The following is a 144,179-nucleotide window of genomic DNA, read 5'->3' as shown; positions in this document are numbered from 1 at the left end:
ACGCCATCAACTAAAGTTACTTTACCTCCAAGATTCAATATGAAACGTTGATCATTTTTATACTGGCTGTAAAGCTTCCGGAGTTGTTATTGTTTATCGAATCAGATTTGCACTTTTTTGTGTTGATGTCCCGATGTACTGTAGTTTTCATTATGAGGTGTGAAAGCCTGCATGGCATCCAATCATTATCCACGGGACTGTTTCCCTAACCAATTTCCAACTTTCTCTTTACAGGGCTAGTGCTCAATGATTACAATATTTCCCTGTCATTTTATTGGTTTATAAGAGCAATTAAAGAATTAATGGCCTTCAGTGTCATACAAGTATACCGAATTTAGCGGTTTCCTCTTTTCAGTGACAGAATAACAAATTGACACATTCAGTGCCATAATGTGTATACGTTTAGAAGCATTGTCCCTGAGTTGCAAAACATAAAAATACATGTTTTTTGTTTTGTTTTAAAAACTATAATAAAAACTTTGGCGCTGATCAGTAAGTATCAAGCCTCTGAGATTTTTTTCAGTATGATAAAAATCACCACTAGACTTGTATTTTGACTTTGTCCGGTATCCTGCTCGTGTATCCAGTATCTGGTATCGATCCCGCCTGTCTTGTCTTGTCCGGTATCTTGCTCCAGTCTCCAGTATCCGGTATCGATCCCGTCTGTCTCGTCCCATCCGGTATCTTGCTCCAGTATCCGGTATCTGGCTCGTGTATCCAGTATCCATTCCGTCTGGACTGCCTTGTCCGTTATCTTGCTCCAGTATCCGGCATCGATCCCGTCTGTCCCGTCCTGTCTAGTATCTGCTCCACAATCTGGTATCCTATATCGATTCTGTCTGTCCTGGCATGTCCGGTGTCTTGCTAGTGTATCCAGTATCTGTTATCGATTCTGTCTATCCCGTCCTGTCTGGTATCTTGCTCCAGTATCCGGTATCGATCCCGTCTGTCCCGTCCTGTCCGGTATACGGTATCGAACCCGTCTGTCTTATCCTGTCCGGTATCTTGCTCCAGTATCTGGTATCGATCCCGTCTGTCCTGTCTGGTTTCGATATCGTCTGCCTCTGACTTCCTGTTTTCTGGCACCTGACATCTCTGTCTCACTTCTTTCGCCCAGCGATCGCCGAATCACTGGCCTATGTGTTCACGCGCATGACTTCCCCATTTCCATAGAATAAAGCTTGTGTGAAAACGTTACGCGTCTGGGTCCTCCGTCTGTTCGGGTTCTGACCTTTATATTTGAGAAAAAAGTCTGACAATGAAAGAGTTAAAAAAATATGTGTTAAGAAATGTACACAGGGATAATATGTAAAAAAAAACAACATATTTATCATAAACAATAAATATGGGCAAATTCAGATTGCCGACCTGAGTTTGAAGGGAACGCACAATTGCATCTAAAAAATGCAATTTAATGATTGGCCGTTGTTTCTAATGATAAGTTTTATAGTGCTTTCGAAGAATGCAGAACATGACGTGATCCTAGTGCTATTCGGAACAGATGACATCCAGTAAGCAGCCGTAACAACACAATTATTAATGTGGTTTTGTTTTACAAGCAGTGTCCAATTTCACTGACAGCAAGTCGCAACATTTGGGTTAGCCGCAAGCAGACGGCTGGAGCCATCCGATGTTACTTTGGACTCATCCAAGACGCCATCTTTATGTCTAGCTTCCATCATTTGCATACATGCTGCTGGGAATTAGTGATTCGTCGTTTTCGAACGAAACGGCTCTATGAACTGTCTCTTTGAAGTGAAGGACGAGAGCCGGCTCCCCACCGATTAAGAGCTTGGAGACGCTTTTTTTCTCTTTTGATTGGTCAAGTCAAGTCAAATCATGTTTATTTCCTTAATCACAAGAAGTCTCAAAGGGCAGTATGGGCTACAAACTACCATGACACCATCCCCTGATCTGAAACCTACATACTAGACCCAAAGACATGAGGAGAATGAAAAAAACGGTCAATAATCTTTTTTCATGGATTCTGTATCGTGGGCTATACATTTATTTGTTGAGTATCTCGGTTCATGTTCGGTTCACAGGGCGGCATTAGCTCAGGAGGTAGAGCGCTCGTCTTGGGATCAAGAGATCGCAGGTTTGAATCCGGGCCCTCCGTGTTACATTTCGAAGTGTCCTTGGGTAAGACACTGAACTAATGCCCCCAATAAGCAGGTTGGCCGCCTTGCATGGCTGCACGGCCGCTATTGGTGTGTGAGTGTGTGTGAATGGGTAAAATGTGAGGCACTTTGTAAAGCGCTTTGGGAAGTCTTCATTGACTTGAAAAGCACTATATAAATGCAGATCATTTCATTTCAGTCACGATCCTCTTAACTGCCCAGATTTTAGGAGCACCACTGAAAAAATTCTGGACAGCTTTCTGCTGCAGAATTATTAGGCAAATGAGTATTTTGACCACATCATCCTCTTTATGCATGTTGTCTTACTCCAAGCTGTATAGGCTCGAAAGCCTACTACCAATTAAGCATATCAGGTGATGTGCATCTCTGTAATGAGAAGGGGTGTGGTCTAATGACATCAACACCCTATATCAGGTGTGCATAATTATTAGGCAACTTCCTTTCCTTTGGCAAAATGGGTCATAAGAGGGACTTGACAGGCTCTGAAAAGTCAAAAATAGTGAGATATCTTGCAGAGGGATGCAGCACTCTTAAAATTGCCAAGCTTCTGAAGCGTGATCATCGAACAATCAAGCGTTACATTCAAAATAGTCAACAGGGTCGCAAGAAGCGTGTAGAAAAGCCAAGGCGCAAAATAACTGCCCGTGAACTGAGAAAAGTCAAGCGTACAACTGCCAAGATGCCACTTGCCACCAGTTTTGCCATATTTCAGAGCTGCAACATCACTGGAGTGCCCAAAAGGACAAGGTGTGCAATACTCAGAGACATGGCCAAGGTAAGAAAGGCTGAAAAACGACCACCACTGAACAAGACACACAAGCTGAAACGTCAAGACTGGGCCAAGAAAAATCTCAAGACGGATTTTTCTAAGGTTTTATGGACTGATGAAATGAGAGTGAGTCTTGATGGGCCAGATGGATGGGCCCGTGGCTGGATCGGTAAAGGGCAGAGAGCTCCAGTCCGCCTCAGACGCCAGCAAGGTGGAGGTGGGGTACTGGTATGGGCTGGTATCATCAAAGATGAGCTTGTGGGGCCTTTTCAGTTTGAGGATGGACTCAAGCTCAACTCCCAGTCCAACTGCCAGTTTCTGGAAGACACCTTCTTCAAGCAGTGGTAAAGGAAGAAGTCCGCATCCTTCAAGAAAAACATGATTTTCATGCAGGACAACGCTCCATCACACGCATCCAAGTACTCCACAGCGTGGCTGGCAAGAAAGGGTCTAAAAGAAGAAAAACTAATGACATGGCCTCCTTGTTCACCTGATCTGAACTCCATAGAGAACCTGTGGTCCCTCATCAAATGTGAGATTTACAAGGAGGGAAAACAGTACACCTCTCTGAACAGTGTCTGGGAGGCTGTGGTTGCTGCTGCACGCAATGTTGATCGTGAACAGATCAAAGCACTGACAGAATCCATGGATGGCAGGCTTTTGAGTGTCCTTGCAAAGAAAGGTGGCTATATTGGTCACTGATTTGTTTTTGTTTTGTTTTTGAATGTCAGAAATGTATATTTGTGAATGTTGAGCTGTTATATTGGTTTCCCTGATGAAAATAAATAATTGAAATGGGTATACATTTGTTTTTTGTTAAGTTGCCTAATAATTATGCACAGTAATAGTCACCTGCACACACAGATATCCTCCTAAAATAGCTAAAACTAAAAAAGCCCCACTCCAACTTCCAAAATATTCAGCTTTGATATTAATGAGACTTTTGGGTTCATTAAGAACATGGTTGTTGTTCAATAATAAAATTAATCCTCAAAAATACAACTTGCCTAATAATTCTGCACTCCCTGTATAGCTGTTAAAGTTTTTCCTTGTATATCAAACTTTATTTGTTGTTGCACTGAAAGTGAATACTTTTTTAATTAACCTTTTTTCCTGTCGTGTATTTTTTTTTTCATGGATTCGGCGTTGCTTGGTTTTATAGTTCAATGTTTAAATTGGCTAAAAGTTCACTGAGAAATGAAAAGATTATCAATTGATTATTTCAGATTATCAATTGATTTTTTTGCATCTTGTCACATTGTTATCGGTTTAATACCAATTAAAGGGACCCCTAAAAAACAGTATTTATTTTTTTTTCCCCCTGGCTTTCTTCTTGCTTTTTTTTCAACATTCTTCTCTCATTTTCCTTTCTTTCCTTTTTTTTCCTTTTGTTTCCCTCTAATGTCCATAATGTTATATAATAATTTGGTATATATGTAATAAAGCAGGGATCCTCAAACTTTTTCCTGTGTAGGCCACACAACCTTTTCCTTCTCTTACAGAGGGCCTGGAATCAGTTTGGAGCAGAATAAGTGAGACGATTACAGGGGTGCCTAAATTTAAAAAAAATATTGTTTTCCAGAAATCCACAATCTCTAGATTCTTCGCAAACAAAAATCAGAAAATAATAGCTAACACGGTTCATGAAACAAATAATAACCAAATAACAATCTGTGGGTTTCTTCACAGAAAATATGTAATGGAAGATGAACTTTTAGTCTTACCAGGTCCAATTTCAGGTTAGTTGTCAGAGCACTGGACTACCAGCGGTATTTTGATGAAAAGGCAGTACAATTTATACCATTATCGCACTATTTTTAGTCACAGTACCAGAGACGAATGTTGATTTTGTTGTCCTTTTCACGTGTTACGATGACATTAAATTCTATTTTATCATTCTATTCTTTTCTAAGCATTGTAGGTGACAAATTTATTGTTATTGTATCATGTGAAATGTACAATGAAATTAACATTCGTCCCTAGTACTGTGACTAAAAATAGTGATAATAGGATAAAATCTACTGCCTTTTCGTCACCTATACCACTGGTAGCGGGGTGTTAGGAGTTCAATGCTCTCACTGTAGGACCGGATGAAATGTCAAGGCGGGCCATAGTTTAGAGACCACTGGGTTATAGTGACAAAAACAATCCGAAGAATTGTTTGGGAGCCGAAAGAGCCGACTCTCTAAAAAGACACGGAATTCCTATCACTAATGGGAATGAGACGTCTCTAACACACAGACACACACACACACAATTGCCGACTGCCTTATAAGGCAATTATCTCTCCCTCCCTCCTCCGTCGGTCCATCCTACCATCCCTCAGTCCGACTCTGCGTCTCCCTTTCGGCGGAAAAGGGGGTCGGTGGGATGGAAGGATGAGTGGTTTCAATTATGAGCAACAAAGAGCAAATTAGGCACCTGGCAATTCCAATATGGCCTCTTTGTCTGCATGGAGTACATGGAACCCGGTTGCCTTTTTTTTATCACACGTTCATGCTCACAGGCCAAAACATTAGGAACAATTTACAGCTCACATTTTGCAGCTGTAAATAAGCAAAACCTCTGCAGAACGGTGTAAAATGTGTAAATATCAGAAATTAATTTCAAAGTGAATATTATGCAGCAATTCATGTGAGGATGTGGCAGAGGTTATCGTACGAGAGAGTTGATAGATTGATCTTTTCCACAGTTTGTACGTTAAGGTGTGGTGCGTCGTTTGAGGTGTCTTTAAAAAAGTTGAAAGATAATATATTCTCTGATACGTATGTGTTAACAATACCCAATCGAGTTCAAATATCCTTTATTTTCCACTGCACGTATGTACTTTGATCTTACTTTTGGCAGAGCTGTTCGGGAGACGCACCATGTTAGGTGAAGAATGACGTCCCCGCAGGTTTCTTTTCTTTTCTTTTTTTTCTATGTTGTTAATGTAGTGTGAAAATGGTTAAAGTAAGTAAAGACCTCCTTCAAGTAGAGTTCAAATATCCTTTATTTTCCACTGCACGTATGTACTTTGATCTTACTTTTGGCAGAGCTGTTCGGGAGACGCACCATGTTAGGTGAAGAATGACGTTGTCCCCGCAGGTTTCTTTCCTTTTCTTTTTTTTCTGTGTTGTTAATGTAGTGTGAAAATGGTTAAAGTAGGTAAAGACCTGCTTCAAGTAGAGTTCAAACGCCAACCTAAACCCCCAAAAAGATGAAAAAAAAAAAGTTTATCTTGAGGGCGTTTAAGAAATGCACGTATTTGCACGCGCGTCATAACGAGCTGACTGAGGCTGCAACTATAAGTCAGGAGCGAGTAAAAAAGTTCTGAATTCCGTGCATCTCCTTTAAGATAACTGATAATAGAGACAAGTAGTCAAAACTAAAACAAAAAGGATGGAATTAACTGTATTAGGAATATAATGTTGTCGGTTGATAACATTGTTGCTTTGCACCTTAACTGATGTTTTTTTAACTTTGTTTAGGCCTCTCTGCAATGCATTAGTGCAGGTGAGGGCCACATATGGCCTGCCAGGCTTTTAAGCCTGTTGAATAAAAAGTTTAAAAAAGTACTACCAATAATAAATTGTTTTTTGGGTGCCAGTCTTGTCCCTAGTGTCCCTTGGCCCTGCCCCATAAAGTCAATTTTTTCGAAAAGCATTAATGTGTAATGTGCCAACATTCAAATCATGTAATTTTTTCTCCATATGCAATTTCTCATGTATTGACTTTATTCATCAATACATTATTCAAAGTTTTTAATATATGTTGTAAAATTTTGTAATGAAAAAAGGGGCATAATGTTAATTATAAATGAATAAATAGTAAGGTGCACAATAGTATACAATTGTAATCTGAAAGATGCATCAATTTTCTCTGGATGCTCTGCTGGCATTGTATGGTGTGTATAGTTTGTTCTGTGTGTTTTCATAATAATGTGTCTTAACAGTGAACATACAGTACATTGTTTAATGAGCTTTAATTAAAAGGATTTCTTAGTGATAAGGTCTGTTTGTGTAACACCTGATGGTTTGAAACTCGGCCCTATATATTTTGAACCAAATGCGTGATATTCCGCGTCACTTCTGATTTGCATGAATAAAAGTTGGAAAGTCACAGAACAGATTACTTAGACGATTATTTTATCTTGGAGCCAGATGTACCCATTAAAAGAGCCGTATCTGGCTCGCGAGCCATATGTTCCCGACCCCAGCTGAGTGTGCTGGTATGCCTGACCAAGTGATGATTTGCCAAACTTTGGTAAAGCTTTAGGACCAATTATCTCTCCCAAAATGAAGAGAGAACACCGAACAAAAGAATAATTCAACTATTGCTAACTGCGCCCCAAAAAGGTTCAGCAGCAGGCAGCCATTGATCAGCACTTTGCGAGCCATCGTTGATTTTGCGATCAATAGTCACCGATTACTGCCGAAACTAAACGGCGAGTGATGTTTTTGGCGACGTAGACACAGGCACTTTGATTTTCACCACAATTCCTTCCCATGCGCCCGCCCACCCAGGCTTTAATGTATAAAGGCATTACCTCGGTATGTGGATGGCCTCTCTAATGAGGGCTGGCAGTTTGCAGCTGCACGCTCACACCCCCAGAGGCATTTGTCACTTGTGTTGCTTTTGCGCGGTGCTATGGAGGCTCTTCGGGGCCCAATGGCGTCTGCTTGGAAACTCGTACCTGGGGAAAGCGGGAAGCGACTCATCGGTGAAAACAAGATGAGAACGTTGGGGGACAATGGAGGTCTGCCGCATTAACTGTATTTTCTGGACTATAAGGTGCACCGCCCTAAAAATAGTCCTTTCTCATCTATTTTTCATACATATGGCTCAGCGCAATATAAGGCGCATGAAAGGGAGAGTTACCTTTGGGCTCTTTCTACATTTAATGCATATATATCAGTGCAATGATTAATCAGTCATTTAGTATCAATGATTAAAATCGCAAATCCCTACAGTAAGTCGACAACAGTTTACCCATTTGACCATCAGTGGTACAAATGACATAGAAAATGGTAATAGAATTTATCTCATAATCACACTATTTGTACTTAAAGTGCAAGAACACTGACTTGCATAGTGTATTCAGATAGATTAAACAGTCTCTCCACTTCTTCACTTGTGCGACAATCTTCTCTCAGTTTAATATGCTTATGTACGTAAAAGAACTTGTATTTTATAGATGTTTCTGTCTTTTGCAGAATTATTGATGCACAGGTGTAGAGGTGGAGAGAGTCTTTAGTTTAATCAGACTGTTTAATCATTGTTTCTTCAAACTTGTGTAGACACTCAAAATAAGGCAAAAAGACATCAATAAAGTGAATCACAGCGGCTGAGTGATAAGCGCACAGCCCTGCGGGGCAGAACTCTAGGATTCCAGCTACCGGCTTCCCTGTGTGACATTTGCATGTTGAAATGAAATGAAATGATCTGCATTCATATAGCGCTTTTCAATTCAATGAAGACTTCCCAAAGCGCTTTACAATGTGCTTCACATTTACCCAGTCACACATACACTCACACATCAATAGCGGGCGTGCAGCCATGCAAGGCGCTAACCTGCTTATTGGGGGCATTAGGGGTTCAGTGTCTTACCCAAGGACACTTAGACATGTAACGTACCTGCGTGTGCTTCCTCTGAGCTCTTTGGATTCCTCCCACGTTCCAGAAATATGCATAGCAGGTTAGTTGGCTGGTCCAAATTGTCCCAGGTGTGAATGAACGAGTGAATTGTCTGTCTCTGTGTGTCCTGTCTGGCAACCAGTTCAGGGTGTCCCCTGCAACACTGCCTGAAGATGGTTGGGATGGACTTCATCACCCACTGTGACCCTAGTTAGGATAAATGGTGCAGAAAATGGATGAATGGACATCAATGGATTTTGAAACAGGAGAAGGACTCTCTGATATGAAAATTCACCTCCTAGTCTTCTCTTTCTATTAAATCTTTTAAGGTCACAAAAACAGATCAACTCTAAATGGTGTGGAAATTACAGAACAGCAACAAGATTGGTCGACAGCGCCAATGATGCAATCGTCAAAAGGCAGAACAACAGTGAGTCCCATGAAATCTCCTTTGGAGTGGTCCAATAGTAAAAACCTTATAGAGGAATGTAAAAATAGTATGAGAATGAGCTAACCTCTAATGCCTTTTCATATGCCATCTGTACCACTGGTGGTCTAGGGTAAAAGTGTCAGCGCCCTCACCTCCACAACCCGGTTTCGAATCCCGTTGCACTTAATGTATTGCGATTTGGGCCAGCAATCACTCAAATTTGAGGGTACTGTAAAACCTTGTGTGGTGACCCACACTACCTTTTAAAGCGCAACATCAAATTACTGGTCAATTTGAGGTCTTTAGGTGCTGTTCTTTCAAAACCTATTTAGAACGCAGAGGGCTCCGTGTTCCTCACAAGAGGCAGAAGAAAAAGGCTCTAAACCACTGATCTGCTCAGGAGAAGAGTGCTGACTTTGCCCTTTTTCCAATCGACTACCTCCCCCCATTTCCTTAATCCAACCGGCTGCTGGTCTAGGGGAATAATCCAGGATTATGAGGTCCTCCCAACGGCGCGGGGTTTTTCGCATGATGGGGGCCTCCCACCATCGCCGGCCCCCGCCGAGGCCAACATTGCCCGAGGCGGAGCGTCATTCATATGGCGAGAAACATCCAGAAAGAGGCAAACGCTGCGTGATTAGGGTTGAATTGCTTGAGAACGCGTGTTGTCGCCCCGAGGGGAGCTGCGGAGGCATATAATGCTAAAGAGGGATAATACCACACGGGCCTGCTGATATTACGCGGGCTTTTTTTTAGAGCTCAATAGAGATACTTTGTGGCTAAAGCTTTCGTATTGTTTCCATCCGAATTTTAGCGTTTATTCTAAATTGAAAACAATAAGAATTGTTGGCCTGACTTCAGATGTGGTGCAAAATACGCGCGATGTTGGAATTTGGTCTTGCCTAAATGCACCTGATCCAATAGTGCAGTGATTTTCAACCTGTGTGCTGAGGTACACTGGTGTGCTTTGTAACTTTCTCTAGTATGCCGCAGAAAATTGCCCAATGTCATCTTGGCAAAAAAGCATGCCATTGTTTGGTATCTTTGCTTTCTTAAATGCGCAGAAGACGTCAGCAATACCAAAACTATATGCACCCGTGCCAATCAGAAGCCCTGGATGACTGCTGAGATACGCAAACAACTAAAAGTACGGAACCTTGTCTTTAAATCTGGTGACAAGGAGGCACTGAGATCAGCGAGGGCTAACCTGAACCGTGCTATCAGACTAGCAAAGCGAACGTACAGTCAAAAAATCCAGGAACGTTTCCTCAATAAAACCAACACCAGGGATATGTGGAAAGGCATTCAGGCCATTACCAAATACAAGCCAACCACCGCCCCAGTGCAGGACACTAGCATGGACTTTCTGAATGACCTCAACAAATTCTTTGGAAGGTTCGAGGCACAAAACGGCACCACTGCAGCGAAAGCGGTTCCAAATCAGGACGAAAGAGCACTCCACCTGGACTCATCTGACGTGAAGAAGACCCTGAGAAGGGTCAACACAAGGAAGGCTCCAGGCCCGGACAACATTCCGGGGCGGGTACTTAGGGAGTGCGCCGATCAGCTGGCTTGTGTACTAACAGACATTTTCAACACCTCGCTAGACCAAGCCATAGTACCATCATGCTTCAAATTTGCCAACATCATCCCAGTGCCAAAGAAACCCCAGATCTTATCATTCAACGATTACCGGCCGTTGCACTGACTCCTATCATAATGAAGTGCTTTGAGAGACTGGTTAAAGAGCACATCACCTCCAGTCTCCCCTCCTCATTCGACCCCTTTCAGTTTGCCTACAGGACAAACCGCTCCACCAGGGATGCCATCTCCTCTGCGCTTCACCTGAGCCTGACACATCTAGAGGAGAAGAACACCCATGTGCGGATGCTGTTCCTGGACTTCAGTTCAGCATTCAACACCATCATCCCACAACATCTGGTAGACAAAATGAGACTCCTGGGTTTCAACACCCCCCTGCGGAACTGGCTGCTGGACTTCCTCTGTGACAGACCCCAATCAGTGCGGATAGGTCAGAACAGTTCAGATGTCATCTACCTCAGCACGGGCTCCCCCCAAGGCTGCGTCCTAAGCCCCTTGCTGTTCACCTTGATGACACACGACTGCGTCCCTAGGTCCGCCACAAACCACATCGTGAAGTATGCTGACGACACAACAGTGGTGGGCCTCATCAGGGATGACAACGACCTGGCCTACAGAGAGGAGGTGGAGCAGTTGGTGGGCTGGTGTAGGGACAACAGCCTGGTCCTGAATGTTGACAAAACTAAAGAGATCATTGTCGACTTTAGGAAAAACCAGCCCAACCATGCCCCACTTTGCATCAACAACAAGGCTGTGGAGGTTGTCAGCAGTATCAGGTTCCTAGGGGTGCACATTACAAACAAACTCACCTGGTCCGTGAACACTGCATCACTGGTTAAGAGGGCACAGCAGCGCCTGTACTTCCTGCGGAGGATGAGGAGAGCCCACCTGCCCCCACCCTCCCTCATCACATTCTACAGGGGCACCATAGAGAGTATCCTGACCAGCTGTATCTGTGTGGTGTGGAGGCTGCAGCGCTACCGACTGGGGTAGTGTGAGGAGGGTAACGAGGACAGCAGAGAAAATAATCGGGACTACACTTCCCTCCATTCAGGACATTGGCCAGAAGCGCTGCCTATCCCATGCTAAGAACATTACCGGGGACCCCTCTCACCCCCATCATGGACTGTTCACTCTGCTAGCCTCTGGGAAGAGGTACTGCAGTGTGCGGTGCAGGACCACCAGGCTCAGCAATAGTCTAGTCCCCCTGGCCATTAGACTGTTAAATGGTCAATCTAACATATAGTTAACTTAAATCTAAACGGCTACTAATCTGACTTTTTGCACTACTGGCAGTTTTTTATAGCTTGCCACTCCTTGCACATTGCTCTCTGCACTATTGTAATTACAGCGTTATTGTTACAGTGTTAATGTTACTGTGTACCTGACTTGTTAACCTGACTGCCCATTTTGCACTTCTGGTTAGCTACTCTTCTTGCACTATCGGCACTATGGTAAATACTATACGTAGCCAAAATACAATACAACTTTATTTATATCTGTACATTCAAGGAAACTGTGGGGGTCAGATGCATCGACATTTCGTTCTGTATACACGTGTACTAGAATGACAATAAAGTAGATCTGAATCTGAATCTGAATCTGATCAGCCGAGGTACTGTAACAGTCATCTATATTTAGCAGGTAGCAGCAGATTACAATTTACATTTTTATCAACTAATTATCTAGCAAGAACTAGGTGGCACAGGAAATATCTTTTAAAATGCATTTTGTTTAAGATTACCCTGCATTACACGTGAAATGCATAAAATTGCTAATTTTAGATATTGCTTTTGTCATTTTTTTCACGCAAAACAAGATAGTAATAGTAAAAATGGAAAAGGGTTAAAAATACAGTAAAATCCAACATAAAGAAAAATCCTTAACTTCCTGAGGCACTGCGATCACACATAATGAGAAAAACTTCATATTGCCCATTTGGACATTGTGAGTTTCAGCCCTGTAAACAATTGTTTGTTCCCATGGCATATCATTTTTGCTTATTTTAAGTATTATTTAAATATTTGGTATTTATTTTTTTTAGTTTGTTTCTGGGGTTAGTCAGATAATTACTGCACATACCTATTAGTGAATGAACGAAGGGTCACTCAAAAAACCCACGGACCAGTTCTGAAAATAGCTCACTAGTGATAGGTCATTGAGCCCGAACAGACAGAGTACCCAGACGCGTAACGTTGTCACACAAGCTTTATTTGACGGGAATGGGGCAGTCATGCGCATGAACACAAACAGCAGTGATTCGGCGATCGCTGGGCGTGAGACAGAGAAGTCAGGCGCGGGAAAACAGGAAGCCAGACGCTGACGAGATCGAAACCGGACAGGACAGACGGGATCGTTACCAGATATCGGATACTGGAGCAAGATACCGGACAGGACGGGACAGACAGGATTGATACTGGTTACTGGAGCAAGATACCGGACAGGATGGGACAGACGGGATCGATACCGGATGCTGGAGCACGATACCGTACAAGGCAGGACAGACTGAATCGATACTGGATACATGAGCAAGATACCGGACAGGATGGGACCGACGGGATCGATACCGGATACTGGAGCAAGATACCGGACAGGACGAGAAAGACGAGATCGATACCGGATACTGGAGCAAGATACCGGACAGGAGGAGACAGGCGGGATCGATACCGGATACGGGAGCAAGATACCGGACAGGACGAGACAGGCGGGATCGATATCGGATACTGGAGCAAGACACCGGACAGGAAGAGACAGACAGGACTGATACCGGATACACGAGCAGGATACCGGACAGAGTCAAAATACAAGTCTTGCAAGGGCAGAAGTTCGTTGATAGACTAACAAGGAGTGAATGAGAGTAATGAGTTTAAACAGGAAGGAAGCCAATCAAGCAACAAGCAGCAGCTGCCGCCAAAAGGGCAGGCCCAAGTGAGGGCAATGGGCAACAGTGACACATGGCGACTTTCTAGGAAATCTGACTTCCAATAGTCATAAGAATTCATTCATCAATTCTTCTAAAATTTGTTTTAAAATGAACCTATAATTGATGGATGACCAAGTGATATACAAGGCAGATGTTTTAGTGGTGGAATTAGCCTATTTTAACCATACTTCTTATAATAACAACTCAGTAAAAATAATAACATAGTAACAACATAGTAATAACATAAATTGTAATTTTTAGAATTGAATATCAAAATGCTAATCAGTTAAAAAGCAGCTCTCAGCTTTAAAAAGGTTGATGTCCCCTGCTCTATGTTGTCAATTGTGGCAACATGATAATTTAAGCTTTAAAAAAATAAACTAAAACTGGGAATTAACATTTAAACGTTGTCAACCAACCGTGTTTCTCGAAAATAATTAATCAAAAAAAATCTGCCTCGGCTCAAAAGGGGTTGTGAAACATTCCACTAGTGAATGTAATCTCGTGAATAATTCATGATCAAATTTTGCATTGCGTGTGTTTTTCAAAGTGGTCGTAAAAAAAACCAAAATGACTAGGTACGATAGTACATTGATTAGGAGTAGAACATTTGTTTAAAGGTGACTCACACTTAAAAAAAAGACCCATCTATCTTTAGCGGTATTTTCATCACAATCTACAGAGAAGTCAATATATGTTTGATGATTGAGGCTAAACATCACCGTCATTCTGTAAGTGAAAGGGAAAATATGAAATAGTGGATCTCAGCACGCACGTACATGTTTATTTACCTTATCAGCCACAGAGGAGTTGTCGTTGCGTCAAGCTGAATGTCCCAGAGGTCTGGCGAGGCCCAGCAGAGACCCAAACGTATCATTGGCAACATCATTAACACTTATCATGATGACATAACCTAAAGAAAGATTACCTACACTATGCACAGGACACTGGCTTGCATTTACTAAGCTTCCTATCATCACATTGCTTTAAACGGTGCCTTCAATTTAGGAATACATGTATACTCAATGTTCATTTATTGTCAAATATGCCATTTGCAGAACACACAGCAAGAATTCAATTCCTTCCTCTCATCCGGCATGCAAACATGCAATAAACATAACACAAAATACAAATCACACCAGGGTAAAAAAAAAGGGTAAGAATATAAGAATCTTAGAATATGGAATAAATTAATTTGGAATAAAATGTGAGTAAAATATAAGCCAGAATCTAAATAGTGCAGTTGTGCATTGAATTGGCTGAAGAAAGAGAGTGTTAGGGGGAGGGCAGAAAGAGAGTTAAGAGTTCTGACAGTGTGATGGAAGAAGTTGTCCTTGAGCCTGCTGGTTCCCTGGAGAGTCAGTAGGCCTTTTCCTGACTGCAGCAGTTTAAAGAGGCTGTGGGATGGGTCGATGGGGTCACATGTAATCCTGGTGGCTTTGCGAGTGAGGTAGGAGTTGGAGATGTCCGGGAGGCGCGTGAGAGGGACACGAATTACATTCTCCAATGTTTTAATGATGTGCTGCAAAGTTTTTCAGAAGGACAGGATGGAGACGCCATACCGCAGAGTGATTCAGATACTCAAGATGCTCTCGATTAGAGTAAAGGCATGATGGGATTCAGGGCTCTTGCCCTAAAATTGCAGAAAAAGTACGGCCAGGGTTGTGATGCTATAACTCCAGGACCGGTCCTCGCTGATATGCACACCTAGGAACTTGATACTGCTTGCCCTGTGCTCTGTAGCACCGTTTAGTCGTAAGTGGGGCAGGCTCGGTGTGAGCTCTCCTTCTTCACATTTGGGTAAATACTGTTGACTTTAAACCACAGGACTAGACTGCTCACTTCATCCTTGTAGATTGTCTTATTGCTGCTGTTGATGGGACCCCCAATATAATAATAATAATAATAATAATAATAATTTCCTTGTATTGTCATTCTGTGTAACAATGTACACAGAACGAAATGTCGATTGCACCTGACCCGTTGTAGCGAGCCGATGCAGCCACAGCCAACAGAGGGCGCCGCCGACCACTTTTTAAGTCTTAGGAATGACTCGGCCGGGGCGCGAACCACCGACCTCCCAGTCTCAAAGCGATTTATTACTCAGAGCACCTGAAAACCCTTTCCCCTCAAAATGAACGGAACGGCCCCGGCAGGGTTCCCTCTTGGACAGTGTGTATTGTTTAGCACTTTCTAGTCCCATGCCTGAAATGTTAAAAAATCCCCATAAAAGCTGCAGGCCAATCTCTACATAGGGCGTCATCCTATGTTGTTAGCAAGTCCCTTAAGGAATGAAGCTATAAACGTTGTTTTAAATGCTGTTTTCTGGATTTTAGTTCTTTCTTTGGAACCAAGAAGTAAACATCAGCTGGATTTGGCAAGTTTGACACCTGTATTGTGTTTGTTGAAGTTAAATAATGTTTACTGCAAGCACCTTAAGCAGTGGTGGTCAACCAAAAATGCAACCACAGTGGAGCCCAAACACAAGAAATCATTGTTAATAAGTATGACAATTACATGTTCTTCCCATACGTTTTCCTCATATTCAATACGTTTTTTGATCATTTCAACTTGTGTACACCGTAAAACACTTTTCTCTACGGGAAATTGAAAATTTTAAAAAGTTTTCCGTTTGACCGATCTCTTCTTGCCCATTTCGGCTCTAACCCGGGTCGTCTCGGTTACTGGTATCATATGATAACGTCATCGTCGATTTCTAATAATTTTGCAGAACCCTAGCAAATTTTATCCTCGATCAAGTCAAGGTTTTAGGCTGGACCCAAGAGAAGGGAAGCCTGCCTTGCCACAGGGGTTCTCAAAAAGAGGAATGGTATTTTATAACAAAAGAAGGTACAATGTGAACAACAAACAAGGGTTCTCAAAACAACGAAATGTCGGAACAAGACGAAACCAGACATGGTCCAAACCAGAAACATAAATCAAACCGGAAAGAGAGATGCAAGGAACAAAGTAACAACCAAACAAGTAGGGACTTAACTTAAAAACAAAATTAGAGGTAGCAATGACAGCGTAATTTAAAATGATCCGACAACGAGAGCTGTGCAAAATGTTATTGGAAAGAGTGATGATAATAGGGGACACATCTGTGCCCAGTCCCAAACTGGGTTGGCATTCTTTGGTGGAATGAAGCGTACCAGACACCAACAGGTCACGCATTTATTTGGTAGATAAATGATCTTGACATCCAAATTATCTTGGCTTATGTTTTACATAATCTGTCTTGCTTTGAGTAAACGGGTACCGCATTGTGTGTGTATGGTTATTTATTGAACGTTAATGATGGGAGCAATCGGCTGACGGGTATGTCTTCCAGTAATTGACCGAAACTTCACTGACATTTCTTTGTGAATCGTCTACCTGGTGTTTGCTCAAAGACGTTTGGTAAACAATGTTTTGCTTGCTACTCAAAAAAAAAAAAAAAAGAAGTTGCTGTTCGTTAAGCTAAAGTAACATAACTGCTAAATGCAGTGCTGCACGTCAGGCCAAATCAAAGTCCTTTAAAGCTGGTAATAGTCAATCATTACTGAAAATGGTGGCACCATTACAGTTGCCGTACAGTGGAAACTCTGTTTTGTCATTTACGTCGATCCATCCATTCCCTGTAGTGCTCGTCCTAATTACAGTTCCGGGTGAACAGTAGTGGAAGCCAGCTGACTTTGGGTGGTGGAGGGAGGGGATACATTTTCCAAATCATGACAAATATTTTGGAACTAACATCAGCTAAATGTTGGATTTGAATTTAACACAGTTAATTGGTCTCCGATAATAAAAGACCAATATCCTCCCAATTTGCGCGTGTGTGTGTTCGTATGTGGCTTATAGGCGCCGAAACGGCTGGTATGATTTTTGTTAAGATTTACACTGTAGTACTTTAGGTCCCAGGGAGTGTCTTCAGCTGAGTTTCTTGTCAACACCTCCAATACATACCAACAAATATGATAAACATCTGCTTTTGTTTACAAGCGGCTCTGGAGCTGCATGCAGTCATACTGCTTTTCGGGGCTCCCCAGTGGATCACTGGCGCTTTTAGAACAAACCACGGCCTCGACAACCTTGCTCAAGTAGACAGCGCAGCAATGCCAAGCCCAGCAACGCTGGGCCATTATGCTTGTTGTTGAATAGGTATTGTTGGGAAGCCAAAATTCTGAGAATTTGGAGTATTTCTAAATCAAAAGGTTTTAAATAAACAAAAATAGTTGGTAAATCATCTGAGCATGAATTAATTGACAGTTAAAGGTGTAACAATCATTTCGTTTCAATGCAAAACTCAGAGTGCCATATATACTTGCATAGCCTAGATGGTAGTGTGCCCGCTTTGAGACTGGGAGGTCGCTGGTTCGCGCCTCGGCCGAGACATACCTAATTGGTATAATGGCGGCGCCCTCTGTTGGCTGCGGCTGCATCGACTCGCTACAACGGGTCAGGTGTATCGACATTTCGTTCTGTGTACATTGTTACAAAGAATGACAATACAAAGGAAATTATTATTATTATTATTATTATATAAAGTGAATGAAGAACAAAAATACAACATTGAAATACAAATGAACACAAGGGGGTGTAACACAAGAATAGCCACCCACGGTCGTGTCATGTACTCATGAGCATGCTCAATCTCTTCTTCATGTTCAGTCAATTGGAGCCGTCTTGATTATGTTTGAGTGGGACCACATCTCACTTTATTGCAATTTACTGCTAATATTGTCTTTTTTGTCCATAAAATTGGTCCCAAAAAGTTAGTGATAAAGTTGGGGAAATTGGAAAACAGTGACCATATTGATCAAGTCACAATAAATGATTGTGAGATTAAAAAAAATGCCCGCCATCCAAGTGCTTCTTAAAAGGTACGGTAAATGGTTTAAAATTGTTTTATTCTTATCTATATTACTGGTATATTGATCACCATCATCAACACATTTAAATAAGTATCGTTGTTTAGGTACATCATATTTTGGGTTTTTCTTTTAGGATGAGGCTACATAAAAGGATTTCTAGACTTCTATGCGAGTATATAATCAGTAAGAAGCGATATTAAAATGATATTCTGGTATCATATATCAGGGTTCAAGTAGTAGCATCATAGACAATTATTTGGAATATTATGGGAGGTATTTGCGTCAGTGCTTGGATACACACACTATATTGCAAACTTAATATGTCAGATAACGCCTTGAGATGTGTTGAGAGCCACAGTAAAACAACCCTCAAGCTTGATATGCAGACACACCTCTTGTGCATCTCTTGCCTGGAGCCATTGAACGGGAAAAATAGATTTTCATTTGCATCACTTGATGATTTAGCGTTCATGAGCCTTCCCGACAGTGGAGCGGCGCATCGTCTACAAGCTATTGTCATGATAAGAGGCCAAGTCAATCCATTTGCGTCAGACGTCTATTTTCGGGGCACATTTCCGCAGACGAACGGGCACAGAGCAGATATGATAGCGTCATTTTGCATGGATGGAGACGTCGCTCGGAAAAAGAGAGAAAAAAAAGCTCTTGATCTGGTGGAAGAATCTATATGAAGATTGCAGGAAGTCAATTTAAAGACTGAGATGCTTTTTCATGCATTTTATTATAATGCGCCTGGTTCATTTGAGTTCCCACAAATGGAAAGAGCACACTTGTCAAAATCGTTCATTTGGTTTACAATCTGATTGAATAGACAGCAGGGATATTAAAGGACCGCCAACGGATATAATTCGGCCTGCAAGACACCGCTGAGAGAAGCGCAAGAAAAAAATAAGCTGCATCGCATTAAACACTTAGTTGAATAAACTAATTATTTTAATTGTTATTTTGCTTTTCATTCAAATGCACAGTTGATAAACATCAAAGGATATTACAACTTAGTGAGGGGAAAATAGAGTCAAGTCATATTTATTTGTATAGCCCTTAATCAGGACAAAAGAAACCCTGAATAATCGTTTCACAATTACATCTCATACCCCTGAATCATAATTTGAATGAGAGCCTCTCAAAGTTCCCCAACCCTACAGCCACTCCCACAACTTTGTGCGAGCCATCGGGTGTCTAGCCCCCAAACTAAGCGCTTGTGCCACTGGAAGTCTGATCTGTTTTTTGGTGGGAAATACTAATTGTACCCCTCCACACATCTGATACGCTCCCCTTGAGAGTGAGTCTTCCTACATCAAATGCACGTTTTTATGCCATAAATTTAAGATTCCTGCCCCCACGAGTTTTTTTTTTCTACCATTTGGCTCCTAAGCTAAAATAGGTTTGACACCCCTGGTTTAAAGAACCCTAAATGTGACTCTTTCAGTCTTTCTGTTTCAACACAATGGCCACCTTTGAGGGAGCACATGTTGCTTAACCCAGTGCATGATGTTAGAAAGTGATCAGTATGAGGGAAAAGGACATTTGTCTGTACATCAAGTCCAGATAGAGAATCTGGCCAGCATGAGTCTTGCAGCAAGAAATGCTTGAAGGCCCTTAATGAGAAATTGAAAAGTACCTCGCTTTGCCCACTCCAATAAAGTCGGACATGGACCCTAATGTGCTCGAGCTCATTCACAGCTGAGCCCGCCACAAGTGGAAAAGCCGAGGCGCATAATTGGCCATTAGAAGGCGACAGGCCTGTCTTGTTTAGCTTGGCCCGTGACATAGGAGAGAGCGAGAGCGTGACATTTAATTGGCAGAAGCCACAATTGACGGCGGGGGATGCAGCAAAGATTGCCGTATAGGTGGAAAATAAAGCTAAGTGAACTTCTCATGCAGTTTACAAATCAACGTCCGTGCACTTACAGGGGCATGCATTGAAAACGATGTATAGAAAATAGTCGCATCGCTTTTTTTCGGCCACTGTCTAACACGGAGGAGGACCTCTTGAAGCTTATCTTCCCAAAGTAAGTTACACTTAACTTTATGTATCTTTATAGAGCATATTATTTCATTAAATGTTTATTTTTTAGTACAAAACAATTCTAGTTACTTATACAAGCCTTAAACATATTTATACAAACCATAAACATACAAAATATAGCACTGAAGCAACTAACGAACAAATTCAACATCCGAACAATCTCTTTCGTAAGAAGGGCATCGTCTGTAGTTGTATTTGATGACTACCATTAATTGACCAGAGAACATTGAGGAAACCCATCGCAATATCATTTTACTTAAAATAAAAGCCAAGGCAATATGAAAAATACAAAATTAAACATAGCAGCTGGGTGCCTTTGCAGAAGTTAAAGATGCTTTAGTTTCTTTCAATAGTAACTATAAAATCTAACAATGAAATTCCCATATTCACGTAAATGTTTTCATAAAAAGCAGGAATACTTTTAGATCACTAAATCAATCATTTCAATAAATCGTCGTATGCTATTTTTTGTCACTTTCCAGTCTACCTGAGTTTTCCCGAGTTAAAATAAAATCAACCTTAACCAAACAATGGGAAGACCCGGGGTCACGTAACGGGAACGTCATTGTGGGTAATGGGCGCATTTTGTCCATAAAGGTTCCTTATCATCCGGTTGTTTCCCTATCCTGGCAAGGTCCTCCAAAACGATGGTATTCAAATCCTCAACAAAGTAGCAAAAATAACAATAAAACTGTCTGGGCCAGAAAATAAAAAACAAACCTAACAAACCAAGGTTTGTAAAATAAAGACGATGACCCCACAACGAGTGCTGTCCGAAGTGTCCATATGAAGGCTCAGGATGATTTGGGACAGGTATGTGATGCTTGGACATATATCTCAGAATTCCAAACCCATTAGGTGCCCTCTGGTGAAAGAGGGTGCACCAGACTCCAACATAACCTCCCCCCGCGGGGCCGAATCACAGAGGGCCGAAGAGAAAGAAAAAATGTACACAGTCCTTATTCATGTTGATTTGGGGGAGATCTTCCGATGGAGGAATCTGCCACACTAAACTGTGGAAATTTGGAGGCCTGCTCACTGAGGTAAAAGAATTGATGTCACTGGTGCTGTGATGCTTCCCCCTGAGATTCGATCTGTAACCTCAGTGGAAATGTTTAAATCTAAGCTTAAAGCACACTTCTATTCTATAGAATATGAATAACCTACATTTTATGTTGACAATAGCTGTGTATTATTTGTTTTTTTGCAACATCCATTGCAGCCTGGTACTCCTGGAAGGGGGATTACCTCATGTGCAGTCGCTTCCCAAGGTTTCTTCATTTTCCTCATGTCGAGGTTTTTGAGTTTTCCTTGCGCTCATGTGGGTTTTAGATCAGGGTATGGTGTAATAATAGTCTGTGGTTTGCAATAATCTGTGCAGCCCTTTGAGACGCTTTGTGATTAAGGGCTGTACAAATAAACATAACTTGACTTGCTTCCTGTCCCCCTTTCATTCCAAAAATTGACAATTTGGGGTAGTTAGTTGTCCCAGTGGTGCTTTTAACATTAGTTTAATAGCTACCTATTTTCTTAAGCTGTGTCATGATCGTGATCAGTGCTGTATCCTGAGATACAGGCATCTGCCACTTGTAATCTACTTTGCTCTTGCAAGCTTTGCTAGCATTTATTCTGCGGCTAGCCAATCATGTTCAGGACTAGACTGCTGTCTACGGTGGCTGTTATAGTATGTTATAGTATTGTTAGCTTAAGAGGCTTTTGAAGTACGCTTGCTTATTTTGCCATGCATTTTCTGGGCTAGTTCACTATTTGAATTCACACACTATCGCTCCATTATACAAAACAGCAAATTTTAGGCTGAATCACACTGCAAAACATAATGCTCAATTCCAATTTTTGGGGTGAAATATAGTGGGACCTCGCTACTTCGCGGTTCCACGTTCGCGGGTTCAGAGCTTCGCGGCTCTAAAAAAATAATAATAATTAAAAAAAAAAAAAAATTTTTTAAATGTTTTTTTTTTTAAAGCATTTTTGTAGGGGCGTCGCTACTTCGCGGATTTTCACTTTTCGCGGGTGGTTTTGGTCCCCATTAACCGGGTCTAAAAAAATGCTAATAAAATAATTAAATGTGTCGTTCAGAAGGACTTTAACAGATGAGAGACATGTCTTATCTCATCTCATTAGCTGCACTGTTTATCCTCAGTAGAGTTGCGGGGGTGCTGGAGCCCATCACAGCAATCATCTGTCAGTGGGCAGGGGACACCCTGAACTGGTTGCCAGCCAATCGCAGGGCACACAGGGACGGGCCACTTGCTCACTCATTCACACCTAGGGACAATTTTGGACCGGCCAATCCACCTGAACTGCATGTTTTTGGAATGTGGGAGGAAACCCACGCAAGCACGGGGAGAACATACAAACTCTGCACAGGAAGTCTGGTAGCTGAATTTGAACCCACACAGGAGGTTCCCAAGACCTTAGAACTGTGCCGCACACGCGCCAACACATTTTCCTTCAGTGTGAACCTTGCCTTAGTAGAGAATTTTTCACATTGATTTTAAGCAAAGGCCAGTACACCAATTATTTTAACCTGTGTCAGTTTTTAGCAGGCTCAACCAGCAAATATGGGACAACAATCATGAGCTAATAATAGTTGGATTCCCATTTATTTCCATGAAAATTTGACTTGGTGTTCATTAGTCCTTAGAGGGCTCATCATTCGGGGGCAAATATTGGAGGGAAACGTATTGAGTCTCAGCAGAGCACAATAATCATATGTAAAATTGCTTACGATAAATGAAGTCACCCTGAGGCAGTGTTGTTGGTGCAGGTTAGTCATTTCCTACTTATTTTCCCTCAGAAGGCAAATTGAACAACGACATGCATGAATTATAGTCATGGCATGAAAAAGGGCAAACATCATACAGTAGCATGGTTGCAACAGGGCTATCATTTTAAAATATTTTGCTCAAGTCTGGTTTGGTTCAATTATTAATTCTATCTATCAATCAATGAAAGACTTGATGGTGACACCCGTAGCCATAATGACATAAATTGAGTCGAGATGTAGCAAACTCAATTGTGAGTTGATTAGCAAAAGAACAGTTTCCATTGATTCATGGAAAGTTGATTTTTCATTTTCTACTTGTATAAGTGGTAGAAGTATGAATATTGTGACTATTGTTTTTTCTTCTACAGCACCGATGTGGCAGCTGAGAGAGTTAAAGAATGATAATTCTGTCCGAAAAAATCATACATGCGTACTACAGGAATATTTCAATTTCTTAATAGAGTGTAATTCAATTCAATAGAGAATGCCAAGAATAGACTAGTTTTGATGAGTGACGCAATGGAACTGGTTGTAAAGTCAAATGATAAAACTGTAAATTCACTGAGGACTTGGAATTTCACCTTCTTAAATAGAGGCAGTCATTCAAACTTGCATTTTGAAACCCTTGCCCAACGTTGGAAGAATGTATAAAACATACATTTTGCATTTTTCTCATGACAATCTCTGAAAGTTAGAGAACATTACTTTGGAGATTTACGTTTCACACAATTTTACCTTGACTTCGTATAAACTATACCATCATTTTAAATAGGGAATTTGATAAAACGTGAAAAAAACATTTCCATTTGAAAAATGATGCAAAAGAGAACCCAAATGAGAATTGCTAAGAAACGGTTAAATTTATCCACCAGCTTTTCAGATCATTGAAAATGAGAAGGCCTTCTTCTGAAGATCAAAATAAAAAAAATAAAAAAGAGAAAAATAAAAGGGTTACGAAGGTGATTGCTTAAATAAAATACCCGTCTTATTAAATCTGGGAAACATTATCTGTAAAACTAACGAAAGAAATCTCTGTTCCCATTACATACTTCTGTACTTGGGGTTTGTGGAACTTGCTGAAATGGAATGGCCAAGAAAAAGACCCCAGAAGCAATGTTGAAATTGCAAGTTTCTATTTAACAGGAACCGGTACTTCCTTATAGTAAATTTTTTAAATGATGGCGCAATCCCGAAATAAATACATTTTTAATATATGTAATTAATATATAGAACCATAGCAGTAATGTGCTGTCAGGGGAAGCAACATGGAAATACAAAATTAAAAATACATTAAGTGGTTATATCAATTTAGTATTAAAGTTCCTACTCATTTAACAGTTTTTGGATTTTCAAAGTATGAACGTTGTGACTAAAATTAGTTTGTATTATATTACTATGCTGAGTAAGGCGCGCATCTATCAATTCTCTTGCCTCCCGTTGCATCCAATGTGAGACCAAGGATTCGGATTTGGAATAAACCTCAGCCCGAAACAAGAGTTAGGGATTTTGTCCAACTCCGCCCGCCCGCCGCGTGACTGCTTCTGCTGAGCGTGAAGGTATCTCTGCGCAAATCCCCCACAAAAAAAAAATAAACAAATTACGGGTGGATACTTTATAAAATCGGCGAGAGAGAAGCCCAGCCCGAACCAGACAGAATGATTGACATTTTAGCCCAAGCTTAATATCGTTAAACTTAATACCTTTAGCGTAGACGTCATTTCTTTCATTTTTTTTTTATTTTTTTTGCATGGTACATTTTATATATTGCCTTCTTGTTCTACCAATCAAATGATGAATATGGTTCCGTTATTTGTAAATCTAACTGCCTCACCAGACACAAACCTCACCGCACATCACTATAGCATAGATATGATCATTATGAACTAGTCATTCAAATAGTGATCGTCCAATGAATAGTTTTACTTAGACGTGAGAATTGTATGGATAGTTCCATATTTGAACCTGTTTTGTTTTATCAGAAGTTCAAGAGTGAAATGTAGAGCAAAGCTGCTCAAATGTTGCACGCACACAGCAGGACGCTTTCCACACCCAGCTTTGAGAAGGTCGGCAATAAAACGCTCGGTTTTCTTCAGCTCCATCTTCACCGTAATTACAGAGTTGGAGCTGGGGGGCTGTGGCTGGGAGGGGGACTTCTACGCTTCACTTATTACCAGATGTTTGAAAAGGTCACTCAAGTTTACACACATATAATAGCGAGATTGAGGATGTGTGAGTAAAGTAACCAAACATTTAGACATGAGAAATGCGATCCACTGTCATTTAAAGTGAGAGTCAAGCAGAAGCCGATGGGTGGCTTAGTTGTAAGGGTTAGATGAGAGGGGAAATATATAACTTGAGGGTTTGACACACTCCTTTATTGACATGTCTGTCCGCACATGACATTATGCATTTTTAATAGGCATTTTCCAGTCGCAGGCAGTGCATTTCACAACTAGGCCTTCAGCTCCAGTCTGAATTTGAGATGTGTTGTTCACGTACGAACCAGCCCTGGGAGCTGGCTCTTGGAAATGAAATTTCTCATTTTTTTATAAGGACTCTGAAGTGATTTGGGCTCGAACCAGCAACTCCTGTCAGGGAAATTGCTTTGGTGGATTACCGCCTCCTAGCCAATCATAGTTTGTGGAACCAGTAACGTTTCCCAGGGCCGCTAGCAGGCACTGACAACACTTGGATTCTGATTGGCTAAACCCAGAGCTTTATCCAATACTGATGCTACTGTAAACGGCCTTTAGGGTTTTTTGGAGCGGCCTCAGCGGAGGTTTCTGAGCCTAGCTACAACTAATGGCAAAAATATGATTGTTAAATGCTTAAATATGAAAGTACGCATCTAGAAACAGCACAACCAGGGAGAATCAATAAAAGGAAGCTGACAGACGTTTGGAATTATTTAATAAGTATTTAAGTATTAAACATAATCAACATAATTGATTCAGCCATTTTAAGGCCAGCAGAGAAGGCCTTGCAGGCCACGACAGCCCACCATTTCCTGTTTTTATTTGCTCTTTTAGACTGCTGTGCATCTTTTCGACCAAGATTAGATGTCAATTGACCTTACACTTTTTTCATCGTATTGTAGTGTTAGGGTTATTAACGAAATGGACCAGATACCATTTAAACATTCACATTGGTTTCATCAACTACCAGGCAGTGCTGCTTGTATTATCATTATCGAGACACTTGGACGTGTATCTGTTGATTATTGTTATAATAGTTTTTAATCTACTGCAAGCCACATTGTGAGTAATAGAGGAGGCTTATCATAGCCAACCAATGTCAGGTCCAAGATAAGCTCCAGCGATCATTTTTCCTTACACATCTTAAACTCAATATTCAGCTTATGACAAAATTGTATGAGAGTTTGTGCAAACAAGATATAACCAAGTGTACGATTATTTCACATGCCGATAGGCTCCTGTTTGATAAATTTCATACAAGTCCATGTTTGAGAGAATGCCCAATATAAATGGAGGCAAATGTGGACTTTCACACCTTCATCAGCAAACATAGTACATTCTGTATGCACTCTTTGGCCACATTGTATTTTCTTAATGGTATGATTTTGCACCCCAAAAATAAAAAAAAATAAGTACAAGTCCTCAGTAAATACTGGAAGGTGAATGACACAGCTTAGCTCTCACCATTTAAAAACTCACAGCATTGCTCAAAACGTGACATTTAGTTATTCAAGATTGTCCTCAAAAATGTAAAAAAAGAAGTTGGACCACCAGTAGGCAAATGAAGGCTCATGGGCTATTTATGTCCCGACTATCTTTTTAATCTGGCCCGCCTAACAAAAATGGTAAATGTACAATGGCAATAAACAGTATATTATGGCAAAACATTGGGTGACTTGCTTGTCCCCAGTGTTTTTATTTTTATAGTATATTATTTTAAATATCAAATTGCGTTGACTTTCTTTCATGCATTAGTATCGAATTTACTACTTGATGAAATTATTCGATTTATCAACAAATATGAAATTACTATAACGTGTAACTGGGTAGCCTACATTTTGTTTCTTCCTCATGAATCATTAAGTATCGTATTTGAGTCTTTATCGACAGATAAAAAAAGACATCTAATCAATTAATCTTTTTTCCTTCCTGGCCCCTCTGCCAAATTTCTTAATCCAAAGCATTCCGCGACTTGAAAGGTTTGCCCACCCATGAGTTAGACACTACAACTGGGGCAAAGTGAGTCCAGTATGGCAAACAGTCCAGGTAAAAACAGATGAAAGATGAGTTGCTCATTGGTTTATAACATGGTCTTGTGTTTGGGAATTCAACATTCTGGGAAATGCTTCTCCAATGAGACAGATTCACAGATTAGAGTGCCTGCATCAAAGTAAATTTCTGAACATACCCTATAACTATCACATTAAGGGGTGATTCAAATTTGACTGAGGCGGCGCTCACACTGAGACCATCATACCTTGCCTACTAAAATCTGGATTTCAGTGCCAATGTGACCCCTTATTCACACTGAATCTGGAAATTCAATTTGTGTTTATCTAGCCTTGCTCTGTCTAAAAAGAGAAGACAAACCACAAACTAAATCAGGGAGGGATTTCCATTCATTTAAGATCTCATTTCTTTATGTATTTTGTCAAACTAAACTATTGAACACCCTATAAACAGAAAAATATAAGTATAACTACTTGTGTAAGCTTCGTAATGATTTTTGTAGAAGGTTTACCAAAATTACATTTATTTCCCCCTGTCTAAATCCACTTAAAAAATCAGGGGGCGATTCACATACCTTGTTATGAAAAGCATTGTATTTATTCACCGAAAAACGTGGATATTTTTACTGGAATTTGACTTGTATATCATGGGTTTAAAATTGTGTTGTATTACAATTTAATGGAGGTTTTTTTTAAATCTTTTGAATGTCCGACTGTGTAAAGCCACGCAGTAAGCTGGTTTTGCACGTGGCTTTGACATATAATGAATCCAACTCTCCGTTTTGAAAAACAGATGTCAAAAATAATGCTGCAAAACATTTAAATCAAGTGTTACCTTAACTCGATCACATGATGTAGTCAGATGCCAATTTTCTATGGTTACATAAAGAACCCAACTGTCACTTGTGGTATCATCATGTGACGAATCAGGTTACTTAAGCACACCGCTAGGTCCCATGAGGAGAAAATGAATGTTTGGAAAAAATGCATACGGTAAGCTCTTCCTTTTGCTTTTGGAATATTGCTTCGAAGGTGGTAAGGCATATTTATTTGCTGTACATTCAATAGATCGTATTGCTAACTAAAGTGTGTACGAACGGACATGTCCTATGTAAATTACTCATCTACTTCCTTCATTATAAAGTTTGAGAGTCTGTTTGGAGATTGATAAAGATCCATCCATCCAGTTCTGTTGAACTCAAAACTCATATGTTACAAAGGCAAGTTGGAGCATATTTGAACTGAATTTACAGTATGAGAAAGACACTCTGGACTGGTTGCCTGTTGATCAAGTAGAAAAAAAAGCATTCACTCTATTGAAGAGTAAAATCTTTGAAACCAACAAGCACACAGTAAAGTACTTCCTCTAAGAGTTCAGACACAATCTGTAGAATAATTATAAAAAAAATATCCTTCATTCTTGACAAATTCTCCTCTATCTAGCACACGCCATTTTGAATATAATACTGTTTTTAAAGTCTAATAAAAGTGATTCCAGGTCAAACTTTTTGTGTAAGTGTAAGGTAGAATATGAGGAATAACCATAATTTTTGGGGGGGTACAATGACCTTGGGTGCCCTGAAAAGCGCTCTGATTAAAATATATTATTTTTTATTGAGTGTGGTCATTTTCAACTTTTGGTCATAAAGAAAAAAAAATGTTGGCATTACTTAAACGTTATTTTTTTCTTGCCTGGGTAAATTCTAGAATACAAATCCTGAGAACAAACCAACTGGAAACTGTTGCAGGGTTTATTTCTTCTGCCATGTTTTTACATTTAGTCAAACTTATCCCAATTTGGTAGACCTTTAGTCAGTTTTATGTAAAACCCTTTGGGTTTTTTGTTAAAATAATCAGATTTTTTTCATTGTGGTCTAGTTTTAGTCAGGGTAGAGATTTCACACTTTTAATTATTTGACAGCAATATTAGAGTTTTCAATCTGATAGGAAATTAATTTACATACGTTTTTCCTTTTTCATCTTTTTGGAGAAAAACAATGTTGTCAAATAAAACCACAAAGTAACCGATTCTTCCTTGTGGTGTTGTTTGAAGTAGGCAAAATTAAAAAAAACAATTCCTTATCGTTATTCATAATCTCTATCATTTTCCTCTTTCTCTTTATTACAGGGTTCATACACCTTTTTCACGGCCAGATTCAAGCACTTTTTAAAGACTTTCAAAGCAAATTTTGAATTTGTTCTTAAGGGACCAGTATATTGATAGGGTAACGGTATGCTTTTATTATCACTGGTATGTACAATTCTTGCTTAAAGACGGTAAGTGGTGCAAATTTACATTATTTTTGTACGAGTGATGTTGAAGATAAAAATGGTGGATGAATTTGTATCAACACAGATGAAATGAAATAACCCAAAGAGGCTGGGTGGTGCCTTTTCAAAAATAACTTCTCTAATAAGATATGCACATATAGATAAAAAACACAGCTTTCTAAATGTGGAGATAATTTTAAAGCTATATTGGTCTTAATGATTTCTCAGTGCACGGTTTTGACCTGCGCTGCCCAGAGTCCGCGGTAACAGTGGCTGTTCGCCTCCGACCCTGACGCAACCTCGCGCGACCCACAAAAGACGGTGGAAGAGGGCCAAGCAGCAACATGAGATCACGGCGTACTGCCAGAAGGGTCCTGATTGTCCGCTGCGCTTCAAAAGGGGCGAGAGAGGCTGCGCTGACGTCTGGTTTTGTGTGACGTTGCACCACATAAAAGGCTCGAGTGACAAAAATCTGTCTTCAGTACACGATGACAGAGTGGTGGAAAATATTCCAGGAATTCTGTCGCTGGGGATGTAAATAGTGGCTCTCTTTCAGGACTGTTTCTTAAATGTGAAAATGTTCCGTGATTTGGCATCTCGCGAAGGGTCAGGGGTGCAACTTGGTGAGGGTGTGCATGACGGGGCGGGCGAGGAGGGCAGCGGCGTTGAGGTACCCCCATAGGGGCAGCTTTGTAAGTCCGGGTGCTCACCAGAGCACTCCACAGCAGGGATGTAGCGGCTATCCCACATCCCGGGCCCGCATAGTTTACACAGGTCATGGAGGCTGCAGGGGATTCTGGGTAAGAGGCGAAACTGGTAGAGAAGGCTGCGCGCCTGCAGGAGTGAGGGGGAGACCAACATGATAAGATAAAGCCGGAGAGCTTTGAAGCTGTGGATGCAAAACAGCTTGTTGTGCATTTTCATAACACACCGCTTTAATATAATCAATGACCTCGAGGGGGAATAAAAAATGTTCAAGGTCATTGAGCTTGTCGGGTGCATAATAAAAATGCGGAAAAAAATACATGGCATAAACAAAAGCGGAACACCGAGTGCATGTTAACGCGATGCCTGGCACATCCATAAACATGAGGATGCAGGAGGCGGCGCACGCTCGTCATAAATCCTCACCGCCAGACGCACCACAATAAGGCCGGTAACGTCTCACACCTTGCGTGGGCAGCTTGTGAAGCACAGCAAAAGGTGACATAAAACAGGAATTGTATTTTATTGTATCATTTAAAACAATGACTTAAATCAAATATATTTTAAATTGGTGGCTTTAAAAGATAACAATTGGAAAGTGGCTTAGAATTAGCAAGATAAACCGACAAGTCAACATTTGTTCATCAAGGATTCCAATTACTATTTTACGGTTGTCACCTCATTGTTTCTTCAGCTGCAATGGTTGTCCAGCTATTTACGTTTAGCGATTGTGCTTCATGGCATTACGTCAGGCATTAAGTTTGTGGCACAATTACTTACACGGAAAAAAAGTGTCAAACCGCAGTTCATCGCGGTCATGAAAAAAAAATGTTTCTCCAAAATGTGCTTGTTCATTATTTGAATCAGGAATTCAGTAGCTTACCCTACATAGTATAATCTGGATGACAAGGGATTTCTAAGCATAAGACATTTATTCATAAAAATGGGGAGAAAAAATGATTTTCGTGTTTGGCATTCAATGCGCTAACTGTTTGATTTTAACAATCAAGTTAATGCAGTTTTACACCTAAACCAACTAACCGCCCTCCAAAAACCCAAGTGGGAGCTAAAAGTGGGGAAAAAAGAAAATAGCCTTAATTGTCATACCGATTTGAAATGAATAAAAAATGAATACTAAATAAAAGTTTTAGCAGTGCATGGGTAATAAGATTAGATTAGATCAGATGAAACTACTAGGGTGGGTCTATCAGGCTAAGAGTATATACCTTACTTCTCTATAGCAGCCAGAGAGAGCATTTTGTATGCATTCATTTAAAAAAAAAAAAAATCACATATAACCTTTTTTCATACACTCAGAAATGTATGGTGGGCCAGATTAAATAATCCAACAGGTCAAACCCAGCCCGCGGGTCATATGTTTGACACGCCTGATCTAAATTATCCCTCAAATGTTTATTTTATAGTTTTTGAATGAATATACATATATATATATATATATTTTTTTTTTTTTACAAAGTCTGTCAATGAGAAATCTATTGTTGCTTTTATGCTGACAACCAAACATTACATTTCCCATACCTGACTGCCTGCATGGCAAAACAATGAGCAAGTACTGCTATTTGAAAGGTATTGTGTGTTGCATCACCTTGCGGAGCACCAGCTCTCCATTCATGTGCATAGACAGGTTGCTGAAGTGCAGCAGCATTTGGTCGGTGGCAAGTTGCTGATCCGAAACATCTTCGCCATAAAGGACAATGATGGCCACACACAGAAACAGGTGGAAGTAATCGGTCTGGGGAAAGGAGATGTTGGCTTGTAACGATTGACTTGCAGCTTCTCCAACTGGCAAATTAATAATTGTTATTGTGGCTACTTTTGGGTGGATTGTTTTCTCAAAATACAGCTTAAAATCGATAAACTCCTGGCAACAAAGAAATCAAATTTTTAATCGAAATACTTAAAGGGACACTGTGTAATATTTGACCTCTAGATGTCGCTGTATAACGCAATGCAACTGAATACGAGTGCTTCAAAGCACAAATAAAAATACAAACTACGGAGACCCAACGTGACCAAACGGGACCATTTTACTTCTCATTTACTTGCCCAGCCTTTTCAGACTTCTCAAGCATGCAAAAATAAAGCTTTGGGGTCTTTGAGTACCCATAACAGCAAGATGACAGACAATTAGATCAGTTCCCTCTAGGTCATGCCCATGTTATGTAAAAATCCAAATATGTCAACCTATGAGTAAAAAAAAAGTACATTTATATGATACCCAATATTGTTGTTTTTTTTTTTGAATGAATGAAAGTTTTTATACCACGAGAAGGTTCTAAACAATACACAATGCCCCTATAACATACATTTGAAGTTTATTTCTAGCTATTCAATGCCCTTTGTTTGTAAAATAAAATTGTATTGAATTAATTCAAACAAATGGTAAATGGTCTGCATTTATGTAGTGCTTTTCAGACCTCCCAAAGCGCTGTACAATGTCCGTCACACACACACAAACACACACACACACACACACACACACACGCACGCACCGAAGGCGCCTACCAGCCAAAACTCACCATTTTTCTTTAGACTTTTTGCGCATGGTTTTTAGGGGTACCCTCAGCAGCCTGATGAGGGACAATCATGTCTACTTCTTCATTGTATATAAAATAAATACAAATGTCCTGACTTACGAGTATTTTTATGAAAAAAATGAAAAAAAAACACGTTTGTGTGACAGTTAATGTATTTTTTCCTTCTTCTTCTTATTATTATTATTATTATTATCATTTTTACATGAATGCTATCTTTTTTAACCAAAGGAGACACTAAATAATACACATTGTCCCTTTAATCAAATCATGGTTAAAGATGACGCATGTATGTGTGTTTGTCAAGGGACATTGAGTCTCACCTGGTAGTGAGCCCAGCAGGCCTCCCACATGCGCAGAGCGTCCGTGTCGGGGAACTCGCGCTTGAAGCAGAGGAGGATCCAGCGGTGGCAGAAGAGCAGCTGGAGTCCATCCTCGCCCAGCACCATCAGGTGCTGGTGGAACTCGGGCAGCATGAGGCGCAGCAGCTCCCGAAGGTACATCTACATGCAGACATCCACACTTCCTTAATTAGAGCTCAACATCCTGCATCAGGTACACGAAACACTCGCTACCAGCTGTCTCTCCATGTCCTCGTCCCGCGGCGAGCTAATGAAGATGGTGTTCTCCATGAGGCCCACGAAGCACCAAAAGGTGTCGCTTTCGTCTTGGATCTCGGTTAGGAGGGGAGCCACAAGGTCTGACATGCCCTGGCAGTAGCCCATGTCGGGGTTGAACACGGCGTAGTTAAGCAGGATACGTCTAACAGAACAACAACAAAAAAATCTAGTAGAAGGGAAAACAATAAAGTGTAAATAAACTGCTTTAAATTTGCGGTAAAAGTCCGTCAGAGCTGACAAATCTGAATCTATTTCTATGTGTAGTTGTTACGGGGCTTCTGACTTCCTCATAAATCGCCAACATTTTGCATACACCCTTACAAGGTTAGCGTCTTTGGACACCCAGATGCCATGAACATAACTATGCATAGAATAATTTAGACCCTTTTCTACTGACTTTTAAATTAAGTTTGCATAATCTGGAAGAAATGATATGGCTATGTTATCCGGAATATCGACTGCATGTGATAGATGGATACCATAAATATCGTGAGCGTGGCTTACCGCTCGCTGTCAGATGTATGAATTGCAACTAGCTGGGAAAGAATTTCTTGCCAGAAAACGTGTCATAACAAACTTTCAGCTTTTGGTTTGAATTATGTCTGTAGTCTTATTTGCCCTGTATAAATTTATGGGCATGTCCACAACACAGTTCTGAGTAACAAAATCTGACATAGACGTTGTTAATGTTCCACAATGTGGTTCAATGCCAAAAAAATGCATTCACACACACGCACGCACCCACACAAACACCTAACTCTATGTTAAGTGGTTGCCATGCCAAACCCTATGGCAACAGGGAGCTATTTAATGATCTTTCTTGTGTGCGCGTGCGCATGTGTGTTGTTTTTATGGATAGTACTTTAAAGTGTCTCTGGTAGCACTCATGCATAATTAAGTTGTCTCCAAAAACCAGAAGGAAAGCCTTGAGGACATTTCTGTTCATGTCACAATATGAAAGCGCGTCAAGAAAGGGAAAACACAAAGCGGCCTCAGAGACAACTGAGGGGTGCAGCCTCTTCAGCAGTTTGGGTGATTAAAGATGCAATGATAAGCTTGGCATATATTTTTGTAGAAGCTGTATGAAGATGTTTTCTGTTAAAACCCTGCGCCACAGATGAGCAATACAACTGCAGAAATATGTAACATGAGCTGCTCTGAAATTGGAATCTTTTTGCTCCCAGTTCAGACATTTCCTTTGAGTACATGCATGCTTAAGTATTTTGCTAAGTCAAAGCCAATAAAGCATGAAACTCATTTGTGGGTCCCGTGGGTACCAAGGATTGAAGCCTCACCTCATGATTTCCACATTGGGGTTGTTCTCACCCCTGAAGAACTGGTTGCTGCGGTCTGTTCTCACCACGTCCTTGTCCACAGTAAACTGGACCTTCCTCCAGAAGTCACTGTGTTGCTCTGGACTCATGGATAACCTGATGGCAGAACAATGCACAGTGTTGATGATCTTCTAAAATGAATGGGAAGATTCAACTTCAAATACATGCGACAAAGCCGAAAAATTCAAAGACCGAAAATCAAGATAACCCGCTGGCCTCTCACTGTAGAGCGCCTATTTGTCAGCTGTAAGTGCATACATGTCACAGAGGTAAAAAAAAAAAGAAGTTTGATGAGTAAACCAAAAAATCTTGCGAGGACGTGACAGCCTTGGAGTGCTTTGTTGTCATAATATAGAAAGCCATTCCAAAAGCTGTTGTGAATAATTCCAGACTTTAAATTGTATTAAAAAAATGGGAGATAATTTTTTTAAGATCTATTGGTCTGAATGGTTTCTGATTAAAAACTATTGAGATTAGGTTGATGCTTTGCAATCTTGAACACCCTTATTTTATACTTTAAAAGTTTAAAAATGTTTTGCGCAGTAGTGAACGCCAATTAATTATTTTGTTGTGTCAATTGTATATGGCTTACATTTTACATTAAATCTGACTTTGAGGGCTAATGTAGAGTAACACAGTGCTCAAAGCACTACATTTAACAGTAAACCTTTGATTATATCTTTAACTATTAGTGCTCAAGCAAAACATATTTAATTAACACTGTTTGTTTTGCATGTAGCCCCACTAGAAATAATTAGCAGACACCTGATGCAATGCCATGCAACTTTGTGGTCTGTTTGTGTCGCCGGGTGCGTCCCTACGACACTCATGCTCCCATGCTATTTTATTGCTAAGCAGCAATGATTCAGCTAAAAGTATCTATACTTAGAGGGAGACTCAGACGCTTATTTGTGAGACAGACTGGGAAAATGTAATTAAATGTTCTCACAAAAAGATGCATGGTCTATATTTAAACGATATTATTGGCTTAGATTTCAGTCCATAATTATTTTTGTACTGTTAGTAATATCCTAAACAGTATGTCATGGTTTTTTATGTATGCACAAAGAGAGCCTTCAGAGCACGATGCAGCTCCTGTGGCATTCTGGGGTTACAAAAGAGAACTTTAATTTATCTTACAGGTGTGAGAAACAATACCACATATACTACTTTCTGTAGATATGCAAGTGTGTAAAAATATGTTCTTCATTACCACGTTCTGCCCGCAGCATTGTTTGGGGCCATGTAGGTTATGTAGTTTACCATAATATATATTTCAAATGTGGTGCATGCCTTGAGTATATTTTGGTTGTGACACAATCAGGGAACAGATAATATGATTAATCTATGTACTGTATATGCATGCGAGTCTGCAGATGTACCACAAAAGCTCATAAAACTATTTGCATCAACAAATGGGAAGCTGAATAATGCCTGAATATCAATTTTTTTAGCATGATTGAAAAAGGGTTTTTTATGACAAATATTTTTCACAAATAACGATTTTGATGTATTGTAAACATACGTACAACAATGTTTATTATTATGTTTTGTTTTTCAGAAATGCACTGAATATTTTTAAAGTCGTGTAAAATAGAATTGTAGTAATTTTTAATCACACAAGTTCTCAATTTAAGCGATAGTTCAATTGCAAATTCAAATCGCAATTTCGTTTTCCTCTCTAGTCAGGCCAATACCAGAGGAAGAGCCAGTAAAACAACTAGAGCATAATAAAATAATGTAGTTTTGTAAGACATTGAAGAATATAGTACTAAATGAAATTCAATATATTGCTTAAACAACCGTATTTTCCGCACTATAAGGGACACTTAAAAGCCTTCATTTATTTTTAAAAGCTGATGATGCGTCTTATTTATGGATCAATATTGGAACGCAACAGGTCTCGCAACTACGGTAAGCAGCTGCAGACTCATTTCCCCCCGTAGAAGTAGTATCTGGTGCATGCTGGGATATATACAGTAATGGTGTTTCATTTCTTAACCAATGTGTCAATCATCGTTGGGGTCGGTCACAATTGGTTAAAGTTATTTGGAGATAAAGAAGGCGGGTCCTTTTTAGCATTTACAAGCTCATTTAGGCTAAATCAGGATAAAACAAAGCCGGCTTTTGGCAGAAACACATGTGAATCACAAGTTAGGTTGGTCTACTGCCTAGAGAAAATCATTTTATGGGGCTAAACAGACAGCTAGTAATGTCCATCGATGCAGAGATGCTTTTTGGCGGATTTTTAAAAAAATCTGTCAGCATAATCACGTGTTTTGTAGTAAGTAAATATTTTACACAGTTGGATTCATTACATTCATGGATATACGGGGACCATGGTTGCATATTATCATGAAACGTGATGGCTACAAAACGAAGTCCTCAGTGAGCTACCCTGGCTTTGTATTTTTCGGGTATCTTGTTTCAGACTGATCGTGATTATTTTTTGATGAGTATATTTCCAAATGATCTTATCTGATATCTTGATTCCCAAGAGTTAAGCTTCCCAATGATATGTGGCATGACATATTTCTATAATTGGTGACATCGTACAGAGACCGTATCTATAGGTGGCTAGGACACGCACCTGCTTCTCAAGAGCCTGCCGGATCATTAAGGTCTTAATAAAGTTTGACGGACCTATCTGTTTTGTTGATGTTCCTACTTGTAGCGCCTTATAGTCTGGTGCGACTTATGTATGGAAAATATATGACAAGAGACTATTTTTGGGGGTGCGCCTTATAAAATTCTTTACTATACGCTGTCGTCACCTTGATTGACTGCTTTATTTGGCTTGAAGTAACTTTTGGAAGGGAGCAAGGGGCTATAACAGCTGCTGCTTTTACGCTCAGGGTCGTTTAGCTTTCACAGGCAAAAAGGACTAAGACAAAGAGCCGAAAGAGAGATAAAGAGACATGCATCCTTCGCGCTATTTACTGTTGCGAGGCCCTGGAAGCTGCTGCTCTTCACCTACAGCCTTTTAAATGGAATTTCCGTACAAGTCAGAACAAAAGACCCTTAATTGGGTTGATGCGACTCTTGAACTCTCCATGATAACAGGCCACACAGATTAAACATGTCTAATTATCAGCCTCTTTACGGTTATGCAAAATCACCTGCAGTTAGGGTGGAGTAGCGGCTCTCCTGTGTGTGTTCATGCAAACCACAGCTGTTTTCTTAACTCTCATGACAGGAGAATATGATCTGATAAGCGCTGACATGTTTTTTCTCCAGGGACCTTTTATTTTGCACCCGCCGACTTCCGTTAACACTTCCCACATTGTTCCTATTGATTGCTTAGCGCCTGCATTGGAAAGCCACACACACTCACATATGGATTAATGTTTGAATGAGTGAGCATGTGGCAGCCAATAAGACAGCCATGTGACAGTTGAGTCAGCCATGACAAACTGCAAAGTGATGACAAAAAAAGCACAATGTTTCACCTCTTCTGCTGAATATCGTGGTAGTTAGAGCGCTTCTGCAGCCGCCACGCCTCCCTTTGCTGCGAGGTCGAGTCATAGCTGTAGTAATGCAAAAGGAAGGGCCACACCTCCCCGCGGATGGATGGGTCGATACCTCCGAAGAAAATGGCCTGATTTGTGGCAAACACAGTGAGCACAAAGAAGCTGGTTTCCAGGGGGTCACTAGGGAATTGTACAGAGCGTTATCATAGACTGAAGGTATCCTGAATTACGAGCGCAGATTTTCTGTCTTCATCTTATCTTGTTCAGTATTCAAACATTTAAGTTAATGCAACAGTTCTCTATTTTTTTATTGTAATTAAATATATGCAACTATGGCTTTTTATTTAAGGAGAGAATGTAGCAGTATTTACAGTGGCTTGCGAAACTATTTGGCCCCCTTGAACTTTGTGACCTTTTGCCACATTTCAGACTTCAGACATAAGATATAATACTGTAATCTCTTGTAAAGCATCAACAATAAGTATTTATGAAGTGGAACACACTATATTGGATATTTCAGACCACTGAAAATCTACCAAGATTGGGCCGTCCCCCTAAACTTTCAGCTCATACAAAGAAAAGCTGATCACAGATGCAGCCAAGAGGCCCATGTTCACTCTGGATGAACTGCAGAGGTCTATAGCTGACGTGGGAGAATCTGTCCATAGGACAACAATCAGTCGTATACTGCACAAATCTGGCTTTTGTGGAAGAGTGGAGAGAAGGAAGCCATTTTTTAAACATATCCATAAAAAGTGTTGTTTAGAGTTTGTCACAAGCCACCTGGGAGACACACCAAACATGTGGAAGAAGGTGCTCTGGTCAAATTAGACCCAAATCAAACGTTTTGGCCACAATGCAAGACGTTATGTTTGGCGTAAAAGCAGCACAGCTCATCACCTTCAACAAACCATCCCTACAGGCAAACATGTTGGTGGCAGCATCATGGTTTGGGCCTGCTTTTCTTCAGCAAGGACAGGAAAGATGGTTAAAATTGGTGGGAAGATGGATGGAGCCAAATACAGGACCATTCTGGAAAAAAACCTGATGGAGTCTGCAAAAGACCTGAGACTGGGATGGAGATTTGTCTTCCAACAAGACAATGATCCAAAACATAAAGCAAAAGCTACAATGGAATGGTTCACCAAAAAAACATATCAAGGTGTTAGAATGGCCAAGTCAAAGTCCAGACCTCCATCCAATTGAGAATCTGTGGAAAGAACTGAAAACTGCTTTTCACAAACGCTTTCCATCCAACCTCACTGAGCTCGGGCTATTTTGCAAGGAGGATTGGGCAAAAATATCAGTTTCTCGAAGTGCAAAACTGATACATTCCCCAAGCGACTTGCAGCTGTAATCGCAGCAAAAGGTGGTGCTACAAAGTATTACCTCAATGGGCTGAATAATTTTGCACACCCACTTTTTCGTTTATTTGTTGAAAAAGTTTCAAATATCCAATTAAGTGTGTTCCACTTCATGACGTGTCCCACTTATTGTTGATTCTTCACAAGAAATTACAGTTTGATATATTGATGTTTGAAGTCTGAAATGTGGCAAAAGGTCACAAAGTTCAAGGGGGTCAAATAGTTTCGTAAGACACTGTATATGCAAGCAGCTATAAGATAAATATTTCTGGGAGGGAGGCTTAAACCATAATCCTGAGGGCCCTTGGGCAGTGGGTTTGAGACCCTAGGTGTACAGTATTACAACATTCAGACAGTTAGTTTGGGTCTTCCTCAAGGGCCATAAAAAAGGTGTCCTTCCATTTAGAGAAAAAAAAGTCACCACATAACAAAGTCTAAGTCATTGCAGTAGTGAGTCAAGCCCAGAGGTCTGAAATGATACATTAGTTGGTCACCAGCCATGAAACACACATTAAGTGATGTTTCAGTGCTGGCTAAAAGTGTAAAGCCACAGCAAAAGTCAGTGTGAAATTGCCGTTTCATTACATGTTTGGTATGAGGTAAAAAAAAAACACACCATAAAATCTAATTAAAAGCAAATTTCGCTTTCAGGAAACAGTAGTGGGTATTTTTACACAAGAAGAATCTTTTATTATTGGCGGCAGAACAGTCATTGAAGAGAAAATGAGCTGAGCAAGTTTAAGGATAGGTCGACTTTGTGGATGAAAAGCTGGTAAAATGGATGATAGACTCATTTTTATTGGACCCCAAGGTCAAGATTGTTTTTTCTGGAACAGGATTCTATAAACCCTCTTACCGTGTCCACGCACAAACAGGGGCCGCTTACAAAAACAAAAATCTATTCCCATTATGTACAAAGACGCACACCTTTCGCAGCTTGTACTCCTCCTCCACCTGCCCGCTTGGATTGAGGTGTCGTAACCAAGTTGTGACATCCAACTTTCTGTAGAGTTTCTCCTCAGGGTGGCTCTCGGCCGACGGCAGAGTGGACCTCTGAATGGAAAATTGCATGCAGGACTTCTCATCTGAGACCTGGCGCATAGGAGGACAAGCAGGGAATAATAGGAAAAGGACTGAACAAGTGAACAAAGCATCAAAATGAGGAGGAAAGAGATGAAAAAATAAACACATTGAATTGAAGTAAGTGCAGCACCGCAGATGAGGGGTTAGCACGTAAGAGGCACAATTCTGAGTTAATGGGATCAAATCCAGCTACCAGGTTTCCTGTGCGGAGTTTGCATATTCCCCCCGTGATTGCATGTGTTTCCTCTGGGCACTCCAGTTTCCTCTCACATTCCAAAAACATGCATGTCAGGTTAATTGGCTGGTCCAAATGTCCCTAGGTGTGAATGAGCGCGTGAATTGTCTGTCTCTATGTGCTCTGCGATTGGCTGGCAACCAGTTCAGGGTATCCCCTGCCCACTGCCCCAGGACGGCTGGGATGGGCTTCAAAGCCTCCGCGTCCCTATTAAGGATAAGCGGTGCAGATAATGGATGGATGGATGAATTCAAGTAAAACAAAACAAAAATTGAGACTCAATAGAATAGAATGGAATAGAATTTACTTTTATTGTCATTCTTTGTAACCATGCACACAGAACGAAATGTCGATACACCTGACCCGTACAGTTAAACTGTAGCGAGCCGATGCAGCCGCAGCCGCAGCCAAACAGGGCGCCGCCATTTTAGACCCAAATGCTGTGGTGGGGGTCATTAGGTGACCAAACCCCCAAATTCCAACCCTTAATGCCGAGCACCAAGCAGGGAGGCAATGAGTACCAATGTTGTAAGTCTTAGGTATGACTCGGCTGAGGCGCCCTACCATCTAGGCTACCAAGCTACCTAAGCCAGTATTGCTAAGCCTCCTGCCGTTTCCATTGAGTGATCGATTTTTTTTAACTGCACTTGCAGAACTGCATCACTACGGAGGTCTAAGATTAGCTGTAGTGGCCCAGGAAAACTAGACTCAACTAGCAATGAAGAAAGTGATAACGGGAAACTCATTCTATTCTTTGGTTTTATGCAAACGAGGCAGATACACTCACCAGCTGTCAACAAAGTCATAAAATGGTCTATATTTACAATTTGTTCTGGTGGATACATTTGTATTGAAATTAGGATGGTTAATAAATTATTTTAACAAATAGTCAATCGACATACTAAATTGGAGAGGCAAGTCTATCACTTTTACATACCCATCAAGTCTTTATGGAAAATGTATAACAGGAAAACTTGTGACAACCGATTTTAGTTATTCTGGAGAGTTCACTACACACAACTTTAAGTGAGTTCTTTTCTACTATTTTACATAGTTTAATATACTTTGATTAAGACACACACACACCCTCAGATTTATAGAGTTTTCTTTTACCAATCATCTACAAAAGAAACTTAGTAAACTTGGTGGCTGGAGGTGGCTTTCTTTGAGGTCACTGCGTCGCACCGGTTTGGCTGCTGGCTCAATCAGGCTTGGACATTAGCTCTGGCAGGTTCTCCTGTTGCTTGTTAAGTTGGGACTTGGTCATGACCTTTTTGATTTGGTCCTGTGCTGCTTGTTTAGCTGGCACCTGGCTCGCTGGCTTCAGAGAACTCTTTTGGCCTCTTGTAAGCTAGAGCTATTGCCTCTTTGCTGTCTCAAAAAGAACTGAATTACAGTATCTCAGGCTTTAGCACCCACCCCTCCGACCGCCCTGATTCTTTGTTTCTCACATGCAAGATAACGGATATCATGGCCAGGTGATATCAGATAACTTAGTCACTGTGAATGACTGAATTTAAGCATTCTAATAACATGTTCTGACATTGTTTAATCCATTTTTTTCAACATTGCAAAACAGAATTCTGACCCAACGTTGAATGCGCTGCACATTTTTAATGATTATTGTGGTTCCCCAGCCCAATATCATGGCTCCCACTTCAATGATGTATGAGTCAGCTGTCACAGGGCCTTGAATACCAGAGAGTGAGGATGGTAGGCAATCGAATGACACTTGGCTCCAAATTATATGAGCGTTTGCAGCAAACTTTGCATGCAGGTAAACTGATGTTCATATAGAGATTTTTCTATTTTATTGGGATACAAACAACAAGGTAGAATTATCAGGGAAATTGCTTATTTCCTTGGTCCCTCCCTAAAGGGACAGTGTGTAATATTTAGTGAGTCTTAAAGGAACAAAAAAACTTGATTTGAATATTAGGTACGAACCAATGTTAATCTATATAAAAAAGAAATCACAAGTCAATAAATTTACATTTCTTTTACAAAGTGGAATCCCTACTTAAGGTCCCAATCATGTTTGTCTGGCAATTTGCCACTACACTTTGTGCAGTGGCACTGATTTTTGCTCACGTAAGACGATACAGTGCCATCTAATGGTCAAATATAACACACTGGGGCTCTGACAATAACATATTGTTTTTGTCCATTGAACTTTCCTTACCTGGTCTTTGAGCTGTGTCTCCCTGCAGCACTTCCACTGCTGAAAAACTTCAGCCAGCTTGTCCAGACCAGCGTGGTGAAAGTGGAGGATCTTGTACTGGCTCTCTCGGCTGGCTATCACCAGTTGACCGCTGGTGCAGGCTTCATCACTGCAACGGCGTAAGGAAAAAAAATATTCTATCTCGATTTAGAAATTTGCATTCACCTCACACTTTCCACAACAAACCTGAAGAACAGACGCAATGACCTCATGTGACCTAGGTCCACCCGGAATACAGCACATAGTTGCTCCAGCACCAGCACCTTCTGTTGCTCCTCCCACCGAGCTACCTGCGAATGGCTGTTGCTCTCCATACTGGAGGCGGAGCTTACTGACTGGTGCATCAGTTCCTCGGACAACTCCCTAGGAAGACACACAAAAAAATAAGTTCTCATTAATTCTCTACTTGCCCTTTTTTCATGAATTATTTCTAAAGTCACATTAGTCTTATGGAGAAGTTGTAACAAAAAAATCCATAGTATCTCCCTTTCTACCATGAAAGCATGATGGTTCCCATCTTTAAAATAATTGAATGCAAATTTCTATTGCCGTTAGGTACATATACACAAACACACTAAATCTGTGGATTGTCAAGGATAGCCCATATGTATAGAATATGGAATGAAAAAAACTGACATAAATATGCAATTTGTTGAATCGTTAAGCTTCCTACACATTCTAGAGCATAGTTATTGCCCGAGATATTCTGTCATACACATCTTCTGTCATGTATGCCGTGAGAACCAGAGCAAAGAGCTGAAATGTGTCCAAGCATTGTTTTGTTTTTCTTTATCATTTTCTTATAGGGACATTTTCTTGCGTAACAAATTCCCTGCCATTTTTGCAAAAAACGCGAACTAACCCCCCCAAAAAAAGACTTGTAGGTAATGTAACCTGAATTTTTTAAACGAGAGGACAAATGACGACACAAGCAACATCCACATCCTTATCCCTTTCTTGTGTCGTTTAACCTTTCCTTTCATGGGCTATGGAAAGAAATGCTTGCTACCGCTCGCTCCTATCTAATGCTCTCCTCCACACAAATCAAACAAAACTGGAAGTTCTAAAGTCAAACATAAGTCAAGTATTTTGCTTGCTTTAACTTTCCCCCCACAAGCAATAATAGTGAATTTATTTTAGAGTCAGAGCTCACTGCACAGAAATTGTCTTGTGTACTACTTCCAAATTCCCGAAAGCACTTGGCTTAATGTGTGAAAGGAGAAGGTACTTCCCTTTCCAAGTATTTTATCAACCAAGATCAGCTAGCCATTCATTTTTAGGGGAAGCAGAAGACTATGTACTGCATACAGCTTCTTGCAAACATACTCATTTATTTAAAAAATGACAGCTATTAATGTTAATCAATATTTATTATCATTATTCTTAGTTTATTATGATTGGGGTGCTCAATGGAATTCGCATAATATTTCAGTGTCAACATAGACAAATTGGAAGGGCTGCAAGATAATATTTTAATTTAAAAAAATAATAACCTGCCAGAAGAATAAGCTTAAAACATGTACTAACATACACTATTTAAAGAGCATACTTTCATGTATTGTTTTTATATACCAAATTACAATTAGAGTATAATAACACTGACTAAATTTTCAGGCCATATCGCCAATAAATGTTTTTCCACAAACTGATGCGGGGATGCAAACAGGCTGTTATGAGGCAGGTGGCTAAAACCTGCACGTCCCCCAAGCCCAGTAGGAAAACCGAGCATTCCGAGCCCCACGGGGACCACTTGAGCCAGCAGCAGCAGTGAGCATGAGGATTAACAAGTTACTAAGTGTTCAGTAAATAAAATAGGATAAACATCAGAAGCACAGTAGTGCAAAACTCTGTAAATGTGAAACACTAGGGTACTATTATAAAACAGTACACTCCTAATGATACAAAATCTGATTTTGTTTTCATAATGTGTACTGTATAAGTCTACAAGAAAATGTTTTAAACATAAACATAAATCCATTTATAGACCCTTATGAGTGGTCAGACTTGGGAGAAGTATCCCCAAGCCCAAACTTATCTCATCCAATACTGTTTGCGCTCCCAAAATGAAGAATCTGCATGCTAATTAGACAGTAACAAGTTCATAACAGCTGAGATAAGTGTATGAAAATTCAACATTAGCCAGGCTTTTCCAGCAACTTGCTCATGTTGCAATTTAGGTACTGTGAATGACAGACTTCAAGTATGTTCTTTAATAAAGTAAAGAGACATTTTGTGATTTTGTCCACTTGAGTATTCACACCTTTATCAACTCATTGAATAATTATAATCGTTAATATGAGTGATTCCTCGATGATATTGAGAATTCTACACATTTTTTTGAAGGAGACAACTGTGACTTTATGTACAAAGAGCATTTATGTGTGACATGTTCTTCTAAGATTGATGACGCTTCACTGATCAAATGTTATCGCTTGTTGTATATGATCCATATACAACACCTCAGTGGATTGTACCCGTATACTAACAGCAATGTCTTCTTAAACAAACCTCAAAGGGTGCTGTGATTAAAGCCTGACTGAAAGCAGGGAGTTAATACTTTTGGGTTAAAGTGTCTGAAAACTATTTTTTAACAACGCCCCCACTATCATCTAATCTTGCACTTTCACTGCCAGGCGTTTTCTATTTGAATGATTCCAAGCACCATGTGTCCAGTTCCGGACCCCCTTAACAGTGTAAATTAAAGCAAAGGAGAGAGAAAAGGAGATTCAGAGTGTTCCAGGGTTTTCGCCAGCTCTCTTTTTCTCTCTCTCGCTCTCTCTCTTCTGTCTTTTAATCCACCAAGCTGACATTATGCCCAAGACAACAACCCCAGGCGCACGGGAAATCAAAGGGCCTCTCACAGACACGAGAAAGGGAAGGAGGGTGGGTAGGGATATTTGAGAGGTGGCAAACACTTGAGTGGGAAAGGAAAAACATATTGGAAAGGAGCAAGTAAGGAAAAAGATATAACATTTGAAAAACAAGAGTGGAACAAATATGGGAAAATAACAATTTGTGACCGGAAGGAAAAATGTATCCACAGACCAAATGGCCCAGAGCCTAAGGGGAAGAAAAAAGATCAGCAGTGAAAGACAGCAAGAGAAGTGCAAAGAAAATGCTAGAAGGCAAGAGTGCTGCAGTCACACACTGCACTTGGAGCAGGGAGGCTTGGGGAGAAAAAGGGTAAAAGGCTTTTACACAGGCACACACTGAATATGCCAAGAATGCCAAAACCTGAGTGAGTTATTAGAAACAAAAAATAAAGATAATGACTCTCATATTCTAACCATAATCAGGATTATGATTATTTAATGTGCAAACCCGGTTGTGCGTAATGCCATGCTGTAACATCATGAAGCTGAGTTATAAGGAACAGGGAATAAATGTATTGACTCCCAGGTTCAACCCATGATAAATCTTAAGATTATTTAATGTGCAATACTGATTGTTCGTCATGACACATTGTGATTTTATGTACCTGCAGCCACGGTTCAAGACAGAAGAATGAGTTGCCAACTGGATTCAGCAGTTATTGCACCTTAGCGTGCAGGCTCAGGTATTTTGACCTATAGCTCCACTTTGTGGCAAACTGGAGTCAGTGTAACTATACAGTTTACCCCATTTATAAATTAAGTGTGGGACCGCAATAAACGTTTAGTTTAAAAATTCATAAAACTCTTAACTATTTTTTCAATTAATTGATTATTTACATGATCTTGAAATATTTATTTGAATCCATGTATAAAATATGTATAAAACAGAAAATTTAAGGCTGCCCAACAGCCATTTTTCCTACTAATACAGGCATACCTGTCAACCTTTGCCAATTGCTCCCCTTATTAATGATTGCAATCTTCATAAGTTTATTTTATTTACCAAATACATATCACAAATTAGGGGCAGCACGGCGGCGCAGTGGTTAGCGCTTGTGCGGCACAGTTCATGTCATGGGAACCTCCTTCGTGGGTTCAAATCCAGCTCCAGACTTCCTGTGCGGAGTTTGTATGTTCTCCCCGTGCTTGCGTGGGTTTCCTCCGGGCACTCCGGTTTCCTCCCACGTTCCAAAAACATGCATTTCAGGTGAATTGGCCGGTCCAAACTGTCCCTAGGTGTGAATGAGCGAGTGAGTTGTCTGTCCCCGTGTTCCCTGCGATTGGCTGGCAACCGGTTCAGGGTGTCCCCTGCCCACTGCCCAGAGATGGCTGGGATGGGCTCCATTTATACAGAGACTTGATCAAAACACAGGTGGTTTCCATTTATCATTGTTAATCATTTAGATCAACATTGAATCTTTTAGAGATCCTGAACTTGAACTTCTGGACAGAGTATGCTGCACTGAAAGTAAAGGGGTTGAATAATATTGCACACTCACTTTTTCATTTTTTATTTGTTATACGAGTTTTAAAATATCCAATAAGGTGTGTTCCACTTGATGATTGTGATTCACTTGTTGTTGATGCTTCACAAGAAATTACAGTTTTATATCTTGATGTTTGAGGTCTGAAATGTGGCAAAAGGTCACAAAGTTCAAGGGGGGCAAATAGCTTCGCAAGCCACTGTAGATGGCTTCAGGTTGAAAGCATCTCCCCCTGAAATAATTTACTTCAAAGACGCCGCAAAAGGTTGAAATTTACACACACAAAAAACACCCACATTTGTGGACTGACTAATATAAAAGATTTATGGAAACGCATAAGAATACATTTTGGGATCAACAGCTGCAAAATAGTTGATTTTGAATTAATAAACTTAATCACTCTTCTGTAATGAAAACCATTTAAAACTGCAAAAAAAATAATATTTAGTAGCTGAAATTGGGATGGTCTCGAAACCACTCCAAATGTAATCCAATAAAAAAATTAATGGCGATAAATTTGAAAACCAATTAGTCAAAGTCATTGTTTCGTCTCTATTTGAGACAAAAATGTCCTTTGCAAGTACTTTATACTTGATTGATAAATATTACATGCACTTGTTCTGTGTTGAGTCGATTTGGAAAATGTTTAGTAGAAACAATGACAAATTAAAGCGTCTCAGTCCACTGACCTGCTGTCACTGTCCAAGAAGACGGAACTGCTGCTCTCACATAGCACCTCGCTGACGGGCGACAAGCAGAAGGGCGAAGAGAAGGTGTCGGAGTCAGACCCCATGGTGCTGTCACGACTAACTTCATCTGAAAGCTCGTAGGAGCCCTCATCACCCTCCTCACCCGGCACTGTCGGTTGCTTGTGCTCTGCTCTGATATTTTCCGCCCCACCTTCAGTCACAATCAAATTGTGGCTCTCTATAGAGGAGCTGCAACAGATATTTCTCTCCTCAACTTCTTCTTCCACTTGTGTGGTCGGGGTGCGGGAGTGCGGTCTGTTAAACAGAAAAAGTATCACTTAGAGAAAATGAAACAAAAATCCTTATGCTTCGTGGAAATTGGATAATATCTGTAATATACTCAACATTTGTCTGAAAGCTAAAAACAACTGAGGAAAAACTCATATTGAGTCAAAAGTGGATTAATCCATTATTTGAGTTAATTTGGGCCATCTTTGTAGGTTGTTTCTAAAACAATTACTCCAAATTGGGTTGTTTTGTTGTGGAACAAAAAGAACAGAGCTGTCGTCTAATATAAAACGGTTTGTTTTAGAGAAACCTTCCCAGATCAAGTTTTTTTTGTTTCCATAAGTTATCAAACAATGGGTCTTTTTGTTGTAAATCCTCCCGGAATAGGGTTGTGTTTACAATAAAATGGATTGATTCATTTGTAAATGGGATTGAACTGTGTCATTTCTTTATGAGAAGACCCTAAAAAAACACAACAAGTCTTTCCAGAACAACCCAAAATAAACGGTCAATTTGGTTGAACAAGTTTGAGCCAATACAAAGCCCTCATATTTATGTACCTGTAATTTGAATCACTTGTTTTCATTTTTTCAACTCCAAATAATAATAGTTTCTAATAATTCAAAATAATCAGGTTATTTTATTTTAACACCATAAGAGTCATTTGCTGATAACCACCTAGAAATGCGAGACAATAGCATGTATTCCGTTTTCTTTCCATCAAATTAATGTAATATTGTTTCAATCCCCAAACACATGTCATTTGTTCATACCTACAACAACACAAGGGTTTATTTAGTACAAAACAACCTAGAGCAGGGGTGGCGAACAAGTTTGACACACAGAGCCGAAATTTTCAACTGTGAGAGTCAAACAGTCACACCACGCACTGACTTGCCATGACAGACAGACACACACAAATACACACGCAATTAAAAACATATTATTTCCCATAACACACACTTTTCCTTACAATACAAGTATCATTCCTGTGTTGATTTCAAGGAAAGTGTCCACCCCCAATACACACAAAAAAAACAACATGAAACGAGGCAAAGAGCCACAGTATATAGAAAATATGATGAGGCAAAGAGCCGCATTCTTATTGGCCAAGAGCCGCATGCGGCTCTAGAGCCACGTGTTCGCCACCCCTGACCTAGAGCATTAGGGCCAACACCAGACGCCAATCTCGTGTGATCCCCAGAGTTGGCAAAGTTACTTTATAAATGTAATCCCATACAATTACTAGTAACCTGTTGAAAGATCAGTAATCAGTAACGTAATCTGAATACTACAACATTGCAGTAATGTAACTAAATTTGTTTTTGGATTACTCCAATAACTATAATGCTAATAAACATAATGTAGACAAAATAACTAAATTTGTTTAATACAAAAATAATAATCTTGAAAAAGAATTGGAGGAAAACCAAGGCCAGGAAGTTGCTTGTCATTTTACAAAAAAGTGCTCAAATTTTAACCACGTAATTTTGCCCCTACCACCCTACTGGTTAAGGGATTCACCAAAGTATAGTTTACTGGGCAAAAATAAACTTTACCTTTCACATGGCAGACAAGGTATGCTCTGTTTTAGTTTACTTGAAGAGGACATTACGAAGCCAATATTGTTTTAAACACACCAAGTGTTTTCTTTCTAAATTTCCAACACACTCTGGGAAGTCTTGTGTCCAAGTATAAGTTCACGTTTTGTTTGTTTGAAATGGGGACGCCAAACCTATTGACAATATTCAGATTTCCTAGGTTTAGTAACACATTCTCACAACATAACAATATAGTAATCTTACAGTAAAGTTTGAACAACAATTAACTGCAAAATAACAAAAGGAAACATAAAAATTTACTAAATACACAACTGCGCTGCCCAGTACCAAATAAGCACACGTACAGTCTCACGAAACTTCAGGCTTGAGACAATTTAACAAAATGAGTGCAACATTGAAGAAAAAACTAAAATACAAACAAAAGGAAAAGGGATTTTACATGCAACACAGTATGACAAACATACAATCTGAGCAATAGACACGGCTTGCGCACGTTGTGTGTAATATCTCGCTCTCTCTAGTATAAATGATTGAAATGATGATAGACACAATTCGCCTATCGACGCGTTAGGTATATGTAAATATACTTTTAAATAAACTATAATCCTGAAAAGAAATCCTGATTTTACCTAAATGTACCTGTAACTCGATCATATATTTTTTCTGTAAATATAAAGAAATACAATTAGATTTTTCTGGTACTGGAAATCTGTAACGCCGATACATGTATTTCGTAACTCCCCAAGGCTGGTCATGCCATTGGCGATCGCATTTTGCATGAGGCGGGGCAAATTTGGGGGGAACAAAACGCAGCTCCAAAGGCGCCGAGTATCAGACAGGTTTAATCATTTTGGCATTCGGTCAGCAAGTTCCCCTTTGCTGCACTCTAAATAATTTTGAAAACATTTCAGATGCCCTTTTTGAACATAATTTAGTTGATGTTTTTGCCGACTTTATCCATATAATTTATAACAAGAGCAAAACAGGAGGTTTGACCATATTTTTCACCCACGAATCAGGCAAAGTCCTACATTCATATATTCATATTCAACAGCAGGGGAAATTATATATCAAACACACTACAGTTCACTTTCAGTATCATCCGAGTCATTGGAGTTCCCTTTAATCCTCAAGGAACTATGACAAGCAAAGCAAATGCAATTTTTTCTGGTAACCACAAATTACAACAACATAAAAAAAAATCTCATGTCTGTGTTGCAATCTGACCCCAATCTGAGCTCCAAAATTGCCACGTTACAGGCATCAAATGTGCAATATTCTGACAAATATACTCATGTGTATTTTCTTTTGCCTCCAAAGTATTCCATTTAATTTATTGTCTAATAATTGCTGATCCGAAATTGTGATGTTTCATACCGTCTGCCTCTGCGGCGAGCATTACGTCGCACAGGCGAACTGTCTGGCGTGATGTAGCGCAGTGCCTCTTCGTCCTGCTTCTGGATGCGTGAGTTGGGAACCCAGGTCAGAATAAGAGTGGTGCCCAGGTTCTCATCCTTTTCCACGTGCACGCAGAGATAACCTGTAGGGAGCGATGCCAGACAGATGATGGTGAAGCACAAGGAGATGAGCCAAGTCAATATTGTAATTCAACAAGCACAACAGGAACATACGAGTACGGAAGAATCTCAGGGGAGAAGATTTGTTTTTTGAGACTTCTGCGGTAATTCTGAGATATTGAGGGGGTGGGGGGTGTTGGGGGCTATGGTGCCTGTGCTGAAGCCTATCCGAGCTGTGAAATAATGAGGGCATGACAATCATTTAAAAAAATGTCGAACTCTACTTTGTGGGAATTTACTTTTACAATTACCAATGAACGTGAGAAAGAACACAGGATATTCTTTACCAAAACCTTCTGTTGCACATTTAGCCCTTGTGGCATGCCTTTTCGTGTGACATAATGTATGTCAGTGTACATTATTTGGAAGTGAACTTAAAGTCTGATAAGTCAGCCGTTTATGAATATTTTTTGACTTACGACGCCTTAAAATGTTCACTGGCATCAAACTTATCGATAAACATGTAGTTTTTCATTTATTTATTCATTTTCCTGCCCCTAGGAACAGTACATATCCTAAAAGTACCTATAAAGAAAACTAACTGAACTGTAAATATACATACGTATACATAACATTTCTAGATGAATATTTCATATAGCCTAATTGGAGCCGTGTATTAGTCAAAAAGTGGTGGCAATTTTATTTTTCAATACATATTATTTTTAATACAATAGCAGTTTTCCCAAAAACCTTGTACAATGCATGTCAGTCTACATTCTTTGGAATGTGACCTTGAAGTGTGATAATTCAGTCATCTTAATATTTTTATGCTTTCAACCACTCAAAATGTTCAGGGACATCAGACCCATCTATGCATATGTAAATTTTAAGTCATTTATCCATTTACTTACCCCCTAAACTAGAAAACTGACATCAGTTCCTTGTCCCACGGGCTCTTTGTAGACTTGTCTTTTGACTTGTACGTTCCCGCTAAAATGAGAAGCGCTAAGTATGCACGGAGTTGCTGTGCGGTGATAGTGGTCCAGCACATAATCGTTCTCTCCCCATCTAAATTAGTCATTGCGATTTTGTGGTCAGTAATTTCCTATGTAAAAAATAAATTTGAGTACGGTGACGGGGCTACTGATGCTGGCAATGGTGTAAGTGTTTACTTTTCAATGCTCTCTCTGGATAAAAATACAAATATCATGAATATGTACATACTGTGTACATGCAAGCCCCAAAGGTTAAATATGCTTGAGGTTTGTTTCTTTTCTTTAAAAGTTCATAACTTCAATTTTGATTTTATAAACATAGTAAATACAAGGCTCAAGCCCACCTGGGTGGTGCTCCGCCAAGCCTGGCAGCAGCTCGGAGGGGTGAACGCACACGTTATTTTTGGAGTAAATTATCTCGCCATCAAGGCCCGAGCGTAGCGCTGCGCCCGCCGCGCCAGGGTTAAAGAGGTCAGAGGCTTTGGACGAGGCACGCCGCAGCAGCCGGCCGAGAGACATCTCAGAAATCCAAATGCAGAGCCCATCCTCTGCCAAGGGTGAGGACAAAAAGAGATAAAATGTGATTACTTTTCTGTATGTTACTCTTAAACATCAGGATTGCCCTTCCTTGTTGATTTTTCATTGAGGTCTCTTTAATTTTTTCCTGTCCTTCCTCTGAGTAAACAATATATTAACTGAACCACCAAGTGTGCTTCTACGATAACGCCACAAATTTGTTGGAGCAGGTGTGTACCAGCAGCCGACAGATGTCACTTTGCTTGTGTCAGCATGTATGGCAAACAGCTGACTTGTTTCACTTGCCACCTCAAGCAACACGACAGGCAATTAATAAAGTCTTCGACTTAGTCTTACACTTTTGTGTTTTTTCACATCTTTTTGCCCAAATGTGTGGACATCAGCTGAACTTGATAGTGTGGACTTCCTTCATCCAAGATATATCATTTGTTCTTTAGTGTGTTTACCTCTGCTTTGCTGAATGAGCAGTGGCACCACATCCTGTAGCCATCCTTTGGACAGGAAAATCCTCAGCAGTAAGGCTTGGAAATGATTGTAGAGGGGAAAGGCCCTGCTTGATTCAACAGTCGTGAAGTAATCAAAATGAACAAGATGTTGCCTCATTTATCCGCTATTTAGGAATCGTTAAAATAACCTTGGAAAACAATACATGTACGATGGAGTTGTAGGGAAACTTTGTAACACGCTCAAAAATATGCCGCAAATAATTATTATTTTGCAATAAATTGCAACCTTAGAAGACGAAAACACAACTTTTCTAACAATCTCACACATGACACTGTTCCGTGTGAGAAGACACCTGGACAGTATCTAAACCGGGCTGTCATCCAGTCACTCCGCTTGCCATAGTCAGTCTTTTTACAAAGCTTACCTTTGTTGGACACTCACTATTACAAGGGAGAATGCCCCCGAGGTTTGCAATATGACCTTGACCAATAATGTTTTGAACAGCTTTCAAAAAGCTTTAGAAGGTGTCAAAAAATCTGCTGAGGAAGTCAATCAATATTAATAAATATCACACTCAGAGTTCAGACCCGATCACTGAAGTTTCTGCCATGACTGCTTTTTCCCTTACTTCAAGTACAATAGTTGATTTGCAGGATACAGGCCACACTGATATTATGCGTAAGCTCACCTTGCTTTATTTTGGATTAACTTGATCAAAATTACATGTGATATCCTTTTCAAATATTTCTGATGTGATTTCGAATAAAGGACAAGGGGCAATGAGTTGGTTTTATGGCTGCCATATTCTGTTTAGATTAAGGGGCCCCTAACTGTGCCATATCATTATCTTACAGTTATTTTGGTTGAGAGGGGCACTGTTGTGTACTCTGGTCCATTTGATAGACTGCCTGTTTGTATGGTCTTTGCTGTACTTGGGCCTTATTTGCCAATGACTTATGTGACACAATCGTAGAAAAACGTTTCAAAGTTTCTCACCCGAGGCAATTTTCTTATAAAGAAAAGAAAGAGGATAGGTGTAAGCCCTAGTTTAAATAGAAGCCAGAAAAACACGTTTTATGTAACTCTGCTTTTCGAGGTGACTTATTTACAATTTAAGGTAGAATCACCTTTATTGTCATCGATAACCAGGTAGTTAACAGTTTACAATGATATTAGACACGACACTCCAGGTAATAAACCCTATGAAAATATTTACGAGGTAGTTCTTGTAGTTCTCCTGATCATATTGTAAATGTATCATAACAATGGTACAAGGAAAAATAGTGCAATAACATTTACCAGCAACAAAATTCCAAAATAAGTTAATAAAAGATATTAATATCAATTTTCTATAAAATAGCCATTTTTCAATAATGGGCATGATCACATCTTTCACAGTCCTGCACTCTGGTTTAGTGTGGTGAAGCAACGGTCTCAGAGCCTGTTTGTCCTTGTTTTAAGGGACCTTTAGTGCCTAGCAGGGGGCTACAGGTCAAAGAGGTGGTAAAAGAAAGGAGCAAATTTTCATGTAGAGGAAAAGTCACTTAAAGTATTTTTCTTTTTCAAATTTTAATGAGGGTGTCACATCTAAGAATTGTCATATTCAGCATGTTCACTTCACATTATAGAAGTCTAGGTTTCGGATCCATGTTCCTGTCGTTTAAGGATGCGGAATTTGCTGGAGCGAGAGCTAGGCTACCTCAAAAAGAAGGAGGGTGTGATTACAGTTAACGTAGCAAGACTAATAACTATGACAATATTTTTCATTTATAAATAAACGGAAATGCATGATATAGCTGATATTTAGCCTTTGCATTCAGTTTGCTCAAATATTCTCACAACACCTTCTAAACTAATCACTTTTACAATTCTCACTGTCAAAACTGACACAATAATTATTTTGGCTTCTGTCCAGTTCAACATGCAAGGAAGTAGCTAAGGTTAACGATCTAATGAGGGCGTTCATTAGAAATTCTCAAGCCGTTACGCTTTTCAAACAGTGAAGAAGGTCAGATTAAACACCCTATTGATTTTGACAGTTGTTCAGTTGACTGTGCTGCATGAGCGAGGGAGTTGTCTGTGTGTGTGTGCCCTGCGACTGGCTGGCAACCAATTCAGGGTGTCCCCTGCCCACTGCCCGAAGATAGCTGGGATGGGCTCCAGCACCCCCTCGACCCTACTGAGGATAAGCGGTGCAGATAATGGATGGATGTTAGGGACTGTTCCTACAATGTATATTACAGTAAGTCATACAAATTGGCAGGCACCACACACAAGTGGAGGTTTTGAGAAGCTCCATCGGGACACTTAATGTGGCAAAGTGCTTGCGTCAGCTGCAGGACGTGAGTGAACGTCAAATGAAATGTTCAAGGCGTGTCTCGTCCTATTAAAAATATTATTATTGCCATTGTTGTTGTGGGTGGACTATTGGGTTTTGGGGGATCCCTATCCTGAACTGTCAGACACCATCCGCCTGACATGACCACCACGGGCAGGCCCAGAGGAACAGACCAACCAACGTCTCCATTCCATTATACCTGGCGGGGATAGCAAAATAAAAAAACGTGACATTACCCTTGGTGTCTCAATTTACGAAGTCAATTTGTGTTGTTCCCTTTTTTAAAACATCTCCTGTTATTAGTTAGGGAGGGACTCTTGGGAGCACCTGTTTCAGAATCATATTGAATGGAGAGCCAAGCGTCAGATGGGGACAAGAACCCGGACCCAGCTCACCTTCAGTCCCGCCGCAGAATTCTACAGCTCATGGTGGACGTCCATTTCACACCGCAGCATGGACGAGCGACGTGTTAAAGCTTCAACCTGGCAATTAAACTCGGCACAATCTAGGCAAGTCTTGTTTTCTAATCCGTGTACAGTATTCAGTCCGTGACGCCATCCATCTTCACTGACGGCTGTCCTATACTACGCGTAGTTTATTGCTAGTAAAGATTCGACTTCCGTATATTACTTTCAAAGTAAATCGACATATGCAAAGGATATACCACTGATTGGAACTGTAAAATTGTTTTAGTTTGAAAGTTACTTGGGCACTGTCCGCAGTTTAGATTTCGCTTGACTTCCCTGCCAAATAATATCGGTCAACTCGAAATCATCGCTTCATGCACGTTTGATATTTTAGGGAGTTTATTCAGAATTATTTTAAATGAATATTTGTATTTTGTAGTTTTATTATAAAATTATCTGCAATTATTGAAAATGTTACATCAAAAATATCTCGTGCTTCCGCAATCACTACGATTGATCACATGATGCTCACCAGGAAGTTATGACTTTCCCGGCCTCAGGGCAACGGTCGGACAGAATATGGCGTTTAGAATACTTGTTTTAATTATAATCTTATCAAGTTTCTTTATTGTTTTCTGCTTTTCCCAGACCTATTCTCTGAATGACACCAAGGGATTAGGAGAGGTTTTTGATGGAATTGGAGGCTTGAGTGGTGGAGGTGCAACGACCCGTTTACTTGTCAATTATGCGGAGCCCTACCGAAGTCAGATCCTCGACTATCTTTTCAGGCCAAATTTTGGTGCTTCTTTGCACATGCTGAAGGTTGAAATTGGGGGAGATGCTCAGACGACTGATGGGACAGAACCTTCACACATGCACTATGAAGATGATGAAAACTACTTCAGAGGATATGAATGGTGGCTCATGAAAGAGGCAAAGAAGAGGAATCCAAACATCACACTAGTTGCTTTGCCCTGGGCCTTTCCTGGTTGGGTTGGCCACGGTAAACAGTGGCCATATGATTACCCTGACGTGACCGCAACATATGTCGTGAGGTGGATCCTAGGTGCCAAGCAGTTCCACGATCTTAACATCGACTATGTTGGGATTTGGAACGAACGGAAGTTTGACAGCAGGTACATTAAGCTTCTGAGGTACATTTTGGACAAAAGTGGCCTGCAGCGTGTCAGGATCATAGCCAGTGACAACTTGTGGGAGCCTATTTCCACAGCTCTTCTACTGGATCCAGAGCTCAGCAATGCTGTTGATGTCATTGGAGCTCACTATCCTGGCACTAATACTGTGATTGAGGCCCTGAAAACAAGGAAGACACTTTGGTCTTCAGAGGATTATAGCACGTTCAACAATGAAGTTGGAGGAGGTTGTTGGGCACGCATTATCAACCAGAACTACATCAACGGATTTATGACCGCTACAATCTCCTGGAATCTAGTTGCCAGCTATTATGAAGCACTGCCGTTTGGAAGAGATGGGCTCATGACTGCGTCTGAACCTTGGAGCGGCAATTATGTTGTGGAGTCCCCCATTTGGATTACTGCTCACACGTCGCAGTTCACTAAGCCCGGGTGGACCTACCTGAAGACTGTTGGACATTTGGCAAAAGGCGGGAGTTATGTTGCCCTGACTGATGGGAAAGGGAATCTAACTGTTGTCATCGAAACAATGACTCACAATCATTCATTGTGCATCAGGCCTCCACTCCCACCATACTCGGTGACCTCACAAAATGCAACCTTTATCCTGCAAGGATCATTTGCTCTTATCAAGGAGTTGCAATTGTGGCGGTCACAGTTTAACTTCAAGACGAAAAAGCCCATTCTTTTTGAGCGGCTCAGTCCATTGGTGCTAAAAAATGGGAAATTCACCCTAAGTCTTAAAGAAGACGAGGTTTATACACTCACCACAATGACAACAGGACAGAAAGGCAACTACCCGGACCCACCTGCCTCGGCTTCCTTTCCAAAGGACTACAGTGATGACTTTGATGTCCAAGAAGCTCCTTTCTCAGAAGCCCCAAACTTTGCTGACCAGACAGGGGTTTTTGAATACTACACGAATGTAACAAACCCTGGCCCTCACAAATTCACTTTACGTCAGGTTCTGACCCAAAGACCTATATCTTGGGTTGCAGACGCAGACCAGACTATAAGCGTTATCGGTGACTTTACCTGGCAGGATCTCACAGTCAAATGTGATGTGTTTATAGATAATGGAAAGACTGGGGGCGTTTTCATAGCAGCCAGGGTTAATAAAGGAGGGCAGTTAATCCGGAGTGCTAAGGGAATATTTTTCTGGGTCTTTGCTGATGGAACTTACAAAGTTACTAATGACCTTGCTGGTCAAATCATTCTTGCTGAGGGACAGTCTGGTACGCAAGCAGGTGAGTGGCACACGCTGTCGCTCACAGTAAAAGGACAGTTTGCGTCAGGAAAACTGAATGGCTATGAACTGTGGAAGAATGCTGTGGTACTGACACCACAAAGTGGCTGGGCTGCCATTGGGACACACTCATTTGAGCAGGCTCAGTTTGACAACTTTGCTTTAAAGGCAGCCCAACAAAAATACCTCTAATGAGAACCCTCAATATGTGTCAAAAAAATTTCCACAACTCAAAATTACTTGAATCTATTTTAGTAATAAATTACAATAATTATAGAGAGACCTTGTTTAAATTTGAATTTTTTTATTGTCCTTGGAAAATCATTTCAAATGGTACTGATTGTCCTTTGAGTAAACAAAAATATGTGCAAATGTCTGTTTTTATTTTGGAAAACAATGTTTGACATGTTTCATATTTTCAACACCATACCAACCAAACAATAATGCCTAATTGAACCATAATTAGGGTGTGATTTTTTCTATGATGTTATTTTGAGATCATGTCCAGTTCTAAAAGGTAAACAGATGGAAAAATAAATATTTAAAACCAGATCTTCTTTAAATCATGTCTGATAGTACTCACTTAAAACAATTGTTTGCAACCGTGAATACAGCTTTTTTCAGACAAAAAACAACAAGAACATGAACACAAAGTCACTAAAAAATAAAAACATCCAGGTGAGACTAAAAAAGTGATAAAATAAATGTGTTATGCTTTGTAAACCTTAAGTTAACCCATAAAAAGAAGAACTGTACAAATACATTGATATAGGTTGAAATTATTTATATTCTAGGGAAAAGTGTTCACTGATCTTGTAATTTCCTCCTTAAAAGTTGTTTTTAATTTCTAAGTGGAATGTTTTCATGTATAAACTAAACCACATTAAAATTCAATAACTAATTTTCTTTTATTACAAGGAAAGAATTATTTTAGTAAATTTCATTTTGTAATGTCCCACCTGCTTGTTTTATACAAGGTTGTAAAATGCGACATAATAAGTCAATGTTGTTTTCAAATTATCATGAACCAAAATTTTCACTCTTTAATGTAGTTTATCTAACATTACACAGGAGTGCCTAATAAGTGACCACTGTGAGAGCGAGAAGGGAATAAAATGTCGCCTTGTATGTTTCAATCCACCATTTTTTTCATTGCACTACAGTATTATTACAACTTGTGCCAGCCTCTAAGCATTACATTGTAAATATATTTTTGCTTTTTATTCTGATAATCTTTTTTTTTTTCTCTGAAAGTCGTAATAGCATGTTTACCTGAGTGCCATGTTTAAATCTTGTTGCATACAATGTTTCACCTTGGTGATATGAATGACAGTACATACAATTCAATTTCAACGGTAAATTGGGATTTCAAATATGTAGTTCCCTCAAATGGAAATAAGAAAACAAGGGCCTAAATCTTAAACAACATTTAATGTTAATGCAATAAACCACAGGCATACGCAGTCAATATTCAGATCCAGTGTAGGAGTGACAATTAAATGATAGATGATAGTAATCTCATTTGAACATAATGTCAAAAACATTTTCTTTCAAGCCGCATCATTGTGCCCATTGCACTGTAAACATCTTTGACATTGGCAAGGCCAAACTGTTCACTTTTAGAACCTGTTGGAAAGAAACTGTTATCAAGAATGCCATGCCTCTTTTTTTCCTTGCACATTCACTCACCTTTGTATCAGGGTCATATGTAAAATCCGTTACTTTCTTCCCATTGGCTACCACATATTGGGGTGGCGAGGACACGCCCCACACTTGCATTCTTCCTAGGAAAACACCATCTAGGGATCCATTAAGCTGTACAGGCTCGCTCACCACCTGGGACTGAAACAGTGAGGTACAAAATGTGAGCCGTACTTGGAGAGCTGACATTTTAAACATACATGTTGATTATGTGACATCACAACCTGTCCAGCAGTAAAAATGACGTAGGAATAATTTATTTTTTCGAAGGTGTCAATGCTTTCGCCGTCATCCCAGAATAAATCTCCCCTGGCTGAGCCTAACGCTGACAGCGCCACTGTCAGGAAGAAGGGGTTCTTACGTGAGATCGATGTCGTTAGAGCTGGCTCCTGTTAAAAAAAAAAAAAGGATACCATAAAATTTGGACTATAACCTGCGACTTTTTTTTCCAAGCTTTCAACACTGTGTTTGATGCAATGATGCAGCTAAATATGTGCATTTTTTCTAGTGGCCGCCCGAGCAGTAAAGTTATGAGTTAGAATATATGTGTTGTGAAAGATGCAAGTTTAATATAACTTTGCGCTTTGTGCATGAATAAAACAAGCATGAACAGACCTTCATCATGGAAAAGGTGCCATTCGAAAGGGAAGGGCTAACTACCATATTTGGAATAATTTTACCAGTCTGTTTATTCATAAACAGAAATAATTTGGCAAAATGAACAGATTACAAGAAGCAATGTCTAACAAAGCAAAAAATGTTTTATGCTGATTCCTGTTTCTCTGTCAGCATTATCGTGTGTTTTGGAGTAAATATTTTCGTGTTGGATTCTATGGATTGTCCTTAATGTAACAAAGACATTTTTGCAGACATTCAAAGAAGTTGAAGACGTCCAGGGACATTATAGTGCGTTACGCCGGCTTTATAGTTTTCGGGTATTTTGTTTCAGACTGTTCGTGATGTTTCTCTGATGAGTATACTTTGAAATAAAAATTATATCTTGAATCCCAAGAGTTCAGGCTTTCCGAAATATATGGCAAGACTTATTTCAGTGACTAGTGACATCGTACAGACAAATATTTGTTTATCAAAGGGCCAGCGGCCTGCCCGCGAGCCATTAAGGTACCGTATATTATTAAAACTATATATGTCATGTTTCAATGTCGGCACATGCGGCTTATAGTCAGGTGCAGCTTATGTATGTACAACATTTTTTTCCTTTAAAATGTCCTCGGTGCGGCTTATAATCAGGGGCACTCAATATTCTGAATCTTACGGTACATCGTTAAATCATTCACCACATCGCTTTTTTACTGAAAGGTGACACTTATTTTGTACACTGCTTTTCTTAACTTAGACAAAAAATAGTTGAGCAACTAGTATTCTCAATAAAGCATTTTGATGAATATTGTGTTTGTGGAAGCAGTGAGATTCTGAAACTTTCAGAGGGCTACCATTTTGCCATTTGTTGTAGACTGAAAATGACAAACATTTGCTTAAAGCAGTGGTGCACAGCCTTTACAGTACCACGGACTGGTTTAATGTCCGAAGAAATTCTTGCGGCACCGCCCATTAATATTAGTACTAATAATCATAATAATAATGAGCCTAAATCCACTGGTTATTACCTAGCCCACTAGATGACATGAGAACAGTGTTGGGAATAACGCTAATATAATTAAGACCGTTATGTAACGGCATTATTCTTTCAGTAACGGTAATCTAACGATGTTTTCCGCCGTTACAACGCTGTTATCGTTACTGATGGTCAAAAGCGGTGCGTTAGTTTGGCAGCAGAATGTCAACAGCCGCGTGTCCCCGCAAACCTGTCACCGTTTTCATCGACACAAATTTTTCCTCTCGTCATGTCTTTTTGGATCATTTCACCATTCAATTTGCCCTATAGTTAGAAAGTGATTACGAACACAGTATCTACCAAAACGCAGAAAGAAAAGGCGTAATGGTGAATCCGGCAACTGACTCGTGTCAATCGCAAACAAAACGACTCTGTAAGCAGTCTCCTGAAAGTGTGTGTCGGCTACCCACCAAACGAGAGCAGTTTACTTCGAGAAGCTATTTTCTTCTTGTGATTGCTCAAAATGCATTTTTTCAGGAATTCTGTGCTTTTAGTATAAACAAGTTGAAATTGTTTTTGTATTTTATCTTTTTTTTAAAGCAGTGTTTTCGTTTGCCTGCGTCCCTGCGTCCTAGACGCATCGTTTTTGCTGGGGGCGCATTGTGTCAAATCAACGTGCGTCCACAGGACGCAACTTTTTTGACACCAAATTGTCATTAATATCCGATTACTTTTTTTTAAACAAAGATTTACCGCACTCCAAACTTTTCGTCAGGCAGATCCGCCATTGTTGTTTTGGTCTCACGCCGATCTCGGCAAACGAGATTTCGTTGCTCTGAGATGACGTCATTGTTTTGGTGGTTGTCGAGTGAAAGAGAAGTATGCGTCCGAAAAAACAGATGGTAGTAGGTGCAAATCGACAAAAAAATTGTAATTTCTTCAGTGTCGGTAATAAGTCGGAACATAATACAGAAAGTGGTAACAACAGCAATAATTCTGGCACGAAAAAACGGCGGAGAAATTCTTCAGAAGACCGCGAAGGCAAGAAAAACACGTGTTTTGAAGGGAACGATTCGACGAAAGATAATAAACAAAAGAATACTCCTAGCAAGAAAAGGACTTTTCTGCCAAAATGGACTCGGATTATATTCCTGGTTACGCTATGAGGAGGATGATAATGGAGGCTTCATGTTCTGTGAAGCGTGCACCCAGCGTGACAAAAAAACTGGATTGCACAAATCCTTTCGCAATACGACACATTGGATCGGCACAACGACAATGAAAACCACAAATTAGCTATGGAAATTCCGTTGCTACAATTGGACCTTGAGAAGGCATTACAACTGTGGCGGGACAGCAAACCACAAAGAATATATGAACTGAAAAATCTTAAGTGATTAAAACTGCATGAATATATAGACTAATATTTCAGCAATATTATTTTGTATAATGTACAATATTTTTGTGAACTGAAAAATCTGAAGTGACAACTTCTTTGTATTACCAATTAAGTGTGATGATTAAAACTGACTGAATATATAGATTTATATATTTATTTATATATTTGTCGCCAATTTACAATTTCAACCTCGATATCAACATTTTGGGGACCCATAGATCTCTGTTGGGACCCATGGATTTTTGAGCATGCGAGTCCCCGGGACCTATCACTTTTCAGAGGTAAAATGAACACTGTTATATGAAATGAAATGATGAAATGATCTGCATTTATATAGCGCTTTTCAAGTCAATGACTTCCCAAAGCGCTTTACAGTGTGCTTCACATTTCCCAATAGCGGCCGTGATCTGTGCAGCCATGTAAGGCGCTAACCTGCTTATTGGGGGTTCAGTGTCTTACCCAAGGACACTTCGACATGTAACACGGACAAGCCGGGATTCGAACTGGGATCCCTTAATCCTAAAACGATCGCTCTACCTCCTGAGCTACTGAATTATAGATTTATAAATATTTTGAAGTTTCAGTGTTAACGTCTAGGTTTTAATTTTGCTTTATTTCTTCTCTTTTTAAGTCATTCATAATAAGTAGTAATATTTGGATAAAACAACAAAAAACCTGGAGAGCCATTAGGGAACTTTTTTGGTGAGCCAAGTCAAAAAAGCTGTTACTCAAAAAGAGTAGAAATTTCCATCACTACAACGGACTATATGAGTTAGATTTATTTTATTTTTCAACTCACTTTAAATTGTTTGCATGCTGATTATATTTCATTATATTGTTTTAATGTTTCTTTTTGTTGCACTTCAAGTGTGGGATGAATCTGTTGCTAGTGAGGTGCAATTAATATGACAAAGTTCTTTATCACAACGACCTGTCTGTTCTTCTCTATTCAACTGACTAAAATACAGCTCAGAAAATTTCAACATCTTTGACATGCAACTTATTTTTAAAGTAACGGAAGTCGTTAGTTTTCCTGGTAAGTAGTTACTTTTACTACAGAGTAACTCAGTGACTAACTCAGTTACTTTTTGGAAGAAGTAGTGGGTAACTATAACTAATTAATATTTTAACGTAACGTACCCAACACGAGAATAAGCATTGCACTTTTTCATCATCATACTATTTTTACCACGTTGTGCAGAATTATTTTTGCTGAACTCTTTCTCATAATGCTCCATTACAACGTGGTGATGTAAAAATAGTGTGATGATGAGTTAAAATCTAATGCTTTTTCTTGTGTCATTTACAATTCTGGTGGTCTAGTTGCTGGGGTTTGGCGCTTCCACCGCTGCGATCCAGGTTTAATTACCATTGCACCAAATGCTAAGCCAATGTGGTCAGGTATATCGTAATTCATGATTGAAATCAATTGCAAAATTAATAAATTTACCTAATTTCATTAAAAATCAAGCACTCTTCTAATTGATGTTTTGCTAGTAGAAGGTGACAATCGATTTACATAGTTGGCATTCCAAATACAAGTTGAAACAGTTCTTTAAGTATGTTTCATAGAACAATTTATTTATTATGTTTAAATTTAAATGTGTTATTGAGAAAGTTTCCCACCCTGTGCGTGCCTATGACTCACCAACCTGTTGGGGTATAATGTGTCCCTCCCTCACATGAATGTTAATAATGTCCAGAGGTGCAGACAAAGGCAGGTATTCGCCTTTACTGTACAAAGGCTGACCCTGAATTAAGACAACAAATTATTTTGGTAAGTCATAATGGAAAGGATGGATTTAAAAATTAAAGCAGTGCAGCTCACATTGTGCAGGTTGTACCAAGTCCCAGGAGACAGGTAAGCATGGACCTCTACTGCACCCTCCTCCAAAACCGGGCTGATGAGGAGAGAACTCCCCCAGAGAAATTGCATGTCTATTCTCTGACAGTGAGGGTCAGTGGGAAACCTAAAATTGGGCAAAGATAAGTATGATGTCAGGTGGAGTTTATTTTATTTTTTTGCTTTTGTATGCCTTACTCCATGAACAGAGGCCTGGCCACTGTGTCTCCAGCTGTGTGTGCGTGATGAAATAGCGTGTAAAGGAATGGGAGAAGAGAGTAACGAAGATTAAGCACACTCCGCATGGCTGCCTGGGCCTCCTGACTAAATACGAACGGCTCCTGAGACTGTGGAGGGCAGCAAAATGGACGCATGATATAAAAACATACGGCAGAGCAACGTGTTGTTAAGGTGTGTGTATCTCACGGTGTATAGTCGATCGTTATGGTTCCTCATAAATGGGTAGAAGGCCCCAAGTTGCATCCAGCGCACACACAACTCCTCAGTAGTGTCGCCACCAAAACCGCAGATGTCTGCCCCCACCAGAGGGACTCCAAAGAGGCTAAACTTTAAAATTGCTGACAATACAGCTTTATTTATATCTGTACACTGTAGGACACTGAGGGAAACTGTGGGAGTCAGATCCATCGACATTTCGTTCTGTATACACGTGTACTAGAATGACAATAAAGTAGATCTGAATCTGAATCTGAATAAAATGTGCCCAATGTTAAGACAATTGAATTTAACAACAGTAATACAATAGAGAATGACTTGAAGATCAAAGTACATCGGACAGGTCAAAACCCTTTTGACTTGGCTTTAACTCTGACACAGTGGCCACGCTTCATACGAGATTAATTTGTTCCCTGATAGAGCTCATATTAATAATATTTCATATCTCGGACGAAATTCCCCCTACAATAAATAACTGAAAACCAATTACGATACATTCTTTTCTGCAGCATAAGGTGCATAAAAGATGCACTGGATTACATTACATTTGATAAAACAGAAATCTAACCCAAATCACAGCAGGCAGTGTGCCAGATCTTATTTACTAGACCACTAGTGATTAGAAGCAAAATTAGCCCTAAAAAAATCGAGCCCAACCCGACCCGAGATCCATGGGTATCAAAGCCCGACCAAGCCTGGACCTGACCAATTAACTCGATTTGAGGGACTTTTCCCAAAGCAATCTCAAATTTTCATATTTTATTTGTGAGGACTCCAGAAGAGAATGTGTGATTTTGGTTGACTACAGTCCACATAAAAGGTTATGTACGGTGGCACGTTTAAATTTCTAGCCAATTTGAGGTTTTCATGTGTGCCTTATGGTCAAAAACAAACGGGAATCAATAACCATCTCATCATCTCATCTGCTGCACCGCTTATCCTCAGTAGAGTTGCGGGGGTGCTGGAGCCCATCCCAGCAATCATCGGGCAGTGGGCAGGGGACACCCTGAACTGGTTGCCAGCCAATCGCAGGGCAGGAATCAATAACCAACCTGACAAAATCTCCAAGTAATAAATACAAAATAAATAGCTCAATGAATACAAGAGCACAATCAAAATAGTGACTGAACATAAAAATACAGTTTAGAATAAGTAAAAAAAATAAAAGAGTTCATTTTGAGCACTTACTATGAGGTTGCTAACTGAGGTAGGTGCAAGTGCAGTACAGAAGGAGTGATAGTATATAAACACTAACTGTGTACACACACACACACACACACACACACACACACACACACACACACACACACACACACACACACACACACACACACACACACACACACACACACACGGTGATGGGTCTCTAGTGGTAGCGTTTGGAAATTCTCGTAATTTGGATTTTCTTTCGTGTGACATCTTGAATTTCTCATTACTAGAGTAGCTCGTATTTAAGGGGCCAGTGTAGTTGGAAAACTACCTTTTTAAAATAGGTTTATACTGCCTTCTGATGGATATAACATGCAAAAACTTTGTTTTGCTTCTACTGCATTTCTTTACACATATGCTCACAAGAGATGGAGTATCTAAGCTGCTCCCAGGTGCTTCTAACATCTCCTGTCCACACTCCGGAGAAGCGTCCGATACTAGGAAATGAAGAACGAGACAACACAAAGGGCCTCTTGCCGCGCACTTTCTTCAGGGCCCTACAATGACACAGATACCGATGTGTGGGTAAGTTAGGCCACTTATGGCCTAGCCTGCCCAAGGCCACGAGTGTTGCACTTGTGTGTCACATGAAAATGCCACACGGTGGGGTGAGCCAAACTAAAAGGCGATACAACTTATATGTCAAACGTGGGGACAATTTCAGGTGAATGGTTTGATTTAGTCCATAGTGTATTTTATCAAATTGTGGTTGTACCCCCACACTCGGTTGCTGAATGTGAAATCCACTACAGACATGTTTTTCACTGGGTGATAATGAACATTATGCATATTAGCCAAAACACTGTAGTTCAACATTGGAAACATTTCATATTTTCAACAATACATAAAGCACAAAACATGAAAACTTTGCAAGTTAAAGACCAGTACTGAAAATATTTTCTCTTTGATATTGCATTAGTTTTGGTTACACAAAAACATGGCACTTCTGAAGTCTTTTGAAAGATATTATATGCGTAGAAGGCAATGTAAATAGTAACAATAATATATTTTAAAAATGAAATAGTGTTTGAAAACTGGAACTATGAGAGTGAACAGTGATCAACGGTAGGTTCTGTGTATCACAGTAATTATTGGTCAATTTTCCATGCAACATTACAACAAGTAGCAGTAAAAAAAAAAAAAAAAAAAAAAAGTTTATAGACTAAAAATGGAAACATCCTGAGATGTTTCAACCAACCTGTGAGTGGCAAAAGCTTCAGTCAGTCCATACATGTTGTGCAGATTGTAGTGAGTAGATAGATATGTCTGAGCTGACATACAAAGAGTGAAAGTGCTCAAGCTGCCTCCAACCACACCTGTTTCGAGGACAAGCATAGTTACTATTCACTTGTACATGGGCAACATGTTAAAGTGCTCTACCCCATTTATTTACATATTGATAATTATATAATTACAATGTACTGGCAATAGGGTTGGTGACTTACTTGGTGTGTATGGCGGGTACTCGAGATCTGTGTAAGGACATCCTTCCATCGAGCCTGAAACAAAACTGGCTGGTTCGTTCATGTCCTGTGTGAAATTTGACGTTTTTGACAGAATAAACATACAACAGACTGGTTTCCACCTCATCACAAAACATGCATGTATAAAGAAGCATTTACACTCACATTCAAATCTGAAAGTTTGTTTTGTGTGTGTGTATTCTTACAATCCATAACCCATCTACTGGTACTTTAGAATAAAAATCCAGAATACAGTCTTCCCACCATTGTCTAGTCTCTGGGTTGGTAAAGTCAGGGAAGGCTGTTGCACCGGGCCAAACCTGATTGAACATACAAGAAAAAAATTGTTTTGTTTTTTTAAATCGCTCACACAGGCTACACAAAGATTTTACAGTTGACGTCCAACCTTGCCTATTAAGAGTTGACCAGTGACATTTTTGATAAATACATCTCGTTTAAGTCCATCATCGAAAGGATGGTAAGTCCCTGGAGGATTAGTTGTACTGATCCCAGGATCCTACAAAATATGATACGTACACATTATTTTGGAAGTGACATGTTGCCGCCTATTGGAAATAAATCAATATCAGATTAATAGAATGGTAAAAGCGTCCCTTACCAGGATAAGAACATACTTCAAGCCTTTTTGGTGTAATTCCTCAACCATTTCTTTATGGTCGCTGAATCGCAAGGGATCACTTGTGAAGACCATGCCCTTTTTGGCGTAATCAAGGTCATTCCACTGCACATCCTGAAAAATAAAAAAATAAAAAAATAAATAAATGAAGGGCAGATGAAACGCTCTCTCTCACCAGATTTTTTTGGTTCATATTATCGACAGCAGTAGCTCAGGAGGTAGAGCGGTCGTCTTAGGATTAAGGGATCCCAGTTCGAATCCCGGCTTGTCCGTGTTACATGTCGAAGTGTCCTTGGGTAAGACATTGAACCCCCAATTACCCCCAATAAGCAGGTTAGCGCCTTACATGGCTGCACAGATCACGACCGCTATTGGGAAATGTGAAGCACAATGTAAAGCGCTTTGGGAAGTCATTGACTTGAAAAGCGCTATATAAATGCAGATCATTTCATCATTTTACAATACAGAGTATTGTCAAAGTGTGTAGCTTTATGTTTTTACACATTTCACTCTCAGCCAAAAACAAACAAATAATTCAGTAAAGAATGAATGAGATTTGACTAATCATACTTTTTATTGGATATTGGCATGCATAATAAAAGAAAATCAATCAATGTATTCAAATGATATTATTCTGTTTTAAATGTAAAAAAAATTACATATCGAATTAGTAGTACTACACCTAATAATTAAATTATTTTGCTAAATTTTGATTGTGTTGTGAATAAAAACCAATACAAGACATTTTGTGATATCTTGCTAAAATGCTGTTTACTTATTTGGTTTCGCTACTTCATGTATTTACATCTTGCTTATTAGTATTTGACAGTAGTTATTTGTTGAAATAAGGAAGCTTTATACAGTACTTTAAGTTGTGAAACAAATGCTTGAAACTTTAAAAATAATGTTTTCTTTGGTTTCGGTAGATAATAGAGAAAGTCCACCCATCCATTATCCGCACCGCTTATCCTCAGTAGCGTCGCAGGGGTGCTGGAGCCCATCCCAGCTCTCCTCGGGCAGTGGGCAGGGGACACCCTGCACTGGTTGCCAGCCAGTCACAGGGCACACAGAGAAAGATAACTCACTCGCTCATTCACACCTAGCGACATTTTGGACCGGCCAATTAACCTGACATTCATGTTTTGGGAATGTACATACATACATCACTTTTTGTGATTTTTTTTTTTTTAATTGTCTGCTCTATCTTCGGTGTTTTTCTTCCCGTTTTGACAACGACAATATGGATTACTTTCTATCCTATGGACATGGGTTTTAGCGCACAAAAATGCATTTATTCAAGGAATCAACTCCTTGCCCTGAAGAATTCCTGTGCCGGCGTGATGAAGGGGCCTATCGTGGAAGAAGAGCCGGAGCTAGCTAAGCAGCTAGCGGCGTTATAAGTCTTCGGTACCATCCGTAATCATGGTAAATGTAAACTCACTACCAAATTAGACCAACGAGTGCTGTTGGAAACCATCGAAGCGCACAGGGAGCGCAGTTGCTGTGTTTTGCGGAAACGTGAATCACGTTTAGCATTCCGGACGCTAACGTGGAGCCACCCGGAGCTATCAGGCTTCAGCGCCGCTATACAGAGACACGAAAGCCTGCGGGAATCGGAGAGAAGGCGGACTTGCTAACACGAGGTGGTGTATCCCTGGACACAAAGAAAAGATTTCCATCTGCCGCAGGGATGTCGAACTTTTGGAATAGCGTGTGACGTCATCCACTCCGCTACAAGCACCCCTAGGGCATCATGTTAATCTGTTAATAAACAAAAGGATAGACTGCTGGAAGTGTGAATTTCCCTACGGGGATGAATAAAGTATCTATCTATCTATCTGTAGGAGGAAACCTGAGTGCCCAGAGGAAACCCACACAAGCACGTGGAGAATAATGAAAATCTACACAGGAAGGCTGGTGGGGGGATTTGGTCACATGACATCAGAACTGTGCCGCTGACGCGCTAACCACTAATCCGCCGGGCCACCCGATAAAAGAGTATTTAAACATATAATGATCATGAAAAACAACGGTTTCTACTTCCCGGAACTCTGTATACAAAACACATTTCGTATGAAATAACAAAAATTTAAATCTACTATCATTTTTATTTATGATTGAAAACATTGCTGCTTGACCAATTATTGTTTACATTTGTTCTTCTGAAGAGACACTGTCAATTTGATAAAACTCATGTTGTTTAAGTTAAGGAGCTACTACCTTTTCGTTTGCAGTGTGAGCAGTTCACACATTAATTCACGAGTACAGTGGATTGTCCTCTATATGGATTTACATTAAGAAGTAATCTATCTTTCTGTCTATCTATCTGGTCATATCCCCCAAGAGGGGTGACCGACAGCAAGACATACAATAACAAACAAAATAAAAGGGAAAAAAATAGCAAAAAAACACACACAAAATTTTTGGGACTATGGCCAACCCAACTGCCCAAACACCCAAGAAGTTAGGCACCTCGGCACCTAAGTTGGTCATGCTTTCGTCCCTCCAGATGAAATGGGACACAAGAAAGCGGCCATGTCACTCGGGTCAAGGTGACACAACAGACTCTTTTGTTCAACAACAGGGCCCGACAGCTTTCACTGGTTGACCCCTGCCGCATCATACGGGTGCCCAGCCCATCCTTAAGAACGCGTCCACAATCCCACTATCCTTTCACAACACCTCTCCACTCCTTTCTATCACCAACAAGAGCTCTAGCTTCCATTATATTTAGACCTCTTTCCTGCAGTGCACTCATAACACCATCCATCCACGTCAATCGCGGCCTTCCTCTTGGTCTCCTTCCATTTACTTCTGCTCTGTAGATCCTCTTCAACATTCGCTCCTCATCCATCCTCTCCATGTGTCCAAACCAACCGATTACTCTCTTATTAACACGCTTGCTCAGTTCCGCGACTACTCCAGTTCTGTCTCTCATAATTTGATTTCTCAATCTATCCAATCTTGTCACTCCTAACATAGTCCTCAAACACTTCATCTCAAAAACATTCAATTTCCTTCTTAAATCTGCGTCCAGGCTCCAAGTCTCCACACCATACAACACAGTCGGCACAATCACACTCTCATACAGTCCCCTCTTAACATCCATACTCATACTCTTGTTGTTCATCACTCTCCTCAGAGCACCCAAAACCTTGATTGCTTGATTCACTCTGTGCAATACCTCGCACTCCATTCCACCAACTGCAGCCACATCACAACCCAAGTACCGTAAATTCCGGACTATAAGCCGCTACTTTTTTCCAAAATTTTCAACCCTGTGGCTTATTCAGAGATGCAGCCAATTTGTGTAATTTTTATAACGGCCGCCAGCGGCGCCCGAGTATGAGAGGTAAGATTTAGACCGGTGGAATATATGCGCCGAGGAAGATCACAATTTAAGAGCGTAAACATACCCTCAGCGTGCAAATTGCACAAAATAAGGCTCATGACGCAGCTTCCATGTTAAAAGCAAACGGGTACATTGCTGGTGTGAAATTTAAGCAAGGGAGCCTATTGAAGTAAAGGAGCGTGTAACGACGTCATCGTGACAAAATTTCTTTCTGACATTGAGTAAGATAACTTAAATGCATTACCAAGGAGGAAGAAGCGGATGGTCTGCCGTGGGGGGAATTTTTTAATGGGTATTGTTCTATTTTCTTTATTACTTATCCATTATCCGTTGTCGGTCAGTTCATAATACGCTACAAAGCCAAGGTGCCGGGAGACTTACTCTCAGCCAAAAGGCTGAGCTAAGGTCCTAGCCTCAAAGCCTTGCTGCGATCATTGCGAATGCACCGCTCGCGGAAGTACTGCAATACCGGGCAGATGCGTGAAGTGGACAGAGCAAGCTCTTATTCCATCTCCGGATTGCAAATGACTCTCGCAATTGCAGTATGGCTTTTTTTTTATTCTAACGATTAACGCATGTATTTCCTTAACAAACTAACTTGCCGGTGTGCGAGCGTCTTGTTAGTAGCGTGAGGCTACCTTCCAAAGGATGAAAGTTATATAATTATTAAAGCTTTGAAAACTCTCTCGATGTACAGTCTTTCTTTGTAAATATGTGTAATATGTATTAGCAACTGTATATTTTTGTAATGTATTTATTTGTATTTATTTGAGACACTTATTCTGCCCGAGCAAATAAAAAAAGAGGGGCGGAGCAAACGCGGGCTGATGGGAAAGTGAGGACCGGTAAAGGTGAGTTTTTGTGGACACGGCGGACAATAATGGATATATATTTTTCCCACCCTTACCTTTGGAAATATACACTTTTTTTCCTTGGATTACTATCAACGGGCACCCAGAATCTGCAGGTCTGCAGCAAATTTTAAGCACCTATATAATTTTACGTTCATTTTGGCAGCTGTGATTTTTAGACTGTGTGCTTCAATGAAGGACATTTAGTTTCAATCGCGGGACTTGAAGTTTGGCTTGGATTAATTTCGGGTTTATATGATGTGGGTGCAGGCGGCTTATATACAGGTGCGGCTTGTGTACGGACAAAGTCGGTTTTCCCCTTAAAATGTGATGGGTACGGCTTATAATCAGGTGCGCTCTATAGTCCGGAATTTACGGTACCTAAAGCTTTCAACTTCTTCCAGCACCTGTCCATGCAACCTGATTTCTAACGTCATGCCCACTCCATCACATTGACACATAACTTACTCTTCCAAACTCCGTTACCAACCTTCTCAATGTTTCCTCAGAATCAGCCACAAGCGCTGTCATCTGCAAACAACAACTGACTTACCTGCCACACTGTTCCACTGTTGTCCATCATCGCTACACCTCTGCCAAATACTCTTGCATTCACCTCTCACACCACACCACCCATGTACACATTAAACAGCCATGGTGACATCACACACCCCTGTCTCACACCAGTCAACACAGGGAACCACTCACTTGTCTCACTCCCTACTCTTACACATGCTCTGCTGTTCATGTAAAAACTCTTCAATGCTTCCAACAACTTTCCACCCACTCCATACATCACCATCACTTGCCACAACGCCTCTCTATCAACTCTGTCATAGGCCTTTCCAAGTCCATGAAAGCCAAATAAACATCCTTACCTTTTGCAAAATATTACTCACACACCTGTCATACTGCAAACACCTGACACACACATCCTCTTCCTTTCCTGAAACCACTCTGCTCCTCCATCACCACCTCATTCGTTCTTTCTCTCACTGTCTTAATCAAGACTCTTCCATTCAGCTTACCCGGCACAGACAACAAACTGATGCCTCTCGAATTGCTACATTCATACTTATCACCTTTAACCTTATACAATGGCACCACACATGCACTACACCAATCAACAGGAACCACACCACTTAAAAAGCATACATTCAACAAGCGTACTAACCAGTCAATCATAGCTGTGCCACCTTTTTTCAGGCATTCAGCAGTACAGCCGTCCAACCCAGGTGCCTTCCCCCCTTTCATTTCTTTCACTGCCTCTTGCACCTCCCACGTTTCCACAAGATTCACATTTAAATCACACAACACGCGCATTCTCTCCATACCATCGATCGCCTCAACTCACTTTTGTCCCATCCTCCACATTTGGCAACTCCTCAAAATACTCTGCCCATCTCGTCCTGACTGCACTACCGCTAACCAGCAATCGACCATCCTTACCTTTCACTTTCTCTTTCTCTTCCTATCCAGACGCACTGTTTCTTACTCTTTTCACTTCTTTCCAGAACACTTTTCTCCTTTCCTCAAAGTTCACTCCTATCTTTCGACGCCATTCATCATTTGCTTTCCTTTTCGCTGCTTCCACTGCCGCTTTTACCAACCTTTTCCTCACTTTATATCTTTCATACGCATCGCCACTCTTATCTTGTAGCCACTCCTCAAAGGCACGTCTCTTTTCTGTCACAGCCTCTGATACCTCATCATTCCACCATTCACTTCCTTTCCTAATACCTCGACCAACTTTTCTCAATCCACACACTTCTTTTGCACTCCTCAACACTGCCTCTTTAACTACTTTCATTCAATTTCCACACTCTCCATTTCTCTTCTACTAATCCATTCATACTTTTCCCTTAACCTCTTTTCAAACTCTCTTTCCTTTTCTGCCTTATTCAACTCTGACATTTTCCCCTTTTCCCTCACACTCTTCTTATAACTAGCCCTCCACGATCCATCTATTCTCAATTTTCCACATAAAAATGATCAGACATACCACTCATTTTCACCTCTGTAAACATGCACAATCTACTTAACATCCCTTTCTTAACCACTACATAATCCATCAGTGCTCCGTCTACCCTCTTGCCACTATCTATTCTGACAAAGGTATACTTATTCACCTCCCTCTTTTTAAACAATATATTTCCAATCACCAACTCATTTTCCACACATAACTCAATCAATTTTTTCCCACTCTCATTTCTCCCTGGTACTCCATACGTACCAATCACATTTTTAACCATTTCATCACCCACTCTAGCATTCAGGTCACCTAGTATTACCACCTTCCACCCTTCTTTTGCACTTGCCACACATTCGGACAAGTCCTTCCAGAACTCCTCTCTCTCCTCAGCGCTTCTTTCTGAACCAGGTCAATATGCACTTATAAACATCCATACTTCTACACCCCACTTCAACCTCACCCACATCAATCTGGAAGATATCTCTTTCCACTCCACCAGTTTTTCCTTTGCTTTCTCACTCACAAGCACAGCCACTCCTTCTCCAGCATGTCCACCCGTAACTCCAGACCTTCTACCATACATACCTCCAAGCTGTAATTCACCCTTTCCTTTCATCTTTGTATCACTCAAGGCTAACACATCAACCTTCCTTTTAGTCATCATCCTTCCGATCTCCTCTTTCTTCTACTCAGTCGCTTTACTTACACATCCACTCACATTTAGTGACCCTATAACTAGGGTTTGTGAGACCTGTCAGTCTCCCGCCCCCCTTTCTTTGCCTTGCTGTCTCCTAGGGAGTAGAGATAGAGAGGAGAAGATCCCCAGTCCCCTCGCTCCCTCCACTTTAGTCGCCTCTTATGACACACAGCGGACCATGGTAGGAGTATTCCCTTACCTCTCACAAGGAGAAGGCCCCTCACCACAGAAGTAAACAAAAAGAAAATCAGACCCCTGTGTTGTGCATGTGACATCAGAATTGTAGGAAGGGAACGTACCAGAGGCAAATTAGCATTGTGCATCCGCTGTGCCACTTGTCTGGTTGCGTTAGTGCTATTGTAGCCCCAGCGACACAGGTGAAAGCCCAACGACCAGTAAGGAGGCATCATGGGAAAACCTATTGAAGAACATCTATCTTTAAACACGTTTATTTGAGGGAAATTATCAGAAAACCCACCGATAACTTGTAAGTATTGACGGACAACAGTCTGAGCGTCGGGACCCATGAAGATGTACAGGTCCAAGATTCCACCTGTGGACACCCATGTGAGAGCTGGCAGAGGCTGCAAAATCACCTCTGCGCACACACACACACACACACACTTCAAATTAAGAGAAAAATAATTAAATTGAAAGTAGTTCATAGGAATTAAAGTCATCACCAATTGCATTGCTGTTCAGAAGGAAAACCCCGTGAGAGAAGCCGTCTTCTTCCTGCACCACATAGAAAGGATGCGAGCCATAGAGGTTCGCACCAGCCTGGGGAAATTTTAAATGTTTTACATCAAAACTGTTTTTTCTTAAAGCATGGTTCCAATTTTCAATTTGAAGGGGTACCATTTAATCTGATCAGCAGTTTTTATTATTTCATCTTAGGGTTGTGACTTTTATCCAACCGTGCAAAATATATATCTAAAGAGTCAAGCATACTGACATGAGGGGCCATGTCCCTGTTCCAGAGAGTCAGGGAGGTCCAGTTAAGGTCCAGGCGCAGAGAAGTGTAATGCTCCCCAAGGCCTGAGACTAGCGAAGAGGCCAGAGTCGTGGACAACTGCAGGTACTGGTCAGCAAAAAGTAGAGGAGCCACCGTGGTATTCATACTAAACAAGAACAATAGATACCGTTGCAATGCGGAATATACATTATCAAGTATAAACATAGACTTTGTATAGAGGATAACAAAAGCGCAGTTACCAAGTTCAGTAGCAGAATCTCCTATAAGTTAACTGATTTATTTAGAATATAAATATTCCCATCAGACTGCTTAAATTATTTTGAAAAACCATCGCCAATATTTGGAGGGAGAGAAAATGAGCCAGAAGCCAATCTTCGTTAACATTGGAACTAAAAATCTTACTTTCCCTTTTGATCAAAAATAATTTCACAAATTCGTATTAGTCATGTTGTTTTTCATCTAGAGCAGTGTTTTTCAACCAGTGTGCCATGAGACCTTGTCTAATTTCCCAATTTTATCTTTGCAAAATAAATAAATAAATAAATGTGTATATAAGTGCCTACAAATATATGGCATAAAATAATAATAATAATAATAATTTCCTTTGTATTGTCATTCTTTGTAACAATGTACATAGAACGAAATGTCGATACACCTGACCCGTTGTAGCGAGTCGGTGCAGCCGCAGCCAGAGGGCGCCGCCATTATACCAATTAGGTATGTCTCGGTCGAGGCGCGAACCAGCGACCTCCCAGTCTCAAAGCGGGCACACTACCATCTAGGCTACTGAGCTGGATAAATTACCACATAAATTACCACAAAATATAAAATAAATATAATCATAAAATAATAAATACAATGTATACATATTTTTATTTTGTCATTTATTTTATCATTCACTTATATTGTATTTTGTTGTAAAATTTTGTCATAACAAAATGCCATTTTAATGAGGGTGTGGATCAATTTGACTGAGCTTTTCACCTATTAAATGTATTCAGGTATATTGCGAATAATTTATGTGTTCATTCATTTATATGACATATTTATTTATGCATTTGTTCTTCATATGGCAGGTTTGGTCGACCATTTTGAATTAGCCTTTTAATCTATTGTATAAACCAAAATATGTTGGACTGGAGAGTAATGGGCGCCACCTGTATTTGCCCAAGACACACCACAGGAAATGGTGCCCCTACAACCGTAGTGGTAAGGGATCCAATGTTCATAGAAAATATTTTAATAGTTTGCTATAAATCTATACTTACCAACGCTACCATTTTATGTGTTAGACCACGGGTCACCAGAGAGCTTATTTTTCTTTCTGATTGGCACAAAGGGTAACCAGTTTTCTATGCTTTTTTAAAATGACAATTTATCAAAAAAAAGGAAAGATTTGTTTTTGTTTTTTTGTTCAACCGATTTTGTCTTGCCCATTTTGGCTTTAATCTCTAATCTGCTAAATATAGTAAGCAACACTAAATTTACTGCAATTGGGGAAAGAGCTAAGAAAAATTATGAAATAATTCTTTGTGTTGTTTACTTAGTCAATACAATAAACTTGTTTACATAAATTATTGATTTTATTCCACATATACATAATCTGTCTTGCTGTGAGTAAATAGGTGCAGTGTTGTGTTTGTAATGTTTATGATGTATTATTAAGGGGAATTGCAATCAATAAATGCAATTGGGTGAAGTTGACAGGTATGTGTTTGTTAATTGGCGTAGTTTAGATTTTAAGTATTTGGATGCTCTGACTTTGTTAAAGTGACTGTACGGTATTTGGAACTTTATTACTCTGACGCCATCTCATAGCTTGTGTCATAATGAAATGAAATTATCTGCATTTATATAGCGCTTTTCAAGTCAATGGCTTCCCAAAGCACTTTACAATGTGCTCCACATTTCCCAATAGCGGCCTTGCAGCCATGTAAGGCGCTAACCTGCTTATTGGGGGAATTAGGGGTTCAGTGTCTTACCCAAGGACACTTCAACATGTAACACGGACGAGCCGGGATTCGAACTGGGATTCCTTGATCCCAAGACGAGCACTTTACCTCCTGAGCTTCTGCCGCCCCAATGGTAGCCTGGGTCAGCTCACTCATGATCCAAGAGCAAGTAATAATTTTCAAATTTTCTTCCTTTCACCATTTGCACGCTACACTGACAAAGAGATATTTAAAAATAACAGTAGCGACGAGCATAATGTCACTCTCCAGCATTCTCCTTAGCCCTATTCACAAAGCGATGTCACGCGTGGTGTCGTGGTTTTATTTTATTCCAAGATTAAAATAGAGAAATTAAAAAAAGGACTGCATAAATGCAATCCAAATGCCAACCGAAACTAACAAAAAATTAAAAAGGAAGTTTATTAGAGACCATCTAAGAATCTCACATTCAGTACTTGCACGCGCAACGAGAGAGCTGCAATGATGATTTCAGCCAGGAGATGGTGTCAGCAAGTAGAATATTTTGATGTTATACATCCCACCTTTAAAGCAAGATGAAAAATACAAAAGACACCTGGGTGTTTTTGCAAAAGTTTACTAATTTCAAATCATTACAGCTAGCTTTTAAATGAGGGTTTATGTGCTATTTTTGTCACGTTGAGTCAAATAAATAGTAGTCAAAATTAATTTAGTTGTTTTGCTTTCTTCTTTTTTTACACATGTACAGATGCTAAACACTAAAAGAGATTAGATCCTAGTGAAGGAAAAAATCTGACCAATCCGTCTTGCTTTTAGTTAACAGGTGCCTCGTTGTGCTTGTATGGTTTATTATCGCTTAATAAGAAAAATGGCAATCATTAAAAAAGGGAACAATTGGCTGAGGTTGACAGGTATGATAAACTCACATGACCCTTCCATTGAGTGAACGGCGTACAATGAATCCAAATGGATCGGACTGATACTCAATGGTATAAAGGGCGTCTTGGCGTAGGATTTTGCCTCGAGAAACTCCGGCTGGAAGTTGAACCTCATAACGATCAGACCATTGGTCCTTCAGCTGGATAGAATGCACATATTTAGCTAATTATGTTTTGTTTTTTCGTTAGTTCGTTTTTAATGATCAGAGTGGCTCTCACTGTGATGTGCAAACATCCCTCCGACTCATGAGTTTCTTCCATGTGAAGAGTCTCCACGTCTCCGGGCAGGTACGAAGGCGAGACGCGGGTCAAAACTGCAGAGTGTCCTCGCGGGCGTGGTGTCAAGAAACCCATTTTGTAACCCGGGTACGAATGGGGGTAGAAACACCATGGAGCTTTGGAGGAGTTGTTGAGAGGAGAGTAACAGCAAGCCCGCTCTTCACACTCACGCCTGCTTAGCGCTCGGTCCCGGCCACAGTCAAACCGTCTCTCCGTGGATATTTGGCATCTGCCCGGTTGGGTCACGATATTCTCAGGTGCTTCGAGTCTGTTGAGAAAGGAATGCTTCGGGGATTCGTTGTTTTTAACCAGTCTACTGTCAAGAAATAGCATGTAACCAAAGTCGGAGAGGGTATAAAACGCTAAAACCAGAACCGTGGCTCCTAAAAGCTTGACCTGAAGACCCATGGAGCGTTTGTACAAAATTCTGACCGCACTATAAATTAGTTTGGCAGAGGTCTATTAATAGATCAATTTTTTTGTAGCTAAAGTCAAAATGGCCAACGACGGAAAGCGCGGTAGTTCAAAACAATAGCAAGTTTGTATGGTTGTCTACTCTGAAAGGTTGACAGTCACGTCACAAAAAATGTAAACATGTATTTTCATCTAATACCTATATTTTATTTTCATAGTGCGGAAAGTGTTTTAAACTATTTTACAATTGGGCCCGTCATTAAATCAACATTAAAGTACTTTTCATAAAACAAATTGCAGCTCTTGATAAGAACATTTAATGTGCATATCATTTCATTAATTAATGCATTTGTCAAAAAACAACGCATAAGTAAAATAATAAGACTTAAAATAAGGTTCAAACATTCAAAATAAATACATAAATATTTGAACAGTGATTCACGCGTATTGTACAATGTGTGCAGTGCACTCATAACACTATCCATCAGCGTAAATCGCGCCCTTCCTCTTGGTCTCCTTCAATTCACTTCAGCGCTGTAGATCCTCTTCAACATTCGCTCCTCATCCAGGAGGAGCAGGAAAGAGGTCTAAGTATAATGGAAGCTAGAGCTCTTGTTGGTGATAGGAAGGATTGGAGGTGTTGTGAAAGGATAGTGGGATTGTGGACGCGTTTTAAAGGATGGGCTGGGCACCCGTTTGATGCGGCTTTCGAGAGCGTTTTTCATCCCGGCACCGGTTCTGTGGAATGCTCTTCCCCCTGAGATCCGATCTGCAACCTTGGAAATGTTTAAATCTAAGCTTAAAACTCACTTCTACTCCATAGCATATGAATAACCTACTCTTCTCGTCGGCTGAAAATAGTCTGTGTGATATAGTGTAATAATCTGTGAAGCACTTTGAGACTCTTCGTGATTTAGGGCTATACAAATAAAAATGACTTGACTTGGCAGGGGTAAAACAGTGAAAGCTGTCGGGCCCTGCTGTTGAACAGAAGAGTGTGTTGTGTCACCCTGACCGAAGTGACACGGCCCCTTTCTTGTGTCCAGTTTCATCTGGAGGGACAAAAGCATGAACAACTTAGGTGCTGAGGTACCTACCTTGTTTGGGTGTTTGGGCATTTCGGTTGGCCATGGTCCAAAAATGTTTGTGTGATTGCTGTTTTACCCTTTATATCCTTTGTTTTTGTATGTATTTGTCTTGCTGTCGGTAACCCCTCTCAATGGATATGACCAAAGTAAATAGATTTAGGATCCGTGGCTCATCACTGAAGAGCAGGACGACGCTTACACCGACAACAACAGAAACCATATGATGAAGGTGCTGTGTTTGAGTCAGACCAGGAGGCTTGTTCTGCTACTGGTATCCATGGAAACCAGTAGTTTTATGATTTAAAGCAGAATTATCGCCTTAAAAAGTTAACATGGCAGCCTTCAGTCCAAGATTAGATTGAAAGTAAAGGTAAAAGGAAGTCTTCCACCTCAATTATTATTGAGCAGGTTTTTTTTGTACCATCTTGTTGCTCCAACTGCAAACTAATCTCTCCTAGTGGTGTGTAAAGTATTAAAAGTATTAGATAGATAGATACTTTATTAATCTCCGTAGGGAAATTCACACTTCCAGCAGTCTACCCCGTTGTTTATTAACAGATTAACATGATGCCCTAGGGGTGCTTGTAGCGGAGTGGATGACGTCACACGCTAGTCTAAAAGTTCGACATCCCTGCGGCAGATGGAAATCTTTTCTTTGTGTCCAGGTATACACCACCTCGTGTTAGCAAGTCCGCCTTCTCTCCGATTCGCCCAGGCTTTCGTGTCTCTGTATAGCGGCGCTGAAGCCAGATAGCTCCGGGTTGCTACACGTTAGTGTCCGGAATGCTAAACGTGAGTCACGTTTCCGCAAAACACAGCAACTGCGCTCTCTGTGCGCTTGGATGGCGCCACAAAAGGAGCATTGTTATTTTGCTTAAATAACAATACTGGTTTAAATAATAAACAAAAACACAAGCTATCATAAAACGTGCTTTTTTTGAAGAAAAAAAAAAATGTCGAAAGATTTGCATTTATATTGCTTAACGTAAGCCTCACCTCAAGATTGAGCAAACAAAGGCAACCATAAATTTATGCCATTGAAAAGTTGATAAAGGGAAACAGTACTTTACTGCAAGCTATTCATTTACTTTAAATAGTGTAAAATGAAAGACAACAATTGTTTTTTTCATGAAAAAAACCATGGATTTAAATGTGCAAATTATCGACTTCATTTTGACACACCTTCCGAAGCGTGAGAGGTCTATAGACTGACCTTAAAATTGTCACAAATGATCTGAAATTACATATTTCGATTAAAAAAAACATCAGGACAGTATACTTGCAGCACATCCACAAAACCGTCTCGCTTGACAAAAGAGAAGCGTTAGCAGCATTAGCGAGCAGAACTACATGTCAAATATTTTTGCATCTGAAAATGAAAGTTTTTGTATTTTTTGATTTTTTTTTTTAAAAAGGCACACTCACCGTATTGATGAAGGCTATAAAAAAATTCATTCAGTATCCGGGTAGTGAATAAATTCACTACACAATACAACATTGCACAATAAAAAAAAAAAACACGTGTTCACCATTTTTCAATATTTCCCAACATAAAAGACGTTTTTTTTTTGCACAATACTATTTGGACTTGAGAAAAAAAATCATCTGCTACAACACAAAATCTGACCACCTTTTTGGTTCTCAATATCATAGATGGTTTGTTGCATTTAACCCAGAAGGCACTTTTCAAATTCAGGTAGCAGCAACTGTTCTCGGCCTGCGACTCCCAGGCACTGCAGGCCTGGTCCTCACTGGAACAAAACTCAGCAACTGCCACCACTTTTAAGAAGGCAAAATATTGTGTGAGATGTGGGCAATTCTGCTCAAGCTGCTCCACAGTCAGACAAGCTGGACCCCGTTAACGTGAGATGAGGTGTCTCAGGTTCTACGGGGAGCGTGTCACAGTTTAGATCTGACAGGGATACTTTGGCAGTCTCGACTGAAGGGCCTGAAAAAGCAGTGGACTCATGTGGTTCTGCTGGGCAGTCTCCTTTATGCACTTGTGATGAATGATTGGATTCTTGTGTTTGTGATGTATCTGCTGACATGTCTTGGCTTTGTGGTGGATGGTCCATTTGTGCCGCTTTGGAATAGTAAGGCATGAAAAACCTCTCTGCGGCACAGGTCCGCATAGCCAGGTATGTGTGCATTAGTAGGTGGGGGAAACGGGACGTAAAGTAGAAAACAAAGTCTTCGGGGATGGAGCCCAGTGTTTCCTGGACCTCGGCAGGCAACTCCCGGTAATGATGTTTCTATAGAACGCATTTCAAAAGGGTTTCAACAAATAGTTATGAAGCAGCACACAGGAATAAAGAGCAATTGCTTACCTTGTTCCTCATTGCACGGAGGAGGTCCCTGACTGAGCCACCTTTGTATGAACGGAACTTTCTTAGGTCTATTAGCAATGAGATAGATTCACATTTCAAAATGAGGTAATAGTGAATTTTATGTTTAATTCTGGTAAGCATGCAAAATGACAGAGCTACAAGGAAAAATGAAACATACGGATACTTTTTCCAATATTTCACAACTATCTAATTGTAAAAATTGCACGTAGAAAAAGAAAAATATTTTAAAATAATGTTTTTTTTCCTTCTTTTTTTTTAGATTTAGAAAATACCTGGAGAAACCAAAAACTTCACAAACCTGAATCAATCCTAAATTACAAACACAAAAATACAGTAATCCCATCCTGTCATGTGGATCAGCTAATTCTCAAATTTTCATCGTGCATTAGGTTCTACATTCTACATTGCCTAAACAGTTACCCCAGCCATTTCTACTTTTCTGCCTGTGCATCAATGACATTGTGGTCTGAGTTGCACACATAAATACAACTGCTTGAAAAACCTACAGTATGTATGCGCATTTTTTTTCATTTACAAGTTTCTATAAAAGCCATAATGTCAACTAATTGCTCTGGACCCACAAAAGCACCAAAAGGCAGAGAAAGATGCTTTCTTTCACCAACAAAGTTGGACTTCCTGATCTACTAAAGTTGCTCCGGGAACCATATAAGAGTTTTTGGTGCTCCTTCAAAAATGTTTGACAATGGAAAAATATATGGTTTCTGTTACAGAACTGGAAGGTAAATGCCGTATTCAATAACGTCCCTGTGATGGCGGCAAAGTATCATGTAAAGGGGACCATCTTTTTCCATACAGCAATAGAATTGCAAGATTATTTCTAAATTCTAATTATAGTTTGAAAGCTTATACTTTGCAGGTTTTGACTATAACAGGACATTTTGGGAACGAGATAAAAAACGAGATATTTAAGTATAGCATTTTTTTTTTAACACATTTTCAAAATGTTTGTTCATGAGGCTTCAGTCTTACCCGTCTGAAGTGGCACTGTAATGTTCTCCCTCCAGTCACTCTTGACCACAGCCCGCCCTCCTCGTTCCAGTCGTCTCACAATCGTTCCATCCAGCGGCTCCTTTTCAATTCGGTCACTCACATCCTGAGAGCAACAACAAGCATACAGCTATATTGTAAGCATACTTTAATCGACTCCCAGCTTTTTCCTTATAAAGACCCCTGTAATATTGTATATATGACATAATATTGTCTCTAAAAAACACATACCTGGAAGAAATGTAGTTGTTTTTCTCGGGTCCAGAAAAAAGGGTGTTTAAGGACACACTCAGCTGAGGGTCTCAGATGAGGCTCTGTGTTCAACATCTGCTCTATTAGATCTTGGGAAACAATGTCACCTGTTTCAAGACACCAACTATCAAGTCATTACGAGTTCTACAACTAGTCCAATTAGAAATACGAAGGGTTATGGCTTCACCGTGTTTGTCGGTTTGTAATTGGTCCAGACTGTATGTTCCCAACAAGATGTTGGCTTGTCTTTGCAGGGATTTGCCGAAAGGGTGGCAACCTTGGGATATCGTGTAGTAAAACACGCATCCGGCAGAGAAGATATCAACAGCGCAGGTCTTAAAATCAGCCAAAGGAACACACATATTACAAACTCACGCTGCCATACAAACATGGCCACATTATACTTTAAATTCTATACAAAGTTCGTCCACCTTTTTTCATGGCTAAATTAAAGCACTTTTCAAGGATTTTCAAGATCAATTATTAATTTTCTCCAGTACCTCCAAAGGAAGAAATCCAGCGCCGATCAAAAATTTTTCGACTTGAAATCTGTTCAATGTGTAAAAAGCTAAAATTGTTTTGTATTTTACATTTTTTTGTAGGTCTGTGAATATTTAAATTCATATTTGATGTGTTAGCAGGGATGCCCTGCAAAACATATGAAATTACAAAATAATTTGGTGCAAAATGTTTTATTATTAATATTGATCGTCTATAACTAAAACAACCAGAAAATCTGAGGAGCCGTTTGGGAGACAGAAGAGCCGGTTTTCTAAATTGAGCTGTACTCTTGGGTGCGACCAGTAGGAGGCAGTGACGCTTCCCTTGTAAACACCAGAGCAGGCGTGTCAGCGTCATATTTTCACTTTTTTTCAATTTGTTTTTATTTATTGCTTGGTCTTTAGAGTCAGACTGCCAAGAAACATGGCATTGGCAACAATTCTAAGCATTTTCTAGCACTTCATGCAAAATTCAAGCATTTTCCTGACTTTGAAAACACAACTTTAAATTTAAGGATTTTCAAGAATTTCAAGCAACAGTACAAAACCTGTATACACATTAATAAATAGACGATTATATCATACGTCTCTGTCACACGGCTTTATTTTGTACTCACCGGGTTGTCTTTGCAGTCCTCGCTGAGAACCTCAGGAGCGATCCAGCCCTCTGTCCCCGGAACGCCTGACCGCCTGCTAAAACTATGGCGACCAACTGCTAATTTTTTGCAGAGGCCAAAGTCAGAGATCATGGCTCGGACTCGACCGTGAGCATTGGGCATAGACACCAGGATGTTGTGAGGTTTCAGGTCTCTGTGAACTGTGGGGAAAAGTCAAAGATAAGTGTTGAAATTACAATTAATGTTTAGTTGGTAATGTGAAACAAGCATTTAAAACTATTTACCTATGTTAAGGGAGTGCAGATGCGCCAGCCCTGACATGGCTTGCTGAAGCAGCACAACAGGTTCCAGCCCATGACGGTCAAAATCTTTTTTCTCCACATACTAGATAGACCCAAAAATAGTTGCTTATCCGGTAGTTTCATACATAGTAAATGTAATATTCCACATAAAAATTTGAATAAATCTTTGTGCACCTCTTGAAGAGAGGCAGCACACAGTTCGGTGGCAATGTACTGGAACTGGCGGTCCCTCTCGGTGCAGAAATATCGGATGACATTCGGATGCTCGTCAGACTCTCGCAAGAGCTGAACTTCTCTGTCCGCAAAGCTGAAACACTCTGGGAGGATTCTTTTCACTGCCACAGGACGGTTGTCAAACTGACCCCTTGTAGAGGAAAAACTAGGCATCAGAACTTACACTTTTTACTTACGGTGCTACAACACTTATTTGCTAATCCATTTAGCGAACGTAAATAGTCTCTCATTTCTTCACCTGTGCATCAAGAACCTCTCAATTTAATTTGTATCTGCTATGTATCTGTGCTGTAGCAGGAGAAAGATATGGCAATATGCACCAAAGCAGGAGAGAGGTATTGCAATATGAGGACAAACAGGATGAAAGGATATATGAAAAATGAGTCAAAGCAGGAAACTGATCCTTATTTTCATTCTAATGATGATAGTGGTTCAAAAATACTGTGCATTGTCAATTACTGACAGAAGAATCTGAATCAGTCAATCAAAGCTCAGCACTTTGTTCTCCCGAACGCCAATATTCAGTAGACACCAATTATATTTTTGTTGTACACATTTTAATTTAGATTTATGCGTGTTATTCAGAGTTTCTGTGTTGTTTCAGTCTACATTGGATAGAAGTTAAATTCTAAATAGTTAGGTTGTTGTATTTTTTTCAGAGCACTGAAGAGTTAATACTTTTATTTTTTGTGTAGTTTGCTTTGCAAGGATTCTGTGTTGCATGACTTTAAAGTTGCTTAGTATAAACAGGTTTAAATCAGTTAAGTTCACTGTAGATTGAAAAAACAAAGGCTAGTATAATATAGAACAAAATATTCATTCATTTTATGCATAATGTTACATTATTGTTGGTAGTATATCGGTTAAAGGCAACAATAATTTTGAAGAGCAATTTTGGAGCTGAAAATAGCCGGAATTTCCATCACTATTAGGTTGCTTACTTGTGAACATACAAGTTTTCCCCTTATTTTTAAGTTTTAGGGCCATTTCAAATTGAGCACACTGGTTGTACCTTTTTAACTTGTTTGGGTGTTTATAACTTGTTTGGATGTTTGGTAACTTGTTTGGATGTTTTAGGCATTTGGGTTGGCCATGGTCCAAAAAATTTTGTGTGTGTTTTTTTTGCTATTTTTCCCCCCTTTATTTTCTTTGTATGTGTTTGTCTTGCTGTCGGTCACACCTCTTGAGGGATATGACCAAGGTAGATAGATAGGTTGTACCTTTACTTAAAAATTTAGTTCGTTCTGGGAGTACATTTGTAACCCGAAACATTTGTACGAAGAGACGCTTTTTGAATGTAATTGCACTAATCCGTTCCAAGCCCCGTTTAAGGACATATTTTTTAATGAATCATAAAAGAGCATCAGAACCTGAGACAAATACATATTAAAATTAGATTACCACAAAATAAACATAAAACGAGAGGCATATAATGTAAAAAAAAAGAATAAAAGTCATGTCGAGTTTTTTTGTATAGCCCCTAATCACGGAAGTATCAAAGAGCTGCACAGACTACATTTTATTATAGACTACAGACTGGCATTTCACTGATCTAAAACCTACATGAGGGCAAGGAAAAACTCAAAGCCTCAGCATGAGGAAAATGCCGAAACCTTGAGAAGGGAGCGCACACATGAGATAATCCCCCTTCCAGGATGACCAGGCCAAAATGGATGTTGCAATACATAGACATTGTCAACATGAAACATAGATCATTCATAATCTATAGAATAGAAGTTTGTTTTAAGCCTGGATTTAAATAGTTCCGCAGCACCAGGGCCCAAATGGAGAAAGCTCTTGAACCTGTGGATCTTCTTGGCTCTGGGGATCACTGTATTGTGTATTAACTCTTCAGTGCGCGAGGCAGACGTCATCATAATGAGCGATAGCCGGGCCTTTAAACGCTTTTCTGGGTGATTTCTTGCATCAGTTGCCAGGGGACACGAAGAGCATACCAGGATTCACGCATGTAGATTGTACACCGTTTTGCAAGGTAGAACTCTGGTAGCGGCGAATGGCATCGCGAACAGTACCGTATTTATTATTTTGTTTCCTAAAACACCTTTGCAACTAGAAGTAATATTTTCCTGGTCAGAAATTTTGTAACCTGAAACATTTGTATATAAAGTTATTTAAATTTAAAATCATATCATGAAATAGTTTAGCAACTTGTTACGCTTGGTTTAATTTAAAAAAAATCAGGTTATTTTACCCAGCCTTCAACAATATCCTCGTCTCTTCCTCATACTTACTTGTACACAATGGTACCTTCAGCACCATGACCTAAAACTTGTTTGGGATTGAACGTTATGTTGCCTACAGTGACAGCGTTGGAGTCATCATCTAATGAGAACAGAATGAAAAATCATCAAAAACACAAAAAAAAAATGAGTAGAGACTGCATCTTTATTTCACTTACCTCCATCTTCGAGTTCAGTGCCTGAGCTGCCAAGCTCGGAAATGGAGACAGTAGAGTGGTTGGAGGCACGCGGTGTGACGTTTGGGCTGCTGTGGTCTGAGCAATCAGAGCGAGCGTGAACCACTTCCATGTAGTCGCTGTCAGGGACCAGGGGAAGCGACATGTCAGGAGCGGCAAAAGGTTGTTGTTTATGAAGCATCTCTAACTTCTCCTCCATCTGTCTTTGAAACTCCTGGTGCTGCAGCTGTTGTTGCTTGTGGACACTCTGCAACAGAACAGAAAATATACGCTCTTGGAGGAGAAAAAATATTAAGCTGTTTAATGCAAATTGCGAAATATGGAAGCATGTTTTGTTCGACTATCTGATTTTAAACACAGCCCACATCTCCAACATACAAGCAAAACATAACGCAACCAATGTTGCAAGCCAAAGTTTTGGTGAATCACATCCCATTAATGTAGTTGTTTTCCTCTTAAAAGACAAAGCATCTCTAGACTTTAGTTTGAGACAAACATGGAGCAATAAGTGGAGATAATTAATTTACCTTGGGGTAAGTGATAACAAAGGCCACCCAGCCTGCTAGTAGGAAAGTTGAAAAGATAACAGTGGCCATGTCTTTTAACATGGAGTCCACGGCGGCTTCTGGACGCAAAGTACGACCGCTGAGTCCAGGTTCTTGGACTGATATTTCAGGCATAGCAGAAGGCGGATTGTCTTCGATGGCAACATTGTTTAAATTCTATAATACAAAATGGCAAGCAATGTAAGCAACAAATTAGGTACACACGAGGATTACAGCAATAGTCACTGGTGTGGTGAAGTAAAATGCACGCTGTAACAAACCTCAGCTTTCTTGTTGCTAGTTGGTGGAATGACATTGCCCTGGTTACGGGGAAAGCTTTCAGGGAATCTTTCCAGGATCTTGTTGTGAGCATTAGGAGGTGTCTCATGATGACCTGAAGATCCAGACTCTGGTTTGAAAGTGCTCAGTCTACTGTTGGCTAAATCTCTAAATACCTATGAGTAGCAGGTAGTTGCGCATGTAGTTGATGCGGTTACGTTCACGAAGCGCAGCCTTGAATTTGACGCTGGTGCTCGGCGTGATGACACACTCTTCATCTTCATCCGACTCCTGCCTGTTTGGACCCTCCAGCATGGGGAAGGTGCTTCCACGAGGCTGCAAATACAAACAAACACAGTATATGTTGAAGTAATGAAGTTAGCACAATTTTTCAACTTTTTCCTTCATAACTGCTTGATTCCAGTAAGAAAATGGGTTTACAATATTTGGGGAAAGTAAACATTACTATGTAAAGTAAATACAGGTGGATGTTTACTTTGTTATCACAAGGAGTGGTAACTACAACACGTGAAATACTCACCACCACTGTGACGCCATCATGCACAAGGGAGGGAGATGCATACAAGCTGGTCGAATATTTACCAACATATAAAGTGGACCTGAAAACAGTACAAATATTTTTTTAGGTTTTCATATAACTGTATAACTAGTGATTTAACCTAGGTTAAACAGGATGTATAAAATATACTTTACAAGGAAACTGAAAAATATAATTGAAAGCTTTCCAATACAGACGATAGCAAATCAACTAACTGGGTACTGGGGCTTTAATGCTTTAAAAAAAAAAATGGATGTGAACAAATAAAATACAAAAAGGCACTAAATATTCAAACTGGCCTCATATTTTGCTACAAAAGATGACACACTAGACACCTGGAACTTGGATTACCTTTTAAACAGCTCCGTTGAAATGATAAAGTAGCTGAACCAAAGAAATATATATGTATATGTACACATCATTGTTCTGCCTTACTAGGGGTGTAACATAGAGCAGTTTCATGTTTGCAAACAATAGTGAGAACATAAAATACAATGGTGGAACAAATAACATGTAAATGTTTTTTTTTTAATCATAACTTTACTCTGAAACAAATTAGCTTCCGTCATTTCATTTTGTGTATCCTTTAACAACTAGTGTCGGAGGGGCACCATTTCCTTTGGTGTGTCATTGGCAAGTACAGCCTGGCGGCGCCCACCCTTCTCCAGGCCAAAATGTTTACACCCGGTCTTCAACCGGGAACCTTTTGAATGTTAGATGAATGTGCAAACCACTGCACTCCGAAAACACAATGATACTGCAGTATTTAACATGTTCTGCAAAATATATACAATTGTTTTTAATTATTTTAGAGCTCCAATTTCAATTTTTGGACGACTATTTCACATTTTCATGCGCTTTTCAAATTCTAACTGAATGGTTTAATCTTATTTTTTATTGAAAATATTTGTATTATTTTGAACTAATATCACACCATTTAATAGTTGCATATTTAATTTGTGTATGTACGCAAACAAATGATGAGCTGAATCCATGCAGATGTGCAAAGTTAGAAGATACAGAGCACACTTTTGTTTACTCACATTAACTTATTGTCTTGCTTCTTCTCTTTAGGAAAAGGGTACTTCCACTGTGTGATACGGCCGACCTCTCCCGACATGAACGTGAGATACCGTAGGGTTTCCACGGCCACGTTTGTGTGGGTGACTTTGCTAAGACCCTCATGTTGCCATATGTACATGGCCACTACTGGTGAGTTATAGTTCTGGACCCACTGGACATTACCCGATTCACTGTCCACAGTCACCACCAAGCCGTCGCCGTTAGACACAAAATGGGCCATCTCTGCAAGTTCGGTGAAGAGTGGATTAGCGTCAGATAAAGTCAAGACAATGTGAACACAACTGCATGACTTACTATATTTGGTGTCATCGTCGGGAAGCGTAGACGCATAGTCAGAATATGTGGCATTCCAACGTAACTCCCGATTTTTCGTATCATACATGGTAATTGTGTATTCTAAAAAAAAAAATGTTTATATATATATATATATATATATATATATATATATATATATATATATGAACATTTACAGGCTGAATAGACAATAAAAGCAGATGCATTTCTATGCCTGGGTAACATTGATAAAAGTGATGTGAGGCTGATAAGTCAATGTAAAAATGTAGGTTGAAAAGTAAAGTCTAATTCTGAAAAGCCAGGGTGGGATGTCAAACTAGAAACACAAATATTCTTCATAAGCCTCTGTTTTCCAGTGATGTGCAACCTCGCATGGAGCATTTAATGCTGTCAGTCAAAAATATGATAACAAAAGTAAAGTGTTATATTACTGCAATTGGTTTAATTTGGTGTCAAGGCAATTAAACTTGAAAGACACACAACAACGTAAGAGGAAAAGAGCCAACTTATTGTGTTAGTGTTGTTGTTACCTGTACGCCCCAGATAGAGCAGAGATGAAGAAGGGCACAGCATGTCGGCAAAAGATGACGTCAGAGTCTGCTGCTTCTCACCAGTCAACAGGTCCACCACATGCCACAGATCCTGCTTCTTACCTACACACACAAATGGAATTCTTTACCCAGGTCACTATGCACTGGTCACATAATGCAGGACATAATACCATGCCTAGTTAGATTAAAAAATAAAATTTCAAAAAAAAAAACCTTCAGATTACATTTGTTTGCAGTGACTTTTCTACGTGAAATTATGTTTTAAATTATTCATTTATTCAATTGATTTACTCATTTATTTTATTATTTCCAGTCATGTTGCATCAAACATCCCATCACAAAATGAACAAATCACCTAAAACGAAAAAGGAAGACAGCTTGCAACCAAAAGGCTACAGATAGAACCGTCCCCAAAATAACTTTGGACGTTTTTTTTTCCATCAATCATATTAACAAAATTTAAATCTTTCATAATTTTAACAATCATTTATTGATCCATTAAAATATTCACATTGTTTGAATCACGATGTATGCTGTATTTTACTATTTGAGATTTATTTTGTTTCACATCATTCTCCTCCTTACTTTCAAACAATATCATGCGTAAAACTTGAGACAAATAAGTATTTTCTTGTGAAAAATTCTAATACCAAAGGTGAGTTACAAGGAATGAGACCAAGTGAGAGCATGTGCCCAGCCCCCATTTCAATCAATTGCACTATTACATTGATACAGAATGCTAAACCTTTGTAGAAATAGTTTTACCCATGTAAAGGATTCCATCAGAACTGCGGCAGGGAGATGCTTGCACCAACTCAGGAATAGTGAATGGCAACTTCTGTTTGACAAGAGTGAATAAACCATAGTACGTGAAAATTACATACAATAAGAAGACATCCCATCTTATTTTATGATAACATTAAACAAATAAAAAAAGAGGGGCACAGAAAAAAGAGATACAGAAGAAAAGTGCAAGAGATAGGAGAAATGTAAGGGAGTAAGAAATGTTAAAATAATTTCCTCTTACTGTGAGGCCTTCGTTGTTCTTCCCATCAAGTGAATACAGACTGCCATCATTAGGGTCGGGCAGAAAAGCTGGCCTGGGAGTTACCAGAATTAAACAATTACTAGTATCCAAATATAAATACAATTAACAGGACAAGTTCAAATGAAATGAAAACAGTTCTACATTGTAAAAAAAAAAAAATCAACCGTGGTACACACAAATATACCTACTCTGTAAGATGTGTGGGGACCTGAAGAACTGGATCTGTAAGAACAGAAAATTAGACCTTTCCAACATGCCATTCCAAAAACAAAGCCATACATCAGAACAATAGGCTGCAACCAGTATTACATTCGAAAACACCAGACACAGATTAGCTAACTAATCAGGATTGTCTCTATAGAAACTTTTAACAAATATCCCAAAAAATGATTCCATCTGACAGTTAACTCTTGGATGTTTTGTCTTTTGTCCTATACAAGTTTAAGGAGTCCAATGCCATGTTATGTTTCGAAAATGTAATAGCAAGTTAGTTAACAAAATCTTTAGCTGGACAGCCTAACAACACTAGCTGAGAGAAGCACTGGAAAAGCTGCGGTCAATCATGGACAATCCATCGCATCCACTACACAGGCATTATCTCCAGACAGAAGAGCAGTCTCAGCGACAGACTGCTGTCACTGTCTTGTACTACAAACAGACTGAAGAGATCTTTTCTTCCTCATGCCATGAGGCTCTTTAACTCTACCCGGCAGAGTAAAAGCCGACAGTAAACCACACCACCTACATTGCATATTACCGAATCTTATTGCAATATGTATTCTGTGTAGCACTATTTAGTTATTCTATATAACACGCTAGAGTGGGCATTTGTATATTGTATTCTTTTTGCTTCATTATTGTATTGTTCTCAGCTCAGGGATGCTGCTGGAAATGTGAATTTCCCTTCAGGGATGAATAAAGTATCTATCTATCTATCTATCTATCTATAAGTGAATCGTTACCATACCAATTTTCCCAAGAATTGCACTAGTTAAGACGATGCAAACACTGGCAAGAAAAAAATTCAATGTGGTAAATGCAAACAGATTAAAAACTCTTGGGATTCTAGAAATGATGACCATTTCAAAATGTACTCATCATAGAAACATCACGACCAGTCTGAGGCAAGATACCCTAAAACTAGAAAGCCTGCATAGCTTACCAATAACCCTAAAATTCAGGCTATAAGCCACAACTTTTTCCCCAGACTTTCAACCCTGTATAAACATGCTGCGTTGTACGTTTAGCCAATATGTATAAAGCCAACGGACATTTGAACGAAAGATCTAATGTGTAATTTGCTTAGTTCATTTTTTGCGTTTATTGGAAATTTAAAAAAAAAATAGGGGAAATAACCTTCTTTTACTGAAACTTTCTCCCAAAATGTTGGAAATAATCAACTGGACTATTAGAAATAAATCTGTTGACTGTATGTAAAACCACTTTCGGTTGTTAATTCAATCCCATCAGTTTTCTCTTAACTCTTATAACAAACTACCCCAAAAAACAACTGAGGTTTTAGTGTACCAAAAACTGCCAGCATGTATTTGCAGTAGTCATTTTTTACCTATGTAACATTTTTTTACTGTTGCGTGACAGTTGTTATTTGGTATAAGTGTGAGACATAATTCATTAACCACACCTCACACGCGTCACATTGCACTTTCAATTGTAACAACTTAGTCCTCTATTGTTATGTTTCACTATCAGCAGTAGTTGGCCTATATACATGTAGACAAAGGTTAAGAATTTTAGTTAAAAAATTGAGATGGTGAGAGAGAAAATAACTTTTTGGAGATAAGATAATGACAGATGTCATTTTTTCCTGATAATGCGAGAGCACAACAACAACTATAGCTACCAAGGTCTATCTTATCAATTGTAAGTCCACAGCATGCAAGGCCTTCGCGAGTAGAGACTCTCGCCATGTTGGTTTGTCCTTTCCCATTTTGACCTTGATTCTAGGCTATATTTGCCCATCTCAGTTAATCATTACACATTTCCCAGAGTAAACAGGGGGATCTTGTAGCATTACTCAAATAAAACCCAAACATAACGTCCACTTTAATCCTGTAAACTTTCTCATAAGCAAATAAAGCCAAAAATGTAGTGAGAGAATTTCTTCTTCCACGGGCAGGGGGTGTATTGGACAAAAAAGTAAGACTTGGGTCTTCCCCGCTTACCTTCTTTCAGCGTCCATTTGATCGACCCAGATTTCTTGCTCACAGCATGCAGGTTTCCATCCAGGGTGGACACAAAGAGCAAGTTTTCAGGCAGTGAAACTGTGCTGGCATGACAAAACTCCTGGAAAGATTAAAATGCGATAGGGGAGGAAATCAGAGTAAACACCAGTTTTATAAACATGTACAGCTTCAAACAAATATTGTAAACTGTATTTAACAGCAAGAGAAGCTTGCAAGTGAAACTAAAAGATCCAAACTAGGGGACTGCTAATCAAACATCACACCAAATACCGTTATGCAATCCAATATATTAGAAAGAGTGGGAAGGAAGATGGAAAAAAAGTCAGGAAAACAGATTTTTGTGTATTTTATAAGATTACCTAAAACCTATTAACCTTTGGCTGAAATCTGTGTCATCATAATTACCATTTTTAGTCTTTCATTTTAAAGGGCATTGTTGGCACCTGTACAACTATGTTTTGGGAAGATGTCATGCAAACAGTACTCATAATTTCACATTGGGGATCTGTGAGCAAATAAAACCTACGGTCATATTACATTTTGAGAGAAACTGTTTTTAATTGACAAATAGCATAAAATAAACTCCTTAAAATAAGCAGGCATGATTTGCAGTATGCAAACTTAATGGGACGGTGTGTTAATATTTAGAACCTCTGTGCGGGACAAAAAAAAATCAGTAAAAAAAAACATTAATTTGAAAACTGGGAAAAAAATACATGAACGATCATACCGATGTTGTTTTTTATTGAAAAAAACAATAGGTTGAGAAACATGTATTCTTTTAAGCAGTGGAATCCCCAATTATGTCCCAGTCATGTTTAGCCGGTAGGATGCCACCAAGCTGTGGTCTAAAGAACTGGTCCTTGCTTGGAATAGATAACAAAGTGCTATCTAGGGGTCAAACATTACCCATTGGAGCTTGAAGACATAAAGGACTGCACAAACATGGTCAAATGTCCGTTTTTAAAAAAAATATCAAATACTTGCCAACTTTTCTCCAGCCGGTCCAAATTGTCATAATATATATATAAGAGCGAATGAGTTGGATGTCTTTGTGTGACCTGTGACTGGCTGGCAACCAGTTCAGGGTGTCCCCTGCCCACTGCCCGAAGATAACTGGGATGGGCTCCAGCACCCCAGCGTCCCTATTGAGGAAAATCGGCACAAAAAATGGATGGCTGGATAAACATGGCAAAAAACATGGCATATATTCTTTGGTGCACTGCACTACTTACTCCTCAATCGTTTGTGTTTTAAACCCACTAAAACCTTGCAGGGAGGGATTTCCACAACTGCCTTCAGGATTTTTAGGGGAGTGTGTTAAAGAAGTTGATTGTTGTCGAGTGTAGACTTTTTATTGAATTCCCTTAAGCCCGCATGGGTAGTTAACATGAACTCACCAGTGTCAAAGCAATGTAAGGTGGCAAAGGTAGACAAAAGAATTAAACGCCAATCACATACAAATTTGCGTGATTTGTCAATGTGTCCTACATGAGAAAACAAACAATTAATTGTCTGTTTGCCTCATAGATTTTTACGACATGTTGGAGGAAAGAATCTACCTAAGAGGAAACACACTGATGTTTGGAGCATATCTGAACTACTGATATTTGATTCCGGAACCACAAGTTAAAAATCCCTTCAATAATTACTGTGGCGGAATAACATAAAAAATTATATTGAGACATAACTGATCTTAAACTCAGGTCAACAAAAGATGCATTCTTCAAATGGGTAGACCACATGACTTGGCTTAAACACCACAACTAATGATGGCTCAGGGGAGTTTCTCCATTCAGCTGCCATGGAATTCTAAAAATGCAGCTTTGACAACGAGACTTTCCTATATTTTACTCAAGGTTCTGGTCATTATCCTTACTGGAGTGAAACTCAGTTTTATCGACTTATTTAAGTTGAAAAATGAACTTTTCTTTGAACCTTTTTTGTAATGTCTGGAAAGACAGAGCAGCAGAAACAGTCACCTATCATCTGTTAAATCTAAGATTTCCCTTTGAACAGCCCCTTGGAAAAGGGTGTGAATAACTATTTGCATATAATGCAGATTAACCATTGATCATTGTCAATACGCTCATTTTAGCATTCAACTGCTTCTGAGTGTGGCTGTGGGTGGTGTAGGGTGGATTTAAAGAGGTCTTTATATTGTGATACATCCATCTTGGAGTAAGAAGGCATTCAATGGTACGCATGAAACAACCTTCCCATGTCCCATTACATATTACGATATAATTTAAATGTTAAAAAAAAAAAAACTAAAACACTTCAAAAACTTAACAATCAAATTGAAAAGAGATCACTGTTAGGAAACCTGAAACACAACTTTTTTGCAAAGTAATATCGTACCGTCGGTAACAACAAATGTGTCAACATTGTGCACATGTGTAACTGTTCCCACAGTGATAGGTTATGTGCTCATAGTATTTTTTCTTAGCTTTCAAACCTGCACTGGTGATCTAGAATACGCATATGCACGTTTATCAGGCTCCCTGTGCTGTTTCAGCCAAGTGAATCACGTGTCTAACCCCTAAAGTGGCACGTTTTGTCAACACACAGCCAATCTGCAGCTGTGATAAGATAGCACAAGACCACAACTTATTTATTTATGCGAAAGCAACTTGTTTGAGTCCGGTGTGACTGTAGAACAGGTTACAGTGACCAGAAAAAAGCTGCAAAAATCAAATGAGCCGCAGTGGTAACTGAACACTTTAGAGGAATAAGCAGGATACCATTTAGCTAGAAAATCAGGGTGACAAGATAAAAAAGAGGTTATGAAGCCAATGTATTAATCTGCTTGGTTTACCTTAGTTGTTGACACAAGCTAATACTTTAAGGAAGATCTGGTTGCATTCAGGTATTTCCCGCACCAGAGTGAATTGGGAAAAAAAAAACGTAAAAGACTCATAAGAGCTTACAATAAGAAAAAAAACAAATAACATAGTCTGAAACTCAAGGCGCAAATATTAGAACATTAACACATGATTATCTTTTTATAGATTAAAATAACTTTTTAAAAATATTGGGAAGCTAAACCATTTCAATGCATCTAAACTAAATAAAATGGGACTAGTAAAAGGGGTTCAGTGTGATTTCTACCATTGAAAACATTAATTGATTTTCACATTTCAAAACTTATTTCATGAGAAATCCTTTTAATTTTACAAGCCTAAATATTTATACATATTCTTTACAATGAGTACCACCTAGTTATTTAGTAACTAGAAAAATAAATATTTTCACACAAAAGATTGTAAATTAACAAGCCTAAAATATTTAAAAATATTTGCAAGGAGTGACATCTAGTTATCTAATAATTTCTAAAATGAATACTTTACGTTTGTAGTTTTACAAAAACTGAAAATAAGGTAATTGGAGTAAATAGCACACCACTACAACTAAAATATATTGTTTTGGAATTAAGTTGAGAACAATTCTGTGTTTGAAGCAAAAGAATAATTTTACAAGTCCTACTGTTAAAATAGCAATTGTCATTTATAGTAACCACGTAAGACCCAATATAGAAAAACATAAAAGACAATTTTTGACCTATTAGAATCTAACCCTGTGTTATAGAAGGCCTTTGGAGGTAAAAATGAAAGGATTTTTTTTTTTTAATGAGAACATTGTAATATAACAATTATGTTTCAATGGTGTAGCAGAAGTTCCTTTCAGGTAACTGTATTCATCGCTGGAGCAGATAGTTAAAAATGTTTATACCTCAGTGAAACACTTGCTTTATTGATAACTTGATAGGGTAAAAAACACAAATAACTGAAAAAGTGTTGTTGATTGGCTAAAGTTTTGAAGAATGTATATGTTATGCACTTGTTGGCCAGGCTTATACACAAATGTTCAACTCAGAATCATTCAGAGTCTGAACAATAGCACCCAATGACTATTTTAATGTAAAGAAAAAAAGAATAGAAAAACATTTGAACCACTTTTAGGAAAGAAAAAAAAAATTATATCGGTGGGTCTTGAAGGGTAAGGATAAGTTAGTTAGCAAGTGCTTCTTACACTTAACTTAAACAAACCACCACACGTTGACCGAGTGCTGTGCCACAGAGATTTGCGATGTTTTAAATTTTACTTGGTTTTACTGTTAGCAGCAAGACGTCCTGATTCAGAAAATGTTAGCAACATGGCTGGAGCGTGCCGTGATGATAATACCAAATAGAGAAATCTAATATGAGAGAATTTCACTAAATCACAATTAACTTTTTTTCCAGTTATTGAGAGGAAATTGCATCCGCGGTTTTCATGTTATCCGTTTTGATTAATTGAATTTCGGGCTAAAGAATAAAATTGTAAATTTTGACTCAAGATACTTTGGCCCATCCTTGGCAACCTTCTGCCTTCTAAATCTTGATTACAACCCAATGCAGTGTTAAAAGAGCTGCATTTCAAAAGCAAGTCTAAAGCGCCCGTGATCCTGCCATACCATTATAATAAGGCATGCCCACTTACTGTATGGACCCTAATTAGGGGGTAAAAGAAAATAAAATAATAAAAAAACAGTTTACAACACGACCTGACCCCAGATAAGCAGAAGATAATGGATGGATGGCAAAAAGGGTTAACGTTGTAAGTGACAAGCTTATACAGCAATCAAGCATCCCCATTTAACTCTATACCAAAGAGAAAAGGAACCATGCTAATTTCTGTTTAGTTATTTCGCAACCAGCACCAAAAGGAATAAAGTTGACTCCATCCCTGCTCTCTACCGCACATCAGAAGCCACGCTCCCAAAGCAAGTATGAGATATGTAACTACTTTTATTGCTTTAAAAACAACAAATGACAAGTTTTTTGGAATGTGGGGAAGCTTTCAGAAAAAAAACCTGTATGGGGAGAACAGGTTCATTCCGCACATAACGACCCGGAAAAATAAAATTCTGCAGCAAGGCTTTTAACAACGACAAGAACGTTGGATCATATTACCCCAATTTTAGCTGGGATTTTTAGGTTCTGTTGGTACCATACAACATTCTGCATGGACCCTATCTTTCTGATTTAACATCCCCCTATGTTCCTGCTCGGAGGCTTCGCCCGTTAAATTCCGGTTTACTCGTGATTCCAAGAATAAAATAAGAAATCCGCACGTTTGAGAGCGTTTTCAATTTGGAATGCTGTGCCCTCTGCGAAACAATCAGCAACCTCGGTGGAAGTGTTAAGATCTGAGCATATAACACACTCACAGCATATTGTATAGCTTATGTGTAATGTTGACCTCATACTCTTGTCTTTTTTTCTTTGAGGGAAAAGGACGAGAGGGGATCTTGCATGGTGCATGCATTGCGAACAATCGTACCAGCACTGATGTATGCCATCATCTAGAACCTGCTGCAGCAGTCAAAATTTTGAGGCATGAAGCTGTCAACTAGACATTCTGTTTTTACCTATATTCAAAGTTGGTGACTGTGTATTGTCCGTTGACACCCATCCAACCTCCATTGCAGCCTAATCATTCTGAATTGGGATTACCTAATGCAGCCCATCAAAAGGTTTCGTCAATTTCCTTATACTAGGTTTTTTTAGTCCTTTGAGACCTCTTCTCGAGGTTTCCTCAATTTCCTCATGCTAAGCTTTTTTAGTTTTTGACTTCCCTTGAAAAAATGTGATATAATTAAATCATGTGTACTAAAGTTTATACTTCCTCTGCTGTTATCAAATCCAGGATGTAATGTTAGTCTTTGAGCTTCTGTTGTATCTTGAGACAATTACTACGCATCCCATTGGCTCACCATTGTGAATGATCTGCCTCATTTGATAAAAAGTACTGCATTAATAGTACTGCATTAGAGTTCGTCAAAATTGAATTTAAGTCGAGATCGCAAGGTAGTGCTGGAAGCCCTTCCAACAATGCTCCTTTGGAATTTTGTCGTAATAGACATATTGCCTTACCCAAATAGTGAAAATGTTTTTATGGAGAAAAAAAAATAATTAGTTTGCAGCTCAGCATTTGTCTAGATGACACTAAATGCACAACTACTGATGCGACAGGCCAAAGTGATGTTTGTCAGTACAGCAACCGTTAAAGGAGAAGTTACAGGTTTTGAACGTGGTCAAACATACTTTTGGGGACTTGTTCATTTTTGATGTGGGCTGTGCTGAAAATGTTTTTTGTGTACTCCCCCTTTTTTATTGCATGTTTTATAATTTGCAAATTTTGAAAAAGTGTCTGTTCTTTAAGGTGTCTAATAATGCTTTTGCACGACACGGTTCCAGCCTACCTCGCATACGCCTCTCTTGGTTTTCTATCATCAAGTACCTGGTTCTAAGTCCCTGGCACCATCGTTTTTCACACCACTTCTGCAGAGGTTTTAAAACACGGCCCCGAAGACCAAAATGTCACGTGGGCTACTGCCGACCAATGTTTTTTCAGAAACGATCTTCCCCGGGACATGATCCAAAACAAATTGCCAATATTGTGTGTCTGCGTATTACCTTTACAATTTTTTTTTATTTTCGAGTTGTAGCTTTCTGTAACTCTGCCCGTGGTCAGTAGGTGAGGCGCAGTCGATGATCTAATCCAGCAGGAGGCCGACGGAATAAAATTAAAGGGGGTCAAACTGCTGGATATTAAGCTATAGAGTAAACTAACGTCTGTGGCTAATATTAGCATGTGTGCTCATTCTTGGTAAACCACAGAAAACACATAGCTTAGAATTTCTTATTAAGGCTTGAAGTTCCTCTTTGGACGTTTGCCAGATGCTTCATTTATATTTTTGAGCATGTATGTGTTGCAATGCAGTGTTATCTATTTTCTGTGGCCATTCGCAGATAACTGGCCTCAGTTCACATTACAATAATTTGATTTAAAATCTGTCCTTTCAATTAAAAAACATAGTATGTGATTACTTATAAAAAGGGTAACATTTGCTATCGAAACATGACAATTAAGCAAGGTTCTTCAACCAAGGCACACTTTTTTTGTAGTATCGAAAGCACACAGTCTGTTAAAAATGTTTAAGTTCATTCATGGCACCAGTGCATGGTGATGACGTCAAGCGATTGTACCATAACACAGGGTTTGACTGTAATGGAAAAAGGACACTCAGAAAAGTACTTACCACCATAGGCGAGCAGAGATGGAACCATGTAGTGGAAAAGGCACTTCCAATATTTCTAAAGAGCCTGAGGGACGCTGCTTTATTTCTTGTTTGGGTATTATTTTTTCCTTTGATGCAAACTTTGCAAGTTTTAGTCTAAGTTGTAAAACTCAATTTGTATTGAGAATGGCTTTTGAGTGTTTGTGTAAAAATGTAACATTGTGCAAGTGGATAGGACATGTGTTTGTGTTATTTTCCAGTTGTTACTTTATTTTGTCGTATAGATTATTTTTTTTGTTTTGGACAACAATAAAAACTGAATTCAGGAACAAAAAAAAATGATTATTTATTTTCAGCGTGATGACAATATCAGTCAAATAAAATCTTAATACAGGTTTATTTTTATTATCCCCCAGCATGGTTAAATCAACATACTCACTGCACTTCTCAAGTCAGGTGCTATTCTTTTATTGCACTATTAGTATAAGTTAGGCCAATCTCCAAGTATTACTTTGTAAATATTTTGCCTATTTATTCTGGGTCTTATTTATGCTCGTTCAAGTCGTTATTACATGTCTACCATTGAGTGATATGTCTAATCTCGCTGCCAACTACGGGTACGTTGATATCAATGAAAATAAAGACAATTAAATCACAAGCTACTTTATCATATGTATTTACTTTAATGACAACTACGGATGGTATTACTCAACGAGCCACATCATTGTCCAATAAATAATATACAGTATAGTCTACCCTTATATGTAAATCGTGAATAGTTATATTGATGTTATGAATTAGGCCATCTTACGTTTATTCGTCAGGTGGTTATTAGCTCTCTTCCTCATAACCCGCTTAAGGCTAACAATAGCCTGCGATCACCAATCATAAACATGTCCATTATTTCTTCCCCTCAACACAATATTAAAACGGCATAGTAAGATAATTTTAAAAGGAAATCATTTACTGGTTCATACCTTGAGTGTCAAAGCGGCGGAGTAAAGCAAAATGCACCACACCAGGGCCCGGCTGCTGACTGTCCAGTCCATCATGTGTGGTCCGAAAACCGAAAGGAGACGACTGCTCTTTGGCGTTGCCTCAGTCCATAAGGGGTGTCATTTGGCTCCCTAAGAGAATATTGTGAAATGTTTGATCCAGACTTCAACTCCGCATTGTGACAGCGCTGCAGCCGTTGGCGTCGACATTGCTTCTCTTTTTTCCTTTTTTTGCTTCCTGTAGTGAAACAGGGAGGAGGTGGGATTTCCAGAAATACGTGCCACTTGAGTGGATGAGGGGGAGTAAGGGAAGCGGTGATAGCCAATAGAGAGCCGAGCACGGGCGTCGGAACAGGCGTTAAACAATTTCCGGTTGCGTACTCCAACTAGTGGTCTTGATTCCGTCTCTTTTTGAAGAACCACCTACATCGGCTCGGCTCACCAAAAAGAGTCGGCTCCCAAACAGCTCTTCTGTTGTGTCGCTTTAATCCATGTACGATTACAACATTACCAATTATCATGTAAGGTTATGTACGATTGACTTTTATTTAAAGGGGAAAAGAAAGTCGAAAGAAAAAGAAAAAAACAACCAAAAAGCAAACAAAAGAACCATAAACTATAAGAAAAAGGGGGGAATTAGTGAAAAGAATCATTTAAAATGAAACAAAGATGAGAAAAAGGCAAGAAAAAAAGAGAGTAGGAAAAAGAGAATAAACAGAAAGAAAATATCAATTAAGAAGTAAAACGCTAGGGAAAAAAGAAAAACAAAAGAATTTTTATATTTTTTTGAAATTTGTATTTATTTCTTAATAATTTTATTTCAAGAATTATTTACTTTTACTATTACCCTTACTTATTATTTTAACTGTGGTAGTTTATCGTGCCAATAAATTCTATTCTATTCTATTCTATTTTCTAAAAAGAAAAATGCGACAAAAAAAGAACAATAGATGTTTTTTGAGGGGTCCTCAGGTGTGGTCCCTTCTCAAGGTTTCTTAATTTTCCTCATGTTGAGGTTGTTGAGTTTTTTTCTGGCCCTCTTGTAGGTTTTAGATCAGGGGATGGTGTAATATTAGCGTTGTTTGCGATAATCTGTGGTCTGTGCGGCCGTTTGAGGCTCTTTGTGATTAAGGGCTATATAAATTAACATGACTCGATTTGACTATACAGTATTGCCAAAAATAGTAACTTATGCACAAAGCGGTAATGGGATTAATTTTTTTCACGTTAACGTAAACTTTTAACTCATTTAAACAATTTTATACAAAGCAACTTTAGAGTCAAACAACTAAGAATCTGGAGAAAAACACAACAATATGCCATTTAAAATATTGACTTATTAGTGCAACAACAAGTAAACTATGAAAGACTAGAATTAACTCAAAATGTTTATGTTTAGAAAAAAAAGCCAATCGAGAAACACATCATCGCTGAAAAACACAGGAAACATCCATTAAAATATTTACAGATCTACAAAAAAAATGAAATAAAAATGTATTTTAACCTATTATATTTAGTACTCAACAAATCTAAAGTCGACAACATGGAATCCAATGGAAGATGAAATGCATATTGACAAATCTCAAGATCACAAAGGAGTCTCAAAGAGGGACGGCTCCCGTCTCTCACTTTCGAGAGGGGCTCATAGATCCGTTACGTTCGCAAACGACTTATCACTTACTGGAACTCAGGAGACTCCGCGGTTGGCACACAGTTGGGAGAGAGACATGGTCTTGCTGGTTCGACCGCTTCTGCTCGGAAACGTGTCCGCAATGGCTACAAGCTTTGTGTTTTTAGTTTTATTGTTTTGTTTCAATGACAGTTGATGCTTAACTTTGCCGTTCCTTTTCTTATTATTAAATGGGGTAGTCTCATTGTGTATGGACGACAAGTAGGCCGTGTCGATTGCCAAATGTTACGGTAAATCATTTCCTTGGTGGTGAAAAAAAATAGCGCTTGTTACAAGCGTGATTTTTATTTCTCAATCTTATTTAATTGTGTTGCAGGTGAAGTCTTAACGACGGTGAAATCCGTCATGTTGCAGCCACGCGGCCTTGCACATGGCAAGCGCATGTGGGAGTAAATGTAAGTATGACCACGCGATATTTTTGCTTTTGAGTTACATGATGACTCTAATGCGTTAGACTTCTGATGTCCAATGAAGTTAACCCTAAAATCTGATCCAACGTCTTATGCGGTTAACGGGCTTGTTGTTGTATGTTGTTAATCATCCTATCATTTTAATTTTCTCTTGCAGCAGCCATCTGAAATGGTCGATCGAGGATAAATGTAAGTCACGCAGAATCATGATTATCGGTTTAAGGGAGAAAACTAATATATTTTGGTGTAACCTTCTCCATATCTTCTCTCTCAGGCACAAGGAGTTACTGGGTCCATCTGACGTGGAAGAGCGTGTACTCAGCCCTTTGAGTCTTTGTGATTAAGGCCTATACAAATAAAAATGACTTGACTACTCTTTAATAAAACTAATTTCCCTCGAAATTCCTTGAGTAACAAAGTTCAACATAATGCACTGTTGTCTTGTTTTGCAGTGTTTGTGGTCAAGCATTTGAAATATTAAACCATGTAAGAAAATCTTATTCTGTCATAAGTGTGGTTTCTCCATTATGCTCCCAAGTTTCATCTTTAAAGCGTGGCACGTATTAGTGAAATTTTTTAATTGGTAGAGGTTTACTTGACTGGAAATACCCGAAAGTCCTCGTGTTGATTGACTTAAAACTCTTTCCAAAAATTTGAGATGCAAATATTTCAATATATATGAGCGCAAATTAAATGTAAAATTATAAAAGTTTGAGATAATACATTTGATTTCCAAATAATATAAATCAAATGAATAATTTTATATATATTCTATATGTACATCACCTGAGACACGGCATAGGTCAAGTCTATTCAAGTCTTGTTAAACATGCTGATGCATAACTTTGGTAGCAGTCTCTGGCAGATAACTATTTCTTATACAGTATATAATATATATATATAAACACTATCTGCCCCCGAAATTGTATCGGAAAATACATATCCATCCATTATCTGCACCGGTTATCTTCAGTAGGGTCGTGATGGTGCCGGAGCCCATCCCGCTATCTTTGGGCCAAGGGAAGGAGACACCCAGAACTGGTTGCCAGCCAGTCTCACCACACAGAGACAACTCACTTGCTCATTTACAGCTAAGAAAAATTTGGACTGGCCAATTCACGTGCCATGTGTTTTAATGTGGGAGGAAAACTGTGCAAGCACCAGGAGAACATGCAAACTCTGCACAGGAAGGCTGGTAGCTGGATTCTAACCCATGACCTCAGAACTATGCCAACCACTCAACTCCTGTGCTGCCCCAAAAAACGTATTTATTCTGAAACAACATAATTTTTTTGTAAACTATGTAATTTAAATTAAAAAGTATTGTACACAAATAACTGCATGCTGTATGATCTGTAAAGAAATGTAAGCGTTATTCATTTTTTTATTTCATTGACGCACAATGACATAAACAATAACATTCCAACATCACTGAAAACAACAGTGATCTTTAATATTCTGTTTACAGTGCAAATACAATTATGTACAACAATCATGGCACTTTTTTAAAGCATGGCTGCAATACATGTTCACTGTGGTGGAATGTTTGCTTTTTAAAAAGGCACTTTCTGCCTCACATTTAACCAACACTTGTAGAAAGTATGTCAAGCGACTAAACATTGGCAAGTGATAAATGGTTATTTTGGCGCACAGCACAGAATGGACAGCATGTTTTGAATAGTGACAAAAAAGGCTTAAAATATTTGTGAAACATTTCTGGTTGGGTAGCTGCTGACTAGCTTCCCGTTATGAGTTACCTTAGTTTAGCATCTTTATGAATAAAATGTTTTTGGCTCTTACCTGTAATCAAGTATCTTCATCGAGATCTCTTTTTTTAAAGGGGGAATGTTCTCATACTGTGTATCTGGCAAACTTAAAACCATACTCATGAAAGCTAGACACATCTTCATTGTAATTAGGTTTCAGTTTAAAGTTCTCAGTTTGGACCACGCCATTAATCTGTTTGCACATGACTTTAACAAGCATGGCAACATTGATGACAGATGTTTTCTCCTAGGCAAATGTGTGAACATATACAGACAGGAGTGTTTACTTTGTTCATCGTTGACAAACCTTTTGCAAACACAAGTTTAGTGGACCTGTACATCATAGAATGATGGTTCTTAATTTTCACTCTTTTTAAGGTTTGTTTACCAGCCTAAACACAACCAGTCTTTGGGATTTGGCCACATATGGTGACAGAATGTCCATTTTTAGCCATAGGAACACAAAATGGTGAAATGCCATATTGCCATAGCGAAAAACAGCAGTCCGGCGTCCTCTTCACATGTATGAGACCTCAGAGTCTTCAGATTCCGGGCCTCTTAAGGCATCGTTTGACTCTGTAAACAAGCTGGCATTTGAACGCGTGTCCATGGCAGAGTGCATGATGGGTAGCCACAAATCATCCATGTTTGGCATGACAAATATTTTCTGTTGGAAGGACAAAGTTACAGGCATTGGGGTAATAACCAAATCAATACAAATGTGTCATGCCATTAGTCTCATTGGATGCTCTTGTTTAAACTTAAGTCATCTTAAGCTACTGTTAAAAATATAATTGAACATGAACATTCTTGATTTTTTTTTATCTTCTGCAATTGTTAGTGTTCGGCTTTTTATTATGAATAAAGGGGTACGTACTTGGGAAGCAGCAATGAATATGTTTTACTGTCATCTACATGGGAAGCAGCAAAACAGTTTTCTAACTGTCATTTTCCAAATCATTACTTTTAGATTATAAAAAAAAAATTCAACAGGGTCTTTTCTCAAAGTTTCTTTCAACCGGACTACAACTGCATCAGAAGTGAATATGGAAAGCAAATAGGGTTAATCCTTTCAGTTTACCTGGAACTCCTGGTCTAGTTTCTTCTCGATCCACTCTGTCACATGGACTAGAGTGACCTCCCTTTCACCAAGCTTGGGCCGTGCTTTAAGCTCCAGGTGAGGAGGACTACGGAAGCCGTACCTGAATATCCAAAATGAGAAGACATTTAATCAACATTATCTAAACATGGTATTTTTTATTGTCTTATAAGCACTGAATATTGTTAAAGGTATTCCTTGTTCAATTAGGCACAGATGTGTAGTATTTCCCACAATTGTGGTAAAATGTTGAACTCGCCAGGGGACTCAAGAAATTTAGTCTCAAAGTTGACCCATAAGGCTTATTTGCTGCAGAGTTCAGATCTCATTGAATGAAAACAACACTTTTAAAATGGCGAATCCAATTAACACAAGAAATCATGTGAGCTTTGATACAGTAATTGTAGTCAGCGATTACATACTGCTCATTTCTGCTTCGAGAAATTTCATTTCACGAAACGGACCGGGAAGCAGGAAGTCGGAACTCATATGCGTAGACGATCTGTCACTTTAATTAAGAAAGAAAAGTTGTCCAACACACAAACGGACCAAAAACAAAACAAAACAGGTTCAAAGGCAATCAAAATTATAAACTAGGCATTACTCAGGTCAAACGGGCATGAACAGGGTTTCAACAAGGGTTAAACAATGATCTGGCAGCGGGCAGTTCCAAAAGGAGCGCTTAAGTACTCCAAGAGCAATCAGTCCAATGCGTCTCAGCCGGTGTCAAGGGGCGGGGCCAGCTGGGCGCCATGACAACCGTGCAGGACATGACAGAACCCCCCCTTCAAGGGAGAGCTCCTGAGGTCCCAAAAGGAAACAAATACCTCGCCCCCCAGAATGGGTCGACGCTCTCGATGAGGGCAACCCCACTCCCTCTTCCGAAAACGCAGGAACGTTGAGAGGCAGGGGCGGAAGGCGGACGAATCTGAGCGGTGAGCTGACGAGTCGGACTGGCGATCGGCGGAGTTGGACTGGCGATCGGCGGGGTCGGACTGGCGATCAGGGCAGTCGGACTGGCGAGCAGGGGAGTCGGACTGGCGAGCAGGGGAGTCAGACTGGCAAGCAAGAGAGTCAGAAAGACAAGCAGGGGGGTCAGACAGGCAAGCAGGGGAGTCAGACAGGCAAGCAGGGGAGTCAGACAGGCAAGCGGAGGAGTCAGACAGGCAAGCAGGGGAGTCAGACAGGCAAGCAGGGGAGTCAGACAGGTAAGCAGGGGAGTCAGACAGGCAAGCAGGGGAATCAAACAGGCAAGTAGGGGAGTCAGACCGACAGATGGGTATGGGAGGTCGGCCGACAGGAACCACGGACAGCTCGGCGCCAAATCCTCCCGGGAACCCCATTCGAGGCACAGCAAGGCCACGACGCGCGGAGCCGTGGTTCGGGTGGGAAGGGAAGGTGACGTCGCGGCTAGAGAAGGAGCCGCGGAAGACGGGGCCATTGCCAATAGGAGCTCATTCAGCAGACGCGACAGGGACTCAGTCCGCTGAGCTAATTGCTCCATCTGGCGTTGCATGCGTTGAGCTTGCTCAGCCTGCAACTGAAGGGCGGCGACCTCACGGGGTGATCGCCAAACGGCGTCCTCCAGCTTTCCCCAAATTGTGTTGGGATTGTTCGCTGAGTTCACATCTCATGGCCAGATCATTCTGTCACAAAACGGACCGGGAAGCAGGAAGTCGGAACTCATATGCGTAGACGATTTGTCACTTTAATTAGGAAAGAAAAGTTGCCCAAAACACAAACGACACAAAAACAAAACAAAACAGGTTCAAAGGCAATCAAAAAACAAACTAGACATTACTCAGATCAACCAGGCATGAACAGTGTTTAAACGAGGGTTAAACAATGATCTGGCAGCGGGCAGTTCCAAAAGGAGCGCTTAAGTACTCCAAGAGCAATCAGTCCAATGCGTCTCAGCTGGTGTGAAGGGGCGGGGCCAGCTGGGTGCCATGACAACCGTGCAGGACATAACATTTCAACTTAATTTACCCTATCGCTGAGGATCTTGTACAGTATGTCACATGTTGAGCACACCACTTCTATTTCTGAAGAGATTTTTTTAAACAATTTTAATAGAACATCTCTGAAAAAACATTGCTTTGACACATTGAAAAGAAATATGTAAGCAAAGGCCACGACTTGATGAAAAGATATACGCTGGTCTGATAAGACAAAGATTAATGTATTCGGCTCAGATGTTGTAAAGGATATGTGGCGGCAACCAAGTGTGAGTACAAACATGTTTGTGTCGTACCTAAAGTCAAGCATGGTGTTGGGAATGTCATGGTATGGGGCTGCATGAGTGCAACTGGAATTGGGGCGTTGCATTTCATTATATGAAACACAAAAGCCAACATGCACAGTAAAATACTGGAGCAGAGAATGATTACCTTTCACCCGAAACGTTTTCAGAATGACAATGACCCCAAACACACCTCTGGGATGACCAAGGCTTTTCTAAAGGGGCTAAGGGTAAAGAGGTTTGATAGCGCAAGCATGTCTCCAGATCTAAATCCAATAGAACATCTTTTGGGGCATTCTGAAGCGGAAAATGGAGAAGCACAAGGTCTTGAATATCCCAAAGCTCAGTCATGTTGTCATGGAGGAGTGGAAGTGCATTCCAGTGGCAATTTGCGAGGCTATATTTTGAGTTTTTTGAGGGAAAATTAAATTTACACCGCTATGTAAGCTTTACACAGACTACTTTTCATTGTGACAAAGTGATGTCCCTCAGTGTTGTTCAATTAAACATTATGATGAAATCTCTGCAGAAATGTGAGGGGTGTACAGACGTTGCCCCTCCTACGAACGAGTTAGGTTCCGGACGATCATGAGTTGAACTTGTTTGTAAGTTGCTTCAGTGCTATATTTTGTATGTTTATGGTTTCTATAAGTATGTTTAAGGCTTGTATAAGTAACCTGTGTTGTCTTCTACTAAAAAATAAACCTTTCATAAAATAATATGCTCTATAAAAATACTTAACTTTGGGACATGCGCTTTAAGAGATCCTCCTCCGTGGTAAAAAGTGGCCGAAAAAAAGCGTTCAGACCATTTTCTCAAACGCATCAAGCTTTCTCATTCCACTTTTGTTTCAAAAGAAACGGTTAACCTCTTTCTTACACTTTACACCAACCATGTTGAATGGATGCACAATATGTTAAACAATATAAAGGTCGAAGTACTTAGCGCGCCAGCGATTCAGTACATGTTGTTATGATTACACATGAACCAGGAAGCAGAAGCCGGATTTCTTCTTCGGTGTAGATCCGGGGGACCTCTCACAGCGTCACACTGCTGAAAGAAGCACTACTGTACTGTCCTCTACTCGGAAAAGGGTGCACACAATACAAAATCTAATCTACAGCAATGTCTATTTTTCGACATCCGGAAAAAAATGATCGTATCTACCGTTTTGCGTAAGTCGAATGTTTGTAGGTAGGAGAGCGTCTGTACTCACTTTTGTGGAATACTTTAATTTTTTTTTGCTTTGTTTTGTTTTCAATTGTGTGCTTCGACCTCCAAAAAAGCTGTCGCGTAAGTTTAACTGCTGCATTGCAGCGTGCACCCTTTGTTTCCTTTTGGCACATTTTACGTGGTTGTAGCTTTTGGTTGTGTCGTTGCATGTCCTGGTTGGTATAGATTTGTTCGGCTAGCTTTCCGTTTGCCGTGGGTTTTCCTGTTTTAGATGCTCCTAGTGGGCACTCGGTTGCTCACCATGTATTTTTTGGCCAGCTAGCCTAGCGTTAGTGCGAGTTTTATCTGTGTCCCTTGGTTTATTCCCAGTTTATTGCTGTAGCCCTTAACGCTTTTCTTTGTCTCGGTTAGCCTAGCTAATCAGTGAGTGTCGGCTAGCCTCGCTTTTTTTCTGCTGAGGCTGCTGCCGCCTTTTGTTAATCAGTCCAGGTTAGACCCTTGTTGTCGGCTCTGTGTGTGTTTTTTGCCAGTTATCCCTTTTTGGCTGCTTGCCCTTTGTCATACCTTTACACAACGCCAGGGCCTTCTCTTCTCTTCATCAAAACTTTACTTAAACACTCCTAACCTCTTCGACTAATTAACACATAAAACAATTTGGCCACCGACTTGCTAGGGTGCTGGTGTTCCTCCGATTACTTGACAGCTCAGGATGACAGAGAAAAGAAATTCTGTCTTCAAAATGTGTTATCTCGGAAACTAATTTAATCACACCAAACTAATCTATAGAGTTTTTATGAAAAACATGCCATATTTCCTCTCATTTTGCATGTTTAAGAATTTGGGAATAGCTTCAAATGCCTTTAAGTTTGAACTTTTCCAGGAGAGGGCACAGATTTTTAATCAAGACTAAAATTTCTAAAACTTCCAAACAATGAATTTACCATATTCTATCCGTAGGAGGCGGTGGTATGTTGACTGCTAGAGTCCCTCGACACTCCTGAACTTCTACAGTGAGCAGCAGTGGTGTGTTTGCCACTTCCTCCATCTTCTTTTTGATAAATTCGGTCTCTGTTGCCTTCTGGAAGTACTTTGACTTGGCGATCTTATCCACAATGCGCATGATCTTACTGGGCCTGTGGCCTCCTACGTAGCTGCATTTGCAAAGGAAGATGAGAGAAAATATTAGAAGCATAGGGAGAAAGGAGGGAAACAATGACTCATGTTGATTATGTATTAATGACGGCATGCACTGTTACTAATAAGCAATGATTCGTCAGTAAACTGCAGTTTAGAACCAGTTTCAACAGTAATCTTTTTTTTTCCCTATTTTTTTTTCTAATTGTCACGTAGAGCACTTGCTTACCCTTCGGTTCCGGGGAGAACAGCTTTGTCACTGAAAAGTTCTGGCGGATCCTCCTCATCTGAGGAACCAGCACTGGACGACTCCTCGTCACTGTCTGCAAGGCAATATGTGCGTGGCCTTGACCTGTGGCAACCAAAAAAATGTTTTGCCAGAACAAGACAAGTGGGATTTTGTAAGGTTTATTGTTCTATATTCTTTATCAATCATCTATTGTCCGTTATCGGTCAAATCATAATACGCTACGAAGCCAAGGGGCCGAGACACTTGCTCTCAGCCAAGAGGCTGAGTCAAGGTCCTAGCCACAGAGCCAAGAAGCAATCAGTGCGAATGCACCGTTCCCGGAGGTATTGCAATACCGGGCCGATGCGTGGAGTGGACAGAGCAAGCTCTTATTCCATCTCCCGGTTGCAAAAATCCTTCATTGAAGCACACAGTCCAAAAATCATAGCCGCCAGACAAGTAGCAGAAATAAAGAGGCCCTGGCTGTGGTCCTGGTAAAATTAGCAGATTGCGTAAAGACTACTGCCGTATACCAAGATTAATGCAATCAAAGAACACACAGAGCAGAGATTCAGAAATGAATAATGGTTTGTGACATATACATTTGCCTATTTTGCGTGTTTCTCCTCCTTGTCAACCAACAACCCCTATGGCAGACAATGAACCTCCCTCAAGGCCCACTGTTGTTAAGTGACCTGTCAAACTCACTAGATATTGAGTGATCCAAATTATTAAGTGTGCTCAAAAACTTAATTAAATTAAAGTTAATTGGAAGCAAACGTTTTAAGTCATGGGCCGTATTCGTTTGTTAAAAAAAATAGCTGATTGATGTATTTCATGTTTTGCATATGCCGATAGTTTCTTACATCCGATATGTCGACAATGCTGTACATGAGAAAAGTACGTGAGATAGGCCATCAATTTTACGTTTGCATTTACCTGCACCTGTGTTTTATCGTCTATTTGTTTATAAAATGACTATTTCATCTAATTGGTTTTGAAACACACAAAATATACAAAAAATATATTCATTTAGAAATAAAAGCTTTAAAAAAGAGGTATAGCAAAGTAATATCTCCATTTTTAAGCACCAAATTTGATCAGTTTCATTGTAAAACTCAATGCAGTAGGGCAATTTCAGATGTGTTCTTTAGCATAAAATTGAATATGTTGACAAATTGATATGAAAAAGCATTTACAGAAATATGTAGCCGACTATCTAAATGTTAGTCATGAGCACCATCACCACCCCAAACAAGCGCGCAAAACTGTGAAAACTTACTATATCTTATGAATTGTCTTTCTTTTTTTGTTTGCTGCTGCTAAATAAAACTGTAAAATAAAATTGTATTACACGAAACTGAAAATATACACTATTGCACGAAACTGTGAACATATATACCTTGTGAATTACAGTATGTCACAAAAGTGAGCACACCCCTCACATTTCTGCAGAGATTTCATTATAATGTTAAACAAAACAACACTGAAGAAACAGTGCTTTGACACAATGAAAGAAGTCTATGTAAAGCTTATATAGCAGAGTAACTTTAAAAAAAACTCAAAATATAGCCATAAATATCTAAACCCCTGGCAATAAAAGTAAGTACACTCCAAAGGCCTCCAAAATACCATGTGACCTGTTACTCTTACTAGGTCTCAGGTATGGATAGGGAGCGGGTGCGTTCAATTTGAAGTACACTCTGTCATATTGGTCACTGAAACTCCCAATAAGGCACACCATGGCAAGGAACTCTCTGGGGACCGTAGAAAATGAACTGTGGCACAACATAAGGCTGTCCAAGGCTACAAGATGATGGCCAACACCTTAAAGTTAAGCTGCAGTGCAGTACAGTGGTTAAGATCCTCCAGCATTTGAAAAAAAAAAACCAAAAAAAAAAACAACGGTGCTTGTGTTGGATGTCCAAAGAAGCTGAGTGAACGTGCACAGCTTCACATCCAAATATTATCTGAGAAAGATGGGGGCAGGAGTGCTGTCAGCATTGCTGCAGAAATTGACTGTTTTGGCGACATCCAGTGGGCATATTAAAGATTGCAGGTCATTGTTTGACTAGTCGAGAGTTGTTTTATTTCCTATGCTTGTATCAGTATTGTTTTGCGAGCCAGATTGACTTGACTGTTAGCGGTTCTGATATGGACCATGGGCTGTAGTTTGGTGGTGCCTGATATAAAGGAAGAGATGAAGTGATATCAGCTGTGACATGACTGCTAACAACTTCAGACAATTGGCTTTTCCCTGATGGCCTTTCAACGATTGCTCTCAAAATGCAAACGGGAAAAAAGGCTTACCACTCCTTGCTATGTTCACCAAGACTCTCACCCTCCTTTCCCAGGCGCGTTAGGTTCATTTTGGTCTCCAGAGTCATAATGAAGGAGCCTATGTAGGAGACTTCCAGATCAAACCACAACCCTGAAGGGACAGCAAAACAAGTGAAAATTGTTTGACATATATCACAAAGGTTGTCATAGTGATTCCATCGTTGTTGTTCGTCCCATGCCATTTCATCCTCTGTATGTCTGCCAGAAAGGCCTTTATACTGTACAGCATAAAAAGGTCAGGCCCCAGGCAGCTGGGCTTCCTCGCCGGGTGAACTTCCTTTTTCAATCAGAAATGTTAACCCCCTGCTGGATGCTCCATGTGTCCCAGCTTTCTAACTGTAAGGCTTCCCAATTGCAACAAGAACGTATCTACTCATGAGGGATGAAGAACATAATAATTGACTGCTTGCTATTATTTAAAATTTCAAAATACAGGGCTATTTTGGACTTAAGGACAGGGGTAATCGTAATTTCCTACATTCACCAAACTCGTAAAAGATAGAGAAAGAAGGGAAATGTTTTAATGTTGAAAAGAGGACCAAAAGAATGGGAGGAACACCAAAATATTATAGAAGTAGAAGAAAGACCAGGGCAGAATTATATCTAAATTAGCATCCATTTGTACCTCGGTGGTCCACAGTGGGTTTCGAAGCACCAAGAATCCTGGGAATGGAGAAGCCCATGTCGAGTTCCGTCAATGTGAGCTCATTCATTACATAGGGTAACTGAAACAAGGTTAAAAGATCTTTAAATTGAAAAAAAAAACAAAAACGATTCTTAAGTGACTTCAGGGAGGAACCCATGAGTTGGCAGCACAACAACTCAGTTAACGTTTTCCTTTAGTTGAACATTTTTGTGGTTGTTGTGATCAGCTAGGCAACCATATTTCATTTAAAATATATCTTCAAAAACTTAATTAAAGGGACCACTAGACGTCACTGTATTGTGAAATGCAGGGGTCTTCAACGTGATGATTAGTCCCAATAGGGCAATCAGGAAAATGACTCAATCAAAACCCTTCCTGGGCTGCACAACAGCATTCCTAATGAGATTTTAGCAATCAGTTGATAGAGTGGCTATCAACTGATCGCTAAAATCAGTTGATAATTAATTACAGTTACATAAAATTACAGTTACATAATTACAGTTGATAAAATCACTGTAATTATGCGCTCAAATTTGACTCTTTGAACCACACAAAGGAGAAGGACAGAGTTGAAATTGATATGAAATAAATTGAGAATATCACACACCCGAATCTTACTAAGCTTCATTTGAATCTTTTTGGAGACGATGTTAGCCCAGTACTTCTCTCTTAGGAAGTCCCAGAATATTCTTCCCAGAAAAGCGTTGATCCAGGTATCTGGTTCAGCTAGCTCGTCTGAACTTGTGGCCATCTGAGGGGAACACACAGAAACGCACACGCACATAAGAAGCATACATTAGCCCAAGAAGCCTTTTTGGAAGGGATTCGGGTGGGCGATCGATCCAAATATCAACATTATTGATACTGATGGAGAACTTGGATCAAATCGATACTATAGTCTTAAAATCGATACTGTCTTTCCATTTTAACTATCACTATTATAATGTTGTTAGTGTGTCAAAAGATTAAACATAATTCATAAATTTCAAATTCAATCCAATTGTGGTAACACTTTATTTGCACTTGTGATTTTATTATGAAAATATCGTGCGATAAAAGGTACCGTATTTTCCGGACTTTAAGCCTGATTATAAGACACACCTCGAAAAATACCCCCTGGGGAAAGATTTTTCTTTCAAACAACTATAAGGCGCATGAAATGAAAAGATGAAAAACGAATTTCATAGAACATCAATTTAAGGGAATTGGGTTTCACAACTAAGACGATTTCATTCATTCTAAAATGAATACCGTATGTAGAAGCATTTCGTTACAATTATGCATTTCTGAATATATTCACCATATTTCTGTCTCTATAAAGGCGCACTGGATTGTAAGGCACACTTTCAATTTCTTATCTGGCAAATTTCGTGTTGTTTGCCTTATATTCAGGAAAATAGGGTGATTTAGAACTAGTAGTCTTTTTTACTTTGTTATAGTTTTTGTATTTTGGTTACATTGCTGCTTTTTTATTTGACTGTCTTGACTTTTGTTTTGAAACATTTGTTGTCTTCGATGTATTTAAATTTTTAAACTGTTAAAGTTTGCATTGTCGTTAGTTGATAAAAAATAGAACATTTTCATGCTGTTTTTATTGTAATTATAAACTATTTTAACAGGGGAGGGATTAAATTATTCAATGACCATGAGATTTGCAAAAAAACGTATTGGTATTGGATCGGTGTATTTACTTGGATCGATATAAAAAAAATCCCAGTATCGCCCATCCCTAGTAGGGATACATGTTACCACTTATTCTTAGACTGGTACTCAACTCTTGCTTCGTCATAACTGAAACTACGAGTCCATAGAATCTTTACCTTACCGGAGATACAAATCCATCATAGGTTTGTGGAAGTGTCAATAAATCCAAACATAATGAGAGATCCCGGATACAAGCAGCTGAATGTTAGTTATCTTTAAAGGGTGGCTGGGCTCTCCCTTAGAGTTAAGGGGAGGAGCTCGGTTATCCGGGAGGGCATTTGTGTAGAGCCCACTTCTCTTCCGCGTTGAGGGGAGCCAACTGATGTGGCTCGGGGATCTGATAAGGATACCTCTTGGACGTCTCCTTCGGGAGGTGTCCTAAGCATGTCCCACCAGCAGGATGCCCCGGGGATGACACAGAACACGCTGGAGAGTCTCAAGGCTGGCCGCGAAACGCCTCGGGATCCAGTTGGATGAGCTGGACGAAGTGGCTGGGAACAGGGAGGCCTGAGCTTCCCTGCTGAGGCTGCTTCCCCTCCAACCCGACCCCGGATGAGTGGAAGATAATGCATGAATGGGTGGATAGATAATTTGTTGCCTTAAATTGCATGAACTAAATGAAATTCTTTCATTTGCCAGAGACGCGGAGATGCTGGAGCACATCCCAGCTGTCTTCAAGCTCGTGCTAGGGACTCCGCGGGCAAGTTGCCTGACAGTTGCAGGGCAACTCAAGGACTACATTTATAATTTTGATATCTGGTGTTGGTACTTGCACATCCCTACATTTATGTATTTGAAGAGTCTCAGTATGCGTGGAATTTATTTCTATGAAACCAATCTTCTGAAAAAAATCAAAGTGAAATATATGACATAATATTGACAATATAAATGTCAGGAAGAAAGTAATTTAAGTCATTAAATGCAATATAACGGTATTCATTTAGATGTTAGAAAGCTGCACGTCACATGCACCATTTTGATTAAAAAATAAACCACCTGTCTTCATTTGCACAGTATTGACCCTTTGCGCACTACGTCACGTTGCCTGGCACAATGAGAGCCATAACGGACAGCAAGAGGCACCCTAGTGGATAGCACTTAAATGAGCATTTGTGTTGAAACAAATATCAATAAAGACAATAGAAGAATATAACCAAAACGATGGTGGTTTATTACTGTGCGGTGGGCTGTGCAAACTGGTGAGGTTTTAAGCCCGACTTGGCATTTTATCGTATCCCTTTTGACAAAGACAAGATGGCGATATTTATCTGCAATCAAAAAAGACTGGTGGCTGTTTACTGGCCTCACCCACTGTTAATTATGGTTCACTGCTGTCCATAATGGTGTTGTCACGTTGTGATGACAAAAAATTGTGGAACTAATTTACAAACTTTAAACCGGGAACAATAAGTGCTTCAGTGAGCCTTGTTTGAGATATATTCCCATGGTGTCTCAATGTCCTTACCTTTTTGGTAGCTTGAGGGCTTCCCTCAGGGCTGTGCTCTGCGCTTTCTATGGGGGTTGGACTTGCAGGCGCAGGCTTAGGGTGGACATACTTGGCCATGTACAGGTTGTAGTCCAAGAGCATCTTTTGCCTCTCACCTGCGCCACTGCCATTGGAGGAAGCACATGAGCTTTCTCTAGGACGAAGCTGTGGATGGGATAACTCGTCCAGGCTTCCTCTGCTGATTATCCCACTCTCAGTGTCCTGGCCACCAGCAGACTGGTGGCTGTGGATGTGAGAAGGCTGCAAGGCTAAAATAAAGTATTTTCTTTTTACTTCACATACTTTATTAAGTTCCGTTGAATATTTTCACAAAAATATTCAAATTTTGTGCACGTGAACATATAGTGTTAAGAGCATTCTGAAACTTGTATTTTAATATTTTGACCGCTCTATCAGCGCTCAACACTGCTACCAATTTAACAGCAAATGCGACCAAATTTACGGTGAATGTTTGGTTGCTCAACATGAGTTTTTTATGTTTCCATCTGAAGACTTTTCAACACAAGGGATTTCAGCTCGGAGTTGATGTCATCAGTTTCACATTGATAAACTGGTCTCCATAGTTCTAAGATGGCACTGACAAGACTTGGCTCAGTTTGCTGAGTTAATTTCTAAGATTCAGTTGGATTGTCTGTACACTGCCCGGATATTTCAAATGAATCAAAAAAGCAATTGCATGTCCGTAAACCTCAGAATTTGAGACTTGGAATCTGTCTTTGTAAAAAGGCCAATATGTCCATTCCTGGTGTATGTGTGCATCTGTGTATTTCGGCGTTGCATACTAACCACTCTTGGGAAGACTGGCACCTTGGCCGTTAGACTTCATTTTTGATGCAAGCAGAAATCTCCGGTACCACTCTTCTTTTTCTCGACCCGTCCTCCCAAACAGGTAGATTGTCAGACTCCCTCCTCCAGGCGTGGGCTTCCTTTGCTCATCTGAGGACCCTTTAGCGTTTTCAACTACTTGCTCGGCTTTCCCTTTGTCCTCTTCAGGCTTCACCTCATGGGCCTTGGACATGAAGTCATCTTGCCTGGCCAACTCAATGCAAACGGGGTATTTCTTGTTCCAAACCCTTTTTCTTGCAAGACTTTGAGGCATCAGGTAGATCTTTAGAGAGGACATATTTAATAACATTAATAAAATGATCATATTGCCTATTTTAGAGTAGTACACAGGTTCTTAAGGAGAACGTATTATTTATTCCACCCAGGTTTAGCTAGTACATATCCAAACCATTACACTAAAGGCCAATTTATACTTACGAAGGAGGCTTTGGACCTGCCAAGGGAGCGACGCATACGTGATTGCCTATCATGCTCCTGCCGGTGACCCCGTCATGCAATTGCAAATGTGCTCCAGTTTTGGTCCAAGTTGGGCATGGTCTCTACCTCTGGTCATGGACACTACTCCACAGTAGTGACTGTGTTGCATCGTGTAGCCCAATGCGGACATCATCCTTTTAATTTTCAGTCACCAAAGAGTAAAAAAGGGACTTTTTGAACTCCACCTAGATGACCAGATTGCTTTATTGCGGGACTAATAAGGAAGTTGACGTTGGGAACGGACTTTGCTGAACATTTCAGCCACAAACTGAAATTAATTTAATCTAACCACCTGAATAAATAAAATGATTGTGTGAATTTTATGATAACCCTTAGTTTAATTGATTTATGGTAAACTAGTTTAAAAAAACCTCACGACCGCATTTGTGTAAACGGACCATTCATGGGCAATACGATGGCAGTACTTTGCCTGCTGTGAACATTTTCTGACACGCAAGTGCTTATTTATTTTTGAGATGGGGTCAGTGTTTCCGTAACCTCCAGCGAATATCATGTGGCCATTGTCAGAGGGTGACATAGGAGCCAACGCAGGAGTATAAATGGGCCTGCATATGCACAAAAATAGCTGACCAAATGATGGCTAGTGTACCTTGCTGTCAGTCAGGTCATAGATCTTCTGGCTGATGAAGGTGACATCGGATTTAGGCTCGTTGTGTGTGGCACGGCGGGAGATGTTTCGGTTTGGTTTAGACAATCGCAGTACCGAACCTTCGAGGCGGACGTACACTGAGTGCGTCAGGGTGGCGTGGTACATCTCTGGGTCGTAGCAGTGGATTTCATTCATCCAGCCCTGAGATGTAGCAGGGGAAGAAATCCAATTTGTTAAATGACCTAATCGTGGTTGCTGAGATTTACCAGAGAAGCCTCAATACAGCTACTTTTGCAAGGTGACGAAAGGCGTCCCTCTATCTTGATCAGTCTCAAAGTCATCCATTAAACTGCAGTGGGACAGGTAGTTGATCAAATGTCTACAGTGTACAACCCAAAACTCTACCAACCTAATTCATACAAATTTAAAATAGCTTTTTTTACAACTTCAAGTCTTTCACACTCGTTGCTTGGACTTGCGGTTTTTACTATGCCGTGTATGTGTTGTATATATTTGCTTTATACAATGCACATCTCAATGGCTGTCTCGCCAATTGTAAGGAATCAGCACACTGGAGAAAATGTACAAAATCACTAACTGCTAAATTGACAGCTCCGGAGGGGGGGCATATCGGTCCCAGTAGATGTTGCATAAAAATTGTACTTGAAGAGATAAATTCCAAAGCTTGAGAGTAATGTGTTCACGATATAGCTTAGAAATTATTTTGAATTTAAGGTTACTGGCTGACTATTGAAAACATGGACCTCAGGTTAAATATCCACATGAGTTTTGTCTCACCTTGACTATCCCTGGTTCCTTGATATCAAACTGAGCCACATTCCAATGTTCTATCCTGCATCTCTGCTTGCCTGTTCTCAGGTGAGAGCACCGTGGGGCTGACAGCCAAAGGATCAGAATGGCCAATGTGAAGCCTGCAAACATCCCATGAACCAACATGCAAATATACGGCGGAAGTGGGAGGACTAAGTACCCGTACACCAACTGTGTCAGGCAGATCAGGCCACACCAAGGCACAGACTCCACTTCCTCTTCTTCTTCATTGTCCATTTCACTACACAATCCAGTGCTCCCAGTGTGGAGGCCACGGGATCCAGGATGGTCCCCCTCCGGGGTGTCCGTGTCCGTACACAAATCAAAGTCTTCGCTGTAAAGTTCGCAAAAATCCTCATCTTCCTGACGAGCAACTAGAGCCGACATGGAGCAGCGTCCAAAATTAAGCGACGGAGACATGACCAGGGTGGATGCGGAGGTCTGGCTGAGAGCTGGTGCTGGTGTCATGGAGGAAAAGGAGAAAAATACTGAATCAGGACCTCCGCCAGTAAGTGTTTGTTCGTCTTCTTCCCCTTCGATTCCCTCCTCCTCCTTAATGCTGTAGTCGTAAATTTCAGTGAGTCCGTTGACTGTCGTCATGCCACTTAGCTCCGACGCACTAGATGACAGCAACCTGGTTTGATGGGGGGCACTCCCTACTCCAGCTGTGCCCATTTCTTCACCGATGATCTTGCTAAAAAGATGCAGGGGGTCGGACATCACCTCTGAGAGACGTCGCCTTGTGTCTTCTATCTTGGCTTCGACTTCTTGAACCTTGAAAAAGGACCTTCCATCCGGCGACATGGTTGGGGATGAAGGAGCTGTTTTGGAGTCTCTGCCTACCTGACTTGTGACAACAGGCGTGGAGGACAGACGAGGTTGTGAGAACTGTTTAAAGAGTTGCATGTTGCGCGGAGGAGGTCGCTGAGATGGTCGCACTGGCTGCTGGTGTAGGGCATGATGAAGGACATCCTGTTGCTCGTTCTTGGATGAGTCAGTGGAAATGGACTTAACAAAAGATTTCATTAATTGTCTGTGACGGGTATGCAACGGTGCAACGTTAGCCGGAGGTGGGGCGGGTTCACGGGTCTCGACGTCATTGGACAAGGACCTTACAAGGCTGATGAGAGGCAGAGAGGACGAAGGCCCAGCAGACTTGCAAGGTGAGGAGGAACTGGAGCTTGTGGGTGGGATACTTCCTAGGGGACATTCTGGAGGCCAGGAGGCGCTGGTGGGAGACGTGAAACTGAGCTGAGGATTTGGATTAATTGTCATTGCCGTAGATGTAATGCCTGTCGTGCTCCCAGGTTCAAAAATGTGTTCTTCTGTTGACCTAATGGCCTCAAGACGTCCTGCGCCATCAGGGCCAAGTTTCTTTCCGACAGCTACTCCATAAAACTCCCCTTCCTCATCGTCCTCCTCTTTGCCCAGAGCAGAGAAGTGGATAGTGATGGTGTCACGTGAGAGGGAACGTTGAACCTGTAGCTTGGGTCCGGGCGTGTGCCGAGATTGGGGTGTCTCAGCATGTTGGCTTCCTCCCCTGCTGCTGCTGGGACTGCTCATCACCGCCCAGCATGTGGCTCACAGCCTGTTGCAAAGACACAAGCGTGTCAGAGTCAATACCATGAAAACATTCATTAAGGATCGTGGCAAATGTGTATTGGCAAGGAATTAGACTGGCCAACTCACCTCATTTTTATTTTTTAGCAACAATGGGATCAATTGGATTTGAGATCTTTTATTCTGCGATTGGTAATTGTATTTGTAGGACATTTGTATCTTGGGTTTATGAAAGTGATTTTAATTTCAAAATCTTAAAAATCAAGGCATTCTTTCTGAAATGTTTGAAACAACAAAATTAAATTCCCTTATGTATGAACCGTGTACACTTAATTCGATTTCACGATAGCAAGGTGGATACAGAAAACACAGCTTCCATCGAATGCAACACAGCACAGTAATCCATCTTGCACTGTTGTCTACTCACACTTATTTTGTCTCTGTGCATGTTTGTTTTTCCATACCACTCAAACATGAACCGGTCCTCAGCCGCTTGATCAAACACGCACACACTTTTTGTCCTCTCAATGAAGTCTTTGTGGTACAAATGGATGTTAATGGAAGGAAGTGGGACAAATGGATTTGCACAGTTAACTTACAGGATCGTCATTAAAGGCAGAAACAGAATGTACTTGTCTGGGTGAACCTCTTGCACTCTTGCACTCTTTCTCTTTTTGTTGATTTCTTGATTGAAATAAGTATTCAAACAGTATATGTGCAAATATTAAACACGTTAGTCACAACGTGAATTTCTCCCCTGAGGGACTGTTTATGAGGTGAATTGTATGATTTGGGCTCTGGCGTCGAGACATGCATTAGAAAAACAATAAAGCAGGTGAACAGTGCCAGACCTGTCCATCCGTCCGTCCGTCCATCCATCTATCCATCTATCTATCCATCCATCAATCCATCTATCATTATTGCTTACGTCTGTAAGTTGCTAAAGACCTACAGTATTTTGGCAAATTTACCTGGCTGAATTATACTGCCATTCTGTGGCCAAGTTGTCATTAATCCTTTGATTTAGAGTATATTACGATTTATAAAAAAAAGGAGTATTTTTCGAGTCATATATAAAAACGCATATTTCTTAAACTTTGGAATGTTTTCAACATATTCCGTATTCCTTCGTGTATAACGTGCATTATTTGATCCTAAAAAGGAACTCAAAACTTGGGTGTGCATTACTGTATACATGAGGTTTTGCTGTATTTGTGCAATGATTCATCTGTTCAAAAATATCGCTGACCACAATCGCAAAACACTGGACACAACGGTAATCAAACCCGACACACAGTGGTGAGGATGCCAAATTCTAACCACTAGAGCACCAGTGGTATAGATGACACATGAAAGGGCTTTCGATGTTATCTTATTAACACACTATTTTTAGTCACAATACCAGAGACAAATGTTGGAGGATGAAGAAAACAGAAATTTGTCCTGAAAGATATAAATAAGCACAAGATAGCACGACAAGGCAGACAAGTCGCTGGCGTATTTGATTATAGACGAATAAATATGTTTTTTTTTACCAGGTTCCATTTAGTGTATGTTTTGTACAGGTGAACTGTGTTTGGCATAGGCAACAAAGTTTCTTCCTTCTTGCCACTTTCCGAGTGCTGACTAACTTTACTTCCTGTTTGAAACGCCTTCTGTTGTTGTTCTCTAAACAGACAAAGTGCATATCTTTAGCGGACAATTGACTATACACACATACAAGCACACAAATGCATGTGGGCAAGCATCACAAGCAATTAGCAGTGATCTTTGTGCACATTTGTTACAGTGACAACCGGCCGTTGGCTGCTCCACCGGCTAATGAATGTTAAGTGAACAAGCATGATTGCACAGTGACTACAGTGTGTGCATGCGTGTTTATGTGTGGCAGATATATGAGCCCATGTGTCTGACAATTCTGTACACTTGACTTTAGCGAAACAAGTAGTGCCATTCTGACTTGAGTTGACAGCAACCATTTCAGAGCATCCATCAAAAAGTGTGTATGGTGTGCTTGCATGTTTGTGTGTGTTTTTTCAACCATACTTTGTTTTCCTTGGCAATCAGAGCTGATTGTCTATGTTGACCAAGTAAGAAAGGGGTTCTGGTTTGCGTTCTGTCACAGGACATAAACATTTTAATGAACCAATATGTATGACTGTTTTGGGAATGTCCCTGAGGAAAACTCTTTACCGAAGCCTAAGAAAAAGGAGCTGCTAATATTGTTTCAGTGAATTGGCTTTCAGTAGAAATTAGTAGGATGTTGTGACTCTTTTTACGAACCAACAGATGCATGAGTTGTCACACAATTGTACATGTTTGTCTGGGTAATGATCATTAAAATTTAAGATTGTGTTGGTTGCAAAGGTGTCACGAAACGGACCGGGAAGCAGAAAGTCGGAACTCATATGCATAGACGATCTGTCAATTTAATTAGGAAATAAAAGTTGTCCAACACACAAACGGACCAAAAACAAAACAAAACAGGTTTAAATGCAATCAAAATGACAAACTAGGCATTACTCAGATCAAACAGGCATGAACAGGTCTTCAACAAGGTAAAGGAATGGTCTGGCAACGGGCAGTCCCAAAAGGAGCGTTTAAGTACTCCAAAAGCAATCAGTCCAATGCGTCTCAGCCTGTGTCAAGGGGCGGGGCCAGCTGGGCGCCGGTGACAACCGTGCAGGACATGACAAAAGGAAGCTTGCACACTTAAACCAAAACTCTGAATGGACAAAGGCTTCAAGGTTAGCTTAATGCTAGCTAGTTGCATCAGACAGAACATGGATTCCAAAGCTACCTAAGACTTGTGTTTTTTGACTTTGAGAGAGTGAGCGCTTTACTTTTCTCCCTAAATATTATCTAGGGATTTTTTTTGCCTTGCATATATTATTCAAACAAAGAGAAATGTGTAGAAGGACAATATACCTTAAGACTTGACATTCAAACGTGGATCATACTGCCTTCAATCCTTGTTGATGCTGATGCTCATGTTTTTCACACACATAAAAAGACAATGAAATGAAATGATCTGCTTTTATGTAGCGCTTTTCAAGTCAATGACTTCCCAAAGCGCTTTACAATGTGCTTCACATTTCCCAATAGCGGCCTTGCAGCCATGTAAGGCGCTAACCTGCTTATTGGGGGTATTAGGGGTTCAGTGTCTTACCCAAGGACACTTCGACATGTAACACAGACGAGCCAGGATTCGAACGGGATCCCTTTATCCCAAGACGAGCACTCTACCTCCTGAGCTACTGCCGCCCGATACAATGGTTACTTGCTGGGATTTGAAATCCAATTCAAAGTGGTGATTTACCTAAAATGACCAAATGTAACTAAGATTTACCCGAGACTGTACTCAATTATTTATTTTAAGAACAACAATTTGTAGAAGGTGGAGAATTGGACTCAAAGCAAGGGTGGGGCACCTATAACCAGTATCCCAGACATGAGTTTGTATGACAGAAAATGACAGATGCAGGTTTGACAATTTAGCTTTGCTCATTTGTTTAGGCAACGTTCCTCTGATTAAAGCACTTCTTCTAAATGTTTATTTCAAACCAAACTGACTACTGTACTTCTTTTTGTATTATCCTGAGTGCCTTGGGTATTTTTACATTTAACTTAATACAGAAGTGTCAAAGGCGAACTGATGGAGGGGCCAAATATGTCATGATTACTGATGTGAACCACCTGTGTTCACTCATTTGGCGGCAACCACTGCGGGCACTGATTGCTCCCTGTCCCTATTTAAACCCAGTCCTGTCAATCCCCTGTTGTCAGTCCGTCGGCAAACATCTGTTTATACGAGGCAAGCCTTTTTCGACCCTGACTCCCCCCTGTACCGTTTTTGCTCCCAATTGTCTCCGGCTACGACCTGTTTTGATCCCAACCACGTCTGCTCTCCCGTCCCGGCTTACGACCCAATTTTGATCCTGACTTTGTCTACCCTCCCGTCCTGGCTTACGACTCGTTTCCGACCCCGACCACGCTTTGCTCTCACAGTCCCAGCTACTGACCAGTTTTTCCGTCCCTGACACTGCCCTCGCTCGTTACGGAAGATCCACTTCCGTGTTCGGATCACAAACCGAGTGCGAGAGCGGCTTGCTTCCCGCGTCCAGCAAACACCAGATCGTGGGCGCAGCCCTTCCTCTTTCTTTCAATAAAACTTGTGGTAAACGTTACGCTATTGGTCCGGACAAAATACAAAGATTAAGCTAACAAGAGAGTGCCCAGGTAATCGAATGTTGAAAATATTTACAATGACGCGTATAGTCTAGTTATAGTAAACCTAAATGAACCTACTGAAAAGCTAACAAATACTTTCCAATATTTTGTTATGGCTCCATCAGAAATGTTTTCATTTTCAACGGCCACTAAAGACACATGCGCGTGATGTAAAAATGTCCATTATATGAAGATTAAATGAAAGTAGTTGGTATTACAACTATCAATATTTATATTTTAGAAAAAGTGGGCTAAAATCACTTTAAAAAAGTAAAAGCAATTTTATTTCACTAAACTATAATAAAATAAAGTGCAAGGAGAAGTAACAAACAGTGAAAACAAATACGCAACACATCCTGATGTCTGATACAATAATGAATCAAGGTCATCTCAGGGGGCGGAGAAAATCTTTTTGGGGGCTGGATGTGGCCCGCAGGCCTTGACTTTGACATAAATGTACTAACATATGCGTGGTATCGATACAGCTAAATGGTGTAATAAGTAGAAAGAGTAAAATAGTTCAATCCATCTTGGAGATCGTTTAAAAGAGACAAGGCAAACAAAAGGTTGTCATTATTTAAAGGAAATTAGCGGAATTTGGATCTGCTTTACTCTCTGCCACCATCTCCTGGCTTGTGTCATCATTGCAGCCTCAGTTAGCTCATACATGCACGTGTAAGTACAGGTACTTATTAGACAAGGTTTAAATAAACACTTTTTCCCCCATCTTTCCTGGGGTTTGGGTTGGCGTTTGGACTGCATTGTGACAGGCCTTTTGTAACAGTCACCATTTTCATGCTAAACAAAAAAAATAGAAACAGAAAAACCCGCGGGGACGAGCATGACCCCACTCTCCAGCACTCGTCCACCTACATTCCTCCTACGTAATGTGTTTCACCCCGAACAGCTTTATAAGATATAAGCAGATAAGCGCAGTGGAAAATAAAGCATAGATGCTCTTAGAACACAGTTGGGTATTGTTGACACATACTTAATGAATGACATATTTAACATTTAACTTTCTTATGGATATCTCTAACGATGCACCCCACCTTTATCATACGTTCGTACGCACGTACGCGCATACAAACGTGACATGATAGATTAAATAATGCTATCCACTCTGACATTGGATTTATAGAATAGGATTATAAGCAAAAAAGTTACACAGTCTTTTCCTGGTTTCAATTGTGTAAAATCAATTGCCAAATATGTGTTCTTAAAGGGACATAACCTTGTTTGTGTCGTCTATCTCTATTGTGCTGTCCTGTGGCGAAGCATCATCGCGACTGCTTTATCCATCACGGTTGCTAAGAAGATGCGCAGCTAATCTAATCGGTCGACAACCACAAAGTAATCCTGGATCATTGCAAAATCCATTCACTCCATTTTGAATTCATAAAGAGTGAAAAGAAATTCGATCTCACCCTGGTTACTGCATCCTCATCTCGGGGATGTCCAGGCCACAGCGAGCATCCAAACAAAATTTGCTCATTGACGTTGTCCCAGCTAGTTCCGGACGTGAAGAACCCCACTAAGGGACTAGATTATCCCTCACGACAACACAAAGGGCTTAAATTTGGAGGAGGTCCAGTCGAATCAACCTGCTCCACGGCACGTCTGTCTGATGCAGTTCTATCACTTGAGTTAAATTGATCTGGGCTGGGTTGGTTTTGTTTTGGTGAATGAACGCTTGTCAACGCCACACCCCCTCCTCAATAGTGACATTGCAATTCCGTCCCCTCCCTTCCCGGAGTTAGGTTTGTCATGTTCGAATTCTGCAGGAGAAAGCTGCACGATGAAGAGAAGAGCTGCGTCATGGCGCCATAAGAGCACTCCCCCTTCCTCAAATTAAGACCATTTTCCTTCGCAAGTGATATAATTGTTTTGTATTGAATGTACCCAGTGATACAGTGATATTTGGGGAGGGGGGATTTTAACTATACTAAGAAAAAAATGAAAACATTTGTTTGAAAAATAAATATGTTGGTCCAAAAAACATTGTGGATGGAGTTCTGTGTATTTGTGAAGACATGCTCCCATCTAGTGGTCAGACACAGCATGTCAGCTTGCTGATGCGTATCGGGGCATAACTGAATGAACGAATTAATAAAAGAATGAAAGAATACAAGAATGAAAAAATGAACGAATGAATGAATGGCCTTTTTTGTTATTATACAAGTATAAAGAAATCCTTCTTTCAGTGCAAGCAAAACAATTTAAATAGGACAAAAATATAAAAAGGGATTTTAAAATGTATATTAGGAAATGAAATGATCTGCATTTATATAGCGCTTTTCAAGTCAATGACTTCCCAAAACGCTTTACAGTGTGCTTCACAATTCCCAATAGCGGCCATGCAGCCATGTAAGGCCATGCAGCCATGTAAGGGGTAGAAGAATAGAATAGAATAGAATAGAATAGAATAGAATATACCTTTATTGTCATTGCTACAAATGGGCTAACATATTGTGACAACGAAATTGGGCATGACACTCCAGTTTTACACATTCATAGTGAGGTATGAGCAAGAAGATAAAGGAACAGAGAAGATAATGTTATAAGACAAGGGGGATAAGGCTATAGTTATAATTTACATGGTATTTACACAAGAAATGTCGGCATGTGGGATGTTACATACAGGGTTGTCGTGATAACGTTGGTATCGTAATTGGGGGTTCAATGTCTTACCCAAGGACACTTCGACATGTAACACGGACAAGCCGGGATTCGAACTGGGATCCCTTAATCCTAAAACGACCGCTCTACCTCCTGAGCTACTGCTGTCGATAATATGAACCAAAAAAATCTGGTGAGAGAGAGCGTTTCATCTGCCCTTCATTTATTTATTTTTTTATTTTTCAGGATGTGCAGTGGAATGACCTTGATTACGCCAAAAAGGGCATGGTCTTCACAAGTGATCCCTTGCGATTCAGCGACCATAAAGAAATGGTTGAGGAATTACACCAAAAAGGCTTGAAGTATGTTCTTATCCTGGTAAGGGACGCTTTTACCATTCTATTAATCTGATATTGATTTATTTCCAATAGGCGGCAACATGTCACTTCCAAAATAATGTGTACGTATCGTATTTTGTAGGATCCTGGGATCAGTACAACTAATCCTCCAGGGACTTACCATCCTTTCGATGATGGACTTAAACGAGATGTATTTATCAAAAATGTCACTGGTCAACTCTTAATAGGCAAGGTTGGACGTCAACTGTAAAATCTTTGTGTAGCCTATGTGAGCGATTTAAAAAAACAAAACAATTTTTTTCTTGTATGTTCAATCAGGTTTGGCCCGGTGCAACAGCCTTCCCTGACTTTACCAACCCAGAGACTAGACAATGGTGGGAAGACTGTATTCTGGATTTTTATTCTAAAGTACCAGTAGATGGGTTATGGATTGTAAGAATACACACACACAAAACAAACTTTCAGATTTGAATGTGAGTGTAAATGCTTCTTTATACATGCATATTTTGTGATGAGGTGGAAACCAGTCTGTTGTATGTTTATTCTGTCAAAAACGTCAAATTTCACACAGGACATGAACGAACCAGCCAGTTTTGTTTCAGGCTCGATGGAAGGATGTCCTTACACAGATCTTGAGTACCCGCCATACACACCAAGTAAGTCACCAACCCTATTGCCAGTACATTGTAATTATATAATTATCAATATGTATCATGACCTTACAGTGTATAAAATAAATGGGGTAGAGCACTTTAACATGTTGCCCATGTACAAGTGAATAGTAACTATGCTTGCCCTCGAAACAGGTGTGGTTGGAGGCAGCTTGAGCACTTTCACTCTTTGTATGTCAGCTCAGACATATCTATCTACTCACTACAATTTGCACAACATGTATGGACCGACTGAAGCTTTTGCCACTCACAGGTTGGTGGAAACATCTCAGGATGTTTCCATTTTTAGTCTATAAACTTTTTTTTTTTTTTTTTTACTGCTACTTGTTGTAATGTTGCATGGAAAATTGACCAATAATTACTGTGATACACAGAACCTACCGTTGATCACTGTTCACTCTCATAGTTCCAGTTTTCAAAGACTATTTCATTTTTAAAATATATTATTGTTACTATTTACATTGCCTTCTACGCATATAATATCTTTCAAAAGACTTCAGAAGTGCCATGTTTTTGTGTAACCAAAACTAATGCAATATCAAAGAGAGAAAATATTTTCAGTACTGGTCTTTACCTTGCAAAGTTTTCATGTTTTGTGCTTTATGTATTGTTGAAAATATGAAATGTTTCCAATGTTCAGTGTCATACCCAAGGACACTTCGACATGTAACACGGAGGAGCCGGGATTCGAACTGCAATCTCTTGATCCCAAGACGAGCGCTCTACCTCCTAAGCCACTGCCGCCCCGCGATGTATGATTATACATCATAAATATGTGTATATTTACAGCTGCAGTGGTACAGTAAATTGTGTTCATTGACGCTGTTGATGGGAGTTCGAGGTGGTAATAGTTCTTGGGAAGAAGCTGTTCCTCATTCTGTTTGTTTTTGCTTGTGCTCAGTCATCCTGAACCTTTTAAAAGGACATTTTTGGCCAGCAGTCGTGTCATTTTGAGTTTTTTTGTCATCCTAGGACTCAGTTTCAATTTCACGTCAGATTTGTTTGTCACTTTATTCCTTGCAGTTTTCAGTTGCGGTTTCATGCATTTCTGGTTTGAACTTTGTCAAGTTTGTTTTTTTGTTTATAGTTTCTTGTTTGATACTTTGTTAGTCGTTTAGTTACCACTTGTTTGTTTGTTACTTTGGTCATGATTTTGTTGAAAAATAACATCCTCTTTTTGCCTGCAGTTCCTGCCTCCTCCACATGGTTTTGTCATCACTGCGACTAAATCGTTACAATTATGTGTTCAAATAAAACGCAATATATACATTTGTAATTCAATTTATATATCATAAAATACACAATGTCTGAGTTAATTAAAACAGGTCACATATACAAAAAAAAGTTATTCAATTACAAGCCGAGCCTGCATTGATATTTCTATTATTTGGCAGCAATTTATGGATTTACATTATTTAAGTACAGTACTTGTCATTCATTCATGTCAAGCACAGCTAATTGCTTTCCTTATTCATGATGGCAGTTCTCCTTATTAGTCAATGACAAACCTTACAAAAATAACATGGCACCCATTTACCGGTACTCACAGTAAGACAGATTATGCAGAATAAAAACAAGATAATTTGTGTAAAACGTGTATTATATTTCCCAAATTGTTTTGGCCTCTTTTTGAGTTCTTCCCCCACTTGTAGTTAATTTAGTGTTGCTTACTATACGTAACAGTATATAAAAAGAAAAAAAATTAGACCAAAAATTGTTATATTGTTAATCGATGGCAGCGCGGCGGCACAGTGGTTAGCGCATGTGCGGCACAGTTCTGAGGACATGAGATCGAACCCCCAGTGTGGAGTGTACATGTTCTCCCCGTGCTTGCGTGGGTTTCCTCCGGGCACTCCGGTCTCCTCCCACATTCCAAAAACATGCATGTCAGGTTAATTGGCCGGTCCAAATTGTCCCTAGGTGTGAATGAGCGAGTGAATGGTTGTCTGTCTGTGTGCCCTGCGACTGGCTGGCAACCAGTTCAGGGTGTCCCCTGTCCACTGCCTGAAGATAGCTGGGATGGGCTCCAGCACCCCCGTGACCCTACTGAGGATAAGCGGTGCAGAAAATGGATATTAAATCGATGTTCATTTATGTTGTACGACATGAGTCTCACTTAAAGGGAGGTGACATAATGGTCCATCATCTTCCGGCTACGGGTAACCCTAAACATGAAAAAAACAGTGCAATGAAATCAGAGGTAAAATAGTGCATTTAATCGGTCAATTTGAGTCTCCGTAGTCTGTATTCTTCCTTGTGCTTTTTAGCAGACATTTTTAGGTTGCACCACACCGTACAGCAACACATACCAAGCTCCTCTTTAAAGCCTCAGTTGCCTTTGAAAATTGCGTGCATCTACGCAGGGTTACTTGCCTAATACCATGGTATGACACTCTTAGTAAGCAAGTTCAAAGTAGGTTCTGTACTGTACAATCAAAATATTGACTGAGCTTTAGAAATTAGTAAAATAAAAGGAAATACAGTGATCGGGAAAGTGTTAATTACCACTTGACATCGTCGCGCTTTGTTCTTTGAAAGGTTCCAGTAGCTCCCTCTAGCTTTGCAAAGTGATTCCACATTATAGTTCACACAGGGACTCCTGCTGTTCAACTCTCAAGGCAGCCACTTCATCTCTGCTCTTATGTGCTAATGACCTTTTCTTTCCCAAATACATCAGCACGGGTGGCAAAGTTAATAACTAGAGCAGCTATATACTGCAGGCAACCGCCACCTTATTTAAACGGGCTCCTTTCAATCCAAAATGGCACAGCTAGAGCCTAAACCAACCAAACATGTCAAACAGACCCGTATTGTTGGATGATTTAATCTGGACCACCATAAATATTTGAGTATGTCCCAAAAAGTAGCGAGTCTCTATGTCAATTCTATTAGAAGTTATGATTCTATTTTCAAATGCAAAGCATGTCAAGTCAAGTCAAGTCAAGTCAAGTCAAATTTATTTATATAGCCCTTAATCACAAAAATGTCTCAAAGGACTGCACAGGATTACAGTTACAAAATTACACAATTACCTGATCTTAAACTAGCAAACCAGCATGCGGGCAAGGAAAAACTCAAAAACCTCAGTGTGAGGAGAAAAGAGATGTCCCTCTGGTCGCTAGAGGGCAGTATACTCTCAACTTTGGTTGGCACAACTTAAAAGTTTGATCTGATGTAGTCTAAAGTAACTGCCGATGCACTGCTTTTTAGTTTACTTGAAACCAGTATGACAATTAAGACAAAATGATATTTTGTTCAAACCCCTCTCTTGAGTTTTTAAAGCGTGGTGAGTTGGTTGTGGGGTGAAACTGCATTCGCTCAACTGTTAAAATAACAATTAATGCATTCAATGCAAGACATGCAAATGATTGTTTTCTGATTGTTTGTAAAAAAAACATGTATTATGCTTGGAAAAGACCCCTTGTCATCCATGAGCGTAATATGATATATAAAGTACAGTAGGCTGAATGATACATTACAATACTGAAAAACTACGGTTAACATTCCTGGCTTAAACAGTTGCTATGACCACTAGGGTCAAATACAAGTGGTTTTGCCCATAAAATATCATGTCAAAGCAAATACTCTATTACAAGTAGACATTTTTAAGAACATTTCAAAAGGTAATAATAAAAAAGTAACAAATCAAAAGTGTTATCTAACCGATCAGGTTCAACGGAAGAATTAAAAGTGTCTTCTCAAAGGCATTTGGAACACGACTACCCCAAAAGTTCCCTCCCTGACATCCTTTCATCGCTGCACTGCCGTCTCGCCTCTTTTTAATACAGATCTGCCTTTCTGTGGCACGCACATGTTTGCTTGTTATTTGAACTCTGGCAGACAACTTCAAACATGTTCAAAGAGAGCCCTTTCCCCCGCTTCCTCTCTCCATCTCTCCTCTTTTTGGGGGCGCACAGTAGAGCTCGCAAACACACTTGATCATAAGGTCGATAGATGAGGATTAGCATAGGCAAATTAGGCTTGCCATGGGGCGCTGACGCTTGGAGGACAGGTAGCATTGAAAGTTGGCACCTTTCTGCACTTCCCCACTGAGGCCTTGAAAAGATACATTACCTTAAGGACAGAAGATCCAGTCCCTTGAATTTAGGCCGGGACAATTTAAAGGTGGGGTGCGTTGTTTAAGTCCTTAAAAAGTTAAAAGTTGAAATATTTCTTAATTAAGTATGTGTTAGCAATGCCCAGCTACGTTCAAAGAGCCTTTATAAAAAAATTCCACCCCAGGGGTCGCAAGGATTTGTCAGGGGGGCGCGTGTGACCTTGAGGATTTTTTTTACGGTCCTGGAATACATTGCCATTGCCTACCCACTACTCAAAGAGGCCGTAGCGCTCTCATTGTGCGCTCGCGGGGAAGAGTTTATGTTTGCATTTAGCGTTAGCGCTCTAAACTGAGTGTGATGTGTTGACAAGAAGTGCAGCACACTTAAGTTAGTCTTCAAAAGCAAGATTTAACACAGATAAGAAGACAGGCAGAGGTAAAGCGACAAACATAAGTCTCCCAAAGGCCGGGGAAATATGACGAAGCGTGACTAGGGTTCATGAATAGATTGGTGTCCCACTGTGTATAAAAATATTGGCAGCGGAGAGAATGTAGCCAAATGACAGAAAATAATTAAGACACACTGCTTCAAGCTACGGTGTTCTCCAAAATCCTGACAAAAGGACCCCGGTCAGAGACAATATCATTTGGAATGCCATGGAGGCGAAACACGTTCTGCTGAACAGCCTGGGCGGTGTCTTTAGCGGAGTGGAGTTTGAGTAGAGCAACAAAATGTGCCATTTTACTGAACCTATCAACTATGATCAGGACGGTAGTCATACCTTCAGATTCACGCAACCCAGTTACAAAGTCCATAGCAATATGTGACCATGGCCGATGACGGACCGGTAGAAGATGTAGTTGACCGGCCGGACGCTGGTGAGAGGAATTGTTCTGGGCGCAGACTTGACAAGCCAGGACGTAGTGTTTTATGTCTCTAGCCATGGAAGGCCACCAAATACGCCGAGACACAAAACCTTGGGTTCGCGCTGCCCCTGGGTGGCAAGACAGGTGGGAATCGTGCCCCCACTGAAGGACCTCTGAACGTAGGGACTCTGGGACAAATAATCGGCCCTCGGGACAGGAGCTGGTCTTGGTCTCGTAGCGCCTCTATCACTCGCCTCTCCACGTCCCATGTGACGGTTGCAACCATGCGCAATGCTGGGAGAATGGTTGCCGGACCCTGGGGTTGGTCCTCTGGTTTGTGGAACTGTCTAGAGAGGGCGTCGGGTTTTACATTGCGGGAACCGGGTCTGTAGGAAAGGGTGAAATTAAAGCGGGCAAAAAACAGAGACCAACGCGACTGTCGTGGGTTTAGTCGCTTGGCCGAACGGATGTATTCCAAATTCTTGTGGTCCGTCCAGACAATAAACGGCACCGTCACCCCCTCCAGCCAGTGCCACCACTCTTCTAGCGCTAACTTAATGGCCAGCAACTCACGATCCCCCACATCGTAGTTGCGCTCAGCCGGGGATAACCGCCGGGAGAAGAAGGCGCACGGGTGCATCTTCTGGTCCTTCGAAGATGTCTGGGACAGAACAGCCCCAACGCCCACATCCGACGCGTCCACTTCAACCACGAGTTGCCGTGCGGGGTCTGGTACCTGAAGAATAGGGGCCGTGAAAAAGTAAGTTTTAAGTTTATTGAAGGCCTCATCACCTGCGGGGGACCGCCGGAAAGTGTCCTTGGGGCTGTTTAGAGCCGTGAGGGGAGCCGCCACCGAACTGTAATTACGGATGAACCTTCTGTAGAAATTAGCGAACCCAAGAAATTGCTGGAGCTTTTTACGATTCTCCGGAACAGGCCAAGAGGTGACAGACGATACTTTGGCCGGAACTATCTGTAGCTTCCCTTCGGTTAGATAGATAGATAGATAGATAGATAGATAGATACTTTGTTCATCCCCGAAGGGAAATTCACATTTCCAGCAGCATCCCTGAGCTGAGAACAATCGAGAACAATCGAAAATAACACGGGAGCTGCTGGAGTGGCTGCCATTCGTGACGGCGCCGGAAGAAAAGATTCAATTTGAATCATGTACAAATTATGTAGCCCAAGAATGAAACAACCTTGGAGTGGAACTCATATTTCTCGGCTTTGACAAACAGGGAGTTCTCCAGGAGGCGACGGAGGACGAGCTGGACGTGTTTCTGATGTTCCTCTCGGGACTTGGAAAACATTAGAATGTCATCCAGATAGACAAAAACAAAACTGGCAATTTACTAAGAATGGACAGATCTGGGTAGGATCTCCACAAAACTTCACTGGCTCGCCCACTCGTGGCTCAGCGAATCAGGCGCCAAATGAACCTGGAGAGGGTGGGGCTGGAATTTGCCACTGTGAGCTTGAAGGAGCGCTGTCGGCGTTGGGCACCGATGAAGTGGCCTGTTGGACCATTATTTGAGAGAGATTGGACCAATCCTGGTGAAATTGATCCAGCTCTTGTCGCTGCTGGTGCATTTGCTGAGCCAGGTTGGCCACTTCAGAGGCGAGTTGCCGTACCGCACTTTAGGCAGGGGGAAAGCGCTGGAATGCGCCATGCTTGTCCTCGCCTTCGAAGTCGTCAGAGGGCAAAGGAACGAACGTGGGATTAATTCTGGTCAGAGTGTTCTATCAGGAGACCAGAACAGACCAGGAAACCCCAGAGCATTTGTTTCAGTTCTTTATTTAAGGAAGCGTTCAGGGCTTGCGGGAGACGTGATGGCCGTCAGATGTCAGCAGCGGAGCCGGAGAGATAGCTTTGGATCAAGTGGCCAATCGGAGTGCGGAAGTCAGGCACGTCGAGTTTACCGGGGCTGGAGAGGAGATCGAAGCGTGGGACGGAAACAGGTTGGATCGGAGGCAGGCAGAAACAGCAAGTAAGCAGAGTTCTTTGACGAACGGGAAATCAGGAGAATCACACAGAGTTACAAATGAACACTCTGACGAGGAGGTCTGGGAGCAGCGCGCTTAGGAGCGAAGTGCCAGCCAATCAGAAGGCGCCCACATGATTGCTCCAGGTAATCAGAGTTAGTAATCATGACATAACCACTCTACTAAGACAGCTATGATTAAGGTAACCAATGATCTCCTACTGGCAATGGACTCTGGCGCTTCATCACTTTTGCTGCTGCTGGACCTTAGTGCTGCTTTTGACACAGTGGACCATAAAATCCTACTAGAATGGCTGAAAAAATGGATTGGTCTCTCAGGAACCGTCCTCTCATGGTTCAGATTCTACCTCTCAGAGAGGACGCACTGTGTTAAATATGGTGAAATGACATCTGAGCGTGTTAGTGTTACCTGTGGTGTTCCGCAGGGTTCAGTGCTTGGCCCCCTTCTTTTCAGCATTTACATGCTTCCATTAGGTGATATTATTCGCAAGTATAATATCAATTTACCCTGCTACACAGATGACACTCAACTATATCTTTCGTTGGAGGAATCTGCCACACTAAATTGTGGAAATTTGGAGGCCTGCCTCACTGAGAGAAAAGGTTGGATGTCACTCAATTTCTTGCGCCTTAACTCTGAAAAGACCAAAATGTTAGTTATTGGTCCATCTAAATGCCGTGACTTACTCTCAAAAACTGCTGTGAACATTGACAAATGTCACATACCACAGAGTGACTCAGTTAAAAATTTAGGTGTCATATTTGACCCCAATCTGTCCTTTCAAACACATATGAAGAAAATTACTAGAACCGCTTTCTTCCATCTTCGCAACATTGCTAAAATTCGTCCTGTACTGTCTCAGTCGGATGCAAACATTATAATTCACGCGTTTGTTACCTCCCGTCTCGATTACTGTAATGCACTACTCTCCGGTCTTCCGAAGTCCAGAATCAAGAGTCTTCAGCTGGTACAAAATACTGCAGCGAGGCTTTTAACTAGGACAAAAAAGTCCAATCACATCACGCCGATTTTGGCTAACCTGCATTGGCTCCCTGTTAGCCTAAGATGTGATTTTAAGATTCTCTTATTATTATACAGAATCATACATGGACTTTCCCCTTCATATCTTTCAGATCTGATTTCCCCCTATGTTCCGGTCCGAAGCCTTCATTCTGAGAGCGCCGGTGTTCTGGTGATACCAAGAGCTGGTTCGAGAGCGTTCTCCATCTGGGCACTGGTGCTGTGGAACGCTCTTCCCCCTGAGATCCGTTCTGCAACCTCAGTGGAAATGTTTAAATCTAAGCTTAAAACACACTTCTACTCTATAGCATATGAATAACTTATACTTTTCTTGGACAATATCTCTGTATTATTTCTGATTGCAACATCCTTTGCTGTCTGGTAATCCTGAAAGGGGGATGCCAAATGTGCGGTCCCTCCTCAAGGTTTCTTCATTTTCCTCATGTTGAGGTTTTTGAGTTTTTCCTTGCCCTCATGTTGGTTCCAGATCAGGGGATGGTGTAATAATAGTCTGAAAAAAATAGTCTTTGTAATAACCTGTGAAGCCCTTTGAGACTCTTTGTGATTAAGGGCTATACAAATAAAAATGACTTGACTTGACTTTTTACTTTTGCACAAATTGCATCTTCCTTTCTTTCCTCAAGAAGAATGAAATTTGTGCGTTTTAATTCCATCAAGAAGTTATTTTCTATCACCATCAAAACTAAGGTTGAAATTCGAGCCTGTCCTCTCCTATTTCTGGCACAAGTTTTTATTTGATTTAAGACTGAAATTATCCGTTCGACAGAAGCAGTGGACACAGGGATATTTTTCTTCACCCTTCCATTGCTGCCCCCAGCCAATCATAGTTTGTGAAAGCCAAGGCCCGCTAGCAGGGGTTGACTCACCAACTCAGAATCTGATTGGCTATAACAACAGCGTTAATAAGATTTATGCTATGGTTCGGGGACCTTAAAATTGATTGTGACGGCCTCCATGTAGATTTTTGACCAAGGCATCAAGTAATGCCTTAAATTTGATTGGTTATATGCTTAAATATAAAGCACGCACCTGGAAGCAGCGCAACCAGGGTAAAAACAAGGAAATGAAGCTGACAAATAATTCCGTATTATTTAGATCATTATTTATGCACAAAATATGATTATCATCATGTGATTCAGACATTATTCTATGCTGCCAGAAAAGGCCTTGCAGGCCCTGACAGCCCACCACTGTTTTCAAGTGCAGTCCAAACCACAACCCAAACCCCAAATAAGATGAAAAAAGAAGAGTTCATCTCAGCGCGTCTAAACAATACACTGACTTACACATGCAACACAAGGAGCTTGAAACAGGCCGCAAGGATGACTTTAGCCAGAAGATGGCATCTGCGAGTAGATCATTTCCAAATTCCACACGGCACCCTTAAAGAAAGCCAAGTGGGAATGAAGAAAAAAAACAAAGAATGTGGGTCATGAGCATATATCTATATGTTGATATCAATGACACTAAGGACAACTCATTTCAAAATCTGTGAGGCAGTGAACCAGAGAAAAACAAAGCAAGGCTGCTATAAGGTAAATTGACTGCGTTTATATAGCGCTTCATCAGTCACTGAGGACCTCCAACGCACCTTACAATACGCTTCAAACCCGCCCTATTCACACACACTCTCACGCACCGATAGCGGAGTCTGCCATGCAGAACGCCTACCTGCATATCCTACCTGTCAACCTCAGCCAATCGCTTCCCTTGTTAATCATTGCAATTCCCCTTATCAAGTGATAAGCCTTACAAACACAATGCAGCACCTATTTACTCAAAATAAGACACAATGTTGAAAAAAAGATAATCCGTGTAAACATGTTTATTTAATTAAACGCATAAACTACACATACAAATATTTTAGCATATTTCTTAGTTCATTCCCCACTTGCAGTCAATTTAATGTTACTTAGTATACGTACGAGTATATTAAAAAAATAAAATCCAATACAAATTGTTATACGGCATACACAATTTGAAATCATCAAACAAATTAGAAAATATGGGGAAAACGTACAAATTGACAGGTATGAATTACTGACGCAGAGAACACGGACGGGATCATTAAGTTCATAATAATGGAGTAAAACACTGCAAACTTGCAGTCTGACACTTGCAGATTCACATTTTTAAAATAGTTTTTAATTTTAGAATATATTGTTATATACACCAGGACTGTGGTTGGGAAGGCCCAGCAGAGATTCCACATCCTGAGATCTCTCAAGAGGAACAACCTGGAACAGAAGCTGCGTGTGTCGTTCTAGAGAGTCACACTGGAGAGCTTTCTGACATACTGCATCACGGTTTGGTATGATGGGAGCACGGCACCGGACAGAAATAAAATAGAGAGTAATCAACACAGCCCAGAAGATCATCGGCTTGCGATACCCCAGCAGAGACATCAACATTATAAAGGACTATTCCTACCACGGCCACCACTTTTTTGACCGTGTTTATTGCTCACTGGTGGTAGCTACAGGTCCATTTTGTTGCATAAAACTGTGAAAATACCTTCATAACTTTGCGACTTATTTGGGGGATTTTGTTGCTGTTTTAATGTTATTGCACTTCTTTTAATTGCACTATTGTTGCGATGCACTATTCTTTTTATTTTACAATTATTTAAACCTAAGCCAGTTTCTAAGCGCTACATTGTAAATATTTTTTTGCCAATTCATCCCAAAAGTCTTTCATCTTTTTTTCGTTTTTTAGTCTTTATTACATGTTTACCCTGGAGTGCCATGTCTCGTTGCATACAATGTTTCACAGTGTTGATATCATTCACAATAAAGACTTTTAATAGTTCATCTGACCTGGGGAATATTTAACTCCAACAGCATTCCAGATTGCCTTATAGAATAATTCGATAAATGCAAAAAGATTGAAACATGTCAGTTATTTCAGTCTTTTATTTATCATATTTTACGGCCTATAAGGCACACCTAAAAACCTTAAATTTGCCAAACATTCGAAGGTGTGCCTTATATACCAGATATACGGTGCTTGGAGCCTTCGCGCAGAAAATGCTGGTCCACTAGTGACCCCAAGATCCAAGAAGAAATCCGTTGGTTAGAGATTTTTCTCCATTCAGGGCTTGGTACTCTGGAAGGCTCTGCCCTCTGAGAAACTGTTTAAATGCAGGCTTAAAACACACTTATATTCCATAGCTTATAAATGACCTATACGTCTTGTAGATGATGACTGAACATTGTTGATGTCCTTGCAACATCCATTGCAGCCTGGTCATCCTGGAAGAGGCATTACTTCATGTGCAGCCCCTTCTCAAGGTTTCTTAATTTCCTCGTGCTGAGGTTTTGAGTTTTTCCTTGCCCTCATGTAGGTTTTAGATCAGGGGATGGTGGAATAAAAGTCTGTAGTCTGTAAAGCCATTTGATACTTCTTGTGATTAAGGGCTAAACAAATTAAGATGACTTGACTTGACCTAATATTTCCTCCATATCATATTTACAACTCACAGTTCATCTGTGTCCGTATTGCTGGACAGTTGCGAGGGCTCACAGTTTTGTATTGTTGAAAACTTCCCACTTTTTCGTGTATTCCTGGTTCAACATCCTTTCCATCATCTTCTGTACATTTTTCCATATCTCCATTTGCCCTGGGAGTGCTCCTCTCCAGGCTTTATCGTGGCAGTGGTGAATCCAAGGCTGGACTGATGGTCCCCCGCCGCCTCTAGAGCCCTCGTCTTATTTCCCTTAGCAACTGCCCACAGACCCCGTAGGCTTTTCAATTTTCTGAAGCAATTAGATGGAGCTCCCTCGGTTTTTTTGACGGTTGGTGGAAAGAAGAAAGCAAAGGAGGCGGGGTGGGGAGGGGTCGCAACAGCCGACGGAGGGCCGTGGATGCGCCGAAAGAAGGCGAGGCTTGGACCTCGCCACTGGGAGCCACTTGTGAAGCGATGATATTAGGGCTCACATGGTTTGCTTTGCAAAGGCTCCCCCAGGGGCTTCAGGCGGGATTACATTGCAGATTTCAAGTTCCCATGGAAGGGGCCTACATCAGCCAGGTCTGTGGTGAGTGGGTGGCTTTCAGTTTAGGGGTCACAGAAGAGCTCTTTATGAGTTTGGGCTCTGTCTGAATGGGCACAGCCAACTCCCAGCATGCTGGCCCTCCATTTTGGATAAACACAGAGAGGCTATTGAAGTTCTCCAGACAAACTCCCACACCC

General features: G+C 40.2%; 6 protein-coding genes, 1 long non-coding RNA gene and 1 pseudogene across 10 annotated transcripts; 3 read left to right on the top strand and 5 right to left on the bottom strand.

Moving 5' to 3' along the window:
• Positions 1-26,065: 26,065 nt before the first annotated feature.
• tbc1d16 (TBC1 domain family, member 16) lies at positions 26,066-56,552 on the bottom strand. Of its 2 annotated transcripts, none has more exons than XM_088339054.1 (13): positions 56,360-56,551; positions 52,987-53,190; positions 51,508-51,670; positions 48,281-48,595; positions 43,421-43,597; positions 43,196-43,343; positions 40,623-40,787; positions 38,311-38,459; positions 34,823-34,957; positions 33,483-33,669; positions 33,231-33,410; positions 31,959-32,105; positions 26,066-30,481 (listed from the first exon to the last, which is right to left on the bottom strand). In XM_088339054.1, exons 2-13 carry the CDS (start codon positions 53,159-53,161, stop codon positions 30,200-30,202), a joined length of 2,223 nt encoding a protein of 740 aa, XP_088195180.1. In that variant the 5' UTR covers positions 53,162-53,190; positions 56,360-56,551; the 3' UTR covers positions 26,066-30,199. The 2 variants fall into 2 exon arrangements, with proteins under 2 accessions (XP_088195180.1, XP_088195188.1); XM_088339062.1 differs by having other exon boundaries at positions 30,333-30,481; positions 31,959-32,155; positions 56,360-56,552.
• A 174-nt stretch (positions 56,553-56,726) lies between these two features.
• Positions 56,727-61,483, top strand: galcb (galactosylceramidase b). Its single transcript, XM_088339074.1, has one exon. The coding sequence runs from the start codon at positions 56,951-56,953 to the stop codon at positions 58,961-58,963; it is 2,013 nt and encodes a 670-aa protein (XP_088195200.1). The 5' UTR covers positions 56,727-56,950; the 3' UTR covers positions 58,964-61,483.
• Positions 60,183-80,562, bottom strand: gaa (alpha glucosidase). Of its 3 annotated transcripts, XM_088338906.1 has the most exons (19): positions 79,992-80,562; positions 79,761-79,912; positions 76,883-77,048; positions 76,611-76,707; positions 76,406-76,525; positions 76,227-76,345; positions 69,038-69,169; positions 68,825-68,935; positions 68,625-68,738; positions 68,401-68,485; positions 68,154-68,271; positions 67,319-67,452; positions 65,717-65,868; positions 65,489-65,637; positions 65,276-65,417; positions 65,100-65,198; positions 60,697-60,861; positions 60,461-60,613; positions 60,183-60,397 (listed from the first exon to the last, which is right to left on the bottom strand). In XM_088338906.1, exons 1-19 carry the CDS (start codon positions 80,457-80,459, stop codon positions 60,332-60,334), a joined length of 2,742 nt encoding a protein of 913 aa, XP_088195032.1. In that variant the 5' UTR covers positions 80,460-80,562; the 3' UTR covers positions 60,183-60,331. The 3 variants fall into 3 exon arrangements, 2 of the variants coding, with proteins under 2 accessions (XP_088195032.1, XP_088195022.1); XM_088338896.1 differs by having other exon boundaries at positions 60,183-60,613; XR_015850781.1 differs by lacking the exon at positions 60,183-60,397 and having other exon boundaries at positions 60,469-60,613; positions 65,096-65,198.
• Positions 80,563-82,618: 2,056 nt separating this feature from the next.
• ern1 (endoplasmic reticulum to nucleus signaling 1) lies at positions 82,619-104,122 on the bottom strand. The gene is made up of 22 exons (XM_088338883.1): positions 103,858-104,122; positions 95,794-95,914; positions 93,799-93,832; positions 93,590-93,662; positions 93,328-93,400; positions 92,542-92,664; positions 92,012-92,113; positions 91,678-91,939; positions 90,617-90,695; positions 90,252-90,411; positions 90,078-90,190; positions 89,779-89,973; positions 89,234-89,498; positions 89,067-89,157; positions 86,755-86,944; positions 86,563-86,662; positions 86,279-86,478; positions 85,349-85,496; positions 85,141-85,268; positions 84,892-85,015; positions 83,881-83,948; positions 82,619-83,805 (listed from the first exon to the last, which is right to left on the bottom strand). The coding sequence occupies exons 1-22, from the start codon at positions 103,930-103,932 to the stop codon at positions 83,377-83,379; spliced, it is 3,153 nt and encodes a 1,050-aa protein (XP_088195009.1). The 5' UTR covers positions 103,933-104,122; the 3' UTR covers positions 82,619-83,376.
• A 1,446-nt stretch (positions 104,123-105,568) lies between these two features.
• On the top strand, positions 105,569-106,475 carry LOC148374625 (uncharacterized). The gene is made up of 4 exons (XR_015850799.1): positions 105,569-105,795; positions 105,882-105,960; positions 106,133-106,164; positions 106,250-106,475. It is a non-coding gene; the product is annotated as an uncharacterized LOC148374625 (long non-coding RNA).
• Positions 106,476-107,341: 866 nt separating this feature from the next.
• Positions 107,342-130,175, bottom strand: tex2 (testis expressed 2). The gene is made up of 12 exons (XM_088338871.1): positions 129,797-130,175; positions 122,547-124,167; positions 121,749-121,949; positions 120,602-120,923; positions 119,774-120,063; positions 117,212-117,355; positions 116,584-116,683; positions 115,929-116,049; positions 113,619-113,741; positions 113,197-113,406; positions 108,823-108,943; positions 107,342-108,408 (listed from the first exon to the last, which is right to left on the bottom strand). Exons 2-12 carry the CDS (start codon positions 124,140-124,142, stop codon positions 108,259-108,261), a joined length of 3,378 nt encoding a protein of 1,125 aa, XP_088194997.1. The 5' UTR covers positions 124,143-124,167; positions 129,797-130,175; the 3' UTR covers positions 107,342-108,258.
• Positions 113,941-114,081, bottom strand: LOC148374624 (U2 spliceosomal RNA; annotated as a pseudogene).
• A 944-nt stretch (positions 130,176-131,119) lies between the features above and the next one.
• LOC148374622 (lysosomal alpha-glucosidase-like) lies at positions 131,120-136,798 on the top strand. Its single transcript, XM_088332927.1, has 7 exons — positions 131,120-131,181; positions 131,235-131,366; positions 131,469-131,579; positions 131,666-131,779; positions 131,919-132,003; positions 132,154-132,271; positions 136,699-136,798. Exons 1-7 carry the CDS (start codon positions 131,164-131,166, stop codon positions 136,796-136,798), a joined length of 678 nt encoding a protein of 225 aa, XP_088189053.1. The 5' UTR covers positions 131,120-131,163.
• Positions 136,799-144,179: the final 7,381 nt, after the last annotated feature.

This window comes from Urocampus carinirostris, chromosome 1, assembly GCF_059441175.1.
Source record: "Urocampus carinirostris isolate Australia breed hairy pipefish chromosome 1, RoL_Ucar_1.0, whole genome shotgun sequence".
Taxonomy (NCBI): Eukaryota; Metazoa; Chordata; class Actinopteri; order Syngnathiformes; family Syngnathidae; genus Urocampus; species Urocampus carinirostris.
The sequence above is the reverse complement of the archived record's forward strand: the minus strand, read 5'-3'. Positions and strand labels throughout refer to the sequence as shown.

Coding starts and splice junctions, on each gene's coding strand:
- tbc1d16 (XM_088339054.1), bottom strand. CDS start 53,161: ATGTCTCTCGGCCGGCTGCTGCGGCGTGCCTCGTCCAAAGCCTCTGAC. Junction 40,788..43,195: donor AGACACAGCTCAAAGACCAG/GTAAGGAAAGTT, acceptor CCTATGCGCCAG/GTCTCAGATGAGAAGTCCTG. Junction 33,411..33,482: donor AGGACATGGAGAGACAGCTG/GTAGCGAGTGTT, acceptor GTCTGCATGTAG/ATGTACCTTCGGGAGCTGCT.
- galcb (XM_088339074.1), top strand. CDS start 56,951: ATGGCGTTTAGAATACTTGTTTTAATTATAATCTTATCAAGTTTCTTT.
- gaa (XM_088338896.1), bottom strand. CDS start 80,459: ATGGGTCTTCAGGTCAAGCTTTTAGGAGCCACGGTTCTGGTTTTAGCG. Junction 67,453..68,153: donor GAAGCTTTTGCCACTCACAG/GTTGGTTGAAAC, acceptor GTGTCATTGTAG/GGCCCTGAAGAAAGTGCGCG. Junction 65,199..65,275: donor CTTGGTACAACCTGCACAAT/GTGAGCTGCACT, acceptor GTCTTAATTCAG/GGTCAGCCTTTGTACAGTAA.
- ern1 (XM_088338883.1), bottom strand. CDS start 103,932: ATGATGGACTGGACAGTCAGCAGCCGGGCCCTGGTGTGGTGCATTTTG. Junction 86,479..86,562: donor TCTGCACTCCCTTAACATAG/GTAAATAGTTTT, acceptor TTTTCCCCACAG/TTCACAGAGACCTGAAACCT. Junction 85,497..86,278: donor AGGACTGCAAAGACAACCCG/GTGAGTACAAAA, acceptor GCTGATTTTAAG/ACCTGCGCTGTTGATATCTT.
- tex2 (XM_088338871.1), bottom strand. CDS start 124,142: ATGAGCAGTCCCAGCAGCAGCAGGGGAGGAAGCCAACATGCTGAGACA. Junction 116,050..116,583: donor ACCCACTGTGGACCACCGAG/GTACAAATGGAT, acceptor CTGTCCCTTCAG/GGTTGTGGTTTGATCTGGAA. Junction 108,944..113,196: donor CCTCCTACGGATAGAATATG/GTAAATTCATTG, acceptor TTGGATATTCAG/GTACGGCTTCCGTAGTCCTC.
- LOC148374622 (XM_088332927.1), top strand. Junction 131,780..131,918: donor CAGTAGATGGGTTATGGATT/GTAAGAATACAC, acceptor AATTTCACACAG/GACATGAACGAACCAGCCAG. Junction 132,004..132,153: donor GTACCCGCCATACACACCAA/GTAAGTCACCAA, acceptor CCCTCGAAACAG/GTGTGGTTGGAGGCAGCTTG.